The sequence below is a fragment of the Chaetodon auriga genome, chromosome 19, assembly GCF_051107435.1.
Source record: "Chaetodon auriga isolate fChaAug3 chromosome 19, fChaAug3.hap1, whole genome shotgun sequence".
NCBI classification, from domain to species: domain Eukaryota; kingdom Metazoa; phylum Chordata; class Actinopteri; order Chaetodontiformes; family Chaetodontidae; genus Chaetodon; species Chaetodon auriga.
The window spans coordinates 8,910,221-9,054,399 of NC_135092.1; the positions used below are offsets into that span (position 1 = coordinate 8,910,221).

Below are 144,179 nucleotides of genomic sequence, written 5' to 3' on the forward strand. Positions count from 1 at the left end.
ACTTCAGTTTGCTGTCAAAACTTCCCATTAGGCACATCAATAATCTCCACCAATTTCCCCCCAAGCATGACTTTTCCTGTCATTACTGTTGTTTAGGGGGAGACGGATCAGACGGTTCAGAAAAACTGAAACTACCAAACTGACTTCTATGTTTAGCCGCGGAGCTGAGTGGGGATCTAGATGCGGAGCAGCCTTTGGTTTGCCCTAATCTCACCTGATTGGCTTGTGAGCATTGCGTTCATTCACAGAATATTAAATCTCTCCCGAACTTTTCTCATTTCCGCGCAAGTCATTGTTCTCTTCCCACTGAAAATGAATGTCACCCTCGATCGTGTCAGTAATTTCAACACACGTTTATTAAAAATCTAACTGAAATTGAAATATATTTCACCTTGTGAACTTATTGTGGAAAAATATTTGATCATCAACGACAGTAGCTCAGGTGAGACAAAGAAATATGGAAATACAGATACAGGTGAGAAGCAGACACGCAACCAACTACAGGACACGGGCTGTCTGCGTAGGTCTTCAAGCATTTTTTTTTTTTAATGTTAGTTGGCATCAATATGTGTCCAAAGGACTTCAAGTGTCAGATGCACCAAACATCTTCTGGTGGTGCAAACTAAAACTCACACACTTCAACACTGCTGCTGGAAAAATTCCTAAGAGAAAGACTGTATACACGCATGCACGCACGCACGCACGCACGCACGCACGCACGCACGCACGCACGCACGCACGCACACTACTCTAGTTTCAGCCTCTGCTCCCCAGTGTACATACAAAAAGCACCTTGTACTGTATGAATCTGGGAAAAAATCTTAAGGAATCCAACAGTTCCCACTGTGGGTATTTTGAATTGACATCAATGATGGGGAGAGAAACTATCAAGTACACTGTGCAGATGCGCATCACACAGATTTTAACAGTTGGATGAACCAATTGCATTACAGAGATTCCACAAAGACTGAATACAATAGAAACTAATACAATCCAGGTTTTGGGGTGGGTGACATCATCTTGACGACTTCACAAAATACTTGCAAATATTTTTGGTCTAGAACTCACAACTGCTGTTGAGCTCTCCTCACAGATTAGTACTCAGCCAGGTGTTTGTGGTTGTTGTTGCAGTCATGTTGCGCTTCTTCGGTAGCAATGTTGCTTTGATTTTCAGCCATGCTTGTTGTTGCTGTGCCTAACAGTATGATGCCATTACATCAACAAGTTGGAAAAACGATGCCAATATTATCATGAGCGATATGATACGGCACACCCCTAATGTTCACACAGTCCTGAGGAGAAGCCTAACCAGCTACAATAAGTGAAATTACTTGCGTGGGTGCACCATGGCCTTTAAAAGAATTATGGGAACCTTTTCTCCTCCTAGTGAAGATGGCAAGATGGATGCTTTATTCACTTGAAGTCTTTCTTTGTACAGCTCTAAAGGAGCAATAGTAATAAAACCGGTGTTGTGTATTTCCCCTGAAAAACCTTGATCTAAGGAGGCATACAGTTCCAGCATCCCTGACTCGCCCCCTCTCTTGACTACAGCAGCGCCCCGTCTCCCTGACTCGATGACTCCCTGACCTCCAGTCTATCTTTGTCCCAGCGCTGCATCGCCTCAACCCACTGAGTCAGTGGAAAACTCATTTAGGCCTAATTACATGGCCTAGGCTTCTGCCTCTCTTACTTTCTTTCACAGAAGAGGCACTTTCTTTCTTTCACCCCTTCTCTTTTCTCCTTCACTCTCTCGCCGTCCTTTTCTCTTCGCTCTCTCGTTTCTTCTCTCCTCGTGCTCCAGTTACCAGACCAAGGTAGCCCTGCACTACTAGCCAGCCAGAACACACACACACACACACACACACACACACACACACATCCAAGACATCCAACACTCTAGTGTGGCCAAGAGGCCACAGGTACACTGGTACAAAGGCTTTTAGATGGTGCATTGTTATTTCCCTGGGGTCAGCCATAGGTTAGGGCCCAGTCTTAATTAGCTGACATAACTTATACATGATTACCCCTCTTCAGGTCCTATGGCCCCAAAACAAACACACACGCACATACACACAAAATGTCTTTCAAAGACCCAAAGCCAAGAAGTAAAAAGGGTTTGTCCAGGAAAGAAACAGAGCACACGCGCGCACGCGCGCAGACACACACACACACACACACACACTGTCTAAGGTTTAGAATCGAGGGGTCAGGTAGGTGAAATGTAAGGAAGCCTGGGAGGAACCTTACCCCAGGACGTCAGACGGCACAAAAACAACGTCAGAAACAAAAGTCATGTTAATGATAGATGACAGTCTGGGGTCAGTGCTTCGGTCGGATGTCAGGACCTACACTGCTGTGTCACCAGGAATCAAAAATGGCACACAGGGAAAGTTAAACTTTCTTTTTTTTAAATCCTCCCTGTGTGTGACAGGCACAGTTTTACTTTTTAGACAGCAGCATAAAGACAGACAGAGAGATGGATAACAGATAACAGGCACCAACACATTACAAGTCAGGCAAAGAGTCTATGTCTGTACTGAAATGTGTATTTAAAATGAGCAGTGCAGCTTAGCAAAAAATCTCTAACTTTTCCGTATGTGCGTGTGTTTGACGGTATCACGGCACAGCAATCCCAAGAACGTATCTTCCAGAATTGTTGCGCTCTCATTTCTTTAACACAGAGACCAATGAAAGCCCATAACTACACTCTAATAATCTACTCTTAATGTGATATGATATTGACAGAAAAATTCCCTTGTTCAGGAGCGGATGCTTACCAGCAAAGAAATCTGAACCTGCCATCACTCTCCTGGACCAGCCAACCTCACGTTCATATGAAATCCATAATACACTGCAGACTCACAGGCTGGTGTAAGCTCGCTGTTGCTGCTGAGTGTAATTTACCAACCTGAATTACTCTCATAGTTATTGGAAAGCATTTTGCATTTGCAGCCGCTGCACGAGACAGCGTGGTTACAGCACGTCCGATCGATATCCAGCCCATAAAGCAGACGCCACAGTCACAGGAATGAGCGCGCTTGTGTCTATAAACCATTCAGAAACATAAACATAAACTGAAATCCGTTCTGCAACCACAAGAGATAAAAATGACTGCCACCATTACCAGTCTATATTACACTTCCAGAAAGTTTAGGTACACTCAGGATATGGTATTAATTTGTTTGGGAAATGCTTACTGCTCTGTACTGTAATAGGGCTCTGGGGAACGAATGAGATCCAAGGCCAAACCATAAGGAAGGAGGGCGAGCATCAACAACAACAGCTTAATGATGCTCTGGTAATGGAGCACATGCGGGTCACTTAGAAAGAGTACTCACTCTGGCAGGCAAAAACACACTTTGCATACACATGCACTATGCACACTGACACAAATGCAGATGGGAAAATTCAGTAGATGTGGACATTCAAATAAAATGTATATGCCTAAAATATGGAAATGCAGGACTACAAGCTGACAGATAAGGAGAATGACACACATACCAATTGATCCATGCAGATGGAAATGAGCCATTTTACTAAATTCAGTACATTACCACCATAATAAGGTCATCTATCGGGCTCGTTCCTGATAACTAAAGTAAATATGAGCTACTCTCAGAGACTGGTCACTCCAGCTCCAGCAAAGCTTTTAACTCCAAAGGTTTTTAATGTGTTTTAATGTCTCTGGGATGTTTAACTCTAAGGCCGTCATTTCGCTAAGTGGCATGCTGCACCATGCAGGGAGGGGTTAGAGGTTTCACTCGCTGACAGTAAACAAATCTAAATAATTCAGAGGGAGAAATTAACATTTTATTTATTTGTTATTTATCAATTACTGTTTCAGGGTTGTGATGCAGTGTGTTTGTGTGTGTGTGTGTGTGTGTGTGTGTGTGTGTGTGTGTGGAGGAGGAAAATGGAAAAACAACTGTGAATCTTATGACATCAAGACTAGATTCATCAGACTCCAAGCGTTTGTCTTTGCTGAATGTGCTTTGAAATTCAATTTCTGCTTTTTATCAAAAAAGATACTTTAAAAACTTAACCTGTTCAGGTGTTGACCAACCAAAAAAACTTAAAAACTGACTGAAAATGCAGGCTATGATGTCTCTGGTGTGTCAGCCTCAGAACTAAAGAAACTTGATGCAAAAGGAGATATACGTCTTTAGGAAAAACAAAAAATGATATCACATTCAACAAAAATGGGTATGACAAAAATAACCAAAAGACTAGGATAACAATCAATGTGGAGAGCTGACACTGACAACACTCCTTTACGTGTATTCTGAAGGGTTCAAAGTTATTTTTCGACACACCTGAGTAACCCGATGTCACACAGATGAGACACATGCTAACATATGAATTATGTGTTGACTGACGTGCTGTTTTCCATTTAACTGCGTGTTCTTCGTTAAAACACAGAACTAAATGATCGTGTAGCCTATACAGGGCTTCTTATTCAGAGATCTTCATTAATGTGCCTCTACCTCCCTCTACTGGCTCCTAACGTGTATTACACCTAGTACCACCACTACAGTCCACCCACACGGTTATCCTACTTCAACATGAATGTTGTCTTTTTTTTTTGGTATAAAACAAATGAACTAACTCGGAGTATAGTGCACGTTTTTAACCGTTAAATTAAAAGCGTTTAAAACTGTTTTATATCTGCTGTTTCAGTAGACTGAAGAGTTGTGGAGGACGTCAGAGTGGGAAAAGTTTGGCCAACAGGGTTGTTTACAGCTTACCTCAACAATTTTCCTGCAAGCAGTCAGCCCAAAGGTGTGTTCCCTCAAGTTTTCCTGTTGAACTCTGTCTGAAAACGAATACAATCTTCAGATAATCGGCTTAACAAACGGGTTTTTCAGGCTCCCACCAGCTAGCTTAACTCAAACGTCGCTTGACACTGCCCTCGAAAATTACGCTACCGTTTCACAGCCACACCTGGATCCTTGTCCAATTAAGTGATAAGCCCCGCCCTCAGCAGGGCCGCCATTGGTCGATTAAACACAAGATTAACAGTGACAAAGACACGTTTACATGAGGATATATACCGACCAGTTCACCTTTGAGCTGTGTTTTGGGTTATGGGCTTCATGAGGGCTAAGTAATTCATGATTCAGACGAGCAACAACAAGACGCACTTTTCAGTTGAATTAAAACAGCTTTATTAGTGTACACTGTAAGAAGTTGTCTGTATATGTAGAATAGTTGGAAAGCCTATGAAGATCATCATCAGTGTTTGAAGAAGACAGAAATCCTAACAGCTTGTTGTCTAATGGAATATGCTCTGTTGATAGCAAGAAAAAGGAACAGCATGTATGGTAAAATAAAAGTACAACTATACAATAACATCACTAGTGACATGTAGAAGCTTCACTTTATCCAAAAAGCCACCTTCTTCAGGAATTCTTCAGAAAGAGGCATATTTGGGGATACACAATTGTCATCACAATGATTAAAAAAAAAAAAAAAAATACAATATGTAATCTGTAAATAGGAATGTGGACCCTCAAAATGTGTAGATGGAGCCTACATAAAACCTCATTTGGTCTCATCTTCCATCCCCAAAACTGACTTCTCAGGAAGTGAGAAAAGCTGGTTGGTTTTGGGGGGGTACAGTGTTGGGTGGCACTCGTTTAAAGAAAAAAAAAAAAAAGTAGATACAAAGGCTTTTACTGGACTGGAGAACAGCATGTCTAACCATCATGGGGAAATGTTTTTGAGTGTGCAGTCCAAACGACTTGATGTCACTGTATAGAACGGACATGTGGGTTAGCAATGATGCACAACCTACCATAGTTTAGCATGTGTACTGGCCTCAGCAAAGTCAGCTTTTTCCCTACTAAATGAAAAAAAAAAGACCAGCAAAAAAGACAGGACAGACAGGTGGACAGACACAGACAGACAGACAATCACTGCGTTTGGCTGGTTCTAGTCAGGTTACAAGTGAGCATCATAAACATTTGACCCAGGCAAATGTTCGATGACTGACGGAACTGCTAAAAAAGTACAGCTTGTGAGTTGTAGGGGTCTGCAGGAGCATCATTTTGCTTTGTCAATCTTTTGGTTTGGTCCAGGCATTAAAAGTACATTGTCCTGTAGGAGAGGATGTTCTCTATCAAGTGTGTATCAAATCCTCAATTCTAAAGTTGCTACAGGATGTTGACAATATGCGATTAAACATCAGGATTTCTGGACCTCTTGTCTCAGCCATTAGAAAATATCCATTAATCCTACGCTTGGTTTTTTTCCCCCCACATGCTGCAGTGTGAGCCATCAAACCGAACACGTGAATGTGTTTACATGCACACTGGTGTCGCTGTGCACAAAGTTAAGACAACTGTCAGGTTTTGGTCACAGTTTGCAGAAAACAAGCCTCCTGGAATGTGACAGTATGAGCCAAGATCGCGAGGCAAGCACACACCTCGACATATATTTACACGTCCCACTTACAATCCCATTTTTTGTGGTAATATTCTTGAGGAACACACTTGGGAGATAACGTCATGTGCATGTAAACACACCAACTGTAAATGAACGCTGTGCACACAAGGAGACATGAGAATGAAACGTCTGCAGAGCTGAAACTGGCAGCACAATTTACACCGCCGACTGGAATGTCCTTCAAACACACAATTCAACAAATCCACCTTTCACATTCAGAGCATTTCAAATGAATACCAACTGCTTTGATGCGGAAAAATAATACTGTATTGCCCGGCTGCTGGTTTAAATCCTAATATCTGCAAAAAATAAGAATCATACCTATTTAAACAGATGATAGATTCAAACATTCACCGGCCTGTTTTACCATTTTAGCAGCCAAATTAGGGTTTGAAAAAAAAGGAGGGCAATTATGGTGACTTGTCCTGTCAGTCATCAAGCGCACAATTTGAACCAAAGGACTGTTTTCAGCAGTAAATCCAGTGGAAACGTTACATCCTATGCTACATACTTCTTGAATCATCGTCGAGCTGTTCTCATTTCAGAGGGCGTATTCTAAAAAAATACTGAATTCTAATAAAAAGGAAGAAAGCTTTGACGGTTTTTAAATATATTCATATAGAAAAAATACATGGAAATACAAAAAGGTAGCTAAAAGAACGTGTAAAGAAAATAATAGCTGTGTCATATAACGAGCTTGTCAAATACTTAAAGCTTAAACACTTTGAGTTGAAAAGATTTGGACTCTAAAATACCGACAGGTAGGTAACAGCTGGCTTTGAAATCAGGGCAAGAAATCTCATTCGAATCGAACGGATGCTCTTTAAGAAGCCAATTCAAGACCATATAAGGGAAAAAAAAAATCTTCATAGTGAACATTAATTATATTTTTTGTAATTGTCTTGACTGAAATTGGGCTTTTCAACATTCCTGTCTGTACATTTCAAAGCATATCTTGCTGTATTTTACATCAAAGGCAACTTTCTCGTAGCGATATCAAGGGTGCATAATTTGGGGCAGTGCAAGTCGGTTAAGGAAGCGTCTTATCTTTGTCTTCCTATCGATAAAATGGCAATAATAGGAAAACCGTGCATCAGGTCAAGCATATCATGAAGAGACTTGCAGTGAAACATTAGTGACGGGTGTTTTGATTTTTGTCTGTGAGACAGCAGGGGGCGACACTGAGGCTTGGACTCTTCAATTGCATTTATATGAGACCTAATCCTGTACACCTCCTACACACAACTCGGAGGGGGGGGGGCAGAGACAGTGCAAATTGCTGGGCAAACTGTTAACTGTGGCGCACTCCTTAAGCGTTTGTTACTGTCTGAAAACAAACTTGTGTGAGGTTCCAGTGGGGGTGACATGTCCTATGCTGTGCTGGTTAGCCACTGCTCACACTTCTAAATAAAAACTCCTCACAGAAGAACAAAGGACACACTTCGGATCCAAACATCTGCCCCCTGCACGCTCGTGGCCTAATGGGACCAATCGACTTTAAACACCACAGAGGAAATTATTTGCCGCTATGTCAAAGCAAAGGTGTTAGAATAGTGAGTTAAGTGGTGCATGAACCGCGCAGCTTTGTGTTACAGTATACGTGTGTGTGCAAGTGAACGTGTGAAGACGGGGTGCGTAATATTAATTACAGACATCGGCTTGATCCTCCAGCGGTCACCCCTTTAAGGGCTGAACACTGTCAGTCCAGCGTAGTCAGGCCTGCGATCACCACAACACAGGGCTGACTCGGAAAAAGCCGGAAAAGTGGAAATCTCGGATAAAAATGGAAGTTTGGTCACCAAAACCAAGAAAGAAATTCATGTCCAGGCGTGAAGCTGACTTTGGTTGAGCATGAGCCTGGAGTGGCAGTACTACTGTTGGCCAGCCTGTGTGTAAACTGAAATCCTGACGCGGAATCGAAGTTGTGCTGCGGTAGGTAGGTAGTGAAGCGGCGAGGTGGTCTAGTGGTTGGAGCGACTGCCCTGTTACGACATGGTCACGCGCTCAATCCCCGGAACAGCTGTTCTTGAGTCACTGAGCGGGACAGTAAAGCTCTGTCCTGCTTTGTGTGTCTGGGTCACCTCGCCTCAAATACCAGACTGGTGCACTGTGACATCACCAGCTCTTGTCGTTTTGATATTGCAGGGTGATTTCAATTAGTAGGTCCGTGATGACTGGAATGTCAACGTTAATCCAACAGAGCCTGAGGTGCTCAGGCCCACTCTGACATCACTGTTAACATTCCACTATTGTCCATCAGTGATGTCATTCCCTCATCCTCCAGGTCCATTGTGTAATCCTCTTTTTTTTTTCTTTGTTTTTGTTGTGTTTTCATAATGTTGTTAGTACATCAGTTTAAGACTGCACGGTGGTCTCCCATAGGACATTGTGAACTGTCAGTCTGACTTTGCATCAGCAGTAGCGGAACCTTGTTTAGGACATACTGGAGCAGCGCACTGATGGTGAACCCATCTGGGTCAGCACCTTGTCCAACCACTGGAGGGGGCCGTTGAGATGCAGCTCAATCCAGCAGGGAGTGCTGGTTACTGTCTGACGTCTGTAGGGGGAAAATACAGAAGAAGGGTGAGGAAGTTCTTATCTGAATGTTTTGCAAAGATGAACACTCTAATTTGAATCATCACATATCAATAAAATGCATAATGGAAACAGTAGCAGCCTAACAGGAGAAGCAGTAGTAGGACGGTATTCTTAAAAGTGATTTACAGCAAATAAATGAAAAGTGAATGGGAGCTTGCGCTGCCAAGGTCCGACCAGATGATCAAACACAGCTGACTACTCTGTGATCCTGGCAGGCTTGGCCAGGGCTCTGCAGACAGCGGAGACACTGACTGTTAACCAGCAGGCTACACCGCGGCTTAACCCTGGCCAGTGAGGACAAGCCAAAACACCCCCACAAACGCTGCTGTCTGGCTCCTGGGAGGGTACAACACAAAGCAGAGCCAGGAGCAGAACAGATGTTTGCTAGATGGATGGTTGGAGGGCCACAGAGACAGAGAGATACAGACAAATGCCGGCTAATCTCTGACATTTTACAACAAAGGGGGGAATATAATAGAGATTATATGCATGCAGTGCAGATGAGAGCAAGCACAAACCTTTTACCGTTCAAACACTTGTTTACATAATGGACATTGTCACTCCCTAGATTTTTATGTGAAGTTACACAAATATTTATTTACCTTCATTACAAATTTGTGTGAATGAAGTCCCATACATTTTCCCTATTTCCCATATGAAATGGTGTCAGGTTTTTTCATGTCATGTCATGTTTTTAGACCATACAACCTGTCAGTAACAGTCCCAGGTCTGGATTTTGATTGAGTCTCTTTTTAAGAATAGATTGCAGTGCAACTATTGACACATATTTTAGCTTTAAGCAGCCTGTTTCTCAAAAGATACTGCTACGACATTTGCAGTTTTACTTAAGTTCAGCCCATTAAGCCGAGGGCACACGACATCAGCTTGTGAGTCAGTGCTCAGGGCAGATGGTACAGTTGCTGCAGCATTTGGAGACTCTGCAGGCTTTGCGGGGCTCTAACTGGACCAACGTGACCTCAGCCAGTCCACGCTTAAATATTTGGGTGAAAGTTTTAAAATGTATTGAATTCTGCTCTGCCAAATGGAAAGCATCGTGAACAAAGCTGTCCTGTTTGTAGCCACTAAACTAGACAACCCACATCAGCCACTGCACAGCCTGCAAGTACTCACTTAGCTTGACCTCTTTCACGAGGACGCACAAATGAACTTCACTGTGCCAGACACCTACGACCCTCCTTTCATCACGGATATTAGTAAAAGGGAGGACGATGAGCTTGAGAGCCAAGCGTACCTGTACTCTGCTCCCCAGCCCTTGACGAAGCTCATCCTGATGGTGCACATCCTGGTAAGTTGGTAGACCGCCTCAAAACCCTGATTGACAGACTGGGCCAGCAGTGCAGCAAATTCCTGGTTGTTAAAAATCTTCAGATTACAGCCTAAAAGAAAATAAAAGTAAAAATAGGTGTGAGGCACAGGCTGGTCATCACTATCACTTCTTGTCAGATGAGTTTTACATATACGTTCAATAAACCCAAAAGTTAACTATGAACTACTTTACAACAACGTGTGTTTTCAAGAACTTCAAAACATGTGATTCTACTTCACCGTGTCTCTGAACACAACTTAAAAGCACCAAGCAGAGGCACTGTGAGGTGTGGGTGTTTTGTATGTTAGTGATTATTCTCCACGGGGCTGACAAGTCCGACCCCTGAATTTCTACAGGATCCTTATTTCCTTTCTGTACAATTCTGTGCCTCGGTAATGATACTGTTCACACTGCTCATTTGGCCAGGAATGAAATGTTCAAAGTTACATGGGTACAGATGAGTCAGTGCGCGTGGGCGGGAGTCGCAGAAAAACTGTCACATTGTGGAGGGCATTAGCGCTCTTCCTCAGGCTTCCTTTTATCAATATCAGGTAAAAAAAACAAAAGGTAATGTTCAGTCAGGAGTATTCTCATCATGAAAGTTTGACAGTTTTGTTTGGTGTTACTGATTTGTGATCCGTCTATGGATTCAAGCTGCCAGCTCAAAGTTTGAAAAGGAGCTCAATCCATTGTATGACACCAAATATCAATGCTGTAAATACATCTATTAGCAAACCAGAGAGGAAGCTTTTTGACAGCTGTACAGAATCCATTTGGCTCAAGAGTCAAAAGGGAGAAACATTATTCAGGTGTATAAACCTGGTGGTATCTTGCAGACTGTGGCCGGGTGCCAGCCGTATCGCTGGTTGCAGTTGGGGCTCTGGACAAAAATGGCACTGTCGCTGAGGCACTCTGCGAACACCTCTCCTCCGATGTAGTACAACCTCACACCACGACCTGCATCGCATGAGAAAATGTGAAGATACAGGGGAGGGAGACAGAAACAAAGACAAAGTCATCAATCTTGTGCTGTAGAAAATAAAGTGTTTACTCATAAGATCCCAGAAGCTTTCTTCATCTTTGCATACACTCATGGCTGAAAGCCTTTGTGTGTGGAAATGCTCGTACCTATATGTCTCCTTGTCATTTCAACAGTTGCATTCCTGTTGACATTGCTGAGAAGCCCTAGACAGAAGCGTTCAGAGTTGGAGGGGTCGGTGAAGCCGTCAACCGTCAGAGATGGCTGAGAGGCGTGGAACGTCTCTCCCACCCGCTGGTTTAGCTCGTAGTAAGCTATCGAGCACCAGAAAGCTGGTTCGCTGTAGGTGACCGGCTGAAGGTCTGAAAAGAAATAAAGTAGAAATACAACAGGGTCATCTTTTAGAATCCTGAACTGCTTCTCTGTTTCTATCACCCAAACTGATTAGCTTGTGTGGACCTCAATTTGAGGCCAAACTTTGGGAACATTATAACTACAGTGACCTGCAAAGGTTTCTGTGCACTTTGATTTGCTGGTCTAGAAATCCGACAAGCCGTTCTCTTGGAAAATTTAAAAAGAAACAGAAAAAAAGCAGTCTTACCCAGGCCATGGCTGACAGGTGACAGGGTGCTTGGAGACATTTCTGCTGGTGAGCCTGGCAGAAAAAACAAAAGACATCACATAACACCTACTTGTAATCTGATTTCATTTGATGTATAGACTGTGTAAACGGTGCTGAGACAGCTTGCAGTGTTTGTGTTCACTGCTACAATGATGCATGTTTGTCAGAAGTATGATTTCCACCAATAACATACACAGCTCTATGTACACAAACAAGCACATCTCTCAACTAGTCTACCTGTTTCCATACTTTGATTCATCTGCTGGTCACTGGTCTCTCCATCTTCACTGATGTAGCCAGGCGGAGGAGTTTCTGTGAAAACACACAACAGTACAAACATGAAGAAGAATGCATTTTAAACGGCACACTGCTGCGCAAAATGACAGAGGCCGAGGTCTTTGTGTGGGAAAAATGAAAACAAGCTCCTGCCCTGCATACACACCTGGTATATAGTTATTAGGAGGGTCTATGCCAGCAGGGAAGTTGGTGTTTTCAGGGATGGAGTTGGTAAAGTCATCTAGAGGTGGAAGCTCTGTCAGAATCTCTGTGTGGCGTGGCACCAACACTGGAGGTAGCACTGGAGAGGAAAGGAAGTGTCACCGACAGAGGCAAATATGATTTCCTATACTTATGATAATCATAAAATTAAATGCCCTTTTTCTAATCAACTGTGCTCCCATAAAATAAATCCTTCAACACATCTAGACGACACAAACTGCAAAACTACAACTGATAATAAAGCTAAATCTTATCATTTTAGACTTATTACCGACTTATTAGAGGACACCATGAAGATCACTGCCATCAGCACCCAGAGTAAAAACTGCCACAGAAACACACACACTTCATTCTCAAGGATCATTACCAGGCGTCTCCACTCTCTGGTAATGGTAGGGATTGACACACACTTCATCCTTTTTGAGGTTGAAGGCATACTGGCAGGCATCAATGGCTCTCAGTTCATGGTGGCTGTGAAGGTCGGGCCATCTCCAAAGGCGGCAGTAGATGACGTGGGGCAGACCCTTACGATGGGACACCTGGAGACGGCCGTCCAGTGACCTGAGAGGGTTGGGTGAGAGGATAGCGAACAGCTCAGTGATGTGTCCAAGTCCTGACAGGGGATTAAAAACTGGCAGGGATTCTCAAAGAGGTTTCTCCTATTTGTAGTTTTTTGTTTGGTAGTGTGTACCAAAGCAACATCCAAATAAAAACAAACAGGAGTAAACAATGAAAGGACACCAACACACCGACCAGTGGAGTTCAGGAGGCTGGTTATGTTTTATGGCTAAACCTTATTTTATGAGACTCATTAGCACAGCTGGGAAGAGCCATTGCACAGTCAGAGTGATCTCTGAAACTGCTGCTCTGAAACTAGCGCCTGGCAAAAACAAAGTAACACATTCATCTTTGTAAAGTGAGCCCATAACTGTCAAACCTCATTTTACACAAATGACGATGAAGTCATGAAACTCAATCTTTATTCATGTGTTTTGATGAGTAATCAATGCTACTGCTTGAAGTGTGCTAAATGGAACAGATTTCAACTACTGCAACTCTACTTGTTAGATACACATTTTCATTAATACTGTAAAACATTAAAGCAACATGTGGTGACATTTTTCCTGCATAACGTCTGCAGAAATGAAGAGATTTACAGCAATTGTTGACTCGTGGTGTGTTTGAGTGCATGTGGGTATATTCACCTGCTGTGGTCAGGGTATCCGTACATGCCTGAAGAGTCCCACTGCTCTATCGTGTGGCCTGAGCCTAGACCCCATAGATCTGAGCAATTACTACAGACACACAAACACACACACAGGACAAGTGCAAAAAGGATAAAAAATAAAAGCAAACAGATGGTAAACATGAGGCGTTTCATTCCAAATTAGTAGGATGAAATCACAAACATGTCCAGTTTGTCTCTTATTGGCTCAAAGGAGGGAAACAATAAGATCCTCCGTCATGATTTTTCTCAATAAGAGACACTAACTGGATGATACGTGATCATGTGACAAATCCAAACTGGACTGACAGTGATGTGGTGCAAACAGGTGATGCAGGGGGTAGACAGGATTGAGTTGTGGCTGCCTGTTCAAACTTTAAGATGAGGGGTGACACCAGATTAATTCATCTTCTGATTTACATTATGTGCTCATACTCACACTGCAGAACATGAAAAAGAACACACGTCTGATCACAGTGATTTAAAAGGCTTTGAAAGGTTTAATACACCTCCCCCAATGCCTGATTGCACATAAAATCTGAAAAACACACACACCATTCACATTTCTGCATATTATTTCTAAGACATGAAGAAGTGTGATGTGGAGCAAACAGGAAATATATGCAACAATGACACGTGAATGAGGAAATAAAGAAATTCAAGAGAGTACACAACATGTGTCAAGACGTGACAACAGAAAAGAATACAACACAACAGGGGTTCGAGGAATAATTGATGTAGTCGAAGAACACTGATGACCAAATCAGTGGCTGGATGATGAAGACTGGTCTTGGTAAGTTAGTTAGCTAGTCAGACCTGCTGTCTGATCAGAGAAAATTAATTGCCATTTCCATTGCCATCTCAATACCTCTTCAAAGAGCTCTACAAGTACAAGCCCCATGTAGACTATCTCCAGACATAGCTATTGTCTTGCCTTCTTCCCTTCTCACTTAAAGGTCACCAGTACAGTCCCAGGAGTGCCTGTCTGTCAAAACACTCTCGATCTAATCCACTCACCTACAAGTCCTTCTAGATCAAAGCTCAAAAGATAGACATGAAAAAGGTCCAGGAATCGGTTAAACTGAATGATTTGCAAAACACTGTGAGGACATTTTCAGCCAGAGCAGATACATACCCTTTTTTAAAAACATGAAACCTTTACCTCTTTCTAAGGTTGTCCACATTTCCATCGATACTCATCCTAAATCTATAAAGGCCTACACTTGCTATCTCTGGACAACCAGACACCACTCTGACATAACAAAAAAACTGCAACAGCCTCAGCAATTTATCTTGGACTTTATCAACCTTACTGCACTGTGTTCAAAGGGAGGTTAGCTATGCATCAAAGGCATGAAGTGCTATCTACTACTTAGCATCGTCAAGTAGTGCATCTGGACCTAAGATCTGATGGCATGGTTGCCCTCAAAATGTACCTATTTCAACCAAGCCATGGTCAGTATGATACATAAGAAGCAATGCAAAAGAAGCGGGTGATATGACTGAATGTAGAGAAAACCTGAAATAGAAAAATCCAAATCTATTCTTCCAAGATTGAAGACAGAAGCAGTACTCAAGTAAATCTCCAACAAGAGCCCCCATCACCTTATCAGTACCACTTCAGAAGCTACTATCTAGCCTAAATTCCTCCGAGTGAAGAAACAGAGACAGACCTGGCATCACACATGTTACTCTCACATGGTTCTACTTCTGAACTTTTTCTCCATTTTTCTTTCCCCTTTTGACCCACATCTTGCATTCACAGCACTTACTTCCTTCTGTTTGCTCAACAATGAGACTACTTTCAGATATAACTGGCCAGCATACAGTATAACCACATAAATGTGGTGACATATGCTGCAGTCATCTTGGATCAAGGTCCACTTTATGGTTGTGTTCAAAATTGCATACTAATGTATTTCCTCCGACATACTCAATTAGCATGTACTGCATGCTGTCTACTAAATGAAGTGTGCCATTACCAGCAGACTGTTCACACTTAAGTGTACTCAAGCAGGTCACATGATGGACGGTCGCTCTCACCCAGCCAGAGGCTGCCTCGCATAGCAAATTTGCATTTGGATAAAGTGACCACACACTGCGATTCTATATGGTTACTTTCGCACTTGAAAAAAACAAAACATTAAAACCTAATTAAGTGATATATTATCAGCTTTTAGCCTGGATCAAAATCTCCAACATTGTGTAGTCTGAAGAGACTCAAGGCACTGTGGGGCAGCTGAGTATCATTTTTCACGTACTGTGCAATTGACACCACATATTCAATTTGACATCCTAATTAGTATGAATAGTCCATTAGTATGTGATTCCAAACACAGCATATGTTATTATTTACTCATTTGAGCTTTTGTGTTATTCTAGCAATGCCCCGCTTCACACTTTGCTTATTGAACTTCACCACACAGCTCCTCCGATGAGAAGCTCCACTGAGCTGCGCTGACCCGAGCCAGTGCTGATGCCGACACAGGTTCAGTTCTGTAACGATAACTATATTAAGACATATAAGTCGATGCAAGGTGTAGATCTCAGCGAGCATTAAGGCTGCAATGTGAGTAGCTCTGCCTGACGTCAGCCAGCGATCCGCACACAGTGGCACTGCTGAGAAACTATCCACCCACCTGGAGCATCACCATCTGATATTACTAGAGTCATAGAAGATGAACCCTTCCCTGATAAAAGATAAAGTAAACACACACCGTACACCAGCACCGCTGCTAACCCGACCATGTTTATTTTTCTTGCCACCCCTACAGCTTCTCACCTGGAAGTCAATGCAATGCTGTAAACGCATATACACTTAACTGATTGTTGTCGAGCCAAATGCAGAGCAAATTTACCCAGATTGCATTGTAACACCTAGTATAAATTAAGTCATGGTCTGACAAAAATTATCCTGAGGAAGCAGTGCAGTGATGAGGAATAGTGTTCTCCAGAGAAGGACCCAAGTTTATGATACAACGAGAAAGAGCAGAGAGGCTATACTGCACAGAAAATTTGAGAAGGGAAGCTCATAAAATCTTCACAGAGCAGCGAAGTTATCTGTCCTTTCTGCTGATGCTCAGAGGTTTGATTGACGTTAATCACATGCCTCTCATGGGGCTCCCCTGACTTTGCCACCTTTGTCATGATAAGGTTTCACCTGGTCTGGTGACTTGGCTCGCGTGCCTCGTCATGCGACACAGGAGAAATCTATACTAAAAGACACATGACCTGTAACCGTTCAGTATCTACTGTACTAGCAGGTTTGGGTGCACAGGAGTTCTCTCAGAAAGAAAATACATTCATACAAACTAAATCTATTTTCAAGTCTATCGAATGTCTTTCTCCAGGGGAAAAATATGAAGGAATTTCAGGTCGTGGTGTTCTGTTTTCAGAGAGAGATGTGCAGATACAATAGAAAGTTGTTCTTTGTTTTTGTTTTGTTTTTCCCACTGTGGCTTTGTTTCTTGACAACCTTTGCAAAGACTGAGGCGATGAGAAGACACTCTTCACATTAAACAGTTTGCTGTACATGCTTGTTATATAGATTTGTCTGAGGTCTTAAACCTCTCCTCTCCAATCTTCATCATATATCAAGCAGTCTGTGTGACTGACGGGACTAAAATATTACCTCTATAAAACTGTAAGCCTGCTGATAAATGCAGGCTTCCCAGTTCTTTGTAGATTTTATTTCCAAGTAGAGCGGTTTTCTTTTGAACTGATTCAGGCACCAAGTACGTTATTAAGTGGAGCAACCAATGTCAAGTACCGATCCAAACACATTCATGCTGTTATCAGGAGGTGCTGAAATGTGTGCCAACAGTTAGACACTCCAGCATCTGCTGCAAGTTACAATCTGCATTTTCCATAGCGTGGTAGATGTTTATTATGCCAAAAACCACAGCATCTAAACAAACTTCATTTGCAGAAAGACACAGATACTGATGATATGCTAACCTCTCTAATCAATGTGATGAGATAAATAGCAATACTGGAACCAGGCCTGGAGGTTAAGAATTCTGTAGCACAGCTGCGATCACAGCCTGTCACGCTCGCAGCGATCGATAAACATCGTACACAATTTGGAACACGGATAAGTTTTCTGTATATAGTTCAGAATCCTGACGAGGCTTATCGCAAAGTTTGGTTGCCGTCATGTGTTGGACATCTGTTTCCTCCAATCAGGTTTCACTTCTGCTGCTTTGCTAACCTATGGAACAACACAAGGGGGAAGTGGGCCTGTTGTTGCACAACAGAGACTTTTCTTTCTGCAAGCCTGTGGGTGCCTGTTACCCTCCTTTTTCTTTCATGTGTGTTGACACACCTCACCGTGCTGATCTGTATTGGCGGTATTGCGGTGCACCAGTGCACTGAGACTGCAGATGCGTTTCTGTATGAATATGAGCACGACTTCAAGTGTATTTGTGCTGAAACAATGTGTCAATGAGTCATTCATTCTATGATGACAAACTTACTAGCTATATACGTGTGTTTATGTGTGCACTATATCCAGGACAATGTGTGCCACGAGTGGGTGAGACCGTGTGTGTTTTGTTACTATCCCCTGTGACAATAACCATGTTGTGTAGGCATCTACAAGACAAGAGTCAGACAGACAGAGAAAAACAGGATATGTGTGTCCTTATCTCACCTGGGTATGGTGACACACTTTGTGTTGCTGTTCTGCGTGCTGATGGCTTTCTCCAGCTCATCCAGCTGCCCGGTCTTCTTCAGCTTCTTCACCAAGCTCTTCACAGCCTTTTCGCACCATTTCTCCTCCTGTCCACCACCGTTCTGCTCCCCTACTCCTCCAATTCCTCCCCCTGCTCCTCCACTCCCGGCAGGACTCTTCTTCCACCCCAGGAGGCGTTTCACTACCGGGGGAGTGAAGGGAAGGATGGAGGACATGGTGGCCTGCGTGTGTATGCGTGTATTCGCGTGCCCTGTGTGTGTTTTAACACCCTTGTAATCTAAACTAAAGTGAAAAGGGGAGAGGGGAAGAAGGGCGGTGCGGGCGATGGGTTGTTGTATGAATTCCTAATGGAAAAAAAAAAACAAAACTAAAATATATGTATGTGTTTCTTAATTAATGTCCAGTCAGAACTAAGGCATTGGTCTTGAGCAGTCTTGGGGAAATATCAGATGGAAAGCACACAACATAGGGAGCAGAGAGGAGCGCGTCCAAAGAAACCTACGAAACAAGAGGGAAAGCACACGTCAACACTTTAAACAGAGTAAGACCATTCAGAAGATGAAAAGTCTGATGAACAACTCATTGCATAACCCTTTCTCCTGAAATTGTGACATCAATTATGCCCACACATACAGATACACAACGAGTTTTTCTATCATATCTATCATAAACCCCTGCTGCTAATTCTCCCACCATGTACAGTACTGAACGTATGAGCCAGACTGGGAGTCACTGCACTACACGCCCAGCACAACTGATTCTGTTTCATATTTAGCATTTGTATCTCTGTTGGTCGACCTCTGACGAAGGCTGCTGGTGCACACTTTGCTATGCACTTGTGCAATTCTGTTTACTGGTTTTTGATTATGATCACAAAATTAAGCTCTTGCACAAACAGGTTTGCCATCTCGCAAAACCACTTTAACTCATTTATGTCCTGCGGGGTGCTTGATGTATTCATCAGCAATTTTTTACATTCAATACGGACAAAATTAAACATGATGGCGTATCAAGTGAGCAGATCTATCCTTTATTTACAAAAACTTGTTTGTACAAGTGGCAACAGACAGGTCAGGTACTTGACTTCATAGACGATGTTCCGACATAATTGCATAATTATTCCAAACGACGAAGGTGTGGATGATCCTGCGTCACCAACACATGGGTCTTTTGGTCAACCTTTAAACACTCATTTAAGACAACTGGGAATTTATAGTCACAAGCTTCTTTTTTTACTGTGAACAGATGCTAATCCTAAAGTAAACCTATCCTATTATCGAAACCAGCATTCACCCACTCATACAAAAGCTGAGCAGTGTGTTAAACCCTGCTCGGGAGCAAGGTCTTAAAGTCTTGTCAGATAAATCGTGCTGACCTAGCCACACCAACTGCAAGCCTTTCAGTTTCACAGAGCTCAGACTGTCCAACCAGTCCAGCAGGTGACAAATTCACTGGTGAAAATTCATGATCGGACAGGAAAGTCGCTGCAAGCTGGCGAAATGTGGAACTCAATGGCCACAACACACACATCAGTTAGTTCTTTGCATTGACATGAGCTCTAACTTGCACATGTAACCTTCTCCTCCCAAATCACAGCTCTCACTTTACTGCCAGGATCCGTTCTCCAGCCTACAAAGGCAGCACACATGCTCAGACGGAGCAAATCCAGAAAACATCCACAGAGAATACTCTAATTTATTATTAAACCAAATCTGAACACCGATCTCTTTCTGTGGACCCAGTCCTCTCAGAAGAGAGAGATACGCTTCGGTTGTGTGAAGATTAGTGCAGCGGATTATTGATCAATGATACTTCAATAAATACAGGTAAAACCGCTCAGGGTTGCAGATTTCTCCATTCAGCCGCCAGGGAGGAAGGGATCACTGTCCTCGGCGTATTACTCTGAAAGTCCAAGCTCCTTCTAAGAATTAATTTCACAGGCTTAACCCTTGGACTGATTACTAATAGTATAAGAGTATGAATGGCTTTCAGACGGAGGCGTACCATTCCTGAATATAATTAACTACCTTCTTAATCTGACTACCTGCAGTTGCTCGATACCGTCAAAACATGCAGGCATGCTATTAGGGCCAGCACACACGACATAAATAACTGCTTCAGAGAGCAGGCGATGATGGCAAAATAACAGAAGGCTGGGAAAAACCTAGTGTGCAAGAAAAAGAAAAGGTAGGTTGGTCCATGACCATGATTGTGGTCACTGAGAAGTGATTATTTAGCAAAATTAAGGATCACTTAAAGTCAGGATTGTGGTTATTCCCTGAGGATGCACAAAGGAAGGGGGATAAACTCCTACAACAAAAAACCTTTGCTGACTCGGGGTGTGGAGGACTCCAGGACGAAGACCTTGTCGTATGTGTGAGCCTTTCAAACTGCACAGAAAGTCTTAATGTAAGGAACAAAAAGCACAAAACGTGCTGATGTGGCCACAATGTATACGTCTACTCGAAACGCTGACCACGGTTATCAGGGGCCTTGTGGGACATATAAGCAACCTTATTTTGTCTACAAGGTCTCGTCTTTTCTTTCTGTGATAAACTGTCTGTTTGGGTTTACTTGTTCTCCGAAACCACACACGTAACACACACACACACACACACACACACACACACACACACACACACGGTTTGAAGAATAAGCTAACGCTACAAACGGTAATTCAGACCAAACAGCCGGTGGGTTTAACAGTTAGACTCCGACTAGCCACAAAAAGAGAGTTGGTTTCACTGCTGGGTGTCATTCGCTGTGATGTACACTTACAGTGAAAACATTCAGGTTTCTTTTGTCTCGAAATGACTGATAATAACCCCCCTCTCCCCTCCTCCCCTCGCCTCCAAAAAAAAAAAAGAAAAAAAAAAAAGAGTACGAAAAAATCCGCTAGCAAGCTTGCTACTTTGTGTCACAGACAAATAAACAGGTCCGTTGCATGTTTTGTCGCTAACAATTCAAAGCAGTTTCATTGCTAAAAAACACACTTACCCGACGGGGAGAGGGAAGGACGCTGAACGGTCACTCGGGTGTCTATCCGGAAAGCCTGTTTGTTCATTTAAAATGCATCCAGGGCGACTTTTGACTGTATTTTCCACCTCCGAGCAGCCGGGATGATGGCCCCTCATTCAAAGCTCAACCAAACGTGTATAGCTTCATGCAAAACATAAACAGCAACGCGACGCCGCCATGCCCCGCCTCCTCTCTATTTCTATTGGCTGGATCCCGGGGTTCAGCCGATAACCTGTTGCCAGGCGTGTGTTCTATTGGCTTCAAGTCGTGTCCGTCATATGTTGTTACGTACGAAGGTATGTCAGTGATGCTTATCAGTGAGTACCTGTATTGTCCCTTTGCAATTGCATAATGCTATAGTTCGTCAATTAGAATAGAATAGAAGACAATAGACAAATCTTATACACAAAAGAGTAAAGCAGAACAACCACTAATTTTTACAATGCTTTCCTTTTCAAAACTAACACTCTATGCGCTCACACGTGTGTGATAAGTGAATTTTGAAATATCGTAAAAGCGTATGACATTTAAGATATGGTGCCGTTACGATGCTATGTAAGATCAACATAAACTCTTTAAGCCTATGCAAATATTACAGTGATGGCATTCATTTATATGTACATACATGCCATATGTGATAGTAGATATAAAGTATAGTACTATACTATATATAAGTATGCTAGCAGTAATTCCGTTATTTATTCATTCATTCAAAACTACAGATGTGTAAAATGACAATGCTGCCTTTCTCAGTGCATGGCATGGATTATATTAAACCATGATGACCTTCATAAATGACTAGGCAGTTGCAGACGGGCCAACCTTTCCTTCCAGGCATTTGACCACATTATGCAAATGCTCAGGCATCCGCACCTGCAGCACCTGCATGCAAATCAAAACGTCTCTCTATGGAGATATCAAAGCCGTATGAAGTTGCTCCCTGAGCGCAAAACAGCGCGTCAGCACAGGTCGTACGTCAAACCTGAGCGTATTTTCCTCGTCGAGCCAAAGTGGCGCATGCTCTATGCGCACAGTCACCTGGGACCTGTTGCTCAGCTGCGGCTGTTACTGCATTGTGAGAACGCCTGCTTCAGATTTAAGGAATGCTTCTCTTTTTCCTTCATCGTTATGGACATAAATGATGCGCTCCAGACGTGCCACGTTATGACCATCTTATAACGGAGCCGGATGAAAACACTAAAACAAAAAGCGGAGAGCGCAAGTCACTTTAATCTCAGTCGGCTTAACCAACCAACACACCTGTAAGTAACTTCATGCTTTGTCTTTCACCCATTGCTTAAATTAGTTAGGCTTTGGCAGACAATTATAAGAATGACTGTATAGCAGACTCTATAGCAAAATATTATAAGTTCATGCTGTTTGGGCTACATATGGCTATTAGGCAGTTTCCCAGATGTAACAGTCAATACTTTGCATGAAGTGGAATTGGATCATTAAAAGCTGAATAAAAAATCAGTGATGCTGTCAGAAGAAAAGAAAAAGAATTGATATGGATCGTCCAATGCCCTGATCGAATACTCTATTGAATCCGAGGGCAAAATAACAGGGCTGTGTTTACCTGACTTTTAGCTAAGGACAGAGGGAGCAAATGCACTTTGTTGCATATTAGATGTTCCAACCTGTGTCTACAGGGGCCGTGTGCCTACTGGCAGGTAGGTACTGGATGATGCTCTGAGTGTGTAGACAAGCACAGATAATAACCCTCACTGGACCATCACCAAGGAGACAGAAACTCCAGAGGGCTGCCTGCAGTGTTAGCTATATCTAAATATATCAAAAAAAATCTACTAGCTAGACCAACACCGCTGCAGTGGTCTAAGGTCTGCCGGGGGGGAGGTGGAATGGGGCAGGATTTTTTTCTCCGTTCTGATTATCTAAGCAAACAAGTCATTTCTCCTTTATGTATTGTTTTTTTTAGGCGTTTCTGACTTGTACACAACAGGCAATGGGCAGATGCTGCAAATGCAACGGGAGACTGCTGTGCATGTGCCTGCTGCCTTGCATGATGACCGGCCACCTTCTGATTTATGTCATGGTGTCCATATTCGTCACCATCTCCTACACCCCTCCGAAAATAATCATCCACTATATCGCTCCGGGGAGTTCTGTTAACTCGTCCGTATTGGCCTCTCATCCACTTAGCCCTTTCTGGAACCTTCGTCTGGAGGACAGCGCACTGTGGAACCAGCTGCAGCATGCTTGGGACCGTCAGCACAATCCGATACTGCGAGGAAACAAGACGGGGATACTGGGGAATACAAAAATTAAGCTTTTAACAGAAATTGAAGATGAATGCCTTTCTGACTGCATGTCAGGCAAGTGTTCAGTCCCTCGTATGCATGATTTAAACAGCTTGCCGGAACAAATGAAGACATTTGTCTGGTCAATGCACTGCAGGGAGTATCCCCTTCTTATCAATCAGCCTGGTATGTGTAGGAGGAACAATGGTAGCTTTGGTCTGGATTCTCCCATGCTCCTCATGGCCATCAAGTCTCAAGTGGGGAACTTTGAAAACAGGCAGGCTATCCGTGAAACGTGGGGACGCAGTGGGCTGATGAGGGGGGAATTCAATAAGAAAGGTGGATTAGTGCGCACAGTGTTCCTACTTGGAAGACAGGACTCCAGCACAGGTCCTCACCCAGACCTCAAAAATCTCCTGGAGCTTGAGAACCAAAAATACGGGGACATCCTGCAGTGGGATTTCAGAGACACTTTCTTTAACTTAACCCTAAAGGACCTGCTGTTCTGGCAGTGGCTCCAGCAATACTGCCCCACTGCTCTCTTTGTGTTCAAAGGGGATGATGATGTCTTTGTTCGAACAGGTGCCCTGCTGGATTACCTGCACAGGCAGTGGGAGGAGCACAACCTGTGGAGAGCCTACACAAATGAATCTGACATGGATTTCAATTTGTTTGTGGGGGATGTGATTAGTAACGCGATGCCAAACCGTGAGCCATCCACTAAATACTACATACCAGAACGTTTCTACAAAGGCGGCTACCCACCGTACGCTGGTGGAGGAGGGGTTGTGTATTCAGGCTCACTTGCATTACGGTTGAAAGAGGTGTCTGAGAGGGTGCGCCTCTTCCCAATAGACGATGTGTATCTGGGCATGTGCCTGCACAGACTCGGGCTCTCTCCAAGCCACCACCCAGGTTTTTTAACATTTGATCTCCCAGGGACAGACAGGAGCAATCCCTGTTCTTACAAGTCTGTCCTGCTCGTTCACAGACGGAGTCCCAAAGAGATGCTGACACTATGGAAGCAGCTCCAGAATCTGCCAGGTCAATGCTGAGGCTCATTTGCCTGCCAAATAGGATTCATGGAGTACCACCACACTCATTTGGAAAACATGTGCATCTTTGTGACTGCGTCTTCATGTTAAGCTGGCAGTGCCCGATGACGGTCACATGCAATGCACTGTACCTCCCTCCAAAGCTCCAAAGAGTTACCTAACACTGAGGAGGAGACTGATCTACCTCAAAGGGTACTGTTATTATGAGGGCATTACACAGTAAGGGCACGTGCATTGTACTTTTTATGGCTATGTATTTGTACCCTTTCAATGTAAAAGTTTTATTTTACTACATTTGAAAGAAAATATGATATCTTGCATGTTGTTTTCTAATGTTGGAAGAGAGTGCTTTAGGTATGATGGTGATGCGTTCACTGGGGAACATTCATTCTGCTCTCTCTTGTTTTTTTAAGTCAGCAGATCAGACTAAGAATACATATTTAATGTCTCACAACTCCAAAATGTAACTGATCCTGATGAAATTGGTAGTTCTCATGCACAGTCTTTCATTACTTAAATAATGATGATTATTCATAGCAGCGCTTGACTTTTACAGTGGTTATCATTTAGCCATTAGGGTGCAGGGTACGGAGGTATGTCTGATTTTGGAACAATAAAAGTGAAATCATTTTTTAATGTAGAACATGTTGCTGTTTTAAAAAGGGGGGCTGAGATATTACATTTCTTTTCCTTGTTGTTACTGAAGTCAAAACTCTGCAATGATTGATTTTTGTCTTATCTATTATAGATTTTAAGTCATGAGTCTGGTTGGCAGGTAGCTGCGTCATGCTACAGTACACCAACGAAATCCACAGGTGTATATGTAGCATTAAAAAAAAGAGTGTTTGATACTCTACAGTCATTTTTGGAGGCGAAGGTTGCTCAGGAAATTATTAATTGTGTTACCATTAACAAGGCAACAATTTCTATATTAACTATATTTACCAGAAATAAAAGAAAATGATGAAATGAATGTGCTTTGCGTCTGTTGTAGCCAGACAAAGTTACAATGAAACAATGGAAACCGCAAGAAGCAGACAGACCAGGAGGAGGAGGGAAATGAGACCCCAGGAGATGATTCCCCTCCAGGGAGAAGGAAACTCTTGCAGAAGGTGCCACTGTGTCCACACTGAGGACTTTTAAACAAAACAGTAATTCTTAAATTACAAAGGTGAAATATATTGAGAAAACAAGTACTTCTCTTCTCTTCTCTTCTCTTCTCTTCTCTTCTCTTCTCTTCTCTTCTCTTCTCTTCTCTTCTCTTCTCTTCTCTTGATTGTGTTAAAGTCTGTTCTTGTCTGGTCTCTGTCATTGATCTTTGGTACTAATAGGGAGACAGTGGTTTCAGAGTAATGCGGTTGCAGAAGAAGATTAGCTAAGGACCATAAGCTGAGCTGCTGGGCACTAATAAGGAAATGGGGAGATGGAGATAAGGTGAACTAAATTTTGATGTAATTTTAATTGAATTTAACGGCAAACCACATGCCAGAGCTGCTTTGAACAGTACTACTAATAGTGGCGGTACTGCTACAGCTTTGAGTTTTCCTCATACTAAAGGTAGTGTTTCTCTCTTTGTACCTGGATGAAATGGTCGAATAAAATCCCAACTAGCATCAAGTAAAGGGAGATAACACTGGATGTAAGTCAATATGATTACAGAAATTGGGTTAAATGGGCCCTTTAATTTAATGAATTTGAATGACATCTAGTGTTAAACTGCTGCAAATGCAGGAGAGTTCCTGAAAACACCAGAAGGGCCAAGTGACGTCAGTTCGCCATAATAACAGCTCCACCCAGTGGAGAGTTGTGGTAACGACAGGAAAGTTCCTGAAGATTCTGGCCCTCCTCCACTTAGAATATAAAAGCTGGGCCAGTCCCACCGCTGAGACAGAAAGCAACACAAGCAACACAGAAGAGAACAGACACTTTAACAGTGTTTCATCCCACAACAAGAGGACTCGACACTGAACACGCGCTGAAGATGCTGTGCTCTCGTGGATTCCAGCCTGCCCTCAGTCCATTCATGGACGTCCACGGGCCTGTACGCACACTGTGGCCAGAGGTCAAACCTCTGCTCTACCAGCAGGATCTACTGCAGAGAAACCTGCAGGAGCTGTGCAGCAGTCTGGAGCTGATGAACAAACTTCAGCACAGGATCCTGGAGGAGACGGAGCCTTTCCAAAGCAGCGAGGCCGGACGACCGCTCTCCTACCAGCTGGAGAAACAGGGAGAGCCCTTTGGCCTGACCCTGAACGCCCAAGGCTTTTCCCCAGAGGAGCTGTCTGTCAGGCAGGTGGGCAGGAAGCTGAGAGTCAGCGGGAAGACAGAGAAGAAGCAGGAGGACGAGAAAGGCCTCTACTCATACAGACGGCAGGAGTTCAGACGGGAGTTTGATCTGCCTGAAGGGCTGAACCCTGAAGACGTCGCCTGCTACCTGGCTCCAGACGGGAAGCTCCACATCCAGGAGGCCAAAGCTCCACGTGTCGAGGAGGCTGAGAGAGAGCTGACTGTCGAGAGGAGCTCGGAGGAGAAAACACAGCAGCAGAGTGTGTGTTCACAGACGGAGGACAGCAGCACAGAGACAGACAGCAGCACACAGGACACACCTGAAAACATGGACTCTGCTTCTGACAATGTATTTTAATGTCATTTATACAAGTGTTAAATGAAGATCATATGTGCTTTTTGTGTGGCTGAATATGATAAATAAATATGTTATAAATTGAAAATATGTTTTTCTGTCATTTTTAAAAATTGATATTCTTTTAGCTCATATTTTGGTTTGGAAAAAAATTCAAACACACACTCAAAAGGTGCTATAAATAACTTTACAGGTCCAACACGACTTCTAGTTTTGGCTATTTGTGAAAGTTTGTCACAGCTCTCCGCTGATCGGTGACGTCACCAGACTGATCCTGTTTGTTCACGATGTGCGTGTTTCAAAGAGCCGGAAGAAAAAATTGTAGCTACAGAAAAAAAGACAGTTTGCAAAACTGGAGTGAAATCAGTGTGTGATTAAAATTCACAAAGGTGACAAATCCCAGAACTACTAAAGATATCCCTCACGTACGCACTAATGTTGGCAGTTTCAGGTTTTATGCACCTTTAAATGAACAGCAAACTGTCATCAGACTCAAGTCCTGTATCCCCCCCCCAGCTTCACTATCTGATGAATCTTGTGATTCTTGCAGCTGTTTTCATTAATTTCTTGTTTATTCTGTAGTTGTGTTGTTCCTGTTTGCTCATTGTGTTCTTGTGCAGAATCTTGGGTCTCTCTTGGAAAATGGAGCTTAACCTCAACCTGATTAAAGATTAAATAAAAACACTGCTGTTAATACAGATGTTGGAATTCAAAACATGACTAATTATCTCAATCATATGAAACTTTGCAGGAAGTAAGGAGAAATATATTACAGTAAATACAAAATTACATCCTATCATGACAGTAAGTACAAAGTTATAGAATAATTGTCTTTTCACCAAAAACATAATATATAATATTATTATATATACAGAATATAATTTAGAATTAATTCTGATTCAAACAACGTTAAAAGGTCAAACACTAAGAAGTTTCCTTTCTGCCATTTATGACCTGATTTATACCTGACAAGACATGTGGCAAAAAATAAATGACAACAAAAAACACTGTATGTTTCAATACATTTATTAATCATTGTTCAACAATTAAAAAAGCTTACATGATCTTCATTTCACACTTGTATGAAACAAATATTTAAAATACATTGTCAGAAGCAGAGTCCATGTTTTCAGGTGTGTCCTGTGTGCTGCTGTCTGTCTCTGTGCTGCTGTCCTCTGTCTGTGAACACACACTCTGCTGCTGTGTTTTCTCCTCCGAGCTCCTCTCGACAGTCAGCTCTCTCTCAGCCTCCTCCACACGTGGAGCTTTGGCCTCCTGGATGTGGAGCTTCCCGTCTGGAGCCAGGTAGCAGGCGACGTCTTCAGGGTTCAGTCCTTCAGGCAGATCGAACTCCCGTCTGAACTCCTGCCGTCTGTATGAGTAGAGGCCTTTCTCGTCCTCCTGCTTCTTCTCTGTCTTCCCGCTGACTCTCAGCTTCCTGCCCACCTGCCTGACAGACAGCTCCTCTGGGGAAAAGCCTTGGGCGTTCAGGGTCAGGCCAAAGGGCTCTCCCTGTTTCTCCAGCTGGTAGGAGAGCGGTCGTCCGGCCTCGCTGCTTTGGAAAGGCTCCGTCTCCTCCAGGATCCTGTGCTGAAGTTTGTCCATCAGCTCCAGACTGCTGCACAGCTCCTGCAGGTTTCTCTGCAGTAGATCCTGCTGGTAGAGCAGAGGTTTGACCTCTGGCCACAGTGTGCGTACAGGCCAGTGGACGTCCATGAATGGACTGAGGGCAGACTGGAATCCATAAGAGCACAGCATCTTCAGCGCGTGTTCAGTGTCGAGTCCTCTTGTTGTGGGATGAAACACTGTTAAAGTGTCTGTTCTCTTCTGTGTTGCTTGTGTTGCTTTCTGTCTCAGCGGTGGGACTGGCCCAGCTTTTATATTCTAAGTGGAGGAGGGCCAGAATCTTCAGGAACTTTGCTGTCGTTACCACAACTCTCCACTGGGTGGAGCTGTTACGGTGGCAAACTGACGTTACCAGAACATTCCTGACTGATCTGGACATTTGCTGTTTGAAATAATGATATGCAAAGAGTCATCAGTACAAATGAAGTGTGTGTGTGTGTGTGTGTGTGTGTGTGTGTGTGTGTGTGTTGGGTTCAAATCAAGCAGTTAAGAAAACACACTTTTTGAAAAATAGGCTTTATGCTATTTCTGTCCAGACTGTCCTCAGGAACTTTTGAATTGGATGATTATTTCTAAAGATCATCTAATCGTGCTGTTTGCTATTCTCCATGTCGTTGTCAGAATCAGCATTACATTGTGTGTTTTTATCTGTGAGTGTGTGTCTCTGTGTTTCTTTTTGTGTAATAAGGTTACATGCCAGAAAAAAATGCACTCTTTCAAAATTGGTTTGAAATGTCAAAGATGGAAGATAAGAAAAGGTTTGTCATTGCTTTCCTGTGACGAGGAGAAAGAACAAAATGGGAATATATGGAATGTAGGAAACAGTAAAACATATCAGTCAAACCATCTTTTTAATAGAGATGTATTTTTTCTTCTTTCTGTTATGACTATGCTGATCAGAACAGACATTTGGTGAATAGCCAGCTACATTCACCCTACCAACAGCTACTAATGAGGGAAAACCTGAATCCATGAGAGGCAGCTCCTTCACTGGATCTTCAGTCTCTTTGACTCCCTTATTATCTTAAGAAATAATAATTCTGCGTGACACTATCTAATGTTCTTCTGCTCTGCACACGGTTTCTTCAACGCTCCACTCTCTTTTACACTTCACTCCACTAGATGGCAGCATTTCCTACCACAAATATTAACCATCAAAATGATCCTTCAAACCTCAGTAACTTTCCTGCTATCTCAGCACATTGCTCCTAGTTATCGTCCCAGTTTTAAAAAAACAAAACAAAATTAATTTGCAAACACAGATCGAAATAGCTTCACTGTGCATCACTACATCACACTATACAGAATTTTCGACTAATGATGTCACTGTTAATTAATTCCTCAATCCATTATATTTTTGTAACACTGGTTTTATTAGTATTATGCACAAAGTGATGATAATGCACTGACTGTCCACGTTACGCCAACAAACAGCATTATTTTAAAGACCTAATTTGAATGCATGGGTGCAAAACTAAGTTACACGACAATAAAATAGCACCTTGTTTATGTTTCAAAAGAGAAATCATTCCCAATGGATTTAACACCAGTCTTGTAATATTATCTGCTAATAATGTACTGTAACTATGACGGAACTGAATTTTATTTATTCACTTGTTAATAGTAGTTTTTGCCTTTCCTCTGACAGTTTTATGTATTTATTTACCCAGAGAGTGCACAGAAGAGATTGATATGGGAGGCTGTGCTGAGAAGTAGGGCACCAACAACAACACAGAGGGCTGGATTTAAACCCAAAGTCTTCTTTTCAACATATTCTATCTTTCAAAAAAAAAAAAAAAAAGACGACAAAGACGGATGATGAAACCTGGACTGGCAAACACGGTGCTTTGCTGCTCGGGGATATTGTGTCAAGGCTGGTGTCAATATTTTTGACACATAAAGAGAATATGTGAGTTTTTGGAGGGGGGAGAGATCCATTTTTTTTTTGTCAGGCGTTCACCTTTGGATGAACTCCCCAAACTGAAGGCAAGATAGAAGTGAGGAGGAGGAGGAGAACGAAAGGTAAGGAAGGATGAGGGGGAGGATGAGGAGGAGAAAGCAAGACTCAGCTTCATGTAAATCATCCGCATTGTTCCCCTAATGCTGCTTGCATGCACAAACACACACACACACATATATATATATATATATATAGATGCTGCCGGGACAGCATCAAACACACACACTCAAACACACACAAAGAGAATCTCGGGCACAAAGTCCCACTTCCTTGTTCCTGTCTTAGTTTGTCTCTCATAGAGATGGTTTTTAATGCGCCATAATCCCCCTCTTTCCCCTGAACACATAAAAGAGATATCCTTCTATCTGTGTAAGTGGTTCTGACGGCCACCGGCTCACCACAAACACACACATAGACACACACACACACACACTGAGCCGCCAGCTCATCAACATGCAGTTATTCCTTTGGCTCTGGATCGCAGGCTGTTAATTGGCTGCCAAGCAGAATGTGTGTGCTTCGGCGTGTGTGTTTGTGTCTGTACTGCAGAGCCGGGGTTGCTTAGAAATTCCCGTCACGTCTCCGAGCCTCGATTAAGACGTTGCTCCAGTTTCGAACAGACAGACATGTGGGGAGGAGGGGAAGAGAGGTGGAGAGGGGGAGAGGATGCAGCAGGGGGGAGAAAGATGAGAGAACGCCAGAGGAGTGGGAAGAGAGAAAGAGAGGTGATGAGGCGGGACTCGGCAAAGGAGGAAAAAAGAAGTGAAGGGCGAGTGGGAGAGAGGTAGCGGAATGCTGCAGTGGTCCTGCAACTGATAACTCTCCTGTACTGCCTTCCTTATCTCTGTTATAGAGTTGCAAAAGAGGAGGTGTTATTCCAGGCATCTACTGTGGCGTCCCAGCAGCAAAAGTCCTGTTCGTTTTCTGCATAGACGACGTTAGCTGACTGGCATTGGTGCACTTCTGAGGCTTGACAAGCTATGAAACTCTCATGGTTCAATGTTCAGTACAAAAAAAAGGAACAAATGAGTTAGAAAATATCTGATTATTTGATAAAAAGTCAGCATTGAAAGTGTGGCCACATGAAACGTGCACCACTGACATTTGGAAATGTAATAAATTAGTTTCAATCAGTTCACTCTCAGATGGTGGTTTTGGATGATGAAACGTGTTGCTTCTGACCTCTCAAAACTGTTTTCCCTCTCTGCGCAATGCTGCCAGATCTCTACTCTGCATCAGTTTTGGCTGAATTCAGCAACTGTGGCGCAGTCAGTGTTTTGATTTTAATTGCAAAAATGAAGCATTCTGAATTTGTTGTCAGTCTGATTCTCTCCCCTGAGCTTTTTCTCCAAAGCAATGGTGACATAAAGGGCAGCGCACACTGCCGGCATATGACAAATAAATTCCCAAATCTACTGTACGTCCTGTATGTTTAAGCGACAAGGCCCTCTAGCAGCCATAGGAAGTATGAGCCATGTCTGTTGGGCGCTAAGGAGGAAGTGCTGCGGTGTTTTAGAGCCACAGAGGGAGGAAACCATGTGGATGAAAGGACTTCAGACTTTAACTCGTGAAACCACTGTTCCAGTTTCCTACCCACAGCTAATGCTGGTTTCTTTTAACCATGACTGTGGCCGTTATTATTGTAACAATGACGGCGAAGGTCTCCTAACCTTAATGAAGACGTCATTTTAGTCCAAACCACAATGTTTCCATAACATTGACCAAGTTGTTTTGTGCCCAAACCCAAACATCAGATCATAAATACTTTTCATATGTAGTGTTTTGTCCTTTAATTTGGAGGACCTGTTGCGTATGACAGATTTCCAGACACCGGCAGCCATTGTTTTCTGTAAGGCTGCACAGTGGTGATGTCAAAACATGTGCCAGCACGTGTCAGAGTGCATCCCTGTCTAATTTCCAAGTGTCAGCATGTGCCAACTCTCAATAAAAAGCTGCACATTGACAGGACTCAGTCCCCAGCTGCCTGTATTGGATGTTTGTGTGTGCAACAGGTGTCAAATGATGCAATGGCTGTTGCATTTTAGACTTGTCCATATTGTAGCATCATCATGTTCCATAAAAATAATAATTAAGAACTTAAAACAGATGCCCTATATTTAAAGTATGCAGTAGACCCTTGTGTTTCTGTGTTAGGAAAAAAAAAAACTTTTTAAATGGGAATTCCAACAGCTTCCAACAGCTCCTCCAACCACGCTACTCTATAAGGGAGAACGACGAAAAGAAAAAAGTTAGCGGAGAGAGTGATGAAGAAAACCACGAGAGGCTTGGTATGACAATTTATGAACAAATAAGACAAAGTGAGCAAAACAACAACACACACACACTCAAAAAAAAAAGACACACACAGTGGCGGGGAGCGAGTGCGATGATAATTTGAAGGTTACAGATTGTGAACTTTCAGTTTATGCCTTAATGAAGCCATGAGAGACTATTCGACGTTTCTAGGTCACACATGTGCAGTGAGGCTCACGATACACAAACCTGCTCTCAGCGGCATGCTGTACACACACATACACAACACAGACGGATTTCACTGCAGATCTTCTGTTATGTAATCATGCCAGAAAGAGCGAGTGAGTGAGTGAGTGAGTGAGAGAGAAGACAGACACCCCAGCCTAATCAGACACACACACACACACACACACACACTTCTCACAGCTGTCTGTCAGACAGTCACTGCGGCCATGTTACTCTTTCCCAGCTGCAGCATCCAAACGACTTGTTGCTGGCAAGTCATCATCAGTATAAATATTGTGATTTCAACCAGAAAGTCTTTATTATTTATGCCTAGTCAGATGGTGACTACAGAAAACAACTGCTCAGTTGCTTTGTAGCACACATAAGGCTTAACGCCTCATGGTACTTGAGCTGACACTCAGCGGCATGAGATCAGCACATGTCTGCAATTCCTTAACCAATGATGTTAAAGCTGGCTATGGGATGAAATGAGAGAAATCAAACAATGCTGTCTTCCCTGACTGGAATCATGTCTTCCATTTTTTACTTTCTGTTCTGCACACCTTCATCGCCCCTGTTACTACAGCAGGCTGTTAGGAGTCTTGTGCTGAAGTGAACAGACCCAAACGGTGTAACTCAGACTCAGAGATGGAGGATATGTAAAAACGGTCAGAGGCGTGCTCAGGAGGGGAAGAAGGCCGGACCAGACCTGCCAGCCACGGCCTGCAGTTAAACACACGATGGACAGGGGACAGGCAGACAGGAGACAGAGGGGAAGGTTTGCCCAAAGGAGGGGAAACTGCAGATCCTGACTCAGGCAGACATACCCCTCATCCCTCCCACAGGGGGTTTGAGGTGGCGAACGCCCAAAGACACACTGACGGACCATGCTGTCACTGGCTAGCTAACTAAGGAATCTTACCTCTGTGTTGCTAAAAACTAAAGATTGATTAATGGTTAGATGTCATGATAGTATTGGTTGAAACTGGTTGGAGTAAGCTTATGTAAGAACATGTCATAGTTCGTTTTACAGGGATTGGATTTTGATACAAGAATACAAAGAGACGGATTTTTTTTCTTTCGCGTTTATTGTTAGAGAGGTGCACAATCTGACCCACTGATGTGATCTAAAAGGGTTAAAAGGACTTTTTTCATTTCAGCTCAACTTTAAAGGTCAGAGAACAGGGTTAATTAAAGAACCTGCTGCTTTCTTTGCTCTTTTGTGAATGCATTCGTGTTCTTTCTCTGATTTGGTGACCTTGATTCTCTCTTATTTTCTATGATAGTAAAAAAGAAAAGTGACACTGCACTTTTGTGTACTCTCTCTCTCTCTGTCTCTGTGAAAGGTTGTGTGTGTCTTACAGTGTGTGTTTATGTGAAGGACCTCGGTCTTAAGTGACCTCAAGGTGCTATCGTGTTTGTTTGATGGAGCATAATTAAATAGGTAAAAGAAACCAGTCTGCTCTCATCGCTATTGATTTGCAGCACACATGCACACACACACACACACACACACACACACACACACACACACACACACACACACACACACACACACACACACGTGCGTACACATGCACACACACACTCACACAAATACCCTAAAGCCCCTGGTCTCTACGAGGAGATGACTGATACTCCCACACCAGCGATCAACAACCTTTCATGTTATAATGGGTTTGTTTAACCTAATCCACATTAGCTCCCGTCCTTCAGCCCCACACCCACAAATTCTTCAGTGTAGCCGTCCAGATCCATACACCAAGCCCTTCACTGCAAAGTGTTTGTTTGATGAAAATCAAACAAATAATCCAACAAAAGGCCCATCCTCCATCCCAAGTGTCTCTTGATCCATGGATCTGAAGCAAAGCCAAACCACAGAGGTGATCTAAACCCGAGGCGAGGATTAATCTTGAAATCACATGAAGAATTTTGCCACAAATTACACTATGACAAGGACTCTAAATAACAAGACGGTCGCAGACAATTTAGCTGAACTGAGCCCTTACTGATTTTGTTCGAATGTTGAGCAGCAGCGCCAAAGTACCTTTCAAGATGCTTAAAAAAAAACATGCTTTTTTACCCATAGTTTAGCGAGGAAGTATCCCTGAATACACATACAAACATATTTATCACATTCACATCTTCCATACCATTTGCATGCAGCATCTGTTTCAGTGGCTTAAAATAAAGCCTGTTGTGATCTTCTTTTCAAAGTGCAGCGTTTCATTTAACAAGAGCGTCACAAACCGCAGCATGTTACTCTGCTCCATGCGTGCCTTTGTTCGCTACATGCATGTGCCTTTGTTCTCCGTAATGTGTTTTGTTTGTCCATGTATCTGTATGACAATGATTAGCTGTGATGGATGCTAGTGACCCAATAATTGTGACAAGGACACAACATTAACACTGAAGCAGGGACAAAGGCTGTGCAGCTGCATAGCCACTGCATTATTCAGGCAGGATGGATGGATGAAGAAAGGGGGAACTAGGGGAGAAAATGGGGAGTGGGCACAAGAGGGGGACAGGAAGGAAGAATGAGATGAGGGAGGGAAAGTGGGGATGGGAGTGGGGCTATGTATGGAGCGATTTATGAATAGAGCTGTGGAGGGAGTGCAGATGGATATACAGTACAGATGGATGGTTGGGAACAGGGGAGGAGTGAAGGTGGATTGGGGATGAGCTAACAAAGAGAGAAGTGGATATGCCTGCAAGTGTGGTGCAGCATGTGAGTGGCACCTGGGAGCCCTTACCTAAAGAATTCAACATAGCAAAAGGTGCCATGTAACTGGACACTTCAAGAGCTTTACCTAAAAACGTATGAACTGTGCAGAGGAATTCCCGACATGAAGTTCATCACTCAGTATGTGTAGAATTCATTGTGTACACGTGCTGTACAAACATAGGCTGATAAGTTTATTTCTAATTCTATGAGCATATTTTCACATACATACACCAATGGCTGGCCAGCACACACACACACACACTGCCGACCCTCCACCCTCGCTGGTATAGGAACTATTAGTGGAAACACCATGGGGACGCATAGATAAAGCCTTTAATTGCCAGAGTACTGATCTATAATCATCGCTGTCTTTTAACAAGGAACAAGACAAACTAGGCCCAGAGGACAGTTTTTTTTTTTTGATTCCACAGCAGGATCTGTTCACGCTAGTCTTCGTGGTGTCACGAAAAATGTGAACTTTTTGTAAAATATCATTTTTAGACTTCAATTTCATGGATTTATTCCCCTGTATAAATAGCCAAAAAGAGACTGTATTTACTCAGTATCTAACTACTGTGTCACCATTTGAATAATTAATCAAGTGAAGTCAAACTTGCTCGCAAAATGTTTAAAACTCACTTGTTTGTGCCATTATATGCGAGCTTTTGTTGATAGAGGATCAGGTTAGGAGGGTTTCGGCCGATGAGGTCAGGAGGTTTGAAATTGCAGCCCCTGTATTTGGTCCTATCATGGTCTATTTTAAGTTTTGCTCTGTGTTAAAATTTGTTCCGTCTTGCCTTTGGTGTCAGCGAGCTGATAAAATATGCATGGTTTGGACTTTTCACCTTTCCGATTTTTATTCCTTGTATAAATCAAAGGAAAATGGAGCCTTTTATGGTTGGAGCTCATCCATGTTTGATGTGCAGCCAGGAGGGAGACCTAGATAATAGAAGCTATCAGAGACATACAGCTCTTTGTGTGTGTGTGCGTGCATGTGTGTGTGCGCCCTCTTTTGGATTCTCTTTCATTCCCAGGCATTAATGGACTTGACTGTATTACGACATACACTTTCTGAAGGTCTGACACTGAGCTAAATGGGTTCATGCAAACACACATGCCCATGAACACATGTACATGTCTGTATTTAACAACTGACTGCAGTAAAATGCGACAACATGAACCGGAATCAGCCATAATGAGATCGAGCAGTCAGGATTTTCAGACAGATGTGTAAGCGGACAGACGCTTGAATTGTGTGCTCTAGAATGTACTCATCTTAAACTTATGCATCATTCATCCAGTCCTTATCCATTCAGACAAATCATCCATTCAAAGTATTTCAAACATTCATTGATTTTTCTGTCAGGGAGAGTAGAAAATAAGACGAAAGGACCTCTAGGGCGATGCCACTGAGGGAAAAGCACAAAGTGATCAAAGTATAGTGAAGTGATTCATCATCAGCTGTGGATGATGACTGATCGCCTGCTGGGATTGTCCTTATAGAAACTTCACTCATCTCTCGATCTGGGCATTTTGTTGTAGCCCTCAGCGGCTCAATCTCGCTGTGGGACAAAATCAATAGTCATTGTAGAAACATGACTTAATAATGACTTATTACACACTGTAGTGAGCACCAGTCTTGAAGCAAAGGTCAGACCGAGCAACCATTTCTCTGAGATTTGTGGTCACATGCAACTATTTGTATTAGCCAAATAGGTTTTTGCCACCAGGAGTATTTCGTTTCATCAACATATCAGCCACACCTTCATTATGAACGTACCTGCAAACTGTGAGTGAGTGAATGTTTTTGAGCACAATGCTAAGTCAGTGGAATGCTCTTTAAAAGTTCATGTCCAGTCGTTTATAGTTTAGTGTTTATTTGCACAGGTTTTAAAATATTTAAAAGGAGAATGAAGGTGAATGGAATTTCTGTTGTGTTGCTCAAAGCATTGAAAAATGACATTTAAAGAAACCTCACACCTCAAAGTCAACAATTTATCATAAGGCTATTTCCTCAGTGAGGAGCAACCAAACAAAAAAAACAACAAAAACATCTTAAATAAAATTCCGTTTACCTCCACCTGCCTCTGTGCTGCGTTTCTTTGTTTGTTCTTTGTCTCTTCATCCTCCAACATACCATCACGCATTCCTGTGCTACACGAGTGTCACGCTACTGCGCATTGGCAATTAATGTGCATTGGCCAGTGAAGGGACCATGGTTGAACTGAGAGCAACTTCACATATATGTAAAATACATATATGATACTGAGCAAAGCATTTGCAAAAATACTTGCACACACGCGCACACACACACACACACACACACACACACACACACACACACACACTTTTATTGAAATACAATATCGAGGTGGTGCATCACAGCCATTACAGTGTCTATGCAGAGCACACTGAATATCAAGAAAAATGGCATTCTCAGGCATTCTCACAGTTATTAACTTTAGCTTATACGTACATATCTGAGGAAAACTACAAATTTTCATATCATCTATAACAGAAAGTACTGGCCCGGGTTTTTAAAAACTGCATTTTCATGTAGAAGATACGAGATGCTGCCTTACATTTTTGCGCTCTATTGTGAGTGAAAGAATTTGGATTTTCTCAAATTTTCAAGATGTGAGCCACCTCATGTTGGACCAACACTTCCTGGGATCAAAACATTTGCTGTTTGCTGACTTGATTTGAATTAACCAGAATTACACTGAACTGACTGGAAGGTAATGGACAGAAATCAACCTAATTGCAATCCACGGCCTGCATTTGACTGAACTTATGTACACTAACATGAATTTAATTAATTAAATTTAACAATGTTTATGCTAATTTCAGCCTTCTGAATGACAAAGATCAAAAAATGAACTACATAAACTGTATAAAAGAAAAACTTCTAGCACAGAAAAGTATACTTTTTAGACTTTTGTTAAATGTACATCTGGGGGTTGCTGCTGCTGCTGCATATCTGTATAGAACATGCTTAACCCAGTCACAATTATGAGTAGATACACTGTGCAAGCATCACAGTGAGGGATAACACAACGTCAATAAACAATGTTATGTGGCTTCGCATGTGGAAGCAGCAGGGTTGCGGTGAATCTGATATAAAGAAGAGCAAAAACAGTGCTAATGAAACCTCCAGCCCTGCTAGTTATTGGTGTTTCATTGCATTTGTCTCCTCACGTACAGAAACAGAATATCCTGTATGCAACATAAGACTAACACTGCAATACTGCAGCGCTAACATTGCTGCTTTCATCTGTCTATCTAGACTCCAGACCTGTTTGTACAGTGCACCAAAAATTGAATTGAATCATGCAGCTGTGTAATAGTAAAAAATAAAAAGACTCACAAAAACACGCATTTTGTACTGACAGACAGCGCATGCGCACATTTATGCATGGTGACCATGGAGAATGTATGGCAAGCAGACGCTGTGGAGGATAATTTCCTTCAAGTAGGTAATGTCAAAATAATTATCAGAACAGACAGCTCAGTGGGCAGGCAGCACCTCTTCATTATGGAGCAAGGTTGAGGGGGGCTAACAATCTCCAAATGTGGCAGGGTGCACTCCACGCAAGGTTTGACGTGAAACTCTTCAAATCCTTTTCACAATTATCCTTAGTTTTCACTTCTCTTTGTCAGCGCTTCTCTTCCATGACCCTTTCATGCTCACGAGGGTCATGTCACGGCCGTTTGGCTCTAGCTGTCCATCTTCTCGCGGAGTGAGTTTTTAAGCACATCAAACATCTGCGTATGCAAAAGATGTTGGAGTTTTTTTAGGATTCAGATGTAATTCTTTCAATATATTTGTATTAAGACATCACCCAGGTAAAGATTTATGTTCTTGGCTGACAAAAAATAATATTTACCGACTGGATGATGAAATAGAAATATAATCACTTATGCTGCATTTTCGATTACTGGTGTGACTACAAGATGACCAGGATTTATTGATTTGTTTGACCAGATCTGACATATTAGCAATAACTGTGACGCACTTGTTTTGCATCGCAGCATTTTCAGAAAGTCATTGCACATGATTTCATCACTTCACACGGGGATGGGTTAGGGAGCATTCAAGAGAATCGGGAATGAAATTGCAGCTGATAAAGACGCTCGATTTAGCTTTTATGGAGTACATAGGAACAAAGAGTGTGTTCCCAGCCAAGCCAGTTAAAAATGTGTGTGTTTGTGTTTGTGTGTGTGCCAGACTGACAGACCTCATTAGACCAGAGAAATAGCAACTGTATCTGTGTGTGCAGTGTGTGCAATATACTGTAGTTGTTATAAATATATTACCTCCCTGGTCTCAGGTTCACTCCACTTTCATCTCACCTTGACTGACCTTCCACACACACGCATGGCTGCGCATACACAAACTTAAACACGCGCACAGAGCCATTGCACCAAAGGGACTTCACATTAGGGACATTTCTGCACATATGATTGACTGCTTCGAATGAAGGACCTTGGAAAAACATCTGGGCAAGTGACAAATACGTCCCTCTGGCTGCCGTTGTATGAAGGAGACAGATACTGTGTGAGAGAGAGAGAGAGAGAGAGAGAGAGAGAGAGAGAGAGAGAGAGAGCGCCAGCGTGTGTGTTGAGTTATCTCCAGCGCTACACAAAGGGCTGCCAGACTGCTACCGCTGTCAAGGTTTCTGTGCGAGTGTGTGTGTGTGTGTGTGTGTGTGTGTGTATCTAAATGTGTGTCCTTGCCAGCCACTTGACATCACACAGCCCTCTCATGGCAGGCTTCTCGGATCAGTAGCAGAATGGATAAGGCTATTTACCAGCAGCTTATTTGGTCCGGGTCAGACCTCCTGCTACACTTTAATGGGTGTTGAGGGTGGCTGTTACACGAAGGCGAGCAGCTTTATCTGGCCATTTGCACCTTGTGCTCGCATCTGCATGAGAAGTGATTTTTTAAAAAAAATTACATTTTGACAACTAGGAGGCCATGACCTGACATATGAGGAAAATATGTTTTCTTATTAAATTTTGCAAGTGGAAATCCTCATTTCTATCAATGGGAATATCATCTCCTAAAGCCTGGACTAGAACTCTTTTTAATGCTGGCATATGGCAAGTGGACTTTTCTGAAAATTGGACTATTCTTATCAATATGACACTGAGACGTTTGTTTCATTTTCTCAATCAACTGATTAGATGCCTCAGTGAACATGTTATGCAAGCAATGTCGAAGCATTGCTGGGATTTCAATTTTGAATATGTAAATTATGTAAAATGATTAAATCTTTCCTAATGTTTTGAGTTTTTTTACTCTTCCTAAATTTCTTCATGAGATTGGTTGAAAGTGAAAATATTTCACAGATACAATTGTAATAATGACTTTAATGCAAGGGAATTGTTCTAATTAGTCTTTTTACAGTAATCTACACAATCAACAATCGTGGTCACACTAATAGACGCACACACGAGCAATCACCACTTCATCTCGGAGAATGATTCCTTTCTGGAAGAACCAATATACAGTTAAGTGTAAGGTGACTGTAACCCCACAAAGCTTATAATTTCCCTGCAAGTTTCTGCATTTTTAAAAGGCTAGGTCAAGTCTGCTTCAAAATAGCACCGCCATTTTAAACACCCAACCGACTATAAAATGTGCACCAGCACCAGCTTTTGATTGCAAAGTACACCCTGCAGGACTCTTAAGATAACCTTTTTCAGACAGAAGAATTTGCATAAAATGCCATAAGCAGCCTGCCTAAATCAAACATCAAACACAAAGACAGGTATAGATGCACATAGAGTACAAGCACATACCAGTGAAATGCATTCAAATACCCACAGACATGTCTACATTCTGACATACTTACACCAAAAAACCCATAGATTCACAGACACCCACACAATCACACCTAAACTGACAGCGAAGGTGCTGCTGAAGGTCATTCATAATGATTAAAGAGGCATCTCTGCAATGATTTTCAAATGACCCTCGGGACACCTCGACCACTGACACCTCTTCAACAGAAAATTACTTTATCGCGCCCTGGGATACCTGACTTTAAACTGACACAGTGATGGTCTAGACAGCCAGACAGTTAAGAACGGCACTGGGACAGAGATGCAAAGGCAAACAGAAAGCCAGACAGGAAGCCCTTATAGTCTCAAATTGAATGTGATGCAGATATGGAGATGTACAGCCATGTAGCAGTCAAAACAGTGAGAGGCAGGTATGTGAAGACATGCATACGTACATGGAGACAACAGGGTTTGCCCAAAGCGAGAAACCTGTCCATTCTTTTGAACAATCCCAGTCAGCTCCAGTGGGAATATGGCCCCAACGTGCACGCAAACACACACACACACACACACACACACACACACACACACACACACACACACACACACACTCGCACACACATCCCTGCAGCTCTTTTCTTCAAGCTGCTGATACAGAGGTTTCGGTAATAGCCGCGATGATGGTGTGATGGCTAATTTCACCTTCATATGCTTTATGTGTGTGCGAGTGTAGTAATCACCTTGAGCCGTGCAGGCAATGGATTCCCCCAGAGATCAGGTTTGATTTGACATCATAACACACACACACACACACACACACACACACACACACACACACACACACAGCCATTTGCTGCTGATATTTACATTTAAACTACTGTAGCACAGCGTCACCTTCACACATGATTCAAGGTTATCACCAACATCATGAACAGACGTGAATTAGGGATTGTTTTATGTATTACAAAGGAGATTAAGCGAATCGTGTGCGATTGTAAACCCTGACACAAGGATTTAAAGAAGAAATAACCATTCACCACATGCTGTATATGACTTTGTAAACAAAATCAGATATGCTAGTCTTGTATAATACGCTAATTGTTAGCGAGCCTTTCACACATTTGGCTCTTTTGTAAGAGGGGGATCACACAATATCACGAGCTGCTGACATCAGCAGCTCGGGCGTCTGACAGCCGCACCATTGCCAGGTCTTGCATCATCAGGATTTAAAACACCATGCATTTTACAGAACCTTACAGCTCATTATCACTATAACCCAGTGATGAACTGTATTCTACTGGATTCTGTTGTCAGCCATGATGCATCATTGATGAGAACTTCACCAAATAGCTCAACACATAGACAAGGACCATGTTACTTAGGGTGGCTTTCTTTTTTACAGCTGTGTTTGATTCGCTTCCGAGATCAAAAACTGTCCCTGTGTTCATTTATCCATCGGCCTCAATCTATCCCTCCCCTCCTCCTTCCCTCCCTGTTTCCATCCAGACAAAGCGAAAACACTGCTAACCAGCTCCCTTGTTACCCTGACAATTGGTATCTCAACCAATAAACCATGTCTAATTGCATTGCTGGGAAAACATCTTTCAGCAATTACATTGTTTGGCTAAAACACAGTAGCTCATTACATACATACCAAAAAAGGAAGCAAACACAGACAAAGACAGATCACAAATCATAACAAAGTACGTTACAGCGAAGCTCACAGCCTGGTTGGTCTATTAACTGATGAAAATGAAAGGCAGTAACAGTAAGAAGCTACAATGCGCACGGCTGGATCCATGAATAATTTCACTACTAACTGAAATAGGTGAAATTGGTAAGTGTTTGTATTTCCAACATTTGCCACATAAGGTAAATGCAAAACATGCATTGCTTCATCACATCGGAAAAGAGGACTAAGAATCTCCCTGAGGCTGTACTTACTGTGTTGCTGCTGTAATGCTCACAATGACAGTGTTAACATACTGATGTTTTGCAGGTATACTGTTCACAATGTTTGCCATCTTCATGTATTAGCATGCTAACACTTGCTTATTGCCACCAAACAAAGCACACTGAAAGGAATATTGTTTGTTTGCAGATATTTGGTCACAAACCAAAGTCTATGGCCATCCAATTGTTGAAGTAGATGATGAGATATTTCACTGGATAATTGCATGTTTTGACCTGCTGGTGGCAACACATGAAAAGTCAGCAGATCCCCGAAGTCAGCAGGATTGAGGCTCTGAAGATCATAAATGTCTGCACACATTTGAATGGCAATGCATCTCATAGCTGTTGAGATATTTCAGCTAGCATGGCTAAAAACAGCTAAATATGTGATGCAATGAACATTTTTGTTCAACATGCATTAGTAGAACAATGAACAGATTCTTTTACTGTTAGGTCATCCTGAACCCCGGTAGCACTGCTCACATACACATGTGGTGCCACCTCTGCATGCGTTGTGTCATGCAGTGGCTGTTCGGATATAAGACAATGAAAGCTATGTAGAGATTTTTAAAATGTTTTATTGCAAAAATATAGAATTTGATAACACACTACAAAAACATCAACACGAACATGATACATGACAGTCTCAAAGACAAACCAATAGCACATCAATAGCTAAGTATTTTCACTGTGCTTTCAAAGAATCACAAAACAGTTATTCAGTTGTTTAAACGTTATGTGTGAGTTACTGATAACATGATCGTCGTCTTTGACCTGGGGGAAACATAATAACCGCATACCTGCTTTCTCATGTTGACACTTGGAGTGAAAGCTGCACATTTTTCCCTAAGACCAATGCGTCATGACACAATAAATGTACCTAGTTTCCACTTCCTGAGAAGTTAACTATACAGTTATGAAGTGGGCGGGGCAAATGGTAACAGAAGGATTTTTCCCCACTGCAAATTTGCATTTGAAAGTTTACTGTTAGGAAAAATTTTAATGTTACTCAACACACAAACACTGGAGTCTTCGATGCCCTTATGCCAGTTGTAAATGTTTCCACTCACTCTTGAGAATTTACACAGCCCCGTGCCTTTGACTTCGTATTTGCACAGCTGATGATTCAACTGAAAGAAAGATCATATGGTCTAAGTACTGGATGATGCTCAAACAGCTTGTCAAAAATAGTATAGTCTAAGGAAAGCATTAGGACTGTTACTGTCAGGACCCTGGTCCAGACCACCCCGCCCACTTCTCTGCTTCTTTTCTGAGGTTTTCAGACAGCAACACTATGTTTTCCGTCATTATACACTGTCTTAAAACCATTGTCAGTGCAACCTTCTATGGTTGTTATATCCCCACACATTTGTGTATACAAATGTGATTTTTTTTTTTTTTTTTTGCTATTAATATCAGGTATTGCTTTTGTACATTTGCTAGTATTCAAACTCCTATCCAACGCTTTATGTTGTTCTTTCATTATGGAGCCAATTCCAACAAAGTCAGTGCGAGGTTGTTATGGAAATTTGCGTATATTGACGTGAAATAATGAGATCACCCTCTTCTGGATGTCGATTTCAAATAACAAAGTTGTTGATTCAGATGTTACATCAAGCGTATTATGTAACTTAATTTGACACTAAAAAATTGGCTCCTGCATAAACACTTCACTGCATGGCTGATTGAGTCCCAGCTGACAGTCATTGGAGAGCAACAACACATCAACAAATCTAGTCTCTGCTGGTTTGCTGTGCTTTGTTTTTTTTCCTGCTGAATGAGAATTGCTTGATAAGAGATGGCCAGGAAAGAATCATGCCATTGCAAAAGTGCTGAGAATGAGTCATCTGAATGACCGGCCGTATTTTGCACAGCAACACCTCAGCTGAACTTTTTATTTAGTGTTGCTTGCAGTGACAACAAATCAATACCTGTTTTCCCATTTTTGTACTTAGCAGTGGTAATGCTAAAATGCCACAGACACTCAGACAAAGTGTCTGGCTGAAGTCTGCTGACATCAAGGGCTAGTGCTATTGACCTTTGTACAAAATCATATCATCCCCTCACTGTCCTGAAAGATTTCTGTCAAACCCTGTGCTTACGTTCTGAAGGTGTATTGTTGTGCCATACACAAGAAAATGGTGCTCTATATCAACGATGCTTTAGTTTTCCATATATCTATATATAGAGATTTGAATTGTTTTTAAAAATATTACCAATGCTTTGTGCTTAACTGTCAAATTCTACATCATGGGAAGCATTGAGAATATGAAGTGATATTATCAGCATCAGAAAACACAGTAATTATAGTAATTATATAGTAATAATTAAGAAAAACTTTGATACTAAAAAGTCAGTCACCTATAGACATTTTTAGTCAAACAAAAGGGCAACAGATCGCTTATAAAGTGCAAATTAAATTAGTTCCAACATACACATTGTCTGACATTCTTCTTATTGCCTGTAGATATTGTTGGCAAAAAGTAAATACATAGAAAGCTGGGGCACAATTGGGGCATAGCATTTTGGCGGGGGAGGAAATAATGGTGCTTGGAAGATGAGAGGCACTTATAAGGGTGTACTCTTCACCAATTGTTCATGCCCCTGGCATAGGTTTTAAATTGAAAATCAAGCTGAAAATGATGGTTGTAAAAAGCCAATACCATGTATTTTGGGCGGGACCAAATCGCTGTGAAACTTCATCAAACACTTCTGCTATCCCATATGACTGAGGAAGCTTTAATTGAAAACATGCTGGGTAGCAAATTAAAAGCACCCAGCACAATATACTTTCACTGTACATGCCTTATACTGTCTAATATAAAAGATGCATCATACTATTGATGCATTCCCCCGCTAAATTAAAGATCTGCATAGCCACAATAGTCTACACAAAGTATATACTGTATATTTTACTGAAAGACTTTTGGAGACAAGAATAAGACTTGCTTTAATTCAAAAAAGTACACTGTGACTTAAAAAACGTACAAAACCACAAATTTAATGTTGCTAAATGGCTACTGTTCCCCACCACTGAAGGTACAATGTGTAAGAATAGGCCACGTGTTGAAAGTTTCTCCAAACAAATAGGGGGCAGCATATCACCAGAGTAACCACTAACTCTGGAACTGGGAACCAGGCTCAGCAGCCTCCCAGTGAACACAACTGGATATCAAAAGAGGCCAGTTTGACGACAGGGAAAACAGTGCCAAGATGATTTACAGTGGCTCCGACCAGGACTCTGACTCTGACTTTTGTTTCTGTCGAGTCTGAATGAAGTGTGTTTCATGATGAGTTACTTGGCACCTAAGCTCGTCTGATTTTGGTAAAAGAGAGAATCTTGAATTCCAAAGGTGTACGGTTGTATTTTTCTCTTAAATAAAGAAAATATGTGTAAGAATATTTCCTTTCTTGACAGTTTATTTATTTGTTAGACTAAAAAATGGATGATCTACCTTACACATTGTACCTCTAAAAGTAAAATATAGTATATTAACCTACAAGCTGGAGCCAAAACCTCCAAAGTGACAAATGTAGACTAAAGAGACAATGCAGATGTTTACCTTTCAAGCAAACTATCACTCAGGTATAACATTTCAACTTTTAAAAACACATCAACAAGAGGTACACTTGTGACCATCACCCACTCAGTCTTTCATGAAACCCGTTAACAAGTTTGAGCTTGATCTTGACAGCAGGTGGAAACGCTTAAATGCCACAAGTGAGGTGGTTTTCTCCCACTGAGGCCTTTTACCTTGACTCCTCTTGAACCCAGAGGGACGCTTGAGTGTTTAAAAGCGAAATATGTTTTCTAAAAAGTGAAATACCCCTTTAAAACCTTACATTCTTCTTATGTGCTTCTCTATGCTTTTCATACAGTCAAGTGATACCACCTCTTACAAAACTAACTTTACAATCTCATTTTGTTTCCACTCTTACGCCCGAGCACTAGCAGTACACTGTGTACAACCAAGAAAAATACTAGCATGTCATCTGCAAAGACGATATATATACTGTCAGAACTCAGTTCCTGCTTCGGTGAACACAATGGTGAAAAGGGTCAAGTTTTAGCGATAAAGCACTGAGTAGCAATGTATAACATACCATACCAAAGAGAAGTAAAGCAAGGGCTTGATCATTGACATCATTGTATATCTTTAAACCATACCAGAAGTTCACATATCAATCCCTGTGCACACTTCTCCGTCTTTTAGAGACAACAGAGCACTTATTGCTGTCTCATTTAGGGCCGCTGAAAATATTTCTAGGTCTTGCATTAAAAAACTTGAAATGAAACACAATCACCAACAACATAACATGAATATCTGATAATTCTGCATACCCTTTAGGGCGCCCTACATGGGGACAGATGTGCTGGTTGCCCCCACCTGACAGTGGCCCAGGTCTAAGTAGCAGGAATGCTGATTTAGAATATTTGTCACTATTTACTAATGTGTACTACTCTGAGATGCTTGATCAATACCAAGTTGTCCACATGATGGTAGACAGAAGAACAATGCTCCCTGCTTTAAATATATAATACATTATATACATGAAAGACATGTAGGCAGAGCTGCTCAGTAGTCTAGAGAAAGAGTATTATGATGAAACACAGACTGTCTACATCATTTTTGCTCATTTTTTTTAAACAAGTATAAATAAATAAATGATTATCAAGTTGATCAATATTGCCTCCTTATTTTCAGCAGTCCTGTAAGAGTGAGGTTTATTGTGGTGTGGCAGACATGTGGTGGAGAGAGACTCTGGTGAACTGAATAAACTGCTGAGGGTTTTCTGCGGTACCTGAAGGTCGTTGGTTATAAGTGAAGGCTCCATGACAATCTGTGCACTCTTGAGTGAAGGCTGCTTTGGAATCCCACCGGAGATTCCATTAGAATCTGAGCCCAGGTTCTCTTAGAAGATCATGAAACAGTCCTGCTAGAATCTGGGTGATCCTTTCCATGAGAATCTGAGTGGCAGTTCCATTATGACACGAACGAATGTTCTATTAGCATCTACTGAACTCTCCATGAATTCCCATGAATAAAATTTCCACTGGATTGAATGTTCCAGCTCAATCCTACTGGAAGGGCCTTTGAACATGATGTGACATTTCCATTAGAACCTGTGAGACTGTTCCATCTGAATGTCCAGTGTAGAACTTGCATGAGGGTTCATCAGAATCTGGGTGAAGGATCCATTGGTGTCTGAGCAAAGGTTCCAGTGGAATCTCAGTAAATAGTTCTGCTGCACTGCAGTGAGGCTGTGTGACTGATTCGAACGTGTGATGTTAGATGCTAGAACCTACATGAAGGTCATCACCAAAACATGCGCGTATCCAGTTCTTGAAGCAACTTTCAATGAGAGTCTGCATGGTTCAGGAGTCGATAGCTGAGTGAATTCTGTGGAAGCCCATCGAGATCTCAATGGGGATTCCTACAGGTTTTCAGCGCAAAGATGGCGGAAATGTTGAAGCTCTTACACAATCTAAAGCTTCATTCAGAAGCTGATTTTAAGGACCCGAATGGTTCCACTGCCACATTCGATCCGTATTTGACAGTATTTACATATCAAACATAACAGGTTGATGCTGTAGCTAAGCGTTGTGTTCCGTGTAGTGCTATACATTCAACCAGAGAAACAGATATAGAGTATCCAAATGCCTAAAGCCTTGTACTGTATTTTTTCACAGAAGACCCTTCTGGACAAAGTCAGCTTTGCCACTGACTTTGCTGTATTTTAATTTTCAGCCTCTTCATACCATGAACATCGCAATATGCACTTGCACTGCTTTGGAAGATAATGACATATTTGATGCTGAATATGAGTTTGGACCTTCCGTGAGCTGTACAGCTGGATTACAACTGCGGTCTTGTCACATGGAAGACCTGCCAAAAGGTCAACAACAAAATTCAAAGCACATCAGCATGAAAAAGCAGACTAAAACTAATGAAGATTTCGCTCTTGGTCTATTATTACATGTTTGTCCTGCCTGAGGTGTTCATGGTGTTCAATTCAATTACTTGTGATGGGACTGTAATTCCAGAGAAAATTGCCAGAGAAAAGTCAGTACTGTTCAGATCCACTGGGTTCAGATCACCTGAGACAGGCTGAAAAAGTTCAGTTTGAGCCCACTGCATGAAATTCCTATATTTGTTATACAGCCAAAAAGTGCTGGTTGCTCTCAGAGGCAGATCAGTGTTTCATTTTTGATCTGAGAGAATCCGAACAGTGCACAGAGATATCAGAATCCTCAAGATTCACACCAATGGAATAACTGGAATGAAAGGTCTTCACTTGAGTCCAGTTCAGTTTAGCTCACCATCATCTTCCCTTCATGTAGCACCACTCAGTTCAGCTCAGTTTGGTTTTAGTGCTGCAATGTTAAAGATCCCCAATGACACCACACGCAAAACTCCACACACAAGAACCACAAAAATGTGGATCCATCAGTTTAGATCCATAAAAACTGGCTTTCCTTGTCAGTACAAAGTGCTAAGCCGCTCTAGGTCCAACAGCAAATCTGAGTCTTTTTGTCACAAACTAGGTCCATATACTGTGTGTATGTTTATATGTGTGTATGTGCGTATGTGTGCGTGCCTGTACATATGCATCAGATGTTTACAGTAGAGTTGGTGTTGTTCATATGGACTCTCATCTCCTGAATACTAGTGATGATTTTTTTCTGATGTCCAGCCAGGTTCACTCCCACTCTTCGCAAATCCCTGAAAAACAGTACACAAACAAGATCTTACTTATCAAGCAGTCTGTGAGCAAATCAAGAAAAGTATGATGCAAGTGATTACAAATGACTGTACTTGAAGGTCTCTTTAAATGTTTTTATAAAAGTTTTATTTGCATTGTTTTTTTTTTTTGTTTTTTTTTACTGATGTTGCAGTGCAGTGTTGTCCCTGAGTTATGCTTTCATAAGTCATACTGATTTTCTGTCACCATTTCCATCCTCGCACAAGCTCCCAGCTCTATAAAGGATGCTGGCTTTTTGGAACTTTTTCACAGGTGTGCAACCTCGTAATACAGCCTGCATTCTCGAATCGCTTAGGCCTTCACAGCATCTTGTAACAAATTTCACTGTTTCTCTAACTAAAAAAATATGTAATAATGATGAGATGACCGTGAAGCTTGTGCAATGTTAAGACTAACAAGGAGATTTTGTTGTTGAATTTTATTAATATAATCTTGCACTGCTGTAAACTCCACAAACAACTTAATTTTAGCGCACCTTGGTGGCAGCAGATATCTAACAGACATATCTAAAAACCAAATAAAACCAAAACTATCTGCATGGTTACATGTCCCCGTACTTGTTGATGTTTGGTTGTGCGTAAGTAGTCTTACTCTGATGTCATCTGAGCCACTGTCTCCAGTGAAGAATAACCTCCCTCCATAAAGAGCTCAGTGTAACGACCCATCTTGATGGAGTCCAGCCATTCGCCTACAGTCTGGCTCTGAGTGCTGCAGCCCCCTTCTACACTGGCATGCTCCACTAGCAGGTTGGAAACCCTGGAAGGTAGATGAAGATACAGCAAAGGAAAGGGGAGGACAGTAATCAAATTAAAGCACAACATTATGCATGTACTATTTCAGACAATATCCTTCATCAGGATGTAGATTAAAGGACTTTATCAGCACTGGCTGCATTTCACATCATTTTCAGAAATATTAAGGACTAGACTCACTGTGCACTCAACTACATTTTGAAGCCCAGTGCTGAGCTCAAAAGCCCTGACAGTTACCAGTGAGGCTTCGTAATACTAGTTATGCACCATCACGCCAAGCTGAAAATGATGTCCACTCAAAACTCTTTGTCATTCAGATCACTCCTCATACTAACAAATAGAGCTCTCCATGCTATCAAACAGAAATGTTCATGCTACCTAACAATATTCTCCACGCTGTGGCAAGAACAGGAGCGCCATGTGGAAAAAGAACCGGCATTGTTGGCATCCCTTTAATCTGTCATATGTTATTGCATGGGCTGTTAGATATGGCACTGATTTATTTATGTGTTCCTGTGTGTGTTTGTGAGTGTGTACCTGGAAAAGAGAAAGGAGGGCAAAAAATACATTATTCCATTATCCCTGCAAGAAAATAAGGTAATGGGGTTGTCTGACTAAATGTCTGCTTCAGAGCACTTATAGCTGTTTCATGCCATTATGCACTAATGCAATGCATATACATAGTGGGGAAATACTAATTGAATGTTCAAATGTTACGATAATCAAAAGATACCCCACTGAATACAATTCACACTAATGCGTAGTTTTAAGAAAATCAAGCTACTTTCATTTATTTCTCTCCTCTTCTTTGCCAGCATGCAGCAGTTAGTGACTATGTCCACCCTGATTTAATTATGCAGCTACACGAGACTTCGAGAGAGGGACTGTTTACATTTCATCGGAATGATGATGAGTCTATTAGCTTGCAGCGCTGGGTTTGATTCACTAAATAATGAATAGGTCAATTAAAACACAATGCATTTTCAAGATTAAAAGGCTGGTGGGAGAAAAGGCTTCAAGAGAAGAAAGCGAGATCAGTTTAAGTATAGATTTTCTTCTAAATAAAACAATAATGCATCAAACTTCAAATAGATAGATGTCACTTTTGGTGTGAAATCTTACCTATGCGAGGAGTTGACTAGTTTTTTTAATGAGCTGGGGTTGCGAATGAGTTTGTCTAGTAGACAGACAATCTCATCAAACTTGGGGCGGTTGCTGCGTTCTCGCTGCCAACAGTCCATCATTAGGTGGTACAGAGCCTCAGGGCAGTCCATAGGACCCGGCAACCTATAGCTCTCCTCTACTGCCTTTATCACCTGCAGACAGACGGCGGGGTGGAGAGAGACAGGTAGGCGTTAGTTTTCTGAAAAGCCATGAGGTGATACCACACCTCAGGACAGTCCAACGGATCTGCAAACAAAAAACTTTCCTTCACGCAGAAGTAAAGGCCATCATCATCCCATCCAAGTTGCATCATCATTTTATGGATGACTGATCATCAGCTGACTCATCCCGAGCGTTTAACAGAATAAAACAAAATCAGTTCAACACATTTCGATCCTGCAGTAAGCAACATCGATCAATCTGCTGAGGAAGACTGGGAAATCATCTTTATAACCTTTAAACAGATAGATGACGGTTAGACAAAGAGAGAAGCCTGAAAAAGACAATGAATCGCTGTCCACGTTATGGAAAGGACAGAACTTGTTTGACACCTGAACACATCATAGCAGGACCACAAAAAACTTCAGCCAAAGTAACGTTGCTTCCAATCTGAACCTCCATGAAGTTAGCAAGCAAAAACCAACTCCCTGCAAAGAGCAAAATTGTTTATCTGGTACGCTGCATAGCCCAGTTGATCATTTCCGCAAATGGGGGAGTATATGGGGGGAGTATAGATGAATAATAAATAAATCTGGCTCTCTCCGTTAGACCCTGCAGTGGAAAGCAGGCTGGAGTTCTCAGCCTAGTTCTGCCAGTGCAAGACACTGGAGGGAATTGATTTGTCGAGTTCATGACAGCCTTTACTTGTGTCAAATTCGCACAAAAGACAGACGTGATAGCACTCCAATACACATGCATGCTCAAAAGCACCAAAGCACAAGAGAGGAGCGCAGCATCAAATCCCTGCTTGCGTGCTGAGAGGGAGAAGAACTACACACAGCTGACTGGCAGGGAGGAAAGATCAGAGGGAGAAAATGAGGTGGGAGAAAGAAAGAGAAGGTGGACGAGAGGCAAGAAAGGCTACAGACAGAGATTGCATTTTTGAGAGACAAAGGAGAGGACGAGAGAAAGAAGTGAGGAGGAAAGGGGTAGAATTGGGAAACAGACGGAGAGAAGCTTAAAAAAAAAGAGAGTGTGAGAGCCTGCACTTCCTTGCGCAGATCAGAGAAAATCCAGCATAACGCTTTCAATTAAACATCAAACGTCCTCTCCTCTCCTCTCATCCTCCTCTCCTCTTTCCCTGTCTCTAGACTTCTCTGAGACAGACAGCCTAATAACCAAAAGGAGGAGGGAGGAGTCTGAAGCAGAGGATGAAGAGGTCACTGGAGGGCTGTGCGTGCACATGTTGCCTGTGTGTGTGTGTGCGTCTGTGTGTGTCTGCGGGTGGTAAATGAGTGCATGTGTGCGGTGTCTGCATCAAATGATACATTCTCACTCATCCACATGTGACAAGATTGCACTTATCCTCATTAAAATGAACTCCAGGCTGCACTTTAATGTAGGTGCTACCCTCTCTTTCTCTCTCCACCCCCCTCCTCTTCTCTGACTCGCTTTCTTCCGTCTCCTCTCCGATGAACAAACAGGTCATCCGGGCACTTACTGAGTAGAGCTAACTCATTATACTATTATAGCAGTCCACAGACACTCATTTACGAGTTTTACAATTTCACATTTGATCAAATATTCAAAAAACAAATAATACAGAAATGATGCTTTAATGAGAAAATTAATTGCTGCATTTCCTTCACAAGTTATCTAAAAACCTTAAGAACTAATGGGTGATATATATATCGCCTAAGTGAGTGTACAGCCTGCTGTTTTCTACCACATTTTTCTGCTTAGCAGTGCACCTCACGAGTATTCACCTCATGCTTTTGCTTACGCGCACCTTTCTCTGCGCCACACAATGTCTCTCTCTGTGTTTCCATTAAAGCTATTTATTCTCATTGTACACACTTTGCAGTAATAGATTTATAATAATAGGTTCCCACACAGCCCTCCCTACTTCAACCCACATTCAGCCTCCTGACGTCTCAGCTGCGTGTCTTTCTCTCCCTCGATGTCTCCATTGCTGTCTTTATTATGCACAAATCACAAGTTCCCAAGGAATAATGCAGTCAGCCTTGTGCTAACATTGTCTGCTCCAATGGAAGTTAAACACATTGCACGCAAACTGAACTGACAGACAGAAATATCTCTGATTTTATGCAGCTGTTAACATATAAGTTTATGAAATATTAAACAAATATGAATATACAAGGCTAAGAAAGACTGCCCTTGCTGAGGTTCAAAATTCATTCTTGACATCAGGAAAAGCAGCTAAAAAAAAAAACTAAAACTAAAACACTGTCTCAACCACTCAGGTGCAGTTTCTGAGGTACAACAAAAAAATTGGACATTTTGGAAAATAAATTCACTTTCTGGAGGTTAGATTAGAAGATTGATACCACTCACATCTGTCTGTTAAATATAAAGCTAACATAGGACAGACTGAGGACAGGGGGAAACCGCTAGCTTGGCTCGTTCAAATGGTAACAAATCTGTCTACCAGCACCTCTAAAAGTCATTAAATAACACATTTTATATTTCATTTGTTTATTTTTTGTCTTAAAATGTAAAAACAACATTTTCTTTTTTCAGGGGGGTTTGGGTTGGGCTATTTCTTGGCAACCAGACTCCAGTAATTTAGTTTTGAAGTCCAGCACATAAACCCCCCATAAAATGGCAGGTTGGCAAGTGACAAGTGGGCAAACTCCACCTACAAAGTACACACAGCATGCACGCAAACAATGTGACATCAAACTTACGTCTTGATTGGACATCTCCCAGTACGGCCTCTCTCCGTATGACATCACTTCCCACATGACGATCCCGTAACTCCACACGTCGCTGGCTGAGGTGAACTTCCTGTATGCGATTGCCTCTGGAGCCGTCCAGCGAATAGGAATCTTCCCACCCTGTGACACCATGCAAGAACATTTACCAGATAAAACACATACCTCAGTAGACAAAATGTAACCTCAACTTTCCATCTGTCGCAGTTCTATAATATTATTTACATTGGCAACGGCGTCACACTCGTACAAATGACCTTCCAGTGTATAAATGCAGCTGCAGTCATTCAAAAGTTTTCAGTTTTTTGTTCCACAAAGACGGAAACCATGAACAGACCTTAATTGAGACACTTCTACCGCATGTGGTCCAATCCACAATTTCACTAATGAATACCAATTTAGGAACACGTTCATGACACCAAGTTTCACTTTCCTCTACAAATCCTGACTGTCGGGGGGGGCGAGATTCCTCTACTCGTTTTCCTCATCTTCATTATCGCGCTTTCATTGCAAAGATAGAAAAGTTCACAGGATGACTGCTGAGTTCCAGAGGAAAATGTGTTTTCGGCTGATGAGTAGTGAAATTAGCTTGATGCAGTATTGATGAACACAGCAGCGGGATATCTCAGGGTCTGATTATTTGAAGGGTGCGAATTACGTTATTCTCACTGCTCTGTCAGGGAAAGAGAGCGAGACGAGCCAGGACGAGGAGAGAGAGAGAGACAGCAAGAAGAGATGTAGCCTGGCAGTGAGAGGTGAGTGACAGGATATTTGGCGTTAAGACAGCAAGACTCACTGCTAATTGAGTGTTGCAGAGACTGAGCTGAGTACTAATTGGCCCTCCTCCTGCAGGAAGCGGCCCGTCTCTGGCTGACAGGACGCCACTCAGCCTGGGACACACAGCTCAATTTAAAACCCGCTGCTGCTGTCCGTGTGTGTGTGTGTGCGTGTGTGTGAATACAAGTATTAAAGTGTGTGTTCGGTTTGAGTGAGACTCTTTTAAGTTCTCGGCTTAATCCGAAGTTTGATATACAACCACAGTTGCTGCAAATGTGCAGGGATACACAACGGATTAAATATACATATCCTCAAAGATACAACTGCGTGTCCTCTAGTTTATTCTTCCTCTTTCACACCAGTGCTGAAACAATTAGCTGATTAATCAATTAGTCCATCAGCAGAAAATTGCCAACAATTGATTAATTGTTGAAGCCAAAAATAAATGCTCTGGAAATTTGCAAACAGCCTTTGAGACTTGATTAAGTGAAAATAACATCTGCCAGATGAACTGACAGTGGCAGTAATAATTAGCTGCAGCCCTATCATACAGACAAAAACATGCACTTTACCCGCGTGGTGTATGCAGCCTCCGGGTCATCCTCCAGGACTCGGGACAGGCCGAAATCAGACACTTTGCAAACAAGGTTACTGTTGACCAGGATGTTACGGGCTGCAAGATCCCGGTGGACGTAGCCCATGTCGGACAGGTATCTGCATTCAACACAGGGGAGAGGATTAAAGCTAAACGCTGGGGCCTGATGATGTGTTCATGAATGCATCGTATGTTTGTGTGGACATGCATGTGTACCTCATGCCAGACGCAATGCCACGCAGCATACCAACCAGCTGGATTACAGTAAACTGACCATCATTTTTCTGAAGAAACGAAGGGACAAACAGGAAAAAGACATTGTTGTGTATATTTGAAAAAAGGAAAGATAATGTCACGTGAAAAAATGTTTAAAATCAGAAAATCCATGGATGGAAAATCATGCTGTAACAAGAAAGACACAACACTACATGTCCAAATTTAACTTGCATTTTATGTCAGTGGAGGATTTTGAAGGGTAGACACATTATTACACCTTACTCTCATTTACAATTAATAACATACCTCTAATGATTACAATGTCCTACATCTCATGACAGTGATGATCCATCATCCTTGCCCTCCCTGTTTGCCATCACTTTTGCACCTTTGTACCTCGGGTTGTTCCTCCCACATGCACCCACATGTGCTCTCTTGCTTTATGGGCAGACCTGAACCAAGATTAAGGATTCCTGTAATCCTGCCCAGAGCTCATTGCTGCCCTGCTGCCCAGAGTCACACCGTGTTTTATGAAATCAGTCTCTGGTGCAGACACCAGCTGAGCCGTGTCTCCCTTGAGCAAGTCACAGCCACTTTTTCTTCAAAGCCCTGACTTCAACTTCTCTCATGAGACCGTCAAATCTCCATACCCCAATATTAATAATTAGGTCTTTCAATGACCGAGGCAAAGAACTTTTTGCCAAGGACAGAATGCGTTTTCTCTCTACCATTGCATGCTGGTCAGGGGGTAGCTCCTTGAAAGAGCCCACAGAGTTAAAAGAGTACTCCACTGATGTAGCATTGCACTCCTGTAACATTGTCGGGGTCATGATGGACCGTTTAAGAAATGTATTCGAATCAATGCAGCAGAGCCAGAGCTATGTTAAGTCTTTTTATTCCACACTCTGTCAAAACCTGGTGTGTTATGCTAGTGGTTACTAATGTAGCCTTGGGCTGCAAGCCTTAAACAGAGATGAGGAGTGGGCTTCTGACATTTGGTAAACTCACTTCTTTCTAAAACCACACCTTGTGATTTTTTTTTCATTTTCAAACTTATCTCAAGCTCCAACGGATGCTGAATCAAGTGACATCACTTGAGTCAATTTATCATCTGGAGTTCGCATATTTTAAGCATATACAGTAGTGTTGTGCAAGACCTGTACACAGACTTCGATGTGTAAAATCTGCAGCACTGTTTTTGTAGTGTATAAACATTTGATACAAGACTAGAATAAATGCCTTGTGGTTATACGCCTCTGCCAACCAATAACATTGCAGTTTACGTCCAGCTAACTTGAGTTATGGCCAAAAACTTGTCTTTTGAGGTCACAGCGACCTTTGACCACCAAATTCTAATCAGTTCATCCTTGCGTCCAAGCGGATGTTTGCCCCATAATTAAGGAAGAAGAGATATCATGTTCACAAGGATGGGTCAGACCGATGAAAACATGCCACCGGCCATGGCTGTGTCCAACACTGAGGCATAAAAATGAACATTTGATTGACTGCTTAATGCTAAAGGAGAAGGGGTTAACTTTCATACATTAGTTAAGATTACTTCCACTAGGCCTCCTCTTGGTTTCTCTCCCAATGACAGCTCTCACTGTAAGTTTAAGCCTCGGCTCCTTCCAATCCAAATGTAAACCGTCTATCTACGGCACAACATCGCACTTACATGTGAAATGAGATGTTAAGCCACAGATGTGAGTTATGAGCCCTACAGTGCATTGTCCATAGCTGTGACACTTAATCCAGGAGCCAGTCCGGCCCCTGCTTCTCTCATGGCCGTGTCATTTATACCGGACTCAGTACACCAGCCATCCATGTAATTACTTCACAGGGTTTTCTGTGCTGCTCCGCCTGCTGGTTCCCCAGCTCCTCTGCCCCCCCCCCCCCCCCCCCTTTGCCATCCAGGATTACTCCCAAAGGCACATAGGGCAGTCACGTCAGCAGTTCCCAGTGACCACAGACCCGTAGCACATCTCCTCCAACCTTCCTGTGCCTTTTGTCTCACAGCATCCTCCCATTTCACACAGTTGGGGTGAGAGAACATCTTGTTCAGGTAAAGGTCTTTTCCTGTCTGCACTGCATTTCGAGCTTGCCTACCGCTCCAAACACCACTGCGATATTCTCACTTTCCCAAATCTCTCCAAAAAATATGCCTTCACCATCTTGCAAATGTATGACCTTACTTCTCTCATCTCTCTATTAGCCATCTGCTGCAGGAGTTTACCCTTTTTTTCAAGTAGGATTAAGGCCTTGTCCGCCAACTGAGCATCTCGTCATTGTAACCAGTGAGTAGACTGAAGTGCACTGGAGAGGGATCACTTAGTTCAGAGATTTGCCAGCCTGCCTCTTCATTATAGTTCACCTTCTCCTCTCAGTCAAGTCCAAATTGTCTAGACAGTGCAGACATGATTCCAGCCCTGAGTGCTCAGAGGCCTTTCATATTTTCCAGCAAAGTGATCCGTCTCACTGTCAGGGCTAGAAAACATTTCAACTTTAAAGCAACTTTAAAATCTGACACACTCAGAACTGGGCTCCTTTCAGAATTATTTATTGTTGCTCTCCTAAATCTTTAATCTTCTGTATTGAGAAATAATACTCACTGCTCTCCCCTTGAAAGATGCCAGTGTAACCACTGCCTCTTTTAAGATTTTACACAAACATTCATAAATATCAAGTATTCTTCTTTAGTGGATTTCTGCTTGAATGTGTAGCATGATGAGGTATTGAAGTGGAATAATGACAGCTTTGGTGGACATATATTCCTATTTCACTCCACCTGATCCTCTTTGCCCACAGTGGTGCATCTCCACTGCAAACAGCTCTCGTAAATGTATTTTCCATTCCAGAAGATTCAATGTCCTTCCACCTTTGTAATAATTGTCCTCATAAATTGGTACATTCGCAAGTTGTGGCACTGCACCCCTGCCTGTTTGTCACTTACTTCAGTACAGTACACTGTTCTAGTCAAGTCACTTTTAATGGATCTCAAATATGCTGCTAATACAACTCCTTTTGATTGAGTCTTGAGACTCAGTGATAGTTTTTCTTACCCTCATCATCTTCTTCGCCACCCCCTTTCTCTTTTACTTCCAATTGTCCTACTTTCCCTCCTCTTTATCTACTGCCTTCTTCCAATAATTTTCATCCCTCTCTTTCTCATACTCTTCCTCCTGATCACATTACAATCCTTCACTTCCTCCTCCCTGGATTCCCCGTGACTCTTCTTTTAAGCATCTTGCCCCCCCCATCCTACCTTGAGGAAAGTGTCCAGTGATCCATTCTCCATATATTCAGTGATGATCATCACTGGCTTGCCTGGAAAGCAAAATATAAGCACATACTTCACTACAAAGACAATAACAGCTAAAAAATTTATAATAATGATAATGAATGTGACTGACATGATGCTGATTGTCTTTCTAGACCCTTCTGTATCAGCTATACACAGCAATATTGGAGCTTTCTGAACTATATTAGATTTCATTTTGCTGTTGTTGTGCCTCTTGATGACATCAGTGCTATGTAGGAGTCAAAAAAGGTCATTTCAAAAGCATGACTGAGCTTGGCAAACCACATTTGAAGCTGTCGGAGCACGTCTGAATCAGACTGATGAAGTACAGCTGAGCGCGATGGATGCTGAACAACCCTGACAAAGTACAGCTCATCAACTGAAGAAATCTGAGCAGAGTCTGACAAGTAAACCTGAACCTGACACGTTGAGCTTCAGATTCCGAAACATCTGGACAACTGCCGTACGAGCAGTCTCAGTAATATACACTGTGACATATAAATCACACAGGGCTCACCACCAAAAAGCAACACAGAGCGTGTCAAATCCGACTAGAGGCAGACACGCTAATGACTTACTCTTGGTGACCACGCCCTCCAGACGGATGATGTTCGGATGGTTAAACTGGCCCATGATTGATGCCTCCCACAGGAAGTCGCGTCTCTGCTGCTCTGTGTAGCCTGCTTTCAAGGTCTTAATGGCAACCTGGATCTCTCGCTTCCCTGGCAGCCTCAGCGGTCCACTGCACACCTCGCCAAACTCCCCTGAGGCAAAGAGACAGAGCTTGACTGTGGCCTCGACATTTCAGCCCACCTTGATCTGCAAAAGTCTCGTCGAAAAGTTGAAACAAACCTTTCATGGTGACCTAAATCTAAAAGTTGACTCTATACTGATGCGTGGCTCTATTGATTAACTACTGCATTCGAAACCAGGCATCAGTTTCAAGACAACAAGCCACATCTGCATCTGGATGTGGAAGTAAATCCAGAGAATAAGAATTAAAGTGCAACATTTATTTTCTGTTTGCCACCAGACAAACACCATTTATAGCTGTTATTTTCTAGCAGTGTTTGGCTTAATTATCTGCACCTAAATGCTTGTCCATACAGTGCGCAGCTATGAATGTGACAGGCTTATGCAGGTTGCAGAGACTATGACGCACAACTGTAGTGCTAATGAGAAAATGCTTCTATACAGCATGATGAAATTATGCAGGACTCATTTCTGTACACTGAGCGTGTTGTTTTCATACAGTATTCTGTGAAATTACACTGTTAGAGAACATTAGACTTAAATTTTACCTGAGCATGCTTGACTGAACAGATTCACAGCAGAATCAACAATAATGTATTCTGTGATTCATTACTCTGGCCAAATCAGCCCCAAACTGATGCTCAGAATAAGAATCAGTCGCACACACACACACACACACACAGACACACAGACACACAGACACACACACAGGCACAGGCACACACAGACACAGGCACACCGAGTTGACTCACCAGCTCCGATGATCCTCTCTATGGAGATGAATGAGACATCAATCTCCTGTGCAAATTCATGCACTGCCTGGTTGGGATCTTCATAGGTAAGGGGATCAATGTAGGTACGCACCCCTGGGAACTTTACTGCAGACACACACACATGGCATCATTACCATTTAGATGTCATTTATTAACATATATGCGGGCTTGCATGGACAACACTTTGCACACATACAAACTCAATGTTTAGTAGTAGCTTGACTCAATTTCTCATGTGAATTTCCACAAAATGTTCTATGAGATAAATACATAAAATAATGTATACTGTGATTTTATTGACACTTCCTACCCCTGTTCTAGCCCCAAATCATTTCTTTATGTTTGCTGTGGTGCGAAATGCAATGACTCATTCCTTTAATTATCCCCAAAATAAGACACTCTGTCAGTCGCTTCTTGCAAGCATGACAGGTAATAAACATTCATTTTAACACATTTACTTTCTTATGAATCAGTATGACAGTTTACCATACACACCGGCACTGTGGCATTTCCCCCTGACTTCTCTAGGTAGGAGCTGATGTACTAATCATCTCCGGCTCTGATGCCGACAGATGGATAGCTGGATACAATGCCAAAAATGTGGCCAAATATATTAAGCTGTCACGGCCTATAAATCATCATAGCTTTGTGTGTCCTCTGCCAGCAATGGCTGCCATGGAGCTGGTTTGCAGCCGTGTCATTCAAAGAATAGCTGCGAGTATGAAACATCAGCTGGACTGGTAACACACACGTGCGTGGGCCTACAGGGATGAACAAACTCATACAGACATGACCGCGGTCTGAACCCTCTACTGTACATGTAGTGTAAACTTTGAATGAACTTGCCCGCTCACTCTCACACACACGCAGACATACAGTTTAAAGAATGATTTGGGGCTTTCTTAACTTACTGTGACCATTGTGGAAGTGCATCTTCTCCTCTTCAGGATCCTGCTTTGCTTTGCTGTAGCCACACCGCCTGGGAGGGATGAGACACATCTGAATCAGTGTCCTGCCACAATATTGCTCCATGCACATGTAAAAACAGTGCTAAGTGTTTTTTGTTATAACAGAAAACATCACAATTACACTCGCATAAATGACATGCAGTAATAATTTAGAGGGAGAAGACAACAATGGAAACGCCTCATGGAAAGGACTTGTAATAAATGTAATAAAACCTGCTAAAAGGTGAGGCCAATTAGCAATATTTTCAGCAGTAACACGGTTCTGGCAATCATCATCCTTATTATCATACTAATTTTTATTTAATGACATATCAGTAAACATTCAGTGTAAGACATAAACTGCATCTGCTGTTCAATTTCAGATGGTTTATTTACAGTAGCCTCATTTAACAATGATTGCACGAAGTGTGTTGACATAATTTTCCAATTTCTAATTCAAGGTGGCACAAAGTATAGTGTGTCCTAATGCATTTTATCTTCTGTTTATCTAAACAAAGAGCAAACAGTGACATTTACACTAAACAAGTAAGGGTAATAGACAGAGATGCCGGTCCAGACACAGAAAAGCTAATCCTGTCCAACAGAGGGCACGATCACAACTGCAACATAAGCTTTTTATTTCCTCGTAGGATCTGCTAACTTACCTTTCAAGCTTTACAAAAATATCGCTGAAGATGCTGAAAACTGCCAGCTTTTCAGACATTAGCAAAGGACTGCAGTTTTAAAATACAATTTTCCAAGAAAGCCCTTTCCAACAACACAACTCTGACTTTTGGCACAGCAGAGTCTCCCAAAAGAATAAGGTCATATAAGAGAAATTCTTTCAGTCTCTGGCTCATAGCTGCATCTATAACATAGCCTTTTCTCTTATGTTAACACGGCAAAGCATGTCTGTGTATCCTGTGACGTACAGGCCAAAACCTGCATTCATTTGGTTGCCATGCGGGTGTGTGTCTGTGTCAGAGATAATCACAGACAACCCAAATTAACTAGGACTCATTCTAACATATGACAAAGACACAAGGAGACACACACGGACACAAGGAGACACTCACGGACACACACACACACACACACACACACACACACACACACACACACACACACACACACCAATTCATGTTTCTTTTTTGTTAGGTAAATGCTTTAATTTGCTTTACTGCATTTGTAAAACCAAGAGTCAACAAAATGTGAGCTTTCCTCATTTTTCCAATCTTGAAGACAAAAAGCTGAAGTGCTTGAACACATCGACAACACACACACACACACACACACACACACACACACACACAGGGGTCATGTCCAACTCATTCCCGTCATGGCTCTCTGTGGGGCAGCCAGGCTTGGCTGGAGGGGTTTGGTATGGGCAGCTGGATAGTCTGGGGGAGGGGAGTCTGTGTGTGTGTGTGTTTTTTACATGTGTGTCTGCCTGAGGGTGTTTAGTTTGCCGGATCTGTTGAGTCAAGGGGTTTGAGCACGCTCAATGCCCAGTCTGCCCTCCAAACTTCCTGCATGTGTGCGTCTGTGAGTGGGTGTGTGTGTGTGCGTGTTAACCCATGCATACGTGCATCAGCGCATATGTGTATGTGTCTGCACATGTGTGCCGTGTCTGGATGTCTATGCATGCGTGTTTAGTCTGGAGGGTCATGCAGGAGGAGGGGAGAGGAGGCTGTATACAGTGTTTGGAGGGGGTTGTGGTGCTTGTGTCCCAAATCCATCACTGGAAAATTTGGCATTCCTCCATCTCTCCTCCCCCACACGAAACCCGAGCGATCCTCGATCCTCATCCCCGTCCGGCTACACCAAAAATCCCCACTGTGTCTTTCTGATTTGCTTTTTAATCCTTGAACATCACCAGTGCCCCCACGCTCCGTTCATCTGATCATTCTGCCATAAGACTGTATATTCACCATCTTTGTGAAAGTAAATGGTGGCTGAAGGGATTGAGGTGTCAATGGATGAAGGCGCAACAGATCCAAGGATTGATGGATGGATCTTAAGATTCACACTTTGAGCCTTGTAACCTTTGTAAAATGGATTTGGACAGATATAGATAGTAATTAACTTCATTAGATACAAATCAGGAACATGTGGTTAAGGATGATGAGTTCAAGGTACTTTTACAGACAAAAGAGTTTGAGGGACTTTTAAGGACATAAAATCACACCAGGACAAGAGGCTGAATGTCTTCTCAAAACCTCTATACAGTATTTCGCTATTTTCTCTCTCCTCTTTGCATGTGCTTGAAAGCTTTGCTTGCTATACACAGTATTTGCATTTGCATGTTGTGTGTGCGTGTGCATGTGCGAAAATTAGATCAGAAAATTGGTTGTTACAATTACAAGAAAAGGTTAAGTGAAGGTCATACGAGCTGGAGGCATGCGGATACAACATTAACACAGTGTGTGTTGGTGTGTATTGTATGGAGCACAGAGTGCTAAAAGCTGATGTGTAACAACGTTGTGTCTCCAGACTTGAGGAGAATCCACTGGCTTGTGTGCATCGGCCCTGAAGCTCTAACCTAAAAAGCAGCCCTTAATGCTGACCTATCGCAAAACCCAAGCCATCTAACAGTATCTAATCCCATAATACCCCTTAACAACACAGAAATATCTGGGTCACAAATGAGATTTGATAGTTGTTAGTCAGCAGTAGGTTGTCCTCTCTAAGCTCACTGCACATTCACACACACAGAGACGAGAGTGCTTCACAAAAACTGTAGAAATAAAAAAAAAAATCTCACACTCTCACACTCCAAGCTGCTTCTTCCTTCAGATTTTCAAGGACAGAATGGTTTTTAAAGAACGCCCTGTCTATGTAAAAATGCAGTTTCTTAATAATGTTTACGCTCATCATCCAATAATACCATTTATTCCAAAGATGAGAGGATGAAGAATGTCACAACAAACTGGGATGATTCTCTCATCAATGTCTGCCGTAAATTCACATCATACAGAGGCAAAGAAATGTGATCGCTAGCGCTCATTCTACACATTTTCTGCCAGCTCAGTGTTTCTGAATATTCCATTTAATGATCCCAATAACATACAACACTTACAATGCAACATGTTTGGTTCCTATATGTATAACTTCAAGTCAGAATGTTTAACTTCTGTCACCACTCTTGCGTGGGCATTCAATATGTTCGTGCATGTGCTTACACCTACACCCGTGTCAATACGTGCTTTCTTGGGTGTGTTTATGTTTCTTCCAGTGCGTATTCAGGTCTTACCGTCCACTGAGCAGGAATCCAGCAACTACTGCCAGCAGGACCAGAGCCAACGTGATGGCCACCACTACTATGGAAGCCTGAGCACGCTCACTGGTAGCCGTCACTGCCGAAGAAAAGAAGCGGGATAAGACACAGGTGGCACTCACAGAAAAACACAAGGGGCATCTGTTACTGATACTGCCTACAAAAAGCAGGTTGGAGTCATGTGCAAGTTGAACCTCTCTCTCTCTCTCTCTCAGGTGTACTCACAGTAAGGGCTGGTCTGGAATTCAAAACGCCGGCTGAATGCGCCGTAGCCTGCTGAGGTCCTGGCTCGCACCTGTGATGCAACATGTCCGAATAAATCACACCTGCAGTACATATCGCATCATATTTTCATGGACTGAATGCATATGTGTTACACATGACTCTGATGCAACCATTCCTTTGTAACTGCTTCTGCACCTACTCATCTCAGTTTACGCTACAGTCCTTTACACCATTCCTAAAGATGTGTATTTTCATTTTCAGCCCACACATTATTATTTATTTATGGTTTTTGGATTTTTCTGAACCCATGTTTGACCTGGAAGATGTAGACTGAAGAGGGCTTCAGGCCTTCCACCACCATCTCAGTCTCCTTGGATTTTATTATAGTGTAACTGGAGTCTTGCTCCTGCAGGAGGAGAAAGGAAGAGGGGGTTATTGTAATTCACTAACGTGCCTTACATGCATTTTTGTAGCCTTGATGATTATTTCAATTGATCCTGTGCATGTGCATCTCGCCCGCACCCTTTTTTTTCCTTATTCCTCCGCACATTTTAAGGCTAAGCCACCTGTGGTATGTGTGTGAGTGCGAGCGCGTGCGTGCATGCGTGGAAGGATCAGTTTCCTAACTGTAACCACATCAGGTTTAAACAAAGCTAAATGCCCCTTCCATTAGCCAGAAGCCATTAGCTAACCACTGACCACAAACCCCGCTCTGCTCTGCTGTGCACCTTTATTCTGACCTTCCCAGAAAAGCAGACATCAGAAGATGAAAGAGGGAAGAGAGAGGAAGGGCACAGGAACAATGATCTGAATACAAGCATCACTTTGCTGTCTCTACCCAAGTTCAACTTAACAAGCGCACACACAGCTTTAGTGCTGTGACATGAAAGAGTTGTTCTAAGGTTAAGGCTTTTTCAGTGGCCACTTCAGTAAAAACAAACACTGAATGTACATTCAGGTGTTTCTGTGGGGGCCAATTTGAACAAAGCTGGTTCTGCAAATGCAAAACATTAAATATGTGAAGCGCAGGGCTGTTATAAGGACAAAATCCTTGATCGGGGTCATTTTAGTGTTATCACATTCTCAAATGCATGAAATACAGCTGTTAAGCAGTTTTAAAAGACATAATTAAAAGTTCACTTCTACAGCCAGGTAACATTGAATATGGTTGGTCCTGTCGTTCTGGTTTTAACACTATGATGTCTGCGACTATGGAATTTGCATCTGGGTGAACATGACATTGACAAAATAACCATTAAATGATTTGAACTTTGAGTCAATATGTGTCAACTTTAAAAGAGGCCTTATAACAAATAGCTTTATGGGCAGCATTTTGTTTAAAGTTATGCGGTAATTCTCCCATCAATTCTCCTCATAAATCACAAAGCTAAATTATCTATAGCTGCTTGTCAATGCATATGATACAGTAGTAGTTCCAAAAATCAAACAAAGGCTCAGCAACATCTGTATAGTGTGAGCTTTAGAGGGGTACTCAGAAGCCACAGGTGGCCCAAGCCCAGTGGACAGAGACACGTAGCTTCATATAAGGAGCAAAAAACAATTTCTAGATTCTTTTACCTTTTCAAAATACTTGATCTCATACTCTAGGATGATGCCGTTGGGGCGATCAGGCTCCGCCCAAGAAAGGCCGATGCTGCTCTTCCCCGTGATGCCTTTTCTCACCACGCTGATTGGAGAGGGTGCTGCACACACACAAAGACATAAAGACATGCAATTTCAAACACATTCATTTGCTTGAGAGGTGAAAGTCCAGCAGTTTAAAATGATGCAGTGCATCCCTTTAATTCCAGCATTTAACACGAGTGACATCCTGGTAAACAGGAATGAAACAGCAGAGAAATTGTGACAAAGTTGTAAAGTCTGTTGAGTTTTTTCTTTGGAATTCAAGTTTGTTAGTTTGCAAAGTTTCTCTGTAGATTATTTGGCGCAGCCCGTCCAGTTTTAACTCAACCAGAAGGATTATTTCTGGTTCCAAAGCAGCTCTGCCTCTGAAAAAATGTTTGCAATTCGGCAATGAGATGCGAGAAAATGAAAAGTCTACAAGTGATATATTAGCCTGTATTTATTTAATTACTCTGGCATATTAAAACTCAAAGAAACAACTGGCATTTCTATGAACTCTGCATCTTCAAATTACCCATACATCAATTATAGTGCTTCACGTCTGAAAAGCTGCAATGCTATCACAAGGGAAAACTTTCTTTGGTCTTAAAATGCGTTTTGTTCTGCTTGTTTTTTGGCTCTTTTCAAATTTTCCTCTTTTCTTGGTGATTGATTCTGTAAGTTCTGAAGTCAAGTGAGTGTGAGTTTGCATCAATCATCAAGCCATCCTGTTGTAACCTGAACTGTTGGTCCATTTCTCAGAGGGACAGTTGGGGAGTCTCTGACACATAAAGAGCTTTTCACCAGGCAAAATGCTCCCTCAGGCAACATCCTGATAGTGTGTGTGTGTGAGCCTCTACTGCAAATGCTAAACACCGTTTAGGTTTCAATAGCCTCAGCAGAACTCCACGGGGAATAAATCATCGCAACAAACACAGTAACTGTATACTGAGTGGATGGTCGCACAGAAGTGTTATCTGCAACATCTTAAAAGCCTGAAACCAGAAACCCAATCACACACACTCAATGCTTAAATGGTATAAATGCTGGGGTGCCATGATGGGAGATAAAGCTTCTTTTCCCAGCAGCTTAATGGGTAACAATACACCAAAACCTAAGTATAAATCCTCCGAAAATGGATGCAGTGTGCCATGCTATATTTAATCAAAAGCTGAATGGAAGGTGTCATATGAGGGTGTACAGAGTGTAAAGCCCTCTGGTGTACATACTTATGATTTTGGGTTATATTAAAAAATTGGATGAGACATTCCACATATAAAATATATATACATTTGAACTAGGGCTGAGGCTGATCTTTATTATTATTATTTATATATATAGATGATTAATCTGTAAAATACTTTTTCCAATTAACTACTATGAACTACAGCAAATGTTGATCTAGTCATCAGATAATTTCTGTCTGGTCCTTCTGGGCCTGGAGTCTTCCCTTTTCACCAATCACCAAAAAACAGCACAGATGCACGGTGCCTATAAATAACACCCAAAGCAGCATTTTAGGCAACAGAAGCACCTTTCAGCACGATGTGACACCTTTTAGTGCCACGACTCAGCGACTGTGACTAAACAAACAAGTGTTTTCAAATCTGACATAACTGAGAAACGTCAATGCAGTGAGAGAATGGGAAGTGATGGAGGAGAGGAAAGGGGTGCCGAAGGAGGGGGGTGGAGGACAAGCAAGGGGGCTGATAAAAAAGAAAAAAAGCGAGAGATGAAATATGAGAGACGTCGAGAGGGAGAGATGGTGAAAGAGTGTCGACAAGGAGCCAGAATCACTTTGATTTTAGCAACAAGGAAGACAGTGGAATCACACTTCCTGGTTTAAACACTTCCAGTGTGTGTGTTGCATCTGCTAATGAGCACCTCCAGTACGGTGACGCAAATGAACATGAACTCCTGGCATTTTGCCCTTAATTCACATCTATGACGCCACTTTCTGTTTTCACATCATTGTGCAGCTGTGAAACATTCGACTTCATGAAGAGAAAGGTTAGAAAAAGGTTGTGAAAGCTATTCAGTGGATGAGTGCAGCCCTCCAGTGTAACAACTCTGGCCTCAGATAAGAGCACCGTTATCACCGTGCAGAACATAAGCCTCCGAGACCACTATCTGTCTGAAGCATCAGCAAAATCAATACAGACCTTCAACTATCTGGTTTATTATCCTTTAACTACCCTCAGAGAATGACAGAGAGCGAGATCCAGCAACAGAATGAAAGAGAGATACCAGACAGAGAGAGAGAGAGGGAAAGAGCGAGAGATGGCTTTCTTATGGTTGTAAAGTAGTTAAGCTGCTCTCATCTAGTCTGTTTTCCAACTTACCCCCCCTCCTCGTCTTCCTGCTTTATCTCATGCCACCTTCGCAACAGTGACAGTCATTTGGCAGCCGAGAACCGATCCGTCATACACATACTGTACTGCAAGCAGTTGAGACCCGTACATTTCAGTCACTCAGGAATTTAAAGTCATAAAAAGAACACTGAAAGCACGAGACGCCTTCCTTCTTGGTCTGAGAGTTTTACGTTGCTGAATGTGAACTGTGTAAAATACAAGATGTTGAATGATTTCTTTCTTTCTTCCTCTCTCTCCCTTTTGCCAATTCTGCTTCTGACCACCAGGGGCAGCATTGAGTGCACTGCTGCTAGCAGTGCTCCAGCTAAGTTTCTTTATGAATTAGAAATGTCTGAGCGATTGAAAAGATTAGGTTCCTTTTGATAGCTATCCAGGACAATGTATGCCATGCCAACAGTTTTCAATCAGGGTTATTGGCATACATACTCTAAATATAAGATGCCTCTTAACCCATTAAATGAAGCCACTGTGCTTCCTGGCTTCATATGACCCATAACCAGCTTCTTTCCAACCTGCTCTCAATCCTCATCTCTGCTGATCTACCAAATGTCTCATCTGACTCCTTTAACCTCTTCCACTCTGACCTTGTTTGGGGGGAAATGACAAATTAAAAAGGCTGCAGCCTCTGAACCAACATCACTATATGCATTAATAAGGTGCTGCTCGAGCAGACGCTCCCTAAAGTGTGTTACAAACATGTCAGAAACACTCTGGTTGATACAGAAACAGAGCAGAAGATCTTTGAAGCTACTTAACCTTGAAAGATTCTTAAATAAAATATGTTAAGATTGAGACTATGGTGCTAAACACACAATACAAAATGAACCTCCATCTCAAATTTCAAGAACACAAAATATGAGAATTCTACAGTGTTTTTGCACAAAAAGGTCCAAATGAACATGCTAGCCTCACAAATGTTACTCTGAGTCACTAAAAGTGTTTTTTCCACTTTACATTTTGATATGTTTTACAAACTAGAGCTAAAATACTCACAATGTTGTTTCTCACTTTTCAATTAGTTTACTATTCCATTTCCACATACTACATGTATGTACCAATACGCATAACTGTGAGATAACCGTGATAAATGCAAAACATTTATGCCTTGTATTGTAAAATCCATCAAAGTGTCCTGGTTCACAGCGGTTAAAATGATTTGTTCGCATGCTGTGTTCAGGCATCTCCGGTGCAGAAATCCATTCAAATGGATGCTGCTTTGTAAACACAAGGTCGCACAGCAATTGTGTTCCATTTCCAGTGAAGGGGTGTGACATAACAAGGCGAAAAAACGAAGGAGAGCCAACAAGAAGAAGACGCTGTGTCTTGGCGGAGCGAATCCTCTGACTCAAGTTCAATTCATTTCAGTTTCAATGCAAACACTCGAGTGAGCCCACTACCTTTACATCTCGGCTTAAAACAAAAGTAAGACACAAGGGCAGAGCACCAGGCTGTGCGCTTATTTATTTATTTATTTATTTATTTTTTTTTACCACCCACAAGGTAATGTATCACGATTCATTTGATTAATAGCCTGTAACAGCAAAACAATGTATGGAGGCATTTAGTGTGTAGTTACCAGACAGCGCTCCCACACTGTGAACAACATGAAAAACAAATGGCCAGAAATAAAGACAAAATAGAGCTGAGCTACAACAGAAACTCACTTAATGTGCATATAAAGCTTATTGGCTTACAAAAGACTGCATTTTCTGTGATTAATTATGATAAACGGCCAATTCGATTTCAAAGCCTGTTTGTTTCTATGATTTGGATGAATGAAGAACACTTTGTCTGCATTAAACAGCACGTTGACTCCTGTCACTCAAGCCTTCACAGTTTTATGCAGAAACCACGACTGCATTTCAAAATGATTACTATTTCGCTGCAAGAATAACTCTATAGTCAGTCTGGTGGTTTATTTTTCTTTTTAAATGGATTTCTACAATTTAATAGCGGCTGCTAGCTCGCTACCTTATCGAAACTATGTGCTGGTGTGAAAGGCAACATCAAAGCAGTGCAAAAATATATGACTTGCATTTTAAAAACTGTTAAGCTGCACCAGACCTCTGAGTGCTTTTGAATGCGTACAAGCAGTTAATGTCCACCCTCTTTACTCCTTTCCCTCCTTTAATTCCCTCTTGCTTTACGGCGATCTGCCCTTTTCTTATCCTCCCCATCGTTTCTCTTCCGCAGTCGTCCCCTCTACCTCCGTCCTGTTGTTCTGTCCTTCTCTTTCCACCTTCCCTCCTGCCTTTCACCTCTCCTCCTCACGAGTACCCAACACTTTATTATTCAGCAGGGCTTCACAGGGACACTGTGAAATCACCTATTTCACGGATCCCTTATCGAGTGTGACACTTCCCACACATCAAACGGCAGATCCTCTGACTCTTTCTCTCTGTCTCTGACTGTCTGAGTTTCCCTGTCGCCCCCGCCTTTTTTTTTTTTTTTTTTTTTAACTTTTGTCTCTGTATCTTGTTTTTGCCTTTTTACCCTCACAAGCAGAAGCACACTCAAAGCCCACACACACAACACAGAGAAAGAAAAAGCAGATGCTTACGATGCTGATCAAAGTGCTCATTGGGTAATTACATCTGCGATACAGAGGCGAGGCAGGATCAGAGGATGCTAAACTGTTCATTACAATTACCTCCGGATTATTGATAAAAACGACTGCTCTGATTACTTCAGGAAATGGCTTGACACAAAGATCTCCAGTGGTTGAATCCTAACCTTACTGCAGTGACATGACGTCACTGTTGGGTGTGGGTAAAAGGTGCAGCAGTCAGTGATGCGGGCATGGTCGAAGAGGGGGACACAACAAACTTCCAACAAGAATAGATCGGTGAATGAATGTTCTTCAGCTCGGTGTGAAGGGACGAATTAAGATTAAATCAATTTAGTCTACCTTAAGTGCCACAGAGCCCTCAACGTTATGCTGTTGCTACTTGTGGCCCCTCATCACATGTTGCATATGAGTGAGTGGTGAGCAGAGTGATTTACCCTTCGACAGCGTGGCTTGTATTTTTTCACTGTGTGAGTCTATAACGTATGTGAGTCTGTATGCAGGTGTGTGTGTGTGGCCATGTATTACTCACATTGTGGGGACATAAATCTGTTTACAAAGTCACATTGTGAGGACTCGCCTTCCTTATGGGGGCAAGGCAAGTAGTAGGCAAGTATCCAAAAGTCCAAAAGTGCTGGAAACCTGACGTGTGTATGTGTGTTCGCGTGTGTTTCATCACGGCAAACTGTCGTCCTGGAGACACCTACTGTAGCAGGACAACCACTGAGGTGACTTTCAGTGGCAGGTGTTTACATGTCTGTCTGTCTGTCTGTCTGTCTGTCTGTCTGTCTGTCTGTCTGTCTGTGTGTCTGTTGACAGTCTGAGGACAGATTTGGTCAACATAACAGTGTCACAGCCTTTTAAGATGCTGTCACACAGCTTCACAGGGGTGTAAGTGAGCTCATAATCAAGGCCAAATTCGTAGATGTAATAATGTAATAATGACTACTGTGTCTCATGGATCAGAACGTCAACATGTTGACGGGCATTGCAGCAAGATGTTTTGTGACCCTTGGAGAGGTCCTGACCCCCCAGGTTGTGAACCACTGACTGTGAAGATGAAAAAGGTTTGGGTGTGATAGTTTGGTGCACTGAGGGGTCTGAGCAATTCCTTGATAATGAATAGAAAAAAATGAGTATATTCACTTAGTATACATCTTACAATCATATGTAAATCTTCTGTACCTTGTGTTAATTGAACTGATGCATTTACTTGGTGGAATATCATATTTGCTGTGGAGTTAACTGATGTTTCATTTGAACACTTCAAGCATTTGCATGTGGGCACACATGTTTGCACATATGTTCTGCAATCTGTATTCCAGATATTTGGGACAGCTAAACAGCGCTATTGGTACAGCTGTTCAAAATCTGTCAACCTTCCAGCGCTTCCAGTTCATTATCCTGTAAATGTTATTGTGCTTAGTGCTGCATTATCTCCTGCAACAATCTGACTTACAAATACGGATCATAACATTGTATTTACCTTATTTCAAGCATTTTTCATTGAAATTTAATCTTAAATCTGAACATATTCTTAGTGCACAAAGTCTGCCACTGTTTCACATGTTTTGATTGACATGTGCTGCCTTACTAGTGTGATTAGTGTATTCATCTACGATCAAAAGAAACAAAAACACATCTTTGCCAAATTCATGCCAAAGAGCAGCACATTTTATCTGTCTGTGACTCTACCAGCTACGTGTAATCTAACGTAATCCCTAATCTCCATTTGGTCCAGTGACTGGCCAACTTTAATCCAGCTACAACTCCAATAGAGTGAATGCGAGTTCTGCAGTCTGGTGTAATCCACTCAGTCTGCTGACAGCCACAGTGACAACACAGTTAGAGGGCTGTCAGTACTTCTGGCTGTCAAGCAACTGTCTATCTCTCTCTCCTACACACACACACACACTGTATCCATCCTACTACTACTACCTACTATTACCAGACTGCCAATGGACCATCTGTTCAGCAAACAGGAACAAACACGCGCCTTCAAAACATTGTTTTTTTCTCTAACCTTCCCAACAGAGGGAAGTCTCGGGAAGGAGAGCATTAAGCTCACATTTTTCTCATTTCATTATGCTGTGAGCTACCCATTTCATTACAAGCAAATAAAATAAGCTACACAAGCACATACCTCCCGTAAACACATAAATGGGCTCCCAGAGCAGAATTTTAATCTCCGTTTAAAAGGAACACCAACAAAGCTTCCGATATTTACAGCTATGGGGAGTAGTTGGATTCTTTCATTGTCCAAAATTACACCGATCTTTTATGTTTGGCCACTGTGCTGCTCACTTTAGTGTTGTTAGTTTAGGGCCTTGCACAGTAATAATTACACAAATGTTTTAAGCTGCTCTGGCAACACAGATAATAAAGTATTCCCAGCAGCTACAAGAGCAAAACATGCTACCAGCTGAAGTTTTTTCTTTGCTCAGAGTTGATCAATAATTGTATTTCCCTGCCTAAATCTAACATGTAAACTTGCAAGTTATCAGCCTGAGTCATCATTGTTGATAGGCATGCAGAATAACACCTGCTACCACACAAGAAACCCAATACACAAACAGCCTGCGAATCAAGAGCTTTTATTATGCCACCGATTCCTGCAAATCATGTTGAGGAAATGTACCGCCTAATTGAGGGGGCCAAGCTGCTTTTTCAATGACAAATCTGGATGCAAAAGCAAAAAAGCAAAAAAAAAAAAAAAAAAAAAGCTTTCCACTGTGCAATGTTCCTTCATTCACTGCAGGGATGGTGCATGAGGGAAAATTAATGCAGCGACAGATTTGTTGGACAAATACTGTGATAATTTGATCATCTGGTGTCTTTGTTATAAAACCCACATATTCACGCCTGGAATCTGACACACAGGTTGGTCTGTGGCAGTCTCAATAAGGAGAAAAGAAAAAAGAGTTATGGCAAAATGGTGATGATTTCTGTTGGGAAATTCAGAGCAAGTTTGAATGCTGTGGAGGACAGCTGTGGCGCTGATTGGAGAACTCATAGGGAGGCTGTGATTGGTAAAAAAGCAAGTATTGACAGATCTGGCGCAACGTACCTGCCTGATTGGTCGTCACATTAAGTGACACATACTGCTTTGCGTGGTCTTTGGCCAGCTCTGACACCCCGTTGACAGCCTCCAGCAGGAAGCTGTAGTTGGTGTGTGACTGCAGGTCTGCCACCATCACAGAGGTGTTTGACAGGCCGACGCGACGTGGCAAAAAGCGTACGTTTGGGCCGCATTCTTCCAAGCCCCTTCCATCAGGCAACACCCGTCTGCACAGGATGTTGTAGAGCACGTCCTTCCTGCCACCTGTTTCCATGGGGACGGACCACTCCAGGAAGACGCTGGTCTCGTTGACATTGGAGATGGCGTTGCGTGGAGCAGACGGAGGGCCTGAGAGAGACGGAAAGAGGTTAAAGGAAGACAAAAAAAATACATGTAGTAATATCATAGAAGAGTTTAACAGTTGACATGATATCCAAGAATAATAATCCTCACGTGTGCAGGCCATATTGGGAGGGTCGGAGTCAATCTTATAGTATCCGTCCTCGCAACTGCAAGCAGTGGCTCCTGTTTGCTTTGCCACACTGTGGGGTGGGCATTTACTGCAGGCCAAAGACTCCAGCAGCGAGCGGTAAAAGCCCACTCTGCAGACTGGGGGTGGAGAGCATGGGGTGTTTGGGGTTGGATAAAGAAGAGATGAGATGATAAGAGGAGACACACAAATGGGAAAGGGAAGGGGATCATGGGGAGAGAAGGGGGGAAAAAACAGGACAGCATGGTTAGTTCCTTTGGAAAGAAAAAAAAAAAGAGGTCAGCATCAAAACAGTAGAGACATTTCCCTGGGTGGCTGTGGCTGTTTTGAGGTTCCTCATCAGAGATACGACTGTAGTCGCACAGTTGAAATTAAAAGAAGCATTTGTCACCGAGTTTCTGTTGTCACATTTGTGTTTTTTCTTTGTTCCTCCTGAGGTCTGATCTCTTCTCATATCCCTCAAGGGGCTTCTTTCATCCAAACGGTGCAACCCTGCTCTCTTCATGCCTTATTATCTGAACCAAAAAAAAATGGGACTTCCCTTCCTATTCATACCGAGAATTCAATTCAGTGATTTGTGACCAGCACTTGATTAAGAATTTGCTCTCGCATCGGCTGCACAGTATTGCACCCACCCGGCCCCATGTGTGAAACATATAGAAACAAATACAACAAGCGCAGACATAATCTCTCTTCCTCCCACACAAACAGTCAGACGGTTGATCTAAGTGGGGCAGGTAGACAGCAGGGTGACACACTCAGAATGTTAACATGCAAGAATACATCAACAACCTCTGTCACCATGGCTGCGCCCCCAAGCCAACCAATCACTGGTTTATCACTGCATGATTCTCTTCCTGATTTCGCTGTTGCACCAAGACAGATACAAACAGACACATGCAATAGAGGGTGAAATACTAATGGGATATTGGAGTTCTGATAAGCAGAGTTCTATAGATTACTGTCTCCACAGATATTGTGGAGTCGATGACAAATTTCAGTTTCATTTATAGTTGAGGAGAGGAGAGAAGAGATGAAGATACAGAGAGGAGTACAGGACAGAAGAGAGGAGATGTTTCACCTGCGTTTGTCCTCTAAGGGCTCTAAGGTTAGCAGCTATTGTTTTCGCCCATTGTTTCTCAATGTGGCTGTTGTGAAGCCCATTCAGGCTGTAACTGTGATTAAGAACTACATAATTAAACTTCAGGTGAGAAGACAGAAAGATAAAGAATATGGGAAGAGGAAATACGGGACGGTAAAAAGGAAGTAAGATAGGAAAAGGGAAGAGAGGAGAGGAGGCAGAGAGCCAAGTTTATGAGGGGAGATGGGAGAGAAAGGAGGAGAGAGGATGAGACAAAGGAGGAGTGTGGGGGGGGGGGTTTGTGTGTGTGTGCATGTGTGTGTGTGTGTGTGTGTGTGTGCGTCAGGCGTTAGGAGGCAGTGGCTCTGATTCCCCTTGACGGAACCTTGGTCCATTGTCATGGAACATTAGGCCTGAAAAATTCTCCCTCTGCCCTGGATCGCTCTTGTGTCTCACCTCTGCCTCACACACATGCACGCAAGCACACACACACACACGCACACACCTTTGTCTTTGTGGTATTGTAAGGACACCAGACCAGAACATGCAAACTGGGCACCACGATTTCTGAGCACTGTACAACACTGAAAACACACACACACACACACACACACACACACACACACACACACACACACACACACACACACACACACACACACAGGGGAAGCTTTTCAGCTTTTCAGAAAATGTATTTGGCATGTTAGATGCCACACATACCCTAATTATGAGTTGAGGTTCACACACATTGCTTTTGAGGTATTCACAAGCTTGGCCTAGTTTTGAATGAGCAGATAGTAATACTGTACAGCTGACAATTCATGCTCAATAGAGCGCAGACGATAACATATGCCTTTATGGTTTCTTTCATTCAGATGTGAGAAGATGGAATATGTTTGCTGTCCTCACATTATGACTTGTTTTGTTCAAAAGAGAACGGTCCATACCTGCTGTGTTGATGCTTACTTATTGACTAAATATACAGTTTGTATTGCTTCTCATCCAGACTTGTGTTGCAGTCTAACGACGTACAACCTTAACGCCTTCTACACGCGTGCGTGAGCGTCATGTGAAGAGGGACGCAGCATTCAGGGCAGTAGGACACACCTGATCCTTTGTCTGCTTCAGCCCGTTGCCACAAACACATTTATGGTTGCATACAGATTTATAGCCATCGTCTGGAGTCTAGCTCTCCTTGACTTCATCCTCCAAACCCCCATGGCCAAATCAATAAAAACAGGGTGGCAGCTCATTTCACATATACAGACGCACAGGCACAGAATGAAGCAGACTGAAGAGCACAGAAGAAGCAGCAAGAAAAAAAAAAAAGTAGTGAAAAATAAAAACCCCTTTGAGCATATTAATAATTTGAGATACTATGTTAAGCTATTATGCCAGTATGACTATGATTATTTCTATTTATTTTTGGCGCTTAGCTCTCACCTCCTGGTGTGTCTGTGCGGCGCTCCCCAAAGATCACCTGTCAATCAAACAGTATGCTGTGGGCACAGTGTGGTACTAAGATGACTCCTTATTTGGATTTCCTGTTGATTGAGTTTTGAGTTTCTGTAGATTTTTTTTTTTTTGTCTCTTGCTCACAGTGGTTGTAAATTTTCACAGCTGAGAATAACTACAGTACTTTGTTTTTCTATGTAGACATCTACATACAGATTGTCAGGCATATCCTGAAAATGTGGTGTCAAAGATTTTACGTGTGTTGATTAAATTTAAATAATGCATTTCCTTTCCCTGAAAGTTGCAAATGATTATGAGGATGATATAAACATTTGCAATTAAAATGTGCAAAGTGGTGTGAAAAAAAAATCCATTGCATGTCACTATAGTGAAAGTCAATTCCAGTTGACTAACAAGCAGCAACAGTGTGCATGTTAAGGTATTTATTATCATTAATTCCAGCTCATTTCCATTTAGGATAAATAGATTATCCATGCGCTACAGGAAAATGCATGTGGAAATTAATTGAAAGCATGTATTGTTAGACACGACTCGACAGATTGAGTGCAAATGACTACATAAATATAAAATGCACAGTTTTCGACTGTTTTTGCTTAATTATGTGTCGAAGGATTTACCTCTCAAAGGGGGCACAAAAAATGTACAATCAATTCAATCGGGGGCATAAAGGTCAGGGCAGACATCTGAAGCCTGAAAGTGGGATAAAGCGATTAAAATGCCACAGAGAGTGAATAAGAACATGTATGTTAAGTGTGTGAAGAACAAAGCCTTTAAGCCCTTAGTGTGGCTGTTAGACAAGCAATTTGACTAAATGTTAAATGGCAACTGGATCAATTTACATGTGACTTAGTGATCACTCCTTTCATTTAAATCGTAATCACTATCTATTATTGCTGACAGAAATGACAGATCTATCTAGCCTTGATCAGTGGCAAAAATGTAAAATGCACGCACAATGATTTGAAGAAACTGGACATTTTGTGCATGAAACAGTTAACACAGGTAATCTTTAGTCTAGGGCCATCATCATGTCTCAAGTTTCATATGTCCAGCGTCTTTGTTCCTGACAGGAAAAGACTGCAAGTAACGACAAAATGACACTCCCTGTACTTTGAGCTTTATTAGCAAATGTTTGCATGCTAACATGCTAAAACAAAGACGTTAATATCATGAACATAACCTGCTAAACATCAACATGATAGCATTGTTACTCTGCGTATGTTAGCATGCTGATGTTAGCATTTATAGCTAAAAACACAAAGTGCAGGGCTAATGGAGCCAGCAGGGTGCCTGCAGACTCTTAGTATGGTTTAAAGATTAAACAATAAGCTGTCACTGTTTCCCCCCAAAAGCATATAATATGGAACAAATATGGTCAAATATGACCTCTTCATGGAGAAATGGATTTTCCCATTTTAAGTCACGTAAACTGTAGTTTTTAGTAAAATGTGAACTGCATTAAAAACGCTTGTAATGAATGTTGTATCCTTAAAATAAAGATCATATTGAAAATAACCAGTGCCATACCTCCACTTTAAAATTTTACCTTATTGATCAGTAGCTTAACACTAACTGTATGTACATTCTTTTGGTGAAATTTTAAAATAATCCATTTTTTGTCCGAGACTATTTTTTTTAATTTAATTGAATCCAACCACCTCTTAATTATTTATCTTGGTCGATGTCCTACAATGAAACATCTCCAGTTGCAAGGACAGGCAGGCTGTTCGATCAGGTGCATTACTTGTTTAATTGTCTTGAGGGGACACACCCACTCATACTCATACATACACATAAACCTTCATATACCAACACACACAGGCACACATACACTTCCTGTGGTGAGATTAGTGATGGTCATGGCTGGCTGACTGAAATGGCTCATTCCTCATTGTGAATGCAATCTGAATAGACTGCGTTGGTGGTATTAGTGTGTGTGAGTGTGTGTGTGTTGCCCTTGGGCAAGCTGTCTTTCTGATGCCACGCAGCTCTTAATGCACAGCACAAAGGGTAATAGGTAATTAATATGCAATACACACTAATGTGCCTGTATGCATTTGTGTGTGTGTGCGCTTGCGTGTGTGAGGTTAATACGTAATTAATATGCATCACACACTGGCATCCCAGGCAATTAAGGATCCAGCGCTGTCCGTTGATGCTTCTTAACGAGCGTCCTCTTTAATTGGAAACATTTCATTGTAAACATGTTGATTTATATGACTGACTGTCATTTGGTGGGATTAGAGGGAGTAAAGTGATGAAGGCAGAGGGAAGGAGACATACTCGAAGGGGGAAGGGGATATAAAACTGAAGTTAAAGTCAAGGGCCCCATACTGTGTATCAGCACTGCAATGGATTTAAATTCATTTCTGTGAGCACAGACACAGTATGGACCCAAATATTAAAATCCATTCCTAAAGCACATGAAAAGTACTCAATATGTATGAATTTTTTATATAATAATATAGTGTGTTATTGCCTTATTACTTATGCCACGTCATGCAAGCAGCATTTTAAAGCTGAAGCTGGTTAAAATGAAAATAATCCGAACTATTATACTGTTGGATAGTCTAAGTGATAGTGCTGTGTCATTTTTTAACATTGTCTTAGGTTGTGTTTTGTACTAAGTGCTGCAGAGATGCCCTGGCCAACAAATCTTGCTCTCCAGATGTAACAAGTAACACGGCATCATGATTTTAAGAGTTTTTTTTCTATGAAAATGAATATAGAGAAGAATAAAATGGTCATTCCCACTAATCGTGAATCAAATCACAATCATAATATCTGTCAAAATAATCACAATGTGGCCTAAAGGTATAATATTTTCATCTGACTGTGGTGGTGTAGATGTACAGTACAAAGCAGCATAAAATGAACATACGGATGAAGACTGCAGGTTCCTCAAAATTGCACTTAATTATACTACTTGAATACTTTTCTTACTTCCACAACAGAATAGCAAACAGAACTTCGCAATGAGGCAAAATAAGAACAAGAAGCCAAATGCTCCCATTATGTGTCGCACGTGACATCCTCTTATATCTCCATCTTTCCTGAAACTCTTCCAACTGTGTCCGCATTCAGCAGGGTTGACATAAAAGTAAACTTTTACACAAGAAACACAAAAATGGTAAGGCTGAACTTCAATACAATGCCTATGTTATTAACAGATACGATTGTGAACTAATAAACCAGGCAAGGAAACACAGTAAATATCCTCTTCCTGTATTTGTCCCACAGCGAGCTACTGGTCTAAGGAACATAAACACAGCATGTGTGTGCCTATTTGTGTGTGTGCAGGAGTATGAGTGTCATACCTCCACAAATCATTATTGTATTACTGTGTTTGTGTGCATGCCTCTGCGTGTGTGCATATGTATGTGGCGAAGCATGATCACTTTTGTGTACGCCTGTGTGTGAACACAAACACAGCCAGATGATAATACCATAATAATATACAATCAAGTCAATGGGGTTTTCCGGTCTGTCGGGTGGCAGAAAAGGTCATTGTTCAGCACCCATTTATTCTCACAATCAGGCCACCAGCAGAAAGCAAGAGGTCCAGCAGGTCACAATAGCTTTAAAACATAAACCAAATTATTGCCCCAGTCAAAGTCCAGTAGGGGAGATCGCAAATTAGCAATCCATCATAATGATAAATCAAGTGTCAAGTTATGCTGACCAGATGTGTTGGGAAATAATTCATCCAACTGAATAACACTGATGCCACACAACACATTACATTACTATTTCAGAATTAAGCTGACACTCATTTACTTGAAAAAAAAAAAAAAAAAAAGGCTCACTAGCAATAGACCAACGACTGAGAACAAAAATTGCAAGCACCCACAGATTAGGGGTACAAGGGTCGGGATCTCAGTGCCATTATAATACTCGTGAGACATGTGATCTCAGCAAAAGGTGGAGGCCTATTGGACCGGACAAACATAAGAAATGCATGTGCATGAATATAACATTTGCTATGGCCTATTTAAATACAAGTGCACAGACTATTTGTAAATGCACTCACCAAATGCATGGTGATGTACGACTGTATTGTATATACTTTGATTCCACTGTCAGAAAAAACTGTTTTGATGTATTTCTTTTTCCAGTCAGCCAGATGGACATTTACAGGTTTTATATTACAATTGTGTTTCCAGTGCTCATCTACATTAGACATGTAGAGCCAGGATCAATGCTCGGATATCTTATACAGTAAGAAAATGTGTATCCGTATAAATGCATAGTTTAACTAATCCCAATATGGACATAATTAAAGATGAGATTGAGCTTCAGAAATTCATCTCCATCCCGCTTTCATCTCATAACATTTACCAGAGTGCATGTGTATCAAATTCAAGTGTAAAGGAAAAAGTGCAAGGAAAAAATATGTAACTGCTGCAAAACTGTAAATGTTTTGTAAACTGTATCATTTGATCAGCTGACCTATATGCATCAGAAGTGTCCACAACTACCAGTCTAACCAGTCCTACAAGCCACTGCTGACTGGGACTCTGGAGACAACCAGGCTTTCATGGAAAGAAGCCGGGACTGCTGAATGAAGCATTTTATGAATATTTCACCAACTGCAGGAATGTGTGTGTCTACGTGTGTGTGTGTACTCTTGTATCGTTCTGAGGACACAGTGGCTGGGCTGCATTTCTTTCAGGAGGTGTTTGAGGGTTTAGATGTGTTTTAGGCGTAAGGTTAGAATTAGGTTTAGGTCAAGGTTAGTAAAAAAGGAGGTTAGGCACATCGTTATGCTAGGCTCCTCACAAGTAGTGAAAAAAAAAAAACATAACATGTGAATGTGTGTGTATGTCAGCAGGGGGAAGGGTAAAAGGGAGGAAGCACTTCTGGGAAAGTCAGTTTACCCAACAAGCACTCAGGAAGCACTTTAGTTGTCATGACAGCATCACCGCGTTGAGATGATGGGGCGATGGAGAGGGGCTGGGCATAAAGATGGAGGAGAGAGAGAGAGTGATGCAGGAGGAGAGCACAGAGTGGAAGTATCGTGAAAGAAGCCTGCTTCCAAATGATCTAAAAAGATGAATGGCGACTTTTCTGCAATATATCCATCGATTCATATTTCAGGAGATGATGGTATCAAAAAGGCTTCCTGCCACTGTCATTCACCCTGCTGTTCTGTCTAACCCAGGAACTTCAATATTTGTACAGGTTTCTGGATGGTGTTTAACTCAAACGATAAGAATTTCAAACAACCAGGGGAGGAAACGTCGGACTTGTGATGCCATCGGATCTTTCAGGTCCAGTGAGTTCTGATCCAAATTTAGCACCCACGAGTTTAGGCAGCACTCAAAAACACACCAAAAACAGATGATAGTTAGATAGGAAGAATGTTTTGACATACGGCCAATCATATTGAAATGGCAGATGCCACCATGATCGTGTGTCTATACGCAAGTGACTGCAAGACCCTTGTCACCGCACCATCAACCACAAGCCCCACGCTGCCAGTGCGAGCCGCTTGGTCGCTATCCCATAAATCCCTTGAGGGAGGAGGCGGAAAGCTTCCTCACATTACTACACCAGTGAGACAGTTTCTGATGGCGGCACCACCGCCATGACCAGATCGAGTTTGACATATGCTGCAGTGACGTGTGACAGGCAGGCAAACACAGAGGAACATCAGGGGAGCCCTGGCACTGAAACAAAGTATTGTCAAGGGAAATCCAGCTCTACCCACGACACACTGACACTCGCTGAATGAAATGGTTTTATTATTCTACCAGCAAGTGGAACTTTATCATTCCATTCGATTCTTTTAATTGATGATACCAACGGCCGTCTCCCTTTTCATTTGTATTCCTCATCTGCTGTCATCCTTTTCCCTCTTCTGTGCCTTCTCCTACCCTCCCCCAACCTCCCCTCCTCTCTCCCCCCGACTTTGGTGCCCATCTCTTACACCTCCAAGTCTTTTTTCTTCCGTCACGTGAATTCTGTGCAGCCTGAATCCGAACATCACAAAGCTGTCACTCTCGGGATCCATTCAGCGTTTATTACATCTTCCCAACGTGCCATTCGGCTCTTATCCTATCATTCCAACGTTCTAGTGAGCCCTTATTCCATCTTTCCGACATCCAATTTAGCCCATATTCCATTATTCCAACATTGAATTCTGTCCTTATTCTATCATTGAGAGTGTCATTGAGCTCTCCGACTATCATCGCAACACTTCACTCAGCTCATGCCATTATTCCATCATTCAAGGAACCTCATTCCATTCAACCTTTCCTCTATCATTTCAACTTTATATTTAGCCCTTATTACACCACAGCAGCATCATTCAACCTCAATTTTGATCATTCAAACAATCTTTTATGCCCTTATTCTACCCTATTCTTTTCTTTTATGTCTCGCATATATATCTGGTTTTGCTGTAATTTTATGGTTGGATGAGCAGTTAATGCTGCAACTTAAGCGCAAACATTGTTGGCTATGTATTTTCCTTGATCATGGAAGAGTAGTTGATGCCAAGGCAACAACTACAATACAATAAGACAATCAATTTCAACATTCCTGTATGACAATAAATGATGTAATCATACTGAAGTTAAATTAAACTTTGGCCTTAGTGCTGTTGTTCTTCTGTCCTGCCCCGGAGCTTTTGAGTTCTTTTAGCGGTGTTTTAGCAACTCCTAGTGGTCATTTTGATTGAACAGGAAGTAACCTGTCTGTACAGGACCTAGTTTTCTCATGACCTGATGGCAGCCATTTTCTCCACTAGCAGACCAGGGAGCAGACACGTATTTTATGTGCTCTCATATTTTCATTTAAGATTTGAAAGCATCATCTGTAAGATCTTTAATCTTGTATTTGGTGATACTTGTGAGGAGGATGCTTTTGGGAATACATGTATATATATATATATACACAACTGGTTTATAACTGGTAAAGAAAAGACAGAAAATTGATTAAGAATAATGTATAAAAGGATATATATATAAAAAACAGGGTTCTCATGTTCCATGTAAATGTCACATACAACCGTCAAATATGATCAAAACCATTCAGCACTCAAGTCAGTTCTTCTTCCATGAACCTAACATTCAGTTCAAACATTATTCCAATTCCAATGTTCAGTTTCTTCTAGCATTCATTCAGCTGAAGTCACATCTGCGGGGCTGAACTCAATCTACAACCCCCCCGCTTCTCATCTATCTCTTCATCCATCTGCCCACTTCTGTCCTCAGTTATCTTTCTTCTATCGCTATCACCACTGAAACAGCACTCATCCATCTCTCTGTCTCTCTGCCCTCACACCCTGTGGTGAGAAATCTTCAATTTATCTTGCATCCCCTTGTTTTGCCATCACTTCTCCTCTCTGTAATCCTTCCGTCTATCCATCTATTCATCTATCCATGGATGTACTCCCCTCCTCTCCTATTCCCTCTTTTCTGTCTTGTTGGGCTGACAGTGCTGCAGGCTATCACCAATTATCTCAGCTTAAGCTGTGCCTGCATCTATACATCTATACATCTTACACAACCACATACAGTATCTTTAGATGTCACCTGACACATTATTTATGACATAACAAGACTGAATCACCACAAGCTTTATCTTAAATAGATTTGCTTTCTGTGTATCCTTCACTCTTGATACGCTGATACACCAACTATGGAAATATGACACGATCATTTAAAAAAAAAAAAAAATGTTACTGTTCAAATATACTGTTGTTGTTGTTGTCCAGCATCCTCCAGGATTTCCCCACTTTGGAAACCCCTTATGCTGCGCTGGTGTACTGAGGCTGAATGTTTTCCATAAATACAGATGTGCTTTTGAGAGGGTTGTGTGTATGTGTGTGTGTCAGTGTGTGTGTGTGTGTGTGTGCATGCGAGTGAGAGGGGGAGGGTAAAAAAAAAGACAGAATTAGATTGTTGATGGAGAAAGACGATCAGATCCTTGAAGAAGGGAGGGAGAGGGAAGTAGAGTGAGAGGCAGTGGTAAGAGTGTAAAAGAGAGAAGAGTGTAAATGAAGGTGGCAGCAATGAAGAGGAAGAGAGAGGAGGGGCAGAGACGCAATGAATGATAGGCAGTCACAGAAAGATAAAGTGAGAGAAAGAAAGAGGAAAAAGGAAGGAAACACAAGAGTGAGAAAGATGGGGGAAATGAGAAACTGACGTTTAGACAGAAAGCAAAGGCTTGAGACATAAAGAACTAGAGATGTGAGAATGAGCAACAAAAGAAGAGGAAGAAAAAGACAGAGAGGAGGAGAAAGAGCTGTCCATAACGAGTTCTGCCCTACATTCACAAAGGCTGCGTTAAATCATGCTCTACTAGGCAGCACACGCTGGCAACACAGCCGGGATCCACACACACTTTAACATTTTCTCTTGTATCCACACAATGTACCTGCAACCCACTAATTCACAGCCTACAGGAAGACAAGCACACTTAAAGCACTAACTGAAAAGGCTGAACAGGTAATAAAATAAAATTTGGTTATTAACAATGCCGCATGTCTTTTTAAACAGCTCTACCCTTTTTGAAAACACATTGACATTCACCGAGAGGGCAAAATAGACATAATAGAGTGGAAATTAAACCACTATACCCAGTGCACGTTCTCAAATCGGATTGGCAGATGTTCAAAACTTCGACATCTGAAAGGCAACCAGAACCCCTCTCCTCAAAAAAGACACTGAATACATATCTCCTCGCAGTATGGAGTCCAGGCACTCTTTCAACATCTCAAAAACAGAATTCAAAACTTCACACACACAAGAGACTGAAACGCACATGAAAAAGTGTTTGCTAAAGCACTGAACACATATGGTAACAAAGCTGAGGGAGAGGAAGCCCTGCCATGTTTCTCTCTGTAGACCGTTTCAAAGGCTGTCAGTCTCATCTGCATATGAAACTGTAAGAAAAAAAAAAAAAAACATAATCTTGTAGCTTCATTAATTACTGGAAGTGCGTTCTACTCTGGCAGCTTACTGTTAAGTTTGTTTACTTCAATTTTTTTTTTTTGCATGTGGACCAAGATCAAAATAAAAAAAAAAACTCAATTTCACTGTGAGCTCTGGTGATGTTTTTATTCTAAAACGTTTAACCAATGGCAAAAATTTGCATATCACACAAATTCATCTTCCTGGAAAGCAAAACACTGAAACTCATTAAAATGAAAATCAATTAAACCTCCTGCAACCTTAAAACATTGTTCTGTTGCAGCAGGCCTTGAGGCGTACCCACAGTTTCTTGCAATACATGGTGGCAGGGTCAGAGTTTATCACTGTGTCATCAAAATAACACCCTCACTTTCCTTTGCGAGTAGCTGCACAAAGAGAAGGCCACTTTTTGGCTGTCTCTTCTAAGCTCAGTCTACACCAGAAAAGACTTAGCTGTGTTTCATGTCTCATAAGACAAAAACACTGTTTTAATCTTCACTGCAGTCCACACCAGCTCCATACAGACACAGACCACTTCTCTGTTACATGCTTAGTGAGTCTTTTCATCTACGGTAAGAGTGGAAACACGTTTCAAATTAACAATACAGGCTTCTAAACCTTGTGAATAACAGTATTCAAATTGTTATCTACTCTCTTCAAATTAAAAAAAAAATGTTTTTCATCAATGTTGCTTCACTTGTAATATAACACATATACGTATGCACAGTATGCAGATGATACTGTCGTTCAAGGGAGAAAACAAAAATATTTTGCTTATAAACTATGCATTTCCTTTCTCTTTTCCCAGTGTAAATTAAGATTGTGTGCTTGATGTCATACTTTTTGAAGTGCTACTACAACATATATTTCTAAAACTGAAGCACAATGTACATAGTATTACATATGCAGCTGACAGGCAGCTGGAGCAATGCAGCTGATGTACGGTAAATAATGTATTACTGTTAGTACCATCAAAGTAGGTCTATGTTCCCTTTACTTCAAAGAATCATACTCCTAAGAATAACAAGACTAAGAGTCTGCAGCCATGCCAGCAGCTCTGTGAGGCTTACAGACCTTATGCACACAGCAGTGCTTTGAACTAAATGCTAACCGCTTAAGCTGACCATGACAATGACAATGACAATAATACAGTAATGGTACCTTGGAGGCATTATCACCTCTTGTGATACTTCAGCATACAAGAGTTATCGTGTGGTTGTTTCTGTGTGCTGACTTTGTGCAGTTGAGTGCGGTATTGAACCCTGTTTTGAGTCTCCCAACTTTTCTGAGTGGCCTTCTACTTGTTTGACGTCAAGCAGACATTACATGTTGTCAGAAGTGTCACAGGTACCTGGACCAGATTAAGTTTATTCCCCCAAAAGAGTTTAAGTTCACGGGTGTGGGAAAATGGTGTAGAGTGCAAGCATTTATGCCATGGGAAGCAAGGTTGAAAAGATACTCAATTCCTTTTTGAAGTTTGAAGAGGAGGGACATAATAAAGACTACAATGCTGTTTTGAAGAGATTTGATGACTGCTTCATTCCAAGACGGAACCTAAAACATGAAAGGGCATGCTTTTATGAGAGGAGCCAGCTAGCCAGTGAGAAAGCAGATGTCTTAGAGCCTAACAGAAATGAGGTCTGGTGCTGTGCAGACCTGAGAAAACTAAATCGTGCAGTGAAACGGGAAAAGTATGTGCTACCCACAATAGACGAAACCAGGCCATTGCTTTCAGAAGCTAAAGTGCTCATGTTGTTAGACGCTGCCAGTGGACTTAACCAGATTCCTCTGCACGAGGATAGCCATAAATTAACCACTTCCATCACTCTCTTTGTGATGCCAGAAAATCTGTCAGCAGAAAATGGCAGAAACCTGACATTGGCTGGAGGGAACAGAAGTCTATATGGATGACATCCTAGTTCATGGGGAAACCAAGGAGATCCATGATAGACGTCTGGAGCAGGTACTGAAAGTGATCGAGGCAGCTGGCCGCAAACTGAACAGAGCTTAATTTAAGTCGCGGAGTCGCCTCCTGTGGCACAACTTTGATCAAAGTAGTGTGAGAACTGACCCAGAGGAAGCGGCTGGGATAGAAAATTTCCCACAACCTCAAAATGTATCTGAGCTCAAGCGGTCCTTGGATGGTCAACCACACCAAAGAGCTGTCTACAGCAGGACAACCAAGAAACAATGGATAGCACCAAGGAGCCATTTCCACTCCCAGATCTTACTTGTTGTGGTGGACACAGCTCAAGGGAGACAGTAAAAATAAACTCAACAGCATCTGTTGAGTGCACCCACAATGCCATCACACACACCTACGTCTAAGGAGCATGTTACTATAGAGGTGATTGAGGTCACACAAACACAGACACCTTGGCTGGACCAGCTGTTAAAAGCCCACAATGGACAGCTACTGTTACTTGTTCAGGTCAAATAAGAAGGGGATTTTTATCACTTGCTGTTAAAAAACTGTTGATATAAAAAAAAAAACTGTTAATAAAATTAAGTGTTAAAGTTGTGTTACAGAATGTTGTGAGTGCATGGAGATAAGACAGCAATGGTACCTTGAAGGCAACAGCACATGCTGGATACTTCAGTGTACGGGAGTTCCTAAGCTGCACAAATTTAGTGCAGAATGAGCTCTCATGTATTACCGCTGAACACCAGAATGATTATTTTCGAGTCTAGTCTGCCACAGATGCGTAACAGTCTGACTGTACAGTCTGCAGCAGTGCCACTCCAGGCAGGCCAGTGGCGTACTGACAGCTACTTCCTAATGATCTCCCCACAGAGACTCCATGTCTTACGAAGTTAAGCTAGAGATGGTGCACACTTTGTTACACAGCTACTTAATGCTAACATTTGATTATAATAAACTGATCATAGCTAAGAGAGATGCTGGTTCTAAAAGGTCAGGGTTTACAGCTGGATCGCCATTGTGTGATGAATTCAATAGAAAACCAGATAAGTGAAGAGCTCCTCGAAACCAGTGCTGCCATGCCCACTAACCAACCACCCTCCTCTTCCATTCAAGCCAGTGCCCATTGTTTGTAGTCATACAAGCTTTGTCTCACAGGACCAACAAAGTATATCTGGTGTAGTGGCACATACACACTAACTCATCGCCTGTGCAAATTCAAAAAGCAAAATGAAGTACATCTCTGCATGTACCGCTCAAGAGTTGGCCGACTGCAGCTGAGCATTTGAGACCAATCTTTCAGTTCATCGTTTGAGACTGACATTTGATCAGTAGGGCATTGTTTGAAGACATGCAACAGTCAAGAGCTACCAAATGATCACACATTTCAGATTTCTCACCCAGCTTCATGCAGCCGTAATAACTGTTCTCTGGAATTTTTTCTGAAATTTCGCCATGCCACTCAGAGCCGCTCTTGGCTGCACGAGGAGAGTCTAGTGTGCAGTCTGAAAATTGGGTAATTTAAAGACAGCACAGAAGAAGATTGGAGAGGAGTGAAGGAGAGAAAAATAGAGAGGCCCTGGGTGCCCGTGGAAATGGCAGTTAAGGTCGGCGAGGGGAATGTTTGGGCTCCAGTCAGAGCAGAACAGTGGCTGTATGAGAGCAGCAAAGTGCTGCAGGGCTCCGGGGAATACCCTCTACTAAGCTCGCGAGAAACAACACACACACACACTCTCCAACAGAAAGAAACACTCTTAGTAGAAGAACAAACAGATCCGTGCACACACTCAAGCACACAACACTTAAAACAAACATGTGCGTGGATATAAAAATAAAGAGGGTGAAGATGCAACCCAGAGGAAAAAGATGCAGGCGCACTCACGAACCAAAGAAGAATGAAAATGTGAACGAATGTTCTCATACGAATTCAGCACTTCTGTTTGATAAATGACTGAGATGACTCACTAATCAGCAATTTATTTCAGCCAAATTTTTAATCAATTCACTGATTAATCGACTAATTGTTTTGGCGCTACTCTGCACACATACTTTCCCGTCTTACCTTGACAGGAACCGTTGATTTCCTCAAATCCAGTCTGGCACACACACTTCCCGATGGGCACCAGCCATTCTCCCTCTGCGCTGCAATGCATCCTGGGAGGCTCATACAGAGGAAGGGAGTTATTGACGCAGCGGCCCACTACCTCCACCAGCTGCGACGCCTCTGAGCCCGGGATGGTGTCTGGGAACTCGGCCAAACTCTTCACCAGAAACGGGCAGCGTTTGTAGAAAACACGCACCGAGACCAAAGCAATACAGGCCCCCAAATCCTGAAATGCCAGGTAGAAGCCTTTTCGGGTCAAGGGTCCTAAATCGCGGACTTCGGTGTTGAGCTTCATCACGCGGTCCCCCAGGTCGAGCTCGGTGAAGCTCTCATCAGCTGCTATGGTGTCAATTTTTATGTATCTGCTCTCTTTCATCACCCTGTCTTCCTCCTCCGTCATCCCGGTTCCATCTCTCATCTCTCCCTCCTCCATTTCCTCCTCGTCCCCGTTCGTTTCATAATAATACATGTTGAACGTCTCCTTGCAGGTCCCGACCCCCCCGGGCAGGCTGTTGCAGTCTCTAAGGGTAAACTTGAGCTCGATGAAGACCCGCTGGGCACCCTCAGTCAGGATCCAGTTGGTGTGGAGCCAGTTGTTCTGGTTCTGCTCCATGACCCGGCACACTTGGTAGGTGTGAATGGGAGCGTAGTCCTCGTCTACTTCCCCGATCTCCTCCCACTGAGGCACAGAAAAGACAAATGAAGAGAGAGCATAAAAGAGGGGAAAGATGATCAGATTTGAATTGTAATGTTGGCAAATATCTTGTACAGCTGCTTGTTTAATATTTAACATAATGCGAACCTGGCTGCTTTTGTTATGGTTCGGTAGAAATACATTACACAGTTTTTGGTAGCAATGCCAAATCTCTGGGATCAAATCTACATTAGTATCAGAATATCTCAAATGATACCCAGATGTACAGAACGTTGAGAACCATGGAAATGTGGTAAGAATGAGCTACAGCAATGCCTCTGAAAGGCTTAACGGTGGAAAGGATATTATAGTGTGTGTGTGTGTGTGTGTGTGTGTGGCTAGGTATAGATAGCAGAGTAATCCTCATCCCTTCCACCTCATTTCCTCCTATTGCAACAGACAGAAAAGAATGAGATAATGTTATAGGGTATATGCTGTATGCATTTACCCTGAATGGGGTTGGAGTTCTTGTCAGCAGAAAAAAGAATTAACGTGCACTTAAAGGTGTGTTCATCTGAGCATACTGTATAGCCATACCTCTGTAATATGTGTGTGTGCGTGTGCGCGCATGCATGTATGTAAATGATCCTGTCAGTGTTCAAATTTGTGTGTGTGAGTGTCTGCATCCATGCCTGTGCGTGTGTGTCAGACAGCAGCATTAATTCCCCATGCAGGTCTCCTGGGACCTGGCTATTATCTGCATCACTACCACTCTCCCATGGCTAATACAGGCGCTTCATCATGTCAACGTAATATGGCCAGAGGGAGCAGACTATGATCTGGTGTTATAGCTTAATAGCCCATATTAATCAATCCTTGCTGTAGCTGTTGTGTACAACCTTCTGTCTTTGTCTTTTCTCTCTCATTTCTCTGTCTTGCTCTCCATCTGTCTTTTTCCCCCATTCCTCCCTGCTTTAGACTGCCTCTGTTGTTTTCTGGGTAGAATATTTCAGTTTCTGAATTGTTTGTGAATGAATAAAGGCATCCCCGTGATTAGACATTATGTGTGTTGTTAAAATGCTTCTGCGTTGATATGCTTCGAGCGTATGCGTGTTTGTATCCTTGTCCTTGTACTGAGAGGACCAAACTTGAGTTTTAGACCTTGAGAGTGAGGACATTGCTGGAAAGTGAGGACATTTTAACCAACATCTGTTCTTCAAAGGGCTGTTTGAGGGTGAATGAGTTAAGGTAACACATAGCTCAGGTTAAGGTTAGGCTTGCAGTAAATGCATCATGTTAACAAGGGTACACTGTAGATGCACAGACAGATCTGTGTGAGCATGTGCGTGACCGTGTCCCTATCTCTCCCAGACTCAAGCCCAGTTGGTCCCAGTGCAGACATTAAGCCTCTTACTGGTTAGATCACACACATTCACCAGCCTGTTCTGAGCCTTACAAAGCTTAACACACACACATAGAACCACACATACACACACCAATCATTATTGGTAACCCAGCAGGGAGTTTAACCGGTGACCTTCTCTAATTTTGTCTGGAACCAAATGGGTTCAGTTTAAAGTGTGTTTGCCATTGTTGCCACTGGAAATCCTCCCACTTTGCAGCTCTACTGTATTAACAGTGTTTGATTACTAATGTAAATGGGACATGACGCTTGCTTTAGCTAAATCTTTAATTTGAATTATCAAACAATGATTTAACATGAACCACTTACAAGTTAATTTCATATGAAATGAGCACTGAAACGCAGACATCCATTAAAGTCAGCAGGCGTTTGACACTTTCAAACTTGCTTTAAAACAGTTCCATGAGAATTACGTCCTTCATGAATTTCTTAATGCTATGTCATGTCCTTTTAAAACAGGATGTTGAGGGGTAGAAATTACACATTTGAAGTATAAAACAAAGGTCTGACATTTGTAGAGAAAAAGACTGGTTCGTTTCAAGTGCCTGTTTCATGGGATCTTGAAGTGAATGTGGTATTAGGTGGATAGGGGCCCCTCAGGTCAAACACAAGGCTCAGTGCAGAGAGCAACATACAAACACCGTGGGGTCAGGACCACCCTTGCTAATGTCAGGCTCTGTAGAAACGAAAACATGCACTAATAGGGTACCTTTTAAAACCTAATAACTGTTTGTATGTTCATGTTACAGTAAGTGTGTTTCTACTTTCGTCTCTCAATGATTCTGTAGAGAAATACAGCGTCCATTTGTTTTAAACGTGATATTCAGTGAATGTACCTCGCTTTGATGCAGTTCACACAACCTCTTCTGGGTCAGTTCAACCAAATTCCAAGAAAAAGACATTTTTCCACTGATCCCTTGTGGTATCTAACCATACCTTTTACTGTTCAGATATGTGGTTCTGGCTGCAGTGGGTAGTTACTGAAATTGTTCATTGCAAAGACTGTGAATTATCCTGAGTAAACAGGGCATGGTTTCTTAATGGAATGTTTCTAATATATTTTTGAGCAACATTTACAAAATTCCATTGCCCACATTATATAAGGGGGCAGCAGAAGTTTCAGAGGCAAATATCTCAACGCCTTGACGCATAAAACCAAAAGCATCTGCATTTATTCAGTGCGATTTGGGTGATTTGATGCTTTAATATGGACGAAAAGTCCCGGTGCTGGTAAATGGTCCCAATAATCACAGCTTCTTAATTTCACTCCTAACGCAGCCCTAACCTCACTTTCACCTCTGCGCAGTCCCTTCTCCACTTTGCTCCCTCCACTGAACTGTCCCTATGGGCATCCTTCTAGCTCCTCATTAGTGTGTATTTGTTTTGTTGACTATTATGTGTGTGGCCGTGCGTGTGTGTCTGCGTGTCACATCCGTCAGCAGACCCCCTGTGGCGGTGGTGAGTGCCCTCCTGGCTCTAAGTCTATAAAGCTGTCTCCAGTTTATTATTACCACCCATTAACGCTGACCATCACGACACTGTAATAGAACTGTCCCTCACATGCCTTAACCATACGAGACCCCCCTCCTGTCCCCCCCCCCTTTCAGCCCCATCATTCTCTCCAACGTTCCCTCTTCTTGTCCGTCTTACTTCTGCCTTTCCATTTTATCCATTTCTATCATCATTTTCCCTCTGTGTCCTCTATTCTTCCTTTAATTATCTAATCTTAAATCTAACCCAGAAATACTGCGCGACCACTTCCCCCCTTCTCCATCTCACCCCACTACACATGCAGCTTCTGACACCTCGTCTTCTTCCTTGTTTCCAATTCCTGCATCTGTCCTTCTTCCCTCGCTCCCATCACACCTTTCCTCAATCTTCACCACTCTTATCTTTCCCTTTCATCCCTTTTACCCCACGTCATCTTCCCTCCTTCATGGCATTGCAATCCTGATTCGAACACAGTTGGGGCGCTGTGTGAAATGTAAATATGAACACAGTACAATCATGTGCAAACAAATCAGCTGACTACGGTTTAACAGTGTTCCTGAGTCCATGTAGTACTATCGTTTATACACTCATGTGTTCACAAAGTGTGAACCTTGCATGAATCTTGCCTGTGAACGACTGAGCCTTTCGAGGATGCCCCTTTCATACCCAATCATTATGCTTTTACCTGTTACAATGAACCTGTTCACCTTCCAAATGATGGATGGATTCCAAACTGTGCTTTTTTTTTAAGCATTCTACAACTTTCCCAGTCTTTTGTTGCTCCTGTTCAACTTCTTTCAAACATGTTGCTGGCATGAAATTCAGACTAAGCACATATTTCCAGAAATCAGTGAAGTTGATGAGGTAAAACATTAAACATGTTGTCTTTGTGCTGTTTTCAACTGAGCATATGTCAAAAAGACCTTTTGGAGTCGGGTTGCATAATATCCTATGGGAAAAAGAGGATGTGCCAAAGAGTGTATGAGCTGCAGCACAACAAATCTCTAAGCAAACAATTGTCAAACTGCTCAAACAGCCTCTCTCCGTCTCCTCATTGGAAACAGACAGTTTAGCACCCTGACACACCAAGCCAACTGTTAGCCATCATTGGGACTCTATTGAGTATTGGTGCTCAGAGATTTGCAGTGCGTTGCCCTCATCTTTGGTCAACTGAGCATGTTGAATCAGCGAAGGCACTCAATGAAAGGGAGCACAATTTTAGTGTGACTTCACTTTATTTTTAGTTTTCTTTTTGTTTTGCGTCTACAAGCATGAGATTGAGGGCAAAGTAAGACTGAATTTTTAGCTGATCATCTCATGTCACTTTCAACTAGGTTGCTTGTAGCTAAGTAGAAGCTGAATAAGAAGGGCCGACAGTTCAACTTTCAAGCACTTGATATCGTTGTTTGAGCTCATCACATGTAAGGCTCTTAATTAGGACCTCCAGTTTTCAGAGGGGTGAAGTTGGGCCTCCTGTCAGTCTGTGTTGCCAACAGCAACATTAGGTTAAGCAGCTTTAAGTGCAGAGCTGTTGACTGTATCATTAGGGGTCATAAGTCCAGTATCATGTTGTTGTTTCAGCTTAGTTTTATTATGCCATAAAACAATTCGGCATAACTCGCTGGGTCACACCCAGCAGTTTGTCATTATTACAATATATGGACAAATATGTAGTTGCTGTCAATGAATATAACATAATGCTTGGTTAAACTACAGGACTTTGCTTTAGGTTATGTTATGCTGGTCAGAGAAAAATCAAAGTTTGAGCTGTAATGATTAGTCAATTAGCTGAATAGAAAATTGATTCATCATTTAAGTCACACTTAAAGCAAAAATACCCAGTATTCTCTGGTTGAAGCTTCTCCAATGTGAGGACTGTAAACCGAAGAATATTTTGGAGTTTTGGACTCAGACAAAACAAGACAACTGTATATGTCATCTGGAAACTGTGATAAATATTTTCTGACATTTTATGGACCAAACAATTAATGGATTCATTTAAAAAATAAGCGGCTGACTAATTAATAATGAAAATAATCATCAGGTTGCAGCTATAATTGCAATGAGATACTCTCCTCAAATCGTTCAGCCTTGGGGAATAGCACAATTAGGCAGAGCAAAACAAAACTTCAGTCACTCTTGCAACCTCTGGTCAGACATGTTCTCAGCTTGCATTCTGAGCATACATGCAGTCCATTTGAACAGATTCACAGTGGTGGGAAAATGGTGCGCTAGAGTGGCTTGTTCGTCTTTGTGCAATGCTTGAATTTGACTCATGAACTCATGAATTTGCCAGACTGATGGAAGGTAATGATGACAGATGGATTTGACAGCAAAATAATTCATGCTGTGGGATCCATCCCTTTATTGGCACCATACTTCCTGACTTTACTTAGTTTATCCTTGTCCCTTCAAGATGCTTGGAGAACCAGCAGCTAAAAGCATCCACCAAATGGCACATGATCGACAGCCTACCCAATGTAAGAACAAGCACTACTCTAATGCTTCATGCTGTGTCCCCCTTTTTGTCCAACACTACATTAATAATAACGTTAAGGAGGAAAACAATCATTAACCAGCAGAAAATTCCAATTATGTTTTAAAATACCAACTAACTACAGCTCAAATGCAGAGCTTCAAGCAACTCTGATCGTCCTAATGATCCCTTTTCCTGTATCTGCAAAATAACCAATGTTATGTCTCTACACAGGAGCTAATTAATTGCATTAACATCTGTCTCCAATTATTTCTTTCAGTTCTTCTGTCTCCATCCCAAACCCTCATCATCTTGATCTGCTCTGCCACAGTGAGGCATGGGAAGGAGACAATTTCACATTACAGGTGCTTTAAGTGCCACAAACGCTGTCCTGTCTTTCTCCAATTCATCAGTCTTCCTGACTGCCATGAGGGCTTGTATCCAGGGCTTGTAATGTCGAGGTCACAGGAAGTCTGGTTTCTTCCATGTTCTCTCTTTGTCTGTCTCAGGCTGTTACCTTCTCACTGTCCTGCAGCTCTCCAATTCTCTCCACCTCTGTCTTACATCAAAGCTCTCTTCACATTGCCAGATTAACCTGCAAGGGGATCCTTGAGGCAAAAATTGCCTTTGGCCTCCTACTAGATGTCAAGAAGTCTTCTAGAAAGACTTCCAAATTAGATTTAAAAAAGGGCACTTCATACAGCCTTTGTAAGTTCACTTTATATCGTGCTTCTGTACAAAGAAAGCTGTGTACGGAGAAGAGAAGAAGCCTCAAATCTTAACACTGAAGTTCAAGCAGCTTGTCACAGATGAGGAGAGACGGGTTCTGAGTGACAGCTTAAGCTCTTCAACCAAAATATTCATGTTTTACAATCTACAGTCTTCACTTTCAAGCTACTGTGTCAATGTCACGCTGTTCATTGAAACGTGTCATAACATTTCAAGGTCATCCATCAAATTTCAAACACTTGTTTTACTCCATCTCCTTTTTGCCTAAACGCATGTTTCAAGAACTTTCAAAGCTCATTGAAGCTTTTGGAAGGGGAGAGCAGTGGAGAGAAGATGGTGCGATAACAAAGACAAGCAGATGACAAGAATAAGAGGAAAATGGGGGATAAGGAGTGGAATGAATGTTCGGGGATGGGAGGGACATAGACGAGAGCTGAGCCCGAAAAAAGTGAAGAATGAGAGGGGAGATGATGATGGGGATGGCGGGGGGTGGAGGAAGGGAAAATGAGGGATGAGACAAGCCATCTGGAACATGAGACTGGAGAAAAAAAAAAAACTTCTGTGCCTCCTCAACATCTTATTTAGCCACGGAAGACTGCTGCTGAATGTGTGTTTGCGTATGCCGCAGACTATACATTCTGAACACGATAAGAATTATAATGGCCAACAACGATAACGTCTACTGTTTTAAATGCCAAACAGAGACTAAATTATTTATTTTGTCAGACGTGTTTGTCATTTCAGCATCAGACAACAAGTCCTAATAGGGAAAAAAAAAGACATTTTAATCACCTTCGACCGAAGCTGAATAAAAACACAACGGCTAATAAAAGAGGATGTCATGATGAGATCTGTACATTGTCTTACCACGTCTTTTATTTCCTCCCCCTCCACCTACCCTGAATGCAGTTATTTATGCAGCGGCATTGTGGAAACCACACACCATAATCACATCTTCATTAATATGATTGCGCATACAGCTGCTTTTGTCAGCACTATCTCTCCCATCTACATACAGCCACGGAGTGGGCCGTGATTTGAATACCCAGAGCTGAGAAAACACTATGGTCAGCACTATCGGTCCGGCGTGAATAGCTGCATATTTGCCAACAGGAGTTGTGAGTATATGAGCGATTTTCCATGTGGATCAAATGGATGAACAAATGAATTCCTGCTTAAACCCAAAACAGCATTATTAATCCCCTGGAGATTGGGGAATTTCATTTTTCCCAAAGAAAGGTGGCAGTCGAGGTGGTGCTGAAACTACAGCATGCAATTATACATTCTTTAAAACATCCTTTCTTTTTTCATTAAAATACACTATATAATACCGTGAAATAACTATTTTCCAACTCTAGTAAGTCATTCTTCAATTAGCCTTCACCGTGGGAATACTTGGAAATGGAAACTCAGTTGCTGGCTTGAGAATGATATATTCCGTGGTGACTTTCAATATCTTATTCATGAATTCAATTTACCCTGATAATGAACTGAGAGTTCTTGGAAATTAAACGACCTTTAACCTTGATTAAACAAATGAAGAGTCTGTACTTCAGGGTAAAAAGTAAGTTACAGGTGTCTTTCTTCATACAAGTGTAAGAGTAAGACTGACTCAGTTTTTGATGTCTGCAAAAATCAACCTACAATTGTCACAGAAAAACTCACCCCATTCTTAGGATAGGCCACCCATCCGAGGTCTCCCATCACAGAGCGAGAATCCAGCAGGTTCACTGTTGAAGGTTGAAAACACAGACAGTGTTAAGTATAGACAAGCAGCCCATCACTTACTCATCCTGTAATTGTCTAATGTTCTCATTGTGTGGTTTCCCTCTAGAAGTGCACTTAAGATCTGCACTGATCAAGTTTTTTTTTTCCATAACTAATGTGACCAGGGCCATTTACAGTCACTATGGGTATTCAGCTAATGAAGGTCAAATTGCTCCAAGTTCATCACAAATTGCTGTGCAGATTCAAATGCGAGCTTTGAGAATTAACACAATCTTAATCACAAACTGAGCATTTAAAAAAGAAAAAAAAAGAGAAAGCTTGATCTATAGAGATGATGTAAATGAATCCAGACCTGTTCCCCAGAATAAATCTCAGGGCAGGTACTACAACATCATTCCTTTCCATTTCTTCTCTGAATTTGTGTGTCTTTCTTATAGATAGACAAATAATTTGTACAATAAATGTAACTGGTATTAAATGAAGTGGTAGACTTTTTGTGCATAATAGCTTAAATACCCAGAGTCACTTGATGAGTCAGAGTTTACATAACACTTGACATGGCCTGAAGTATTGTGATAACTGCTATTATCTATTTACACTCTTTTGTGGAAATGCACTTTTGGGAATCTTGTTAACCACCAGTTACCGCTCAACTCTCTATTCTGCCACTGCGCTCGGCTCAAGCTGATCCGTTAAAATCCTCCTTTCTCAGCTTCTCAGTTGAAAGCTGTCAAGTGCAATTACCTGACCACTGCACTCCTCAAAGCATGTTTCCATCTCCTCTTGTGCAGCACTGCTGCCAGTGTAGCCTTGTGAGTGCTATCTTCCCTATCAGTGTGTCCAAACACCTCCACAACAAAATCACAAAGGTTCTTGTCATGTCGCAACAGAACCACAGAATAAGCAGGTTGTGACAAAGGTAAAAGGTGACGTGATGATATGGCATGGATGAGTCCGACAGTGTTGACGTGGAGCCTGTTCAGTCGGTAGCCTGTTTCATGATAATGTTGATTATGACCAAACAACAACTGGTCCAAAGTATGTTTCAGACATTGAATGACGCTTCTACAGCATGTTATATGAAAACTGACTCAACAGCATTTGCACACACTGGATACAATAAATGACATCAGTGAACATATGGTGCGTCTTGCAACAGCTTCTGAACTTGTCTGACTTTGACATGACATACACCATCATAAACGGCACTCAAGCTCAGTCAGGCCAGAGTTCAGCTGTCTTTATCTCATCTATGATAAGGCTGGGCTTGTTCTGTGTCTGACACAGTGTACTCAATAACAGAGAAAGTCCAAGCGAATGATCCATTGTCAAGGTTGTCATCTCCACGAAAGGAGAGCAGATTAAGAGTTAGACATTTGGGCACAACACAAATAGAAGCAAAACAGGGTCGGTTACGTGCTCACTGGTCTGAGGAATCTCCCTCTCAGAATGTCTCCAGACTACTGAACCATCTGGCCTGACAAGTTGTAGAGATGCAAGACTGACACCTGGGCTTTGGGTCCTGGCTCATACCGACTTCCAATCTGATACCAGTGTTTAATTAATAAATCGTATGCCTCATTGTGTGGAAGATACTGTAATCATTCTACGTGTCAGGCAACATCAGGCTTGACTAATTTTGTAGAACAAAACAGAACAAATAAACACAGAGATATAAAGGCATTGAATTGTTATTCATTAAAAGAGCGGTATCCAATACCAGATTTGCCCATTGACACCGATACCTGATCCACCTATTTGAGTCAGTAACGGACTGATATCCAATATATGTATCGGTATCCCTACTTTTGTCCTTTTCTACCTTTTAGAAGGATATAAATATGAGTGCTTCAGCAAAAATTCAAACCAATCATTAGAACTACATCAGGCGGTGGAGAACGACTGCTGGCTGCTGCTTCAGTATGGCTCACATCATCCACAGTGAACACACCTCACACATGTGATCGGGTCTAACCCTCGTCAGCAACATGTTCAGACAAACTGACTTAATGTCTGATCCATGACAACTGGTGCGGATTTTGGGACTGGATCTTTCAGGTCTTCTCCCACAGGAAGCAACAAATTAAAATTGTGAGTGGGTGCTCAACACAGAGAGTGCTGCTCTCCACATTATTCCACATTTTTCTTCTCTCTTCCCTTGAAATGAAAAACGGATCACAGATCATCCAAGTTGATATAAATTAGAATATCTTGCTGACTTAGCCAAAGATTTCTGGGCACTGAAGTTAAACATGTTCAAAGTATTACTTCTTGCCACTGTTTGAAGCGGCCAAGGGGAGAAGTTTCAAAGTGTAACATAAATAGAGAAAAAACATTACTGCTGTATGTAAGAGCTTCAGTCAATCATAAATTAATCTCATAAATATTATCTATGTCTGAAAACAGCTGTTGAGTACATAACCAGTCACATGCTATCTGATAAGTCATGTTATAAAACAGCTAATCCTCATATGAACCCTGCCCCAACGTCAACAAAAGAACAGGCATCCACAGCAAGAAGGTGGAGTGAGCAGAACATGAAACAAGAGCTAGTTCAATAACTGAGACACACACTCTGCAGACCCCTCCCAACACACACACACACACACACACACACACACACACACACTAGTCTTAGTGTCTCCACTGCTCTGCAGAGAATAATAAAAGATGTCCTTAGGAGGCGATTAGACAACTAATTAGGCCATAAAGAAGAGATAAGTGATGCTGAACTAGATCATAAGGGATACGTTACCTCTTTCTCTCTCCCGCGCGCTCTCTAAGGATCAAACCACCTAACAAGTTAGAGCTCAGGCGTGACAATGATCTACAGAACTTATTATTAAAAGTCATCACCACTGAATGAGTGGAGCGATTTAAAGCCTAGTAGTGACATTACTTCAAGGATACTCCAAGTATTTCATAGAGGTTGAGGAGCAAGTGGAATTTTCAGCATGGGGAATACTGATCAAATTCTCCTTGAAATAACAAGTGAATATTTGATCTGAGAAGCGCGAGGCTGCCAGGGTATTTATTTTCAATTGCATACTTTGCAGGTGATGGGTAAGTGCCAACTTGACCCCTAATGCAATCTTGTCAGAAACAATATCTTACCTTCTGCTTCTGAAATGTGTCAAACTTGTAATTTCCTCGACACATTTACCTCCTCAGTCATTTTTTTTCCCCGCTGTCTGTACATCATGATGTTTCATTGTGGCATTTACATGTTAGCCTGGATTGCTCTGGGCTGAATGGCATGCCTTCTCTCTCTCTCTCTCTCTCTCTCTCTCTCTCTCTCTCTCTCTCTCTCTCTCTCTCTCTCACACACACACACTCTCACACACACACACACACACACACACACACACACACACACAGACACACAAGAGACCAAGCAAACATGCATTTCTTTCAAGCCATTTCCAGTGCTTCAATTAACCCAAATCCACCATCCTCATTTGATCAACACCATTACCAACAAAAAGCAAAGTGACGGGTTTTAAACTCCCTAAAGCGCAGGCTCATGCACCCGAGATCAGCCTCGTTAGTCAGACATTATTATTAATCGAACACAATAACAATCTCTAAAACAGATGTGAGGCATCTGGCTCTGCATCGAGACGTTCTCAGAAACTGAGCAATTTAAATAAGAATGGATTGGCTTCAAGAGAGGAAATTAATCAGTGTGGCACAGTGTGTACAGTTTTCCTCACTATCATTCATCAGTGGTGGAGCCTCACTGCAGGATAACTGTCCTCGCTGCTTGAGAAATGTTAATATAATTAAGGATGCATCAGGACTTTTCTCTGTTCACTTTCTTTCCCCAATCAACTTGAGGTATAAACTTGGCACAGAGATGCAAATGAAAGGTGAACTTCAATTTGAAAAACAGTCTGCTGTGTAATGTTAACATCAGCATGTAGCCAGATTGGATTTTACTCCCATATTAAGACAAAAATTGAGACAGGCAAGTGGCCAGAGTCCCAAATGATTCCTTGAAGATGTCTAAAGCGAGCTGAGCAATGGTTTAATTTTACTTCCCCAATTACAATAAATTAGCCCAATGAGAGAATAGCGGTTACTTTTAATTATGGGCTTCGCCCTCCTCTCAGATTATACATGCGCTTCATGATGATCCACTGCAATGCAAATATGTGGCAAATTAATGTAAAATTTGTGCTGAATGGCAGCCTCTGGCTTCATAAGAGGTGAAGTGTTGAACTGATCTATTTAATGTGTTTTCTCAAGTAGAAGTTTGTGGGTTTCCAGTTGAATGTGACAGAGAGCTCAGATGCAGCAGGTTTTTAACAATGTGCTGCTGCTGAGCACAACAAAGGACAGGTTTGATAAATGAAGACAGCAAGGATAACAAATGCTGACGGGCCTTTGAGGACTTCTCTCTCGCTTCATTCACTGGAGTCCAAACACAAACTTACGATCCAGTCTGCCATTGATTCTCACAGCCTGAAGCTTGGCTTTAACTAGGTTTTGTTTCATTTAATGGGAATTACAGTTTTTTACAACAACAACAAATGCCATAACTAATTATTTTGAATAGACTGAAAAGATTAAGTACCATACTGCTCTCAATTTTGGTCAAATGTTAAACTTTTCACTGTTTTGTGGAACATATGTGCCAGTTTGCACCAGTCCAAATACCCAAACCCCGAGTGAGGTAACTGAATTCAAAAGGACACTGACACAAACTTATGTATTCGAATTATGTTATGTTGCCCAAGGGTTCCCTGCATGTGGCTCCATGACTGTCCCATGGTCACACTTTTATAAATCTAAACTTTGACCAAATAAATCTGCCATGTGAAGAATAAGCAGGTTGATGAATGTCCTCTCTTTCCCGGATAATGCTGTCTAATAGCTCCAAACAATGGCATTCATCCCTGCTGCTCAGCCTGCGGATACTAGCGTGGGAACAATGTCTAACACGATGTTTCACACATTTGACACCTTTTGTTTTTCTTATTTTTAAGCCACAAGGTAAATATCAACATTGGGCTTTCCCCCCCAGGTGAAAATCGATTAGTTAGGATTTTGCAACCCACTGCCCGCATATGGAAATATGCGCCAAATTATGAGTGGTGCCAAACGAAAACGTTATTGTCTGAGAACATATGCAACATTACTGCGAGGGAGTCTAACATGCCTGACTGGCTCTCAGGCATGTTAACAGGACACAGAGGTTAAAAGAATTCAGTCCGCATTTTAAAAGACAGAATGGCGGACCAGACTAACTTAAATAATCTTAAAATGGAATGAAGAGAAACAACGCGGCAAAAGCCCGAAGGTCCCATAGTTATAAGAGATTGGGAAAAAAACTGAGGCCAATTAAAACTCACCACACCATAAAGTCAAGGATGTGGGGATTCCTATGGTGATTTTCTTTTTTAGTCTTTTATTCTAAAATACCATAAAGTGCGTTCAGGTCGATGTCAACTCAACAGTCTGAGCACATTTACACGCTGCACAGGACAACGTTTAAGATCAATACGGTGATTTTTGCAGCGCACTGTGCGTCTGACGGCGCTGTCAAGTCCTCAAAGGACTGGTAATCTGGAGAGACGCATGTTCTGTTCAAAGGGCCTTTATTATTTCAGCTTTTACCATTTCGGAACACACAGTCATCACAGACTGAGGGGACACACATGTCATAAACATTATCAGCTCTAATCAATTTCATAGACGACCTCATTTTTCGGAACCGTGTAGCGACGGTCGGCGGCACCAGAGACGGACCTTTAACCGGTCACACATGTCAGCGCCAATTAAAGGCCAGCCGTGCAGCAAACAGCGGTGCCGTTCACTCCGAAGTGTGTCAGTGCGTGTTTTACCTTCATTTGCAGGGATGCACCACGCTCCGAGCAATGCCACACTCCAAACCCACGTCCATGCCACCAGCCGAATGCCACAACTCCACCAGCGAGATTGCATGGCGCATCCAAAAAAAAAAAAAAAAAAAACCACAAACGACAGCAGGGTGGGGGGGAGATTTTTCCTACACAACAGCAGTTTCGGTCAGCATCGAGCGGGATACCGGAATGAAACCATCTGTATCGTTATGTGTCCGCGCAGAGAGAAGGGAGCTCATAGTGTGCTGCCGGTAGAGGAAGGTACTGAGGAGATGTGTGCGCTCTGGGTTTGGAGAGGCGGGCAGCGCGCCGGTGGGGGGGCGGGGTGAAGCGCAAGTCTCTCCAATCACAGACCCTCCACAGGTAAACCCCCTGCTGCGGGATTCGTTTAATTAATAATCGATTACTCCTCAATTCATTACCACTTCCAAATGTAACGTCATTACTTTATGGTGCTTCTCCCTCTGTGTGACTTTGTAATGATCAGAGAGCTGGTTATATATATACACACACACACATTTAATTATACCTTTGATGCTGCTTTTGACTAATAACAGAATGTCACAAAATGGGCATTTTTACAGTCAGCAACTGTATGACAACTGACATCTGTTTAAAGGAGATTAACCAAATTGTGAACCCGCCACTGATTTTTCTTTGGAGCCCAATATTTCATCAGTAATTGGAACATCACTCAAATGATTCCTCCGTATCCTGATGGAGTGTCACCTCCCAGGAGCATTTTTTGCACGACTGTGAATGCAAAAGTAATTCCCCTGTAGGGAGCAATAACATGTCATATTAGAGATGTTAAGACGCTGAGCAGAAAGAGATGGGAATAGTAGACACGGGTCTAACCGCTATGTAAATAATCATGGCTTTACAGCTGTGATTTGCCATTTAGCAGCAGTGTGCTGTGCTGTGGCCGAGCAGTGCCATATACCAGCAATTAAGGGAAGAGACAGTGAATTGAAGTCATATGAAGCAATAAAAAAAAAGGTTTTTTACTCATACTTCACTTAGCGAGCATGCTTTTCACTGTTTGTTGCAGCTTTTATAGACAAACTATAGGCTGCGCGACAAGTCAAGGTGCGACTCTGAGATGTATGCCTTACTGTGAATTTTTCCATATTGTGCTTTACATCTGATATGCAGACAGGAAACATGGGAAACGTGTTCTGATACAAAAATCACTTTTTTCCTTTGTGTACTTACATTCTTTCACCTGTGACTGGAAACCTGGTTTGGAAAAGTGTTGATCGAAATAAACTTACACACACATGTATTTGTCTGCGGTACTTGTGTCCAATCATCAATAAGAATCTGCAGGTTTTGCAGGATGTGATTTCACTGATTAGTTCCTCCCCTCTGGTTGAAAGACCCCGAGTATTGTGCAGCTAGAGATTACCACCTTAAACAAAGCAATGCCATGCCCTTAGGTCATAGGCTTATCACTCTCAGTTGATTCATTGCACCAGGGCAAACTGGAACAGACAGAAACAGCTAAACAGAAACAGTATTCTCTGACAATAACTGATCCCATAAAGGCCCCTTCATAAGTCGGTGTAGGTGCATGCATCTTTGAAGCGTGAATATGTATTAACTATACACCCCCACCCCCACCCCCAGCACAAACACACACACACACACACATGTTTTTTGCCAACTCTTAACACTGTCGCTGTGAATGACAGTTTGTTCTTTGTCTGCTGCTTCCTGGTTAAACATGTGTTGAAGTAGAACATTCTTGCCACAGATTCTGTCTTTCATGGCTCCTCCTGCACAGTTAAAGCGGCGTTGATCGTCATCAAGATTCCTCAAAGTGTGTTGATTTAATTTTCATGTATAGGGATCATGAAATTGTAAGCCATCGTTTGATAATTTCATAACGGCATCTTGATCTCTCTTTCTCTTCAGCCTCCGTTTCCTCTCATTTATCACCATCTTATGAAGTCTCTTTCACTTTCTCACTGTTACCTATACACATTTAGCACTTCTTTACTTTTCTTTTTCTAATTGGACCAGTTTTTTGCCGCCTGTCTTTCCATGTTTTCTTGCCTGCCTTCACTCTCCATGGTGCAATTAGATTCTTTGATCACCGAGGGATTCAGGGTGATCTTCCTGTGGCTTACCCTGCTGACACCTCCCACGCTCCTTGTGTACACATGCACATAGACTCACATACAATCAGGCACACATACATATGTACATGCATTGTTGAATTCCTCACTCCTCACAAACTACAAACACACATTCGGATCATCAGAGACCCCACTGCAACCTTCTTCAATGACCCCAACAGATGCACAAATCCTCACCTCTATTTTTGTCACGCATTTTAGCGCCTTCAAATCCCAAATGTTGCCTCTTTTACAGTAAACGATGGTTTGCCAAGCACAACCATAACTGTAGGTGTAATGCCAGGGTGGCGATGGTGGCGGTGTATTGTAGACATGTTGGGGTCTGATCAGCACTGACAGCGGGTGTGGAGGTGGTTCTGGGATGCCAGAAACTGTTGTTGTCTCCTGGAGGTGTCGTCGGCTTAATTCTATAATATGTCTGCGGAGGAAAGTGCGAGAAAAATCCACCCCCAAACCTCAAACCAGGCCCTAACAGTCAGCCATCAGCGATGTGTCCTCTTATTTAGCTGTTTGGGGATGGATTTTTCTTGTTCCTTTGGGTGTTTCGTAAATGAGTGGCTGACGTGATGTTACTTTTAGATATTTCCAGAGCTGCTACAATGGAGTTTGACAGTGTGATTTGCAAATTCACTTAGTGGGAAGGTTAGAACAGAAGTTAGGGGGACGGTTGGAAAGACAGGAACTCACTAGGAAGTAGACAGGATGTGGGCAGAGGATACAACAGAAAACCAAACTGAAACATGTAATCTTCTCTAAATGCATTAAACAGGGTGTACAGGCATAGACAATGCTGACACTATTATTATCCTTTTACATTAGAAACCCCATTTCTCACATTTAGGTGCCACTATTTTGTATCAGGGAAACACATATTGGAGGACACAAAATTCTGCGCCGCATCCGTCCATATGTCTGGCAAAATGTCCTCTCCCAACAGGTTTTAGTTTGTTAATCCAACTATATCCTCACGTCGAAACTAAAGCATGTGTGACTAGAAATCCTTGGATAAATCTGAAATGATATGACCACCTTATGGCAAACTAGAGTTGTATGTTTACACATCCAGCACAGAGTGAGCAACACTCACATTCATTGAAATCTGAGTGTTGAGTCCAATATTCACTCTACGTTTTGCTCTGGGTTCGTTTTCACCAACTCAAAATGTCTCGCTCTGTAGCTCAGAGTTCACCAGCTAGTCATTAGCTTTGTCTGTGTACTGTTTGCTGCTGGACAGGTAGCATCCATTCAGGTTATCAGACCTTTTTGGCTGCCTGCTGCAGCCAAAAATGCTCTGGGAACAGTGAGAAGGAACCTAAACAATTGAGCTAAGCTGATCATTTTTATTCTAAAAAATAATAATGGCAAGTTTAAGATTAATTTGTTTTATTGTACCATGTCAATGCATGTGATTTCCAGAGGTTTCCTCAAACACAAAAGTTAATGACATGACATCACTGCAAACTGAAACCCTGATAATATATGATATGTCAAAATGGGCATGTACTTCAAGAGAAATGTGGACCATCTTTCCCTTTTCTTTACTGGTGAAATTTTTCTGTAGGATTTTCTTTTCTTCACAGTAGGAGACAGCACCATATTAAAGCATTTTCCAAAACCAATGGTTTGGTGCAATCAGATGTGATGGTACCTTGGGGGCTGAACAGTCAGCCGTGATTTTGTGTCTGCCCACTCATGACAGTAGGGGAGGCAATGGGAAAGCAAGGTCAGGCTAGGTCAGCAGACACACACACACACACACACACACACACACACACACACACACACACACACACGCACACAACCTTGTACTTCTATTCTTGAGAGGACCCTCGTTGATGTGAAGACATTCGCTACACTTTGCCCTAACCTTAACCATCACAACTACAGTAAATGCCTAACCCTTATGCCAACCAGTTAACCTAAACCCAGTTCTACCCTGACCCTAAAACCAATTCGTAACCTTCAAACGGTTCTATGAAGTCGTGAGGACCAGCCAAAATGTGCTCACTTTCAAAAAATGTCCTCACTCTATTGGTTAAAACCTTGTTTTCGTGTACAAGTACAGACACACACACACACACACACACACACACACACACACACACACACACATTGACCCAGGCTCATGCACGCACACACACACCTACATGTACACACACACACACACACACACACACACACACATACACACCCACACACACACACATTTGTGGCGCCTTGTTGGAAGTAAAGACGCCTTTGTCTGTTGCAGAAGTAGGAAGTCAAAACTGACTCAGTCCTCCAACTGAGAAATTCTCACTTCACATGCAACACGGAAGCACATGCACACACACTCACAGACACACACACACACACACACACACACACACACACACACACACACACAATACAGTATTACTGTTATCCAAGTGTCCAAGTACTTTATTAACAGAAAATAAAACAATATACAAATATTAAAATAATACTGTTTTTCAATAAAATAAGGACAAAAGCAGGTGATTTTACTCAGTCATAATATTGCTGTGATATGTGTTGGCTTTCGGCTCGATGAAATGGTAAAAGTTGGGGGAGTGTGATGGAGAACTGATATTAAAGATAACTGTTTTTGATTGGCCAGACCAAACAACCCTGAGGAGAATCTGAGATATAGTTGAAGAACTCCACCTGCCAATTCACACACACACACACACACACACACACACACATACATACACACACCCACACCCACACAAAAACACACACGGCACCCCCATTCCCAAAATAATCAGCTTTGGGGCTTGACCAGCTGGCCTCTATTGCAAGGAACTCTGGGATTTTCCAGAGTGCCATGGCAATTTCAATCTGGAAAGACTTAAAAGATGAACGATAGAGAATGAGAAAAACTGAAGTAAGATTAATTTTGTTGTGAACAGAAGGAATAGACTTTGATGCTTAGACCCCTGCAGGAAGTAGATCAAAATTGGAAGCAGTCCTAGGCGCTCCCAATGTGATGGAAACTCCCCCTGGAGCCAAGACACTGGTGACGAGGCATGGGGCTTGAGTTTGGGATGACTTAATGAGAGGGAAACTTGTGATTGGGGAGTTTGACTGGAGATAGCCAGACATCCACTGCTGTTGGTGAAAGGGTGGAGGTGGGTCATAAAATCTCCATGGTGCTGACACGCTGCTGAATGACAGCAGGGAGATAGAGAACACATTTTAAGTTTGACAGCTTACAGATGATTGACAAAGGTGAGCGTGTCAGGTTGTGATTGGATGAAGACAAGAATGAGCTGATGGAGCTTAGAGATAACAGGAAACCGTACTTGTGACTTAGGAAGCAAGATAGTTTTCCTGACTAAACTTTTGCTCAGCTTCATATGCGGTGAGACATTGAAACATATTAAACCTCCAGAGAAACTGTATTACTGTAACTCAGATGCTAGAAGGCAGCATGTTTGGGGAGTTTTGGATAAAGTAGCAGGGACATACATAGCGCATTCTGATGCCTTTGTTCCTCAATGAAAGTGGAAGAGCCAGTGTATGTATTATGTGCAAAACGTCCCATTAGCCAGCACTATTTTAGCCACGTCTGCCATTGCACAAAATCAACTCATGTAAACAAACAAAGAAGATAATGGCACACTCTCTGCTGTCAACAGGGAAACCAGAGTTTCTGAATACCTTCACCCTGGAGGGAGTTTTACAAAAGGTCCATTTTCAGTCACCTAAAACTTTATGTGTAGGTGAAAGGCCGCAATGCATAGAAAACCTACGTCTTAAAAAATACCCGCATACGCATTGGACTAGGCATTACATATCCCAGTTCTAGGCCTGTGCTGTTGCAGATGCTGACTCACTGGCATGACTTATACAAGCACTTAAATGAAAAAGAGTTGTGACACTTAAAAATACCTGCCATGACAAACAGAAGTCAGACAGAGATCAAGCGCAGATCGATGCACTGTTAAATCTTACTGGTTGGTCAGGTCGACTTCTCAGTGAGGGGACAAGAGGTGATCGAGGAGATATGGCGTGTACCTTAATGTCATGTTGAACCCCCCCCCGTCAGTTGATCATGACTGTGGCAAGAATGAGAGGCTTTGCAGGATGTTACAGCAAAACACTGGCAGCATGGCAACTAAAAGACACATGTCAGCTTTACATCTCTTCTGTGACCATCGTAAGTGGGCTCCTGTGCAAGCAGAGATGAAGGATTGAACATTCATCTCCGTTCCATCATCTTGCTGCAATTAAAAGGACGTGCATCTACTTTGATAGTTTGCTAAGTACTTGACAAGTTATCGCCCTCTCAAACAAAGTTCTGCATTTCAGATTCTGTGGCCTCCGTTTGACCCCGAAACATGGAGCACTTGTTTTTGGGCTTATAAAGAAGGAAAGCACGCACACGCACACACACACATACACGGGAAAAAATACACACACACATACACACTCACACTGACATGCACATACACACGCATACACAACCCCGTGGGCATCGTTAAGCCCTGCTTAGCAGCTCAGTGAGGCTGGCAGGCAGCGCTGCTGATATTCTCTCTCTATTTTGGCTGCTCCCCTCTGCATGCTGCTCCAAATCCTACTGCTCTCTTTTCACACATTTTATCTCCCAACTCAGGACCTACAGAATATATACTTTATATGAAACAGAGTGTGTAGGGGCTGGGGGATAACTTATTCTAAGTGCAATCCATGGAGAAAAAAAAATGCCTGAGGTTCCAAGATGAGTCATGGCATAAATGCTCAAAAACAGTGCTTTGAATTTGATTTCGTCAATATGCAACAAAGAGAAACACTGACAGTTGGATTATATATGATAGAATATATCTATATTTGACATGTCAGTGATACGCAGGCAAATCACGCCAAAGCAGACAAGGATGTAAGCTTTACCGATGGAAAAAGCATGACCGATAGATCACAGAAGTAAAACTCTAGTTGGGGTTCCATCCAAATGTAACACAAATGAACTAAAATTAGAGAAAATCAGAAAAAGCAAATGCAATTTAATGAGTTTCCATCCACAACTGTTATACCATTATAACATTATACGCAGGTTCGTGGAGATAAACAGCTGGTGGAGCTAATTCTCCAATCGGATGCCATTGAACCTTTGCCGAAGAAGAGGGAATGACAACATGAGGTAATTAAATGAGCGTCAGTCAAACCTCAAATGGCAGAATAAAAATGTAAAAAGCATGACGGAAATTGGCATTTATGTTTGGTTTATGTCCACGGATGGAAACCCGCCTTCTCATTTTGTGATGTCAATCAATTTGCACAGTTGCTTTTTTTGTTTGTTTGTGCTGTTTTTATCTCAATTTCACTTCTAAACATATAACAGTAAAAACAATGTGAGTCTACAGCACAGTGGATTCTGATGCATTAAAAGTACAGGACATTAAGTAAATGGCTGTCAGTCCAGCAGTGCAAACAATTAACTTCCATGGCGGATGTGTGGGCTGAAAACAATGCAGAATGCTGTTTATTCAACTCTAAAAATAACAAAGCATAAATCATGGAAAAAAAGACCACAACAAAACTTTGACCTCCTGAGATGGATTTAAATTGGGACACAAAAAAAAAGAAATCTGATTTTGGACTCAATCCCTCTAGTAGCTGGTGGCTCGTGGTGGTGATGGACAAGTGGGATCAAACTGATCCTATTAGAGATGCTTCTGACCTGCCATCCCTTAATATTTGCTGTGCAGAAATTCCTCGGAGTGAAAATGTTGACTTGTCAGTCGGGCTTTTGTGGCATTTCGGAATGCATAAACAAGGCTTCGGCTTACCCTCAGGTTCAGGCAATTCCATTCACAGGATACAGTTTCTGTGGTTTGATTACACACAAGTCAACCTGGAGGAGAGATGGGGATGCGTCTGAATTCAGACTACTCTGCAATTCAGGGCTGCCATTTTGGAGTTATATAACAAAGCCCCCACCCCTTCCCCCCCACCTTTTCCCCCCAAACACTTTGGCATCTTTTTCTATCGATTGCCTCCATTTCCCACGGGCAAGCCCCGCTCCCCCATCCTTTTTATCTGTTTCATCCTTTTTGTCTTCTCCAATCTACCCACCCACCCTCCCCCTCTTCTCAGCAAGCCCTCCCCCACATCCATCCCTGGACTTTTCTGTCACTTTGCTTTTTTCTCCCTCAGCTTTTTCCTGTAAAAAGACATACAGTATTCTTACCCTCACTCTCTTCTCTGTTTAGCTCCGATGCCAACCTTTCTCATCTGCCCCAAACAGTATATATATTGGATTTGATCACTGGGTTTTTACTTCTTCCTTACCTTACCTACATCTTCTCACTTAGTTACTGTATTGCTTCAAGGATTTCACTGTACAGCTGTGTCAAACCTCTGTGTCTCTGCAAAATGTAATCATTGACAGGAATGATGGCTAAAGCTAACAAAATAACACCCAAGTTACAAGAATTATTACATTTCTTCACCTTTCCGTAACTTGAAGGACTTTCCTCACTGTTTGAGCCTTGTGAGGACATTTTGCCCTCATAAGTATAGAAATGCACCCATCAATTCAAACGCGTACACACACCCACCCTCCCAAGCCCTGTATTTCCTCTTCCTATTAACCTACAACTTCCACATCATGTTGGCTACACACGCACACACACACACACAGACACCCTGGGGGTCCAGGGCAATCCAATCAATTGTTTGTCCAGTTCAGTGGCGTTAGCAAAATGCTGGCATCTCTCTTTCTTTTTCCTATTTCAGTCTGTCTGTTATCCGTCCATCTCACTCTCTGGGCAAAAACAATGACAAGCAAGTCATCAGAATTCTATCTTTTTAATCTGAAAATACTACACACACACCTACGCTTCCCCAGCTTGAGGTCTGCGGGTATAGTGACAACAGAAAACAGCAGATGTGTTCGTGCTGGAACAGTCATACATGCAAACGTCAAAAGTGGATGTGCATTACTGTAAAAGCTGTTTGCAGTTTTCAGTACTCTCATTGTTATTTAAATGATAGCGGAGGCAGAGCGGGAAAGACGCATTGCATGGCACTAGCTCAACAGTAACAACAGCAGCGATACCACATCAAGTGACACAATGATAAGCCAGCGAGATACAGCCAGCAGACCTCTTGATCATTTACACTGCTTTCACCAGCAAGCACAGCAGACTTTTTTTATGGCTGCTAATGTAAGTAATTCACAAGCAGGCGGAACTCCTGAAATTCTCCATAAATTGAAAGACTCCACAGTGTGTAACTGATTATGTACAAAGAGCGGGAACTCATCCAAAAATAAGTTCCTGAAGGGTGAATGAAGAGGAGGATGCAAAACAAAGCCTTGAAGAGACAAACAGATTGTCGTACATCAAAACACTTAAGAGCAAGTTTTTTTTGAAACAGAATATTGATTTAAATAGATTTTCCTGACAAGCTAATTTGGGCTCAGTAGCTTCCTTTATCAGTCAAGTTCAGAATGAGGATGGCAGTCAATCTTCTCCAAGAGGCAATCTGAAAATGCATATGCCAATGAACTGTGCCATCAATGGAGTATACTGCTGACAAATGTGACCATAGAGATGTCTGTAGGTAGCAATAAAATTAGGATAGATTAATATAGTAGTCAAAAAATAGCAACATGAAACAGCTAAGAGCGCTCAAGACATGCTTTAGTTATTAAATTAATATATACTGTGCTTATAACTGACAATAGCAGAATAACTGCCTGGAGTAATTTTCCATTTTAACCACAGAGCGGGTTCATTGACCAATCAGATATCAATATTGGGATGATTTTTGTCAATATATTCCCTCCATCCAGCGTCAGTCACATGGCATTTGTACACAAACCTCGAGCACATGCAGGATTCACACACATACTTTATCTGTATTTACCTCATTCCACTTTCACGCGTCCTGAGATATACACATGATCCCATCCCCTGCTCGCACGTGCACATGCTGCTTAATCTGAATGTTACTTGTGAAAATGAATGGGTCCCTATAGAGCAATAACAGAGTAGATGTGTGTGTGTGTGTGTGTGTGTGTGTGTGTGTGTGTGTGTGAGTGTGTGCAGATGACTATAAGGAAGGGAGAGTATAGATAAAAGTTTCCCTGGGGAATAAACATATATCATTCCAATTACACACAAAGAAGACATTATTCTAGTTTACACCAGTGGCTGTACTGTGTGTGTATTTATTCGTGTGTGTGCATGTGTGCAAAAATCTACTATTAAGTTGTGAAGGGGGGGGGGGGGGGGGGGGGAGGGGGTTGATGGGAAACACGATGGAGATGAACAGCTGTCATTGCTGGTGCAGAAAGATGTCACACATTCAATCCACCCACCTATTGCATTCTAATTTTGCAATTCAGAGACTCCTTTTACATTTATCACCCAACCATAATTACTCCAAATGTAAGCCCTGCCTTCTTTCATAAGCCAATAGCATCCTCACAACCTCTCTATAATCATTTCAAAGACACCCCCAATCACTTAATATTATGCTAATATTTGTCCAATATAAAAAACAAAATCTTGATTACTAAATTACTTCAGTTGCAAGAGACACAGGAAACAGAAAAAAGCACAATTACCTTATGATTGCATTATTATGGTAAACAGAGCAGACTATTTGCAGACTCAAATCATGTAGAGATGATAATCCTTTAGCACAAAAGGATTTTTGGGAAAAAAAAACACGAACCTGTTTGAGTGTAGTCAGAAACAACGAATCAGATATTGAAAAAATAATAATTGCTTCAATCTGATATAAGCTGTTGAAACATTGTGCTTGAATAGCCACTTCTTATGTAACCAGCTGTCAGAAAGAAGATAAGTAATAGTAAGTATTATCTAAAATTGAACCGTTTTTACAGAAAATTACAACTCTTTGAATTACAACCTTGAGCTTGCATTTGAAGGCAAAAACATACCTTTACAGCTTACCGCTGATTGTCAGAAGTGAAGTATTACCTGTTTCGACTCGTGCAATTTATGGTGGGTGCACACACTTATGAAAAAAAAATCCATGTATTATTATTTGCATATTGAGACATTCAACTTTTTTTTTAAGAGCAGACTTTATTGTATCTACAGTGAAGAGAGATGAAGGGTCGGGAAGAGGAAGCGAGTGATGACAGAACACTTAGAATCTGCAGTGGTTTGGGAGGTTTGAGACAGGAGGCGGCATAATGAGCGGGAAATTGGGCTTGTTGGGCCGAGGGTCACCAAATCAAATCTTGAATTGTCTGAGACCAACAGTCTGGAAAGGAAGAGTGAATGAGAGGGGCCTCGGCTCTGCAAGAAATGAAGCAGAACCTGTCCTTCGGTGACAAAAAGAAAACAATGTCTAAAACAGATATTTGATTATGACACACACGCAAAAAAAAAGAAAGAAATTGCGTAAGACTCCACACCAAGTCTTCCTTAAAAAATGAAACAATTAATGCGTGAAACTTCCCTCAAAAGGCGAATTTGCCAAGCTAGATGGACGTTCGTGTCACGTGGAGAGCCTCCTGAGCACAACAGACTAGAATTTGCCACAGTCTGGGATTTTACTGGTCTTATATCCAGGATTGTCTGTGGTTTCCACAAGGGACCCATTTTTTTCAGTACCTTGCTAAATTGATTCATCACGCCATTGTATAGCAAAAATGTGGCAGTAATTAAGGCCACTATAGCCAGGTCAGGGGCTATCTTTTTCAGCAGATTCACTTACTATCATGCTTTTGAAACATTTTCTTTCTTCTCTTGTGTATAATACAACTGAGCTTTTTTTTTTTTTTTTGCCTTGCAGTTTTATTATTTCAACCTACCTTACATTGCCAGAAATAAGAAGGACATCCAGCTCAGCACTCCACCGCTCAGGTTAAACTGCATTTGAATATTAAATCTGCTCTTGAAGCAAAACAGGGAAGGAAACTACAGGTGTTTGTTTTTTTTTGTGCTCTATCTGTGTTGCTGTGGAGGTAGCAGTGGTTCAATGCCAGTCTAAAGGAGGACATACATATTGGCCTGGTGTTGCTGCCTGATGCCCACAGACACAGATGGTTTTGTGTTTGCCGCCTGCCTGGAGAGCAGTTCCAGCTGGTAGACACTGCAGAGGCTCTCTAATAACATCTTGTCTATGGGTGCACTGGGTGCTCAAAGTGAAAAAATATGCCTGATGTACTCAGTAAGTCATTAAGTAATAGGTCATTACTTTTCCATTTCCATCTTTTAGCTGCTTTGCAACGAGTAAAACAAACTGTTATGAAACAACTAAAAAAAAAACAACATTTTTTCAAAAGTGAGAATTAGCACGGAAATCACTAGACACTAAACTTATGTCAAATTCAAGCTTACAGTCCGGGAGCGTCTTTTCAGTGTAAAACAATGGAGCCCATTGTTTCGAATAGCTAGTTAATTACCCATGCCAAGGATTCCTGAAGGTCAACATGGTAATATTTTTCATGTTTCAGATGTTGTCTATTTGCCATATGCCAAAACACATTACGTTACCCATATTTTATGTTAAATGCAGCTACTTGGGATGCAAAACAAATTTTTACTTAAAAAGCTGACGTTACGACGCTATCTTGTCTCATCAGGCCTCATCATTTACCTGCCAGGGGAGTAGCAGCACAGCTGGCGACACTGCAGTGGTGCTGGGAGAACAGCTTGCAGCCAGACATATAGGACAGCAATGAAGAGAGACATAAAAAGACCTTATGGCTTTATGTTTCTTTCATGTGCTGGGAGACACTGTGGCCAGAACTGCTGAAACCACTGATGTCAGTCAAAGCCCTCGTTTATGATGAGATGAATTTTTCAGGGAGACCTGGTCAAGACAACAGCAGTTACCATATATATATGAGGTGCTGTAGCAACATCAAGAAAAACACACAAAAAAAATCAGAGCTGTCTGACCTACATCTACTTTTTGGAAAGAAAGCTGCAAGGTTTTCTTACCTTGTGCAATGATGCAGTGCAGTGCAGTCTGTATCTCTTAGCAACATTATTAACAGTGTTAGACATGCACAGGGAGTTGAATGGTGCATAAAAGAATGAAGTTTCAAAGCTACAAGAGTCCACATTCGCCTCTCAGCTTATTCCAATCCCCTTGCTGTAACCTCTGCAGGGATCTGTGCTTGTTGATGCTGGTACAAAAGAGGCGCCTGATGAGCTTGCTTTCCAATTTACCATCCAATATTTTCTTAATAAATAACAAAAGCAACAAAGAAACTAGCAGGACAGGGTGATTGTTATTGCGTGAGCATGTGTGTGTCCTGAACAGGATAAGTGGTTTGGAAAATGGGTGGATGGATGGATGGATGGACCCACTTATTCTAATTCAGGGTTCATGTTGAATTGGACTGGAGCGTATCCCAGCATGCATTGGACAGATGACAAAAAACACTCTGAGCATGACAGACTCCATTATAGACCCTTATATGTTAACCAATGGAAAATTTCATTTTGTACTAACTTCCCACATTTTGACAAGCAGAAAAAAGAACAGGATTAAATGCCTCATCAACAATTCACATACCAGCTTCGCTCATCTGATGTTGCCTTCCATGACAAATGTGCTCTGCACAGCGACTACAAAATGCAATCCTGAAAATAGCTGGTCATGCAGAAACCAATCCTCCATGCTGTTCCTGCAGCATGAAGGGTTGCTGGACACGCAAGGGACTTTTAATCAATATTATAAACTATGACAATTGACAATCAATGTTGTCAACAAGAATAACCCATCACCATTGTCTTAAGTCAAAGTGGCTGGTTGTTAAATATTGACATACAGGTTGCCAAACCTATTTGAAAAGTGATACAATCACATACTAGTGGAAATATATTAAGCCAAACATAGTCTTAGGTAGCTTAGCTCTTCTGTTTTGCTGTGAAAACGAGCCACCATGATAGATATGTATGTATTTTAAGTCTGTCCCTTCTTTGCCTTGATGTATCCATATACCTATACCCATATAAGTGGATGGATTTCAGTGCCTATATGCCTTTTTGTGTATGTGAATATACATGCAGCAGCATAATAGTGGGTTTGTGACTTTGTATATGTCTTACAGCCACATGCTGTTTCTCCTTGTGATGCTGCCCTTTCTGACATTCAATGGACAATGCATTCAAGTCTGTAAAACAGAGGTACTCCACTGCATTTGTCCAAGGCCAGAACTGTTCTTAGCAGACACTATGGGGGAGGACTATCAAATAAAAAGGTCAGTTTCATGCAAGACTCAGACCCTTGTCTGCTGTGCGAAAGTCATGCGTGTGGTTCACCACTGTATCCCCATCTCTACCTCCACCCGTCACGCTAACATGCTGTCCTCCAGTGAATCAGTAGGCCTATTACATACTTTACCGTGAGACTGGGTTGATTGTTGATATGATACATATGAAACGTGCCAGTTCAGTGTATCCATGGTTTGCAGAAAAATACAATGCCATCATTTTATTCTTGAGACTGGCCTGCAGTCTGACATACAGATTCTATTTTATCAATTTTTTTTTTTATTATTATTGGTGCACTTGTCCATTCCATTATGGAGGACCAGCCACCTGTTTAACATATATTGTTACAATCAGTTTTATGGCCTTTACCATGGCACCATGCCTAATTAAAAAGGTAAAGCATTCATGTTCAGTGTAGCTCCATTAATTATCCAGACAGATATAATGCATACCCTGACACATACTAGATTTTATTGGATTATAAAATACTGCATTGCATGAGTGCTGTCTGTCACTGTAACTAAATGAATCACGCTACATTAAATCTGTCTGCTTGCCCCCCTCTCATCCTCTTTCACATACAACATAGACACGAGCAAACATGAAGAGAGCGAAATTAAAACTTCAAAGGAGTAAAGGCAGGGAGAGATGGGGAAAAAAAACAGCGAGAAACCCCCCTCCTGTGGTATAATAACCCCCTGATGGTTGCCACATCTAGTTAGTTGTGCCACTATGACAGCTTTGTTAGGTGTTTCTGTGTTTGTAGGTGTTTGTTTATGTGTGCTTTGCATCTATTTTAGAGTATATTTCACTGTCTGAGTATGTGTATGAAGTCTGAGCAGGTTTTGTCTTGGTGCATGAAGGAATTACAGTGCCTATGCCTTTATGCGTATGTGGATACATTTACAGCAACATAATTGTGCTTATGTATGTTTGTATGTGTCTGACAGCTGCATGCTGTTTATCCTTGTGATGCAGCTCTCTCCAGTTGGGGGCAATGAGACTTTTTTTTACCAGAGGATCACAGACAGGCCCTGTCCCTAACAATACACATTCTCATCTCCATAATCCCTCCATTCCTAAAGGGAAGAGAGGGAGAGAGACAGAACATCAGAGAGAGCAAGAGAGAGAGGGAGAGGCAGTTGAAAAGAGGAGAATGGAAAGAAGGAGAAAGAGAAGACTACGAAAAACAAATGAAAAACACTGAAAAGGAGGGATGTAAAGAGGAGGATGATGAGAGAGAAGAAGGATGAGGTTATAGGAGCCAAAAATGACACAAATTTAGGGGAAATGAAGATGTCATAAGTGAGGAAATGAAGAAGAAAAGAATAATGGGAGCCTGGTTGTGGGGTCGCAAGAGATAAAAAAGATGCAAGGGAAAAAACAGAACAGAACATGGTTGACGATGGGGCAAAGAGACACAGCAGGCAAAGAGGGAGAGACAGATTTCCTTTTCGTTACTCATTTTAAAAGAGAGGAGAGAAAAAAGAATTAAACAGTGAAGTCATGCAAGAGAGACGGAGAGAACAAGAAGGAAAAAAAATGTCACTGGGTTTGGTGACAATTTGATTAAGGGTGAGGACGCTGTGTTTGCCTACTCCTTACTCTGCCAGTGGTAATACACACACACACACACACACACACACACACACACACACACACACAAACACAGTGCCAGACAGGGAATACTGTTGCGCAGGAAGTGTGATGTCAGTTGACCCCAATATAAACAAAGAGCCACCAGAGTCTCACACAGATGCACACACATGCACACACACACACACACACACACACACACACACACACACAGACAGACACAGGGCACTTGGCAAAGCCCGTGCCTCAAATTGCAAACAGCCTGATACAAGAAACATCTAATTACTATTAGTGTGTGGCAGCACACGCATCCATAAACACACACTCAGCGACACATGCATATTGCATAGCGCACATGCTTCGGTGACACAGAAAGACACAGAGAGAGGTATTTCTGATGACTGAGTCATCATTTGAAATGCTACATGAAGTTTTCTCTAAGGGGGTGTCAACCTACTTCTACACAGGGATCAGGGGAAAAACAACTGGAGAGAGAGGGAGAGAGAGAGAGAGAGATAACAAAGACGGAGGAACCGAGCAGATAATGCAGCAAGGAGAAACTCCGACTCGTCAGATGAATTCCAAACCATCACTAAATAGCCGTCGGCATAAAGCAAGAGTGATGAAATTTCTCAAAGTAACTGTGCAGTGATACGAGGAAGAAATCGAATGTATATTGTTGTTTCAGTCTGATAGCTTTGTCAGGTTAATCTTTTTTCTACCATATCAATCAGTTCACTAAAACTAGTCATGAATGTAGAAATTAGAATCCTCGCGTTGGTGGATGCTCAAGAAACTCCATCCTACCACTGCCAAAACATGTCTTTGCTGTTCATATATATATTATAAAATATGATGCTTTGGCTACCTTTCCTCTTTCCTTGTCATCATCGAATCATTAAACAAACCTGAATGTGCAAGAAGTGCAGTATGTGTGAGGGAATGGCAAAATACACAGCTATTAAAGCAGTAGATATAACCAATTACCTGGTCGTTCAGACATAAAAGCATACGAAAGTATGGAAGCGTGTCCTCCAAGGGTCCTCAGTGGTTAAATATAGCATCCTCGAACTAAAAACGCAATAGTGGAAGTGAAGTGTGAATGCACTGGTGCAATGGCAAATCTATTCAAATTAAACTGATCGAGGTTTTTGGAACAACCCCCCCCCTTTACATAGCATGTTACATTAAAGCTGTTTTCGCAGCTTCTACGAAGTGCAAGACATGTCCTGCTGTGGTAAGACCCTGCAGCCAAGTTTGGAGGGCAGCCAACACTTTTTTTTTTTTTTTTTTTTTTTTTACAACCCATGTAATTAGTCACATTTCCAGTGTAGTTGTTATTGGTCATAGAAGGTGAAAAGAAGGTAAAACACACTTCTGTCCTGAAGTGCTGTGAGTAAATACATATATAATAGTGTAAAAATGGTGTATAAATTCTGTGTATATCTGAGACAGTATGAATTCCCATCAATTGTCATAAATACTGACAATTTACTTTTGTTTTTGCCAACTGAAATGAACCTGAGCTGTTGTTCTCTATTGCTTGGACAGCTTTACAAAATACGAAAAATACAACAAAAGGGTGGACAGCCCAACTTAAAAGAAGACCTCACCAAAACCTCCATTAAGTGCCAGTATTGATCTTTAAAGGGGCAGTGTCTACAGCTATTGATTTTAAGTGGGCGTGCTGGTAGCCAGAGGATCCTCTAAAGTTTCAGTTGAGTGCAAATCCGAGGGTTTCAAGTAAATGACGGAAGAAACAGCACCTCTAAAATAACATTAGAAGGTTGGGGTCAGGTGAAGGTTGGAGTTTTACTTGTGACCTTGGGTGCCCTGCGTCTCTCAATGTGACTTTTCTCACAATTCATGACCCCCTGTGCGTCTCTATGCGATGAGTTTGTGAATTTATTGAGCATATGACCTCCAATTCTAACTGAGGGAAGCAGTTTTTCAAGTTCAACAGATCAAGTCAGCAGTGAGAAAGAGTTTTCACATTTTGCCATATTGCTGGCATGATAGTTTCAAATACTGGCTGGATGGTCACAATTTAATCGTAACAGTAAAAATTTGCTGAATATTGAAAAGAAATATATACACAAACACACATTTTTTTCAATTTGCTATATGCTTCTCTTATTGCCTCACAGGCTTATTGATCATAACGATTCTTTCTTGCAGTGCTGTAATGGGATTAAGCATTCAGAGAAGCCATCAGACAGTTTGAGGACTGCTTACTTTGAGGACTATTACATGTAACTTACACTGTAATATGAGAGACAAGCACAGTGCTCCTTCATTGTGTCTGAGGAAACATTATTCTAAACATTTAGAGAGAAACAGAAACAATTTAAATGTGGACTGAATTGATATGTGCATATTCCCGTGCCACATAAGTGCAGATTTGTGCGCTACTATAAACATGCATTCAAAGTGAAGTGGTAGAATAATGAGCTTATACATGGAGACATGCACACAAATAAAACAAAAAGGAGATGGAGCGAGAATAAAACTGAAATATAAACCAGGATCAATCAGGAAGCTTTTGCAAACCACAGAATGTGCTGATGGGATTACAGTGGCGTGGACTCTTACTAAGCAAATCTTGGTGAGCTGAAAAACACAAAATGAATGATGTAATGTATCTAAATGAGGAGAAACTAAACCATGATGTAATGTCTACGCATTTATTAAATGTGAAAAATACCTTATTGACGTGTACAAGTAGAAGCCTGTGTTCAATTCTGTACATAAAAAGATAAAAAGAAAAAAAAAATCATTTCGTTTAAGGACACTTTTCTTATGTGATACTTTTGGACGTGGCTAAAATGGTGTTACCACTACTTATGACCCTCCAGAGAGCGGCCAGATATCTCTGATCATTTTCAATGCAAAAAACAGGCAGAGGTCAAAATCAGACAGTCAAACAAAGGAGGCTGGGAAATCAGGCAGGGATTCAGGAAGGTAGGATCAGGTCACAGGAAACAAGTATGCCGGAACACTTAGCTCACTGCAAAAGACCATCTGGCAAAGGGCTAGTGGAACTGGGCCAGTATATAAACTACTGAGGCAATCAGAGGGAATGGGAAACAGGTGAGTGAGTGAGGGGAGCAGGTCAGGTGGAAAAACTGGTGGGGAAGAGGTTACAGGGAGGCAAGGTGCAGTAGGCGTGTCAGAAATGACCAAAAAGTTGGGCACCTTTCACACAGACCTCCAATGGTCCAGACTTCCAAACCAAAATGACAAATGTGAAACCTCTCCTGGACCAAACAGCTGAACCTTGGTCAGGTCAAATTCAACCATGGTCAGGCTTGTCTCTAGTGTGAAAATATTTTTGGGATGGTTCAGATGATCAGACCAATTACAGCAAGTTCTGGCAGGCTATCATCTGAGGCAGAAAAAGAAAAAGAAAAACATCGCAACAAAACAAACTGAGCCATGGCAACACTTTGGGGAGAGGCGGAGAACAAGTATAACTTCATATTTTATAAAGAGTCAGCTTCAAAAAGTCTTACAATTCTGACAAACTTCAATGATTTTCAGACTGGACATCAGATGCATACAAACCAATCAATTGCAAGTATAGGGAGATGCATCTCATGGAGTTGATGACGACAGGACATAGGTATGTCAGGTAGACTTGGTAGTATGAATTTGGAAACTTCATCATGGCGGCTGCCATATTCTTTTGTGTGGTCTCTTCAAGGAGTGTTACATTTCTAAAAAAAACATTTGAGGATGTGCCGGCGATATGTCTTATTTAAAAACTCCCCTCACTGGCATGGCTGCGTGGAAACAGTTGCCAAAATGCTTCGCCTTGTTCCATCTCTATTTGTGGTCACCTTGTCCTACCCTACACTCACACCTCTTCTGGTTGCTGTGTGTTTGTGTGTGTACCAGGGTAGTGTGTCATTGTCACAATTCAGCATTCTATTTTTTCTGCTCTCAGGTCCCATAGGAGTACTGTCCCCCATACGCTAACACCCACCCATCCTCCTACCAACACATACACACACACAGACACACACACACACACACAAACAGACACAAGGCACACACATGCAAGCTCACAAATGCTCTATCTCAGTCAAAAAGTCATTGGAATTCAGACCATGCACTGTACTTTGGGGTCGCGACTTTCTGCTGTGTACATGGCCCAGAGCTATATAGCAGGGAAGAGAGTGCACACTCTCTGTGATCTCCCTCTCTCTCTCGTTTTCTGTCTGTCTGTCCCTCTCTCTCTCTCTCTCTCTCTCTCTCTCTCTCTCTCTCTCTCTAACACACACAGCTCCTGAATGATGTTTGAATCCTGATCTTTTCGCTCCCAGCATCAGACCAAAGAGAAATGGTCCAAACTTTTGTCTCCATGTCTCACCTCTCCAACCAGAGAATCACACCTGTCTCTTCTCACATTTACATCTCTCTTTCTTTCTTTCTTGCTTGTCTTTCTTTCAGGTTTTGGCAGCATTAGTCACAAATGCAAGTGAGCGAAGTGAGCGAGTGAATTTCATACCGCACAGACATTTTCAAATGATCCTTGCAAGTGATGTTTTGGAAGAAAAAATGAGAAGCAGTTGCTTGGAGGATCTGAGGAATTTCCCTTCATAAGTCTGATACAAATTAAGAATGATAATAGAGCTTTCATTGCTGATTCATAGATTCTACTGGAAAAATATGGAAGAAAACCAGTTGACTCCCTTTCAAGCAGCAGCTTGAACATTCCTCTCTTGCTTTGGTGAAACAAAGGACCAATGATAAACTTCTCTCTTTACTGCAGACTCCTCCCTCAGAGCCTGATAGAGATGTCTGTCACATCAGCGAGACGCAACCCCCCCCCCCCCGTTTTAGGCTCTCGCTCTCTTTCCCCCTCATCTCCCTTCCTCTTTCTCTCCAGTGCCTCCCCTCTCCGTCTCTCTTTCTCATTCTTTGCATCTCCAAATTTCCATCTTTCTCTCCCTCTGTGGTGAACTCGAACACACTCCGCCGCATGCTCGCCCTCATTCAATTGTATCTCAGTAAACCCAAATCCTGTTGCCTCTCTCCTCTTCTTTTCTCTCACCTCCTCATCCTGACACTCTCACTGTCTTCATCCTTTTCGTCACCCTCTTTCTCACTCAGCCCTCTCATCCTTCCTCCTCCTCGTCCCCTTCCCCCTCTCTGCCTGTATCTCACTCTGTCCTAGTTTCCACAGCCTGCGTTATGAATTATGTGCAACTAGCTTGCCTCATGAAAGAATCATCTTGGCCGATGAATAATAGATGTTGAGGAGAATAGAAGTGTAGGTTACAAACTGTGTTTACCCTCACTGCCTCATCTACTGCCTTATTAATTTCATCATAGTTAAACAACTGACTGACTGACTCATTTTATAAAGCAACATACTAGTTAAAATCAGGCTGCCACTCCAAATCTGTCATACATGGGCAGTACAAATATGCTCGGCCACTGCTTCACACTGATTTATTGACTTCGGCACATCATCAAAATTGTCACCTGTAGTTTTAGAGAATCAGCTGTGTTAACAAAGCATGATGTCTCCCTCACTATTTTGGCTACGGCCTTTTGCCTACTACTATAATATCAAAGACTTTTTGCTGCTTGGGTCGTCATATTCAAAGTTGTTATGAGTGGTTGAGAGCTTTTATCCACCTTCTTGTGTTGTTCTCTGTGTTGAACTTTTTCAGTGAACTACCAGTGGTGCAGATGAGGCTCAGCAGGTACAGCAGATTGCTCACTAATCGTAGGATTGTCAGTCCGACCCCAGGCTCCCGGCTGCATGTCAAAAGTGAACTGCAAATTGCTGCCGAGGTTAGGCCAGCATCTTGCACGCCAGCTTCCTGTGTGTGCGAATGGTTGCATGAGAGGTAATAAAATTGAATAAAAGCGCTCTATGAATGCAGTCAGTTTACTAAATGTGTCATTAAGTGGTTCATTCTTCTTGATTACCCGTCCACCGTGTGAGCACTCATCCATCTTTTGAGCACTTATTCCTGCGAGAGGAGACATTAAATCAACCATACGATAAAAAAAAAAAACAAAAGAAATAAACAGATTTATTTTCTCACCTTAACAAATTTGTTGTCACCCCTCATTTCTACTTGTGCAACTCTATCACCAGACAAGGACAAAGATCAGATTGGATATATATATCTTTTATTTTGTGATGCCAACACATTTAAAAATCTTGCTACTGTGAGAAAAACATCTTCCTGTAGTAGTTGGTGAGTATGTCAGTACAGTTCAAATATGGTGATGCAGCAACTAAAAAAACTTGGTAAAGTCTCTGGAAAGATTTAACTAATACAAACAAATGAAAGTCTAACCTGTGTCACGCTCATCCACCTCTATCCTTCGATTCTGCTCGCAGCATAAATGGCACAGAGTCTTCTTCTTTTTCAAAACCAGGTTTAATGCAGCTCCCTTTTGTGGAGTTTCCCTTTAATATCACAGGTCTATTATCTATGACCCTGCCAGGCATACAAGTATCTACCCCAAAACATTGACAGCAAAAAATGTAAACTGTGACAAAACTGTAGATGTAAGTAGATGTAGATGCAGTCTCTGCAGTGCAAATTTAGCCATTTAGCCTCTGTGCTGGTTACAATGTTTCAGTTTCAGCAAAAAAATCCACACTTTACCCAAAATTGTATGGCTCCTGCTATTACACCACAGCTGTCAAATGTGTGCAAGAGGGGCTGATTTGGTCAGAACACCTAAAGAGGTCATCAGCTGACTATACCATGATTAGATGACAAGCTAGCATGAAATAGACAATGATACTGACAAAAAATAGACATCTCACACTGATGAAGACATTTGCATGTTCACAGCTGCTATTATATAAATATACTTAATGATCCCTAGTATGGAGTGCATTACCTGTTATCAAGGTTACATCAACAATATTTTTCATGCTTTCTTAATGGCTCATCCAATACTGTATATAGGTCATGTTATCATGCACATACAGTATGCGCCCAACACCCTCTTCAATGATTCTTACATTTCTTCACACGAGCAGGACGAGGCTGTTATCAGAAAAAAAAAATAAAAATGTTAAAATGGTGTATCCTGTGTACACTGTGAGACTGGATGGCAAGCAAGCAAGGAGAAAGAGAGCCAGGGGTAGAGAGAGTTGTGTGGTAATTATAGATCAAGAGGATGGTAATTCTACTGAGTCTCTATCCCTATAGGGTGGGGGGAGAGAAGGGGGGTGAGAGAGGAAGAGAGAGGAGAGAGAGAGAGAGAGAGAGAGAGAGAGAGGGAAAGAGAGAGAGAGACAGGAAAGACTCAGGGAGGGATAGAGAAAGAATGGGAAGAGAGAAAAAGGAGAGGCAGGGAGAGAAACCTAAAGGAGAAGGAAACAGAGAAGAAGAGCATCAGGAGAAGGAAAAGTGGGAGAAAAGGAAAAGAGGTGAGAAGAGCAGAAGAGAGAAAGGAAGAGGACATGACTGAAATGGAGAGAGAAAATACGTGAGAGACAGAAAAGAGAGAGGATTTCAAATTGAAATAATCATTCAGTGATGTATATTTATTCAGTGATGTCTAATGCAGCTTTTTTAGACATTAGCACACAGGTCAGGCTGAGACTTCAGCATATCTCATCCTGCAGAGTCACAACAATAAAACAATTCATCATAAAAACGAACAGAACAGATTTAAATGGTCGTGCAACAGATAGCTGCTGGTGCCAAACAATGATGAAGTGACGCTTTATAATGAGCAGAGATGATGAAACACAGTGATGTTGCTGTTCTGCAGGTGCTCAATGGAACGTGATTGCACTCTGCAAGCACCTGCCTGCGCGCACCTGATAATCATCGAAATTTGTCATAAGTGCAACAGACAGCAGTAATGTTATTGTTCCAAGTTACAAAGTCACAAAAAGCTATAATTAAATGTCATCACCCAACAATTTAAGACTACAACATACATTCTCCAATCACATGAAAGTCCGACCGGCCCACAGGTAGGTGCTTGGATCAAGCTAGGCTGAGTGAGATTTGCTGCCGAGTCTCGCTTCGTTAAGCATGACATCATAGTCTGCATCAGATCACTTTCACTAAACTAACTTGTGGCTTCTCCAGACTAATGATCAGCTTTGTGCAGCCAGTGCTTTTAAAGCAGGCAGAGCAGAAGAAAGCGCCGTTCAAATCATTAATGGCAGAAAGCACTACAAAAAGAACACGCGATGTCCTTCATGGTCACCGAACAAGTGCAGATGATGCAGCTTTACAAAGATTACTAGAAGGTTATTGAAGCTCAATAATGAGACTGAGGCCTGTTATGTAGGACTAGATGTGTGAACCCAAATGTAGAACACAGGAGCAAAGACAGGGAGTGGCTGCAACAATGAATTTATTACTTTGCAGGCAGCAGAGTAACTTGGCCAGAAGACAGCAGAGGCCGTGAGCTGCTTGATTGAGCCAGGCAAGGCAGGAGAAATAGCAAGGGAAGACTGAGCAAGACGAATCCAGAATACCAGGAGGAGACTACAGATCCAAAGAACAATCCAGGTTGTACAGGAGTCAGACCAGAGAGGCTGCAGGCACAGAAAACCAAGACCAGCTGTGTAGCTGAGTCTATAGGATCTGGCGTTGTGGTGACGCTGAAGCCCATTATTTAAAGCAGAGAAGATTGGTGATGATAAGCAGCTGGCAGCCTGACACCTGCACACCTGATCTACCTTCTGCGAGAGTGAGAGGGAGAGGGAGTGGGGACAACCTCTCCTCTCTCATTCTAACTCGCAGTTCCTCTCATTCATCTAATAACTGCATGTGCTCCAGCCATCTATAGCCCTCTTCCCAATAATACACTGGCCCCTTTTGCTCACCTTGCAGTAAAAACATCCACTCCTACTTTCCACCAGAGGGCAGGTGTAGTCTCAGACCCTCTCCTACAGAGGGATCAGCCTCTGTTTGTACGATCCATGGAGTCTGCACCAAAACTTACTACAGTAAGTCATGCACATCTCATATTCATGTGTGGCTAATTGTCCTCTAGTTGAATCTCTGGGTGCCTTAAATTCCCGACTTTACAACGAGACACAGTAGACTACACAGCCCAATTCATCATAGCTTGTTTTTTTGTTATACAATACAGTATGAAACAACAACAAAAAAGGATATACAGTAATGCATTAGCTGTTTGCTAGTGGGGGATAATTAATACTAGCAAAGATTACACACCATACACCTGTAAATTAAATGTAAATTGAAACGTAATTTGTGAGAGGAGGTGCAAAATAACCATGCACACAATTACTGTATGGGGCTTGTAAAGTGCAGGTGAGAAACTGTTACGACAGAGCTGCCACACGTATGCCATTCATGCTACTTGGCCTGTGGTGCTCATACAGGAACGCAGAAAACAAAGGAAAATGGAGCCATTCCATTGATAATTCATATATACCCTACCTATGATGCAGTGATAAGAAGTAATCCCAGCTAATAAACAGGTATTCCAACAACCCGCTAAATCTATTCCCAGATGTTGTTCATGTTTTTTTTATACCGTTTTTAGCACTTTTGCAGTTCCTGGTATTCTATCATCATTCCTCTTAATTGAAACTTTCGTGGCGGAGCTTTCCCATCTCCAGAATGTCTAGAGGCAGCCACTTCTGCAGAGCAGTGTGTGAACTCACTGAATGTGACAAACATTTCAATGTGTCTCGATATCCAGCGCTTCCCGGCTGAATTAATTTAAAGCTTTTATAAATCACTGTTTTGAGACAATGGTTCCATCATTGACAGATTGTCATATTCAATGCCGTCAGCCTCCCTGTTTCCCTCACATTCAGAAACAGGAGGTTCAGCCACCTGCTGGTGTCGGCTGACTGACTGAGCTCAGTTTGCCGATCGATTCAAGAAGTCCTGAGATAAAAATCTTATTTTTGTGCTTTGTGGTGGCATTCAACTTGTGCTTTTCTTTCTACAAGAAAAAGAAGAAATAAAATCTAAGAAATAAATGGCCAGGCAAAGAGTGAGCTCACAAGAAAAAGCGTGGGGGTGTCCATCATGGCAGGTTGAAACTAGACAGTCATGGACAAGTCAGAATTGGAGACGGAAAGACAGTAAACAAAAACTGGCGCAGGCTAATGGAGGAGAGGATACTGAAGAGTGACAGAGGTGAGTGACAGTGTGACAGATGGACAAAGCCGAAAGAGAGAAGGTTGATAGAGAGGGAAAGAGAAACAAGACAACAAAAGTAATGGAAGGGGAAGAACGGAGAGAGAAATGAGCCTGCCTGCTCTCTTGTCTCTTAAAGCTGAGATATCTCAATATTGACACAACGAGCTGCACACAGTACAGTCTCCTTGGTTGGAGTCAGGAGGATACAAGCACAGGCTGCATCCACACTTAAAAGCTCCATCGCCTCATTGATGTTTCTATCCCCCCAAGAATCGACATCAGGACAAGGCTTTAAGTCCCGCTCTTCACACGGAATATCAAAAGTTTTTCTTATGTGGTCTGAATGCAAATATTAGATCAGCTATCTGTTCTTTACCTCTCCTCAGAGGAGGAGACCAAAGTCACAGAAAGATGTGTATCATTTTTTTTTTCAGGCTCAGCTTTCAGTTGCAAAAATCTGACTTTCTGCACTTCAGCTGTGGAGGGTGAACTGCAATATTAACAAGGGGAAGAGCGTTCTCAAGTTTAAACAAAGGGTACCCAAGTATGTTTTTTGAAGTACTATACTAAAGTTCTGCTAAATTGGGACCATTTAAGTTGCAATTAGTATATTAAGGGTACTTCATATATGACAAATAATGCTAAAGCTATACTATTAACATACTTTTGCCAACAGAAAAGACACTATTGTGATTGTAAAACACACTATTTATCGTTATGAGGTACAGTTAAATGTTATATTCATGATAATGTCTCTGATAAACAGTGTGATGCAGCTGATGATCTCATCTGTGTGAGAGCTGAGGCAGCCCAGAATATCTAAATCCATATTGTCTTGTGTACTCATTAAGGTGCAAAACATTTGCACAGTTGAACAAAATACAGCATTTTTCTCCATGGTGCAGCTAAATAAATAAAGGCGTAAATGTCAGACTATTTTCTATAAACTTATTAGTATCGATCAATCACACCTTCACTCGGTGCTGCCAGCAGCTTATTTCCTTCGCCTCCTCCCTGCTCCCTCCTCACCTCTCCCCTTTGACTGGTCAGTGCATCACCTCTAATCCAATGGCTTCATTAAATGATAAAGAATGGCTTTAATGAGGACCCCTGTACATTCACGGAGAGGTGCGAAAGAAAGGAAAGGGGACATAAAGAAACAAGTGCAGCAGAAGACAAATGGGTAAAAAGGGAAAGAGAGAAAGTGTCAGAGGGAGAGGCAGAGATGAGGAAAGAGAAGGACAGCTGCACAGATACGGTACACAGAAGCAAAAATGATACACAAGTCATATTCCACCCATCAAAATATAATTTCGCCATTCATTAAAAAGATGGCTAATCATAATTTTAAGGGCATTAAGTGTTCAATATTGGACTAAATTTTACTTATGCTCGGGAAAACTGTCGCTGCACTCGGCGGCTCTGGCTTAATTTGTGAGCTTGAGCATCAAGCTCATAAAGGTCTGCAAACGTCAATCCACGCTTGATGTCCCCCCAGCCAGACCATGAAATACCCCAATAGTCTGGATCTAAAGTGATAACACACTCATTAATATAAATCCAATTCTCATTGTCAATACTAATGAGTAAAGTTTGACAGAACTGTTACAGGGCACAGAGCTTCAAACTTGAATAAGGCAAAGCATTTCTGTGGTTCTAAGTTTGTGTGTGTGTGTTTCCAAAGTATGGAAGTGTATATGTACTTTGTACTATATATATATGTATATATATATATACACACACACTGAAATTGAGGGAAGCCAGAGAGGGATCAAGTCCCTTGTCACTGCACGGGCAACAGGCTTGGGGATAGAGGAGTTCTAACTCCAATGTCTCCTATGAGGGTGAGGGGGGGCACACTGCTGTCTCCTGTGGCTCACAGTAGGGTTAGCAGCCTATAGAAGGAGCTCATATATGGGGAATCTGGTAAATTGAGAGGAAAGTGAACCTGGTGCCCCGAGAGTTGTTCTGGGAATTGTGATATTATTGCTGAGAGGCCTCTTGGAGCTTTCTCTGGGCTCCTAAGAAATTTATGAAGAGGCAGTTCCATCACTGACAATAAAGCGAATGAGTGACAACAGGAAGGAGCTCAAGGTAAACACATCTGGTGAGAATATTCCCTCTAGTCCAGCTCTGGCATGGCTGGTCCAAAGAGGAAGCTCAGCTTAGGTTTGAAGAGTCAGAGCTGGAGTTTTATGTTTTCTTTAACTTGGCTGTGCTTTCCACTCTTGGCTCATAGCATATTCATAGCAAGGAAATGCAAAGTAATAATATTATCTGAATGAAACATGAAAGTATTACAGAGTGAGATAAAACCAGGTGTATTAAGTGTAGTTTAGCCGATATTCAAAAAGATGCTTTACACTTGAGCTTCAAGTCCTCATATCAATATAGTTTAATATCTTAAACTAACTACACTATTTTGAAAGGCTCTTGGATTATCTGGAAAATGCATCGTCACAGAGCTGAAAAGTTTTTTTCTGAACTCATAAAAAGTTGACTTATAGAGATACATGATTCTCACACTACAGCGGCACCACAAACACATGATGATCTCATAGAACATTATGCATTGTTAAAGTAGATTAACCTAACCTTTAACATCCACAGCAGTAAAACGCAACTCACGTGTTCAAAAACATCAATTATAAAAATATTATTCAACATGTTACTTTTCACCTTAGGTACATTTTGCTTATAATACTTCTGTACTTTTAAATAATAAAAGTTTTCAGTGCAGAAGTTTTACCTGTAATGGAGTTTCCACTGTGTGTTATCAGCACTGTTACTCAAGGAAAGGATCTGAACGCTTCTTCCACTTGGATCTAACCAACTGAAGTTGCCAAAATAATCTAGTTTCAAGGATTAGTTTTTATGATGTGCTCACAGTCAGTTTCCCTGTTTAATTATGTCCACACTACAGTGAAAAACTCCTGCTTATAACATTTTTCTGTTGTTTTTCTTTTGAGATTGAGCTGCCCAATTTGGCAGGGTGGCCATCATTTTCAAGCCTTTGTCAGTAGCTGCAACATGAACTGTGTGTGTGTGTGTGTGTGTGTGTGTGTGTGTGTGTGTATGTATGCCGTGTGTGCCCTCTCATCTCTCTGATCCTCTGCTGCGCTGAGATGCCCACTTAAAACCTTTCAGCCTGAAGAACTCTCGCACGAAGTTTGCCGCTGTCACTCGACGCAGCAACAAACAAGCCTGCTGCCCCAACAGTTCCCACGCGAATCAAACACGCACACGTTCCCATGTGGGCGCCGCTCTCTCGCTTACACGTGTCATTCTCCCTCAATCGTTCCTTTTTTTCCTTCTTTGTTGGGGGTAGGAGTGATGGGGAGGTCTCAAAAGATCACGCCAGGATATGAAAGGACAAACGGTGCTCATTAATTAAACATATCCCACAGTCAAATCAGATTCAGTGATGATGGGCAGGGAGCACAGGGGTGCGCTGGATGACAGAGCAGCTGGCCTGAGGTAACTCCTGTGGCCGCCATGTTTGCGTGCAAACTTCCACTTAGTGTTCATGTTCACAGCAGTGTAAACTCACAGGCTGAGGCAGGCCTCAGCGTGTGTGTGTTCATGTGTGGGTTGGCGTGAGTGTTTGTTAGGCTGTGTGTATGCTGCGGCTCATATTTTATTGACGTATTCTCCTCAGAGGGCGGCTAAAGCTGGCACTGTGTGTGCCTTCAGAGAGCTGTGTGTTTTGGCTGAGGGGAACTGTAGCAATCACACACAGATAAAAACATCACAATACAGAGAACAAGGATACCTCAACACAGGAACAGAGGCGGGAAGAGGGCTAGGAAGAGAGCGGAGAGGGGGCACACACACACACACACACACACACACACACAGGCGTAGCCTCGTGGATCTGCAAGCTTGTGTGCAAATACAGGGATGCTGTTATGGAAAGATGCACGCAGTATAGACACGGAGATGCATGCATAGAAAACAACACATAATCAGGGTGCAAAGGCCCATTTACTTACCCATCAGGGAAAACATCCTCCATTTAAAGAGATGCAAGAGCACGGACAGTCACGGATTTTATGTATGAGCATGGACACAATAAATAACATTCATACCCATACACAGTGTATACGACTCACCTTACTTTAATAAATCCTTTGGTTGTATGCATGGAAAGTTATATCGATGTCTCCTCTCCTCTCCTCTTCTCTCCTCTCCTCTCCTCTCCTCTCCTCTCCTCTCCTCTCCTCTCCTCCAACATCTGTGATAGCAGCTGGGTGCAGATTCTGTCCTGAAATAGCTGCCTAATATAATCACAGCTAATAGCATTATACTTCACACTATTTACATACTGGCTGAATAAATCTTGCTCCCATCCTCTCTCCTAAACCTCCTACACCTGTGCTTGCAATCCCCCTTCTCTCTATCTATCTATTCTACCTCCCTTTCCTCCTTTAATGATTACCACTCTCCCGCTCTCACTCTCTGTCCATTCACCAATATTTGAGCAAAAATGGATGGGAGAAAATATGAATTAATTAGATTAGATCAGGTTATTCACTCATTAATGTTTGCTGCCTCCTCCTAATTTTTGATACAACCGTACACATGCACTCAACAGAACACACCCACACACATGTGCATGCATGCACGCGTGTGTGCTGCTGAGAGATCTGCCTCTCTCAGCAGTGTTACGAAGCTGTCATCAGCAAGAAAGGACCTGTAGGTAGGCGGGGTCAAAGGACGGGTGGTGTATTTGCACCTTGTGTGTGTGTCTGTTAGAGTGCATGTGTCCTTGTCACCTTGACTTACTGAAACAGAGAGCTGTTATTGATGACACACACAAACACACACACACACACACACACACACACACACACACACACACACACACACACAGAGGAATTGGGATCATGTCATACCATAGTATACCATTAAAACAGAGCATGAAAAAGTTTCCCCATCTTTGATGGAAGAACACTAAGACCTTCTAATGGCTCCATGCTCAGTGTTGACATAGTTTTGATATATTATTTGTGCTTTCTTTGTGAATTTTTGATGTTGAAAAGCCTGAATATTTAAACGATGATGGTAGCTATGAGAAGTGATTCAAAGCATTTTTGCCGCTTGGTTCTGGATGACAATTTATTCCTTTAATAAGGTAGAATCCCTGTGTGGATAGACAAATGTCACAAACCCACTCTGCAAATATGTGGCAACATTGTCAGTGAATCTTCTCTCACAAACAGCTCTTTTAATGGTTTCCTTAAACATCCATACAAGAACTGAATGCACAGTATGTGTCTCCATCACAACACTTTACACTTTATAAGAATAAACATGACAAGTGCAGTAAACTGGAATTGCATATTAATTCGCATTAGTTCAATTGGAATCAGTACAAAACAACGTACATTTATGCTGAAGCCTCTAACGGCTGTAAGGCGCAGACAGACAGGACATGGACAGAGACAGGTGAGGTTTGGGTACCTAAGCACATACAAGACAAGAGTCAGGGGGGCAGGCAAGCAGAAAAAAAGATATCAAGATACTTAGGCATGTTCTTCAGGAGTCTCAGTCATTACCATGAGGGTGAACGGACGATTCAATACTTATATACTGTGGCAGCAGGTGAGTCTTGATTGCATAATAGTGCAGCTGCGCTCAGGAGAGGAGGAGGCGTGCCTCACCTGTCAGCCACGCCCTGCAGTGCAACACACTCACACATGGCAGATAAGGCAGAGACAGACAGGAGACAGAGGGAGAGGGAAAACACAGGACACAGAGGGGAAAAAAGGAGGGGAATCTGCAGATCCCCACACAGACAGCAAACCTCAACACCAGCACTCTGCGTGTCAAAGCACCCACAGCAGCTACAGTCAACAACATGATACCAATGCAAGAGAACTGTAAGGAGATGAAGAGAGAGAGGCAGCGCCTGGACGCGAGAGATGTGACCCACGACCAGTTCATTATAGTTTATCATAATGCAGCGCTGTGAGGATACAGATGTTTCATACAGGCGACAAGAGAAGCCTGAAGGCTGATCTTTCTGTCTGTCACTGCTAACACAATCAGTCTGCAGTGGAGCTCAAACGCTTCAGTGGTAAACCACAGAACTGTAGAGTAACATAAGGCGTCCTGATCAAACAAAGTTTTTATATCACATTGACGCTTGTGTCCATATTCTCACCCTCTCTCTCTCTCTCTCTCTCTCTCTCTCTCTCTCTCTCTCTCTCATGAGCAAAGTAATTCCTTGTGTTTTTAATCAGGTATTTACAAAACTTTTTTTTGTGATTTTTGTCTTAACATTTTCTCCTGGGGAGTGCACCACTGAATGGTTTCACTTTCACTATGCATAACTATGTGACCACTTGCCAGTAATTTGCTGCCATAAGCCTCCTGCCCCCCTTGGATATTTGTTCTAGCGCCAACACTGCAATTAATCCCGCCAAATGTTTGTTATTGTAACCATGACACATTCCTGTATCACCAAGGTACCCAAACCACCACATTTTAATACTTATTTTGAGCTGATGTTTCTACTGGAGCCCAGAATGGATGGTTCAATTCATGTTCTTCGTGAGTCTCACAGCCACTGTAGGTTCTTCTACATGCTTGGAAAGAGAGGGGTGAGGCCAGGGGTATTCAGATCAGATCAACAGATTTTTTCATTATCATAACAAATGTCTTAAAAGGCACAAAGAAATAATGTCATCCCGCTGATAGGAGTGATAGGCTGGACTCTTGTCTCATATCTTTTCGGGATGTAAGCACTCAGGATCTTTTTTTCCCTCACAAGCAGCTGAGGACGCGTTTGTAGTGCAATCATCTGGCAGCTGTCTTTAGAGGCTGCTCTAAAACAAGAGCAATTTGAGTAAAATTAGATGAAGCAAGCATAAACTGAGAAGGCAAACGTGAAAGTGACAAGATATTTCCATGTTCTTCTCAATAATGGCTGTAAAATGACTCCCATTTCCACCTCAGTGTTTGGTCATTTTCACATGAGAATGCAAGACAGATGCAAGGTAGATAAATTATGAAAACCTTAACGGTGGCAGCCATTGTAGCAAAGCAGCAGGAGTCAGCTCTGCTGTCAAATTATCTGCTATGATAAATAATATCTTCATTAATCATAATAATCGCCTTTACCACCTGAGACAAACGGGGCAGCTGGTAGGCCAGATATGAGCCAGCCTGACCAATAGGAGATGCTTATACTGAAGAGACCAGGGAGCAGCCAATCCTCGACTCTAATTATTCTCAATAGAAGGCGCATTTCTCACCACCGTGACCTGACCCCCATCGTGACACTGTGTGTGTGTGTTTCTATGTGTGTCACTGTGCGTGTGCGTGATAGGGAGAGAATCAGTGTGTAACACGGGAGAGTTACAGCACAAGAGATGGATGTGGAAGATGACGTGAATGGATGAAGCTTGAATGGGGGTCCCAGGGTGTGAGAGAGACATGACACCTCATTATTCAGGTCTCTCTCTCTCTCTCTTTCTCTCTGCGTGTGTGTGTGTGTGTGTGTGTGTGCGTGCTTATGTTGAGATAGAGGGCAGGGGGTTCAGGGATGCCAGATGTCTCATGAATTCAACAGAAACACACAAGCACACCCACGAACCCCCTGGCCAACATGTTTGTTCACATACTGATCTTCTTCATGATTCCTAAATGTCGTTGCATGGTTTGCATGACGCTCACAGCTGCTCATTTTGGCATCATAGACCTCGATTTTCTGCCCATGGAAAGATCTTGAAACGCAAGCCTCTGACAGCATCATATATATAACATATGTATTTTTTATAACAATGTAATTTTGAATTGCATGCAATCAGCAAAATCTCAACTTGCCACTAGATACCAAAGAGAATTTTGTTTGTTTGCTGTTTAAAATTAGCATTAAAACATGTTGTTGATTCAAATTCATTACACTGCATGATAAGAAAAGCTATTATGCTTGCAGAGACAGGTGTGAAACCATCTGGGTTTGTCAAAAAATATTAGCTTTACATCAGTTAGCAAGCACAGCTGCTCAGAATCTCAATAGCATTCGTGGTACTTCTGAATTGAATTACTGGAAAGGACAGAGGTTGGAAATTTTATGTGGGAATTTCTGGAATTCACATCACGCTCCGCATCCTTCAGCTCATGTCCTGTATGGATTAGGTACAGGCTAGACTGCTTGCGGATGTGCATTTATACTGTACGTCTGCACAAGCAGTGACTACAAAGCCGCCTCGTCAACACTTTGATTTGCATGGTGCTCCATCTGGTGTGGAGTGTCGTTGAATGAGAGGACCTCAAGGTGCAGTGAGGCTGCAGATATATGGTGGCTGTACTGTGTTCAGTAATAAATCTGATCAAACTTACTAAAAACAAAAATACGATTTTGAGGTCACATATAGCCAAAAAAGTCAAATTACATATTGAATATAATTGCATGTCCTTTTTTAAAAGAAATGAATACTCACACCAGAAGAAAACAAGTATCTAGGGACCTTCGATCCAGAAGATACAGTCAAACTAAGAGAAAACAACAGAGAAATTCAACACATCTGTTCTTTCTTCCCTTCTTTATATGATAAAGGAGCTGGTCCGCAGACTGTCTGGGGTGTCTGTGTCCATATCAATACTCTGGGCCACTCAATAATTGACTTCAGTTACAGCGCTTCCTGGCCACTTTGACACCACTTAACCTTTTGTCTCAGCTTTGTTCTGCTTTTAGATTAATAAGGGCAGTTTTAGCAGACCAAAGAGATGTCAGGGTGACGGGTGTGGAGGAGAAGACAAAAATCGAAATAAAAAAGAAAAAGAAAAAAAAAACTTCATTGAAAAAGACATTTTAGCATACAACAGTACATCTTTAAAGTCACTCGCCCAGTGCTGTCGGCCACTCTTGTATCATGATCTCAATTTAAACCTCTAGAGGAAAAAAGTTTGCCTTATAGCTGAAGTTTATACTGGCACTGGTGCAAACTCGTTACACTTGACCATATGTTGCTAAAAAAAATCACTGCAGTTAAACATAAACTGATAGACATTAGCAGACTCTCCAAACAAACACCTGACCTACACTCATATAAATAGGGGCTCTGGAAATGAAACGTACTCCACTCTCAACGCAGGTCCTGTGATCCATTTCCAGTTGAACCAGAGCTTCTAAGAACAGTGCAGTTGAGCCATCTCGATCCATTATTAATTAGTCAGCAGCTCAATCAGTGTTGGATCGATTAAAGTTCTGTTTTTTACTGTATAGAAGGCAGTCAAGGCAAGTTGGTAAGCATACCCCAGAGAGAGATCAAGGAAATGGTTTGGAGGATGGACAGAGACAACGACGACAGACAGCATAGAGGAAGGACATTTAGAATTTTGTTGGCATTGCTTTTTTCCAACGATTTATACCTTGTTGCTAAGAAACTCTTTGCTGTCATGAGTCACTAGGACAAATGTCCTTAACATCAACACACGTGTACTTACACACAAATGCAACTGCGTGTGTGCCCGCACATACACACAGATTATTGCCTTAAAAAAAAAACACACAAGCCAGATTCATACTTATATATTAGTCTTGTCTCCTGTGTGAAAGAATTAGTGAGCTTAAACAAACTGTGTGGAGTGCAGTGTTTCATTGCCCTCTGCAGGCTAATAAAACCAACACACAGGAAGAAAACGAGCGAATGCTTAATCAACAATAAGTAGAATACATAATCTAATGTATACGGCGTGATTTAAATGCATCATTAGGCATTGTGATATTGTATATGGTTTCTATTTTTCAATGGAGATCTTCATTAAGGATTAGGGAATGGAGTGACTGACTCTCTGAGGTGTGATCAAAGACTTCCACAGACACACACACACACATGCACGCAGACATGCATGCACGCACGCACACACACACACACACACACACACACGGTGTCCCTCTCCCTTTATTCCTCTCCGAGTCACATCAGCTTGCCAGCTTTGTCTGCTACACATCTCACCGTATGCCCTGCCATCTGGGGACGTTTCCTCCGCTCTTTGTTTCATCCCTCTGTTCGCCCTCTCCCTGCCTCTCTATCTGCTCTTTGTTTCATCCCCTAACTAACTGTTTTTCTACCCTCGTCCCTTCATTTCCTGTCATCTGAGAGTGTGAACTGTGAATTTCCTCCACAGCATGCTGCGCCGGGTCTCAGGTGAGTGCTGCCTCCTTCTGCGGGCTTGGCAATTGCCTATGAGTTCTCCCTTTCCTCTCCTTTGTAAGGATCTCCATCTCCCTCTATAAACATGTTAATTGCTTCTGGACACTGATCAGTGTTCATTATATTGGCCTGTATTCACCACAGCAGATGCTCATTCACAGTGTAGCGATTGTTGGCTGTTTAATTTTGCTTTTTTTGTTTTTCTAAAAATGCTATCTGTGAAAGGCTAAGGAGGCCGCGCATGTAATTACCTCTCGTTTATTGTTTGCTTTCTCGCTATTAAGTCAGCAAATACTTATTATTCTGTTTCTTCCTCGACAGGACAAGCTTATGTTAAGGCAATAAAATGATTAAAGCTGTTTTCTTGTCTTCTAAACTAATTTTGTTGATATGATCGAAAGAAATTATTATTATTATTTTAACGTGAACCATGATTTCTGAATTTCTGTCAAATTTATGACACATTAGTGGACTTTTACTGAGTTAAGAGTGACCATAATTTATGTAATGTTTCCTCATGGGCCTTTTGTCCCATGCACAATGCCGTCATTCCACAGTGACCTGGGATGGGTTTCCTAGACGACAGCAAACACTTGGATAATGATGACAAATGATGTCACATTGTGGTGGGGTTGTCAGGGTGATGAGTCAAACCTTCCAATGAAGGCCAATGCAAGACTACACATAAAAATTTTGTGGTCTACACCAGAGATTGTGCATTTGTAAAAACATGCCTTGATAAAAATTGAAGCTGTCAATGCTGCTTTGCTTTGTATCGTTAGAATCCCAAATACTGGTTATATAAGTGCTGTAACAAAAGCGTAATAATCTAAGGGATGTTGATCTGTCTGTCAGCCTATAAGCCAGGTCCTGAATCCTGTGTGCTTGGTACAGTCATGATCCTGAGAGGATGATTTCTAATGACCAATAAGTGCCACCATTACCAACACTTTGGTTCATCATGAAGTGTCTTAAAAATGAATGGCAGGATGTGCATTTGTGAAGGATATTCATAATCCTCAGGCTACAATATCAGCTTTGCACATATTTTATAATGTAACAGGCAGATTGTTATTAACCTTCATGACTTCTCTTTTATGTAGGTGCTTCAGTGACTGCAACCCTCTTCTTCTTTTCTTTTTTTTTAACCCATCACCATCATCTACCTGAGCACTTTAAGGTCCTGCACACACCAACCTTCTGTTAATAATTCATAGATACTGCTCTGTCTTATTTTTGTTTCCATTTTTCTGCTATGCTGATGAAATAATAAAAAAGAAAATATATAAGTCAGTAAGGAAGTGACGCCTTTTCAATAAGCGGTTGCCATCTTTATAGGAATAGCAAAAGTAATTTGTTTCATGCCTCCAAGGGAATAACCACACTTTCTTTTTTAACTTGTAATAACTTCATGGCTGAAGTTAGCATTTAAATTAAAATCAGACAATGTAATCAAGGTGAGAATGTGATGGTCTACAGCTTCGGGGACGACGCTGATGACTACAAAACCTAAAATCTGTGAAATAGGTCAGAAGGAACTAATGGCCAACATGAACCAGGTGCAGGCTATCTATCTTCCTTTTGTTGTTGAGAAGATAATGGTTGTATTTAAAATGTATTTAATAGCATTAGCTGTATCAGCACCTTCAGTCCC

General features: G+C 41.9%; 5 protein-coding genes across 9 annotated transcripts; 2 read left to right on the forward strand and 3 right to left on the reverse strand.

Annotated features, from left to right (window-relative positions):
• Nucleotides 1–8,753: 8,753 nt before the first annotated feature.
• On the reverse strand, nucleotides 8,754–21,544 carry smad2 (SMAD family member 2). 4 transcript variants are annotated; one of them, XM_076757891.1, is made up of 11 exons: nucleotides 21,384–21,544; nucleotides 18,345–18,884; nucleotides 13,674–13,763; nucleotides 12,836–13,029; nucleotides 12,413–12,547; nucleotides 12,220–12,282; nucleotides 11,950–12,003; nucleotides 11,498–11,710; nucleotides 11,189–11,326; nucleotides 10,295–10,439; nucleotides 8,754–9,001 (listed from the first exon to the last, which is right to left on the reverse strand). In XM_076757891.1, the coding sequence occupies exons 2-11, from the start codon at nucleotides 18,599–18,601 to the stop codon at nucleotides 8,878–8,880; spliced, it is 1,413 nt and encodes a 470-aa protein (XP_076614006.1). In that variant the 5' UTR covers nucleotides 18,602–18,884; nucleotides 21,384–21,544; the 3' UTR covers nucleotides 8,754–8,877. The 4 variants fall into 4 exon arrangements, with proteins under 4 accessions (XP_076614006.1, XP_076614005.1, XP_076614007.1 ...); XM_076757890.1 differs by having other exon boundaries at nucleotides 12,208–12,282; nucleotides 21,384–21,539; XM_076757892.1 differs by lacking the exon at nucleotides 13,674–13,763 and having other exon boundaries at nucleotides 12,208–12,282; nucleotides 21,384–21,541.
• A 666-nt stretch (nucleotides 21,545–22,210) lies between these two features.
• Nucleotides 22,211–25,651, forward strand: LOC143338119 (N-acetyllactosaminide beta-1,3-N-acetylglucosaminyltransferase 2). The gene is made up of 2 exons (XM_076758290.1): nucleotides 22,211–22,666; nucleotides 23,344–25,651. Exon 2 carries the CDS (start codon nucleotides 23,371–23,373, stop codon nucleotides 24,718–24,720), a length of 1,350 nt encoding a protein of 449 aa, XP_076614405.1. The 5' UTR covers nucleotides 22,211–22,666; nucleotides 23,344–23,370; the 3' UTR covers nucleotides 24,721–25,651.
• Nucleotides 25,652–26,629: 978 nt separating this feature from the next.
• LOC143338368 (heat shock protein 30-like) lies at nucleotides 26,630–27,364 on the forward strand. Its single transcript, XM_076758724.1, has one exon. It carries the CDS (start codon nucleotides 26,702–26,704, stop codon nucleotides 27,362–27,364), a length of 663 nt encoding a protein of 220 aa, XP_076614839.1. The 5' UTR covers nucleotides 26,630–26,701.
• Nucleotides 27,365–28,454: 1,090 nt separating this feature from the next.
• On the reverse strand, nucleotides 28,455–29,190 carry LOC143338146 (heat shock protein 30-like). Its single transcript, XM_076758341.1, has one exon. The coding sequence runs from the start codon at nucleotides 29,117–29,119 to the stop codon at nucleotides 28,457–28,459; it is 663 nt and encodes a 220-aa protein (XP_076614456.1). The 5' UTR covers nucleotides 29,120–29,190; the 3' UTR covers nucleotides 28,455–28,456.
• Nucleotides 29,191–44,456: 15,266 nt separating this feature from the next.
• epha5 (EPH receptor A5) lies at nucleotides 44,457–106,532 on the reverse strand. Of its 2 annotated transcripts, none has more exons than XM_076757463.1 (19): nucleotides 106,263–106,532; nucleotides 100,354–100,418; nucleotides 91,894–92,614; nucleotides 76,399–76,554; nucleotides 75,955–76,293; nucleotides 67,905–68,029; nucleotides 66,643–66,732; nucleotides 66,327–66,396; nucleotides 66,078–66,180; nucleotides 62,789–62,856; nucleotides 61,857–61,982; nucleotides 60,930–61,115; nucleotides 60,316–60,377; nucleotides 57,054–57,121; nucleotides 56,815–56,956; nucleotides 55,439–55,588; nucleotides 52,530–52,723; nucleotides 51,247–51,411; nucleotides 44,457–50,615 (listed from the first exon to the last, which is right to left on the reverse strand). In XM_076757463.1, the coding sequence occupies exons 1-19, from the start codon at nucleotides 106,360–106,362 to the stop codon at nucleotides 50,504–50,506; spliced, it is 3,042 nt and encodes a 1,013-aa protein (XP_076613578.1). In that variant the 5' UTR covers nucleotides 106,363–106,532; the 3' UTR covers nucleotides 44,457–50,503. The 2 variants fall into 2 exon arrangements, with proteins under 2 accessions (XP_076613578.1, XP_076613579.1); XM_076757464.1 differs by having other exon boundaries at nucleotides 51,213–51,411.
• Between the last annotated feature and the right edge of the window lie 37,647 nt (nucleotides 106,533–144,179).

Excerpts from the sequence above, each read along its gene's own strand:
- LOC143338368 (XM_076758724.1), top strand. The coding sequence starts at position 26,702 with ATGCTGTGCTCTCGTGGATTCCAGCCTGCCCTCAGTCCATTCATGGAC.
- LOC143338146 (XM_076758341.1), bottom strand. The coding sequence starts at position 29,119 with ATGCTGTGCTCTTATGGATTCCAGTCTGCCCTCAGTCCATTCATGGAC.
- epha5 (XM_076757463.1), bottom strand. The coding sequence starts at position 106,362 with ATGCAATCTCGCTGGTGGAGTTGTGGCATTCGGCTGGTGGCATGGACG. Across the intron at positions 92,615-100,353 it reads TGGCCTATCCTAAGAATGGG|TGGGAGGAGATCGGGGAAGT; the intron begins GTGAGTTTTTCT and ends TCTGTGCCTCAG. Across the intron at positions 62,857-66,077 it reads GGATTCCTGCTCAGTGGACG|GCGGTGTGGCTACAGCAAAG; the intron begins GTAAGACCTGAA and ends CATCCCTCCCAG.
- LOC143338119 (XM_076758290.1), top strand. The coding sequence starts at position 23,371 with ATGGGCAGATGCTGCAAATGCAACGGGAGACTGCTGTGCATGTGCCTG.
- smad2 (XM_076757890.1), bottom strand. The coding sequence starts at position 18,601 with ATGTCCTCCATCCTTCCCTTCACTCCCCCGGTAGTGAAACGCCTCCTG. Across the intron at positions 13,764-18,344 it reads AAGTGTGTCACCATACCCAG|TAATTGCTCAGATCTATGGG; the intron begins GTGAGATAAGGA and ends GTGTGTCTGTAG. Across the intron at positions 9,002-10,294 it reads GGCTGGGGAGCAGAGTACAG|ACGTCAGACAGTAACCAGCA; the intron begins GTACGCTTGGCT and ends TTCCCCCTACAG.